At 40.7% G+C, this 144,179-nt stretch overlaps 1 protein-coding gene across 1 annotated transcript; it reads left to right on the top strand.

The window, feature by feature from the left end:
* The first annotated feature begins 25,567 nt into the window (after positions 1 to 25,567).
* Positions 25,568 to 125,210, top strand: LOC126298357 (zinc finger protein 85-like). Its single transcript, XM_049989651.1, has 6 exons — positions 25,568 to 25,861; positions 28,454 to 28,615; positions 28,754 to 28,942; positions 82,223 to 82,417; positions 97,994 to 98,160; positions 113,749 to 125,210. The coding sequence occupies exons 1-6, from the start codon at positions 25,721 to 25,723 to the stop codon at positions 114,755 to 114,757; spliced, it is 1,863 nt and encodes a 620-aa protein (XP_049845608.1). The 5' UTR covers positions 25,568 to 25,720; the 3' UTR covers positions 114,758 to 125,210.
* Positions 125,211 to 144,179: the final 18,969 nt, after the last annotated feature.

Here is a 144,179-nt window from a genome sequence, read left to right as displayed (position 1 = left end):
GAATGGTCGAAGGTTTCTATCACTCGGCAATTGCGAATTATCAATGTAACATATAAATTTATAATGAAAGATTTGCAATTAAATAAAATCTGCAGGTACTATCTAAACGACTTTAAATGATGAGTACAATAGTAGAAGTACTTTTGAGAAAGTGGTATATTTCTGCAAAACACTTCTTGGTGTCGATGGTCCAGCAATTAAATAAAATGTAAGTTGAATAACAGGGAAACAATAGATTCCTACTGCACGTAATTAGTTATTAACAACAACATAGCTCGCGAGATATTCGCTTCCAAACGCACACTACGTCTTCACTGCAGAACCCACGGAAAGCCCAGCACAGGTCGGCACTCCGAAATATTACTATCCTCCTTGTGCGCCCAATGTAATTCATGAAATAGTGCGAACATGTTTCAAATGTCTGTGAGTCATGTAATTGAGGTGGGACGTGGGGACCAGCCTGGTATTCACCTTGTGGGATGTGGAAAACCGCTTAATAGCCACATCCAGGCTGGCTGGCACACCGTCCCACATCGTTAATCCGCCAGGCAGAGACCGAGTCCAGGAAGCAGTGGATTAACGCTCTCAGCTAACCTGGCGGGTCCTCGAGCATTTGAGAAATAATTTTTAAAAAAATCGGTTTTTCAAAAATATGTTCATTTTTTTAGCGCACATATTTCTCAGCATATATGCTCAAGGAAATGTAACACATGTTATTCGCTCTTAAGTAAGGCAAAGTGCAGAGCCACGTCTTTTCACACAGCATTCTTCTATTGCACGTCATTGTATTTCGCTCTGAGGAACTCAAACGTGTATATTTCGTAATTGAAGCCATCAAACCTATGTTTAGGAAACTGGAAATTAAAATGTCCAGCGGTGCCTCTCCTGCTCCCAGTCGGACGGTTTGACTTCCTACCCTCCTTTAAAAAAAGGGAAAAAAAGGTAATACTATGTGGGATTATTTGTGATTGGGAGAATAAGAACTCTTCAGAAAATCTGCACTCTTTATTGCCTATTAGCTAATAGCTTTCTCTTTCATGTGATATAAAATTAAATATAGGAAACATAAAGTCGCCGGCCGTTGTGGCAGTGCGGTTCTAGGCGCTGCAGTCGGGAACCGCAGGACTGCTACGGTCGCAGGTTCGAATCCTGCCTCGGGCATGGATGTGTGTGATGCCCTTAGGTTAGTTAGGTTTAATTAGTTCTCAGTTCTAGGAGACTGATGACCTAAGATGTTAAGTCCCATAGTGCTCAGAGCCATTTGAACCAAACATAAAGTCAATAATGAAAAGAGACAAGCAACTATGCCCCAGCATTTTTTTCTCTCTAATCTTGCTACAGCTTTACACGGCATGCCTTCCTTTCTGCGAAAGAATCTTTAATCTCATCAAAGTTCGTCAAATGTTTTGCTACATGGAAAATCAAAGTGTCGTTGTCTAATAATGAAAAAGCTGTTAATGCGTACGAATAGCGAGAACTGTAAAACAAGCCAAATAAGCGAGACTGTTTTGGCACAAATTGTCATTTTGATGTACTTCATTTACATAAATAACACTACAGAACATAATTCATGAAGTAACCATTATCAAACGCTAATTAGACCTACTACAAGCAAAAAGTTTTATGTTAGGAAACATTTTTACATTTCATTCACACAATCGTTTTTCAAGCATAAGATCGAAAAGTAGTAGTACGAAATTTTTATATAAATTTGTAATCGTCATATTCTACCATGTAATTTGTGTGACGTCCCCATTTCTTCTCTTTCCTAGTTCTATCAATCAATCTTGACATCACTAATACTGTAACTATTCCTGCCATTGCCAAAACTTATTCTCCGGTTAACTTCAGTAACCCTGCCAGAATCTCAGGTTCAGTTATCCCGCCTTTATACGCCGGTTAGGCGTTATTACATGTGCGTAAAATGCGTTTTCAACACTATCCCGGGAATATAACTTAAAGCGGTTGCTAAGCGGGAAGTGTAGAACTGTTAACGTAGCGATCTGGCAAAAATTTTCTGATAAGTGAAAATCTGGTGAATCTTTGCAAGAAATGTTGGATGGTGTCTCTAGTATACCCGTCGATCACGTCACGTCGCTCTTTTCAGTTCTGAGCACACAGTGAGCTCGCAAACATGTCTAGAAAGTAGTGTCTCCCGCCAAGTATGACGCCCTGGTTAGAGGTTTCACCTGATGTCAGGCAGCCCGCATAACATAACAATAATTAGTTTCCTTCTTGATGATGATTCTCGGTCGCACTCTGCAGGGGCAATGAAAATGCTCCTGCAGCGTTTTCGATTGGAAGTGTTTGATGACCAACAATACAGCCCGTAATTGGTTCCCCCTGAGTTTCATCTCGGCTCACATGAACAGCTGGCTATGAAGATCACGTTTTGGAACAGACAACGAACAGCAGCCTAGCTAGAGAACTGGCGATAAGCACAGGCGGCTGCCTTCTATGGCGACAGTATTGGAAAGTCTTTTACGCTACGACAGGTGTCTTAAGTCGGTGCGGCGACTATGTAGAGAAGTAACTGGAGGGTGCAGTTAACTGTTGCAAGTAAAACATTTTTGATTTTCACAGTGGTTTCCATTTCGTGACCGATCGGACCTTACTTTACGAATAGTCCTCGTAATATGTAATTTTTTACCTGTTATTTCTGTTAGTCGTTTATTTCCGCTCTGGTGGTCTGAATCTATGGATTTCGCTAATAATTATAACAATGCTGGTCATTCGCACACCCAATCAACCACATAAACAAACAGCAGTTTGCATTCACCAGTTCGGGTTCATTCGGCTCAGCTCATATAGCCCCGTCCCCTTTAGTCTGCGGAATTTTTTTTTATTTCCAGGCGCGATGGGGATTTCCCTTGCAGAGACATCATACACACGATGCACACATTCAAAAATCAACTTATGATTCGTTCGGAAATCAACTTAGAATGTGTTAAAAATGTTCAAAAACTAACTGGGATTCATTTCAAAATCATATGAATAACCGATAGATCAACCTACGCTGGATGCTAAAGCGCTTTGTGGAACAAGGTTTTTTCTAAAAGAATATTAATTTGGCGCCCCTAAATTGCCGCTCAGGCCAGATTTCCCATTTGCGCCCCCCCCCTCCTTCCTCCCCTTAGCTTCACCCCTAGATCCAGGCCTGGTACCAGGCAATAACATTTGCAGCCAAGAAACTTGTGTCACTGGTAATGAAAATTCCTGCTAACATGTTTAATCATAGATGTCGATTGTCTATTCCTGTCTTTAATAACACATGCAAGAAATTACTTTTGATCTGGTTCTCTTTTTGGATGCACGGGGTCCCGGATTCGATTCCCAGCAGGGTCAGGGATTTTCACCTGCCTCGAGATGACTGGGTGTTTGTGTTGTCCTCATCATTCATGAAAGTGGCGAGATTGGGCTGATCAAAGTTTCAGAATTTGTATGAGCGCTGATAACCTCACAGTTGAGCGACCCACAAACCAATCATCATTATCTGTTTGTACAAAGAGATTTGTGATGTGGTTCACAATACCGTTTTACACCTCCTGTTCTACATACCTCACACCATCTTACTGCCTTTACTAATCATTCCATATTTCTCAGTCCACCAAGTTTGAAATTCTCTATTACATTGATCTTGCGGTTTTTGTTTATTTGTCGAACTAGTCATGTTGAATAATACTCACCAATTTAAAAATGATGCTAACTGTGTGTAATTGCAGCACACAATGTAAGTGTACAACAAACAAAAACAAAGGTGGACATTGTTTTGCCACAACAATTTGGAAGTACAGTACACCGCACAGTACTTGTCAGCAGAGAACAGAAGTCATCAATGTTCTAACAGATACCAACCTATGGGATCTAACAGTGGATGACAGTGCTTTTGAGTGCACTGTGACTCACAGTGAGTGAGCATGAACGAAGGTTTGTCATCCATAATTTCTATGACGCCTCGGCACTGACAGCCTGTTTGTGATGAAGTTTGGTACTACGATTTCAAATGCAGATGAACAAATGAATTATTTCGATTGGGTAGGCTACATGAATTCCTCATTTACGCCTTGCCCAAATTATTTCGTCGCATGCCACTAATCACACGGATGCTGCTGATTTGCCATTCATAGCCTAGAGGGAGAAGGGGAAGAGAACAGAGGACTCACTTTTCCTATCATCTACAATTCATCCAATTGACCTTTATCAGTTGGGGGAGGGGGGGTGACATTGATTTTTGTGCCATAATCGGCATATTGCATGGGTGAACTTCATTTTCCTACCATTTTGTGTCATATAATTGGCTAGAGACGTGGGCAATGTAAGGTGGGTGGGGGGGGGGGGGGGAGGGCTTATCTTGACACATTATAGGTATCACGTTACATAGTGACCTTGAATTTATCACATACAGTTGCCAGTGAAGTGTGGGTAGGTTTTTAGGTTATATTGTGACCTAGAATCTGGTCCCAGAAAATACCACAGGCAATTGTCCCTAGAGGCCTTGGTTGGGAGGGCAGAATGTCACTGTACATCATGACCTCGAATTTGGTTCCTGTTCTCTCTTAGCTCCACTACTGCTGCCAAAAGTAAACTAAAAACAGTACTGTCCATACTATGGCTAGCATCACGCTACTGACATAATAAAGATGGGTCTGAAAAGGCTCCAAAACTAGTTTGTGGAAATAAACAAATTCTTCATTAGAGAGTGCTTGCACTCTAAGAGGAGTAGTACACAAGTAGATCTAACAAAGTGTAATCAAATAGACAAAATAGGAAAGTGGGTAACCAACTATGAACAGCATAGTAAGTGCAATATCAAAGCAAGTTAGAGACAAAGCCAACACCCACCCCACTGGTGTAAGTTCTTATGTCTACTAGTTCTGCAGAAGATGAAAAGATTGAAACAATGTATGACGAAATTCTGAAGAAAATATTCACTGTGTTAAAAGAGACGAAAATTCTATTGTGATGGGAGAGTAGAATTCGGTTGCAGGCAAAGGAAGGGAAAGAAAACAGTAGAAGAGTATGGACTGGGGCAAAGGAATGGGAGTGGAAGTCGCCTGGTAGCATAATTTAATGGTTGCTAACACTTGATTTAATAAACAATGAAAAATGCATGCATACATGGAAGGGGCAGAAAGACACCTGAAGGTTTCAGACAGATTATATAAAGGTAAGATAGAGATTTCGAAACTAGATTTTAACTGCAAAACATCTCCAACGGCAGATGTAGACTTTGACCATATGCCATGAATTTTTCATTATATCTAAGAAATTGCAAAAAGGTAGGAAATTAAAGAAATGGGCCGGCCGCTGTGGTCGAGTGGTTCTAGGCGTTTCAGACTGGAACCGCGCGACCGCTACGCTCGCAGGTTCGAATCCTGCCTCGAGCATGGATGTGTTTGAAGTCCTTGGCTAAGTTAGGTTTAAGTAGTTCTAAGTTCTAGGAGCTGATGACCTCAGATGTTAAGCCCCATAGTGCTCAGAGCCATTTGAACCATTTTAAAGAAATGGGAACTGGATAAATTGAAAGAACCAGAGGCAGATGAGGATTTCAAAGGGAGCACTAGACAAGAGGAGAAATGACTGGAATAGAACATGAATGGATAACTTTGCGACATGAAATAGCGATGGCAGCAGAGGATCCAACAGGTAAAAACACAAGACTCAGTAAAAATCCTTGGACAACGATCGAGATATTGAATGGAACCGACGAAAGGCAAAAGCCTTAACATGTAGCAAACAAAGAAGGCAAAAGGGAATACAGACGTCAAAAAAAATTGATTGTCAGAAAGTGGAAAATGGCAAAGCAGGAATGGCTAGAAGAGAAACACAAAGTTTCAGTAGCACGTATCACTACGAGAAAGATGGCTGCCGGCCTGCCGCCTATGAAGACATGAAAGAAATCTATAAAGAGCAGAAAAGCAGCAGTGTAAATATCAGTTGTTCAAACGGCACTCCATTACTAAGCAAGAAAGGGAAGGCTGAAAGTCGGAAGGATTATATTGAAAGGCTTTCCACAGCAAACTAACTTCAGGGAGAAGAGAGAAAAAGGAAGTAGATGAATTATGACCGCGCGAGAAGAGTTTGAGAGAGCACTTAAAGTCCTAAAACGAAACAAAGCACCTCGGTCGGACGACACTCCGTCAGAATTATTGAGATCTTTAGGAGACGATGAAAACCGAAACTCCGCGATCAGGTCCAAAGAACTGCGCGATGCCGACCGGCCGTCGTGTTCTCTGACATAGGGCGTCATTCGGAAGGGGCATGGAGCGGCCTGAAGTCGCTCGCCGCTCTCTCGACCCTTGTCGGCTTTCCAGGCTCTGGAGCCTCTGTTTTGTAAGATATTGGCCTGGTATATACGTTCGTTGCGTTTGTTTAATAATACAACAGATACACATAACAGAGACTGTCTGCCAACGCTGGGGTAATTTTTCGATTCCGTGACTGTAAAAATCACGTGGTTTTGAGGCGAAGAACTCCTCGAGCCGTGTTCGGAACGCATTTTCATCCGGAAAGGAAGTTCAAACGGTTCAAATGGCTCTGAGAACTATGGGACTTAACATCTGAGGACATCAGTCCCCTAGAACTTAGAACTACTTAAACATAACTAACCTAAGGACATCACACACATCCATGCCCGAGGCAGGATTCGAGCCTGCGACCGTAGCGGTCGCGCGGTTCCAGACTGAAGCGCCTAGAACTGCTCGGCCACACCGGCCGGCCTGGAAAGGAAGTTCCTTGAAGGTTGTTCGATAGAGAGCGGAAAAGGTGAAAATCTGTGGGCACAAGATCAGGTGAATAATATGGGTCCGGAATGATTTCAAAACCCAGTTCCTGCATACTGTTTTTTGTCAGTCTAACTAAATGCGGGCGTGTGATGTCGTGGAGTAGCATCACGTCACGCGATCTTTCTGGTCGTGCCGGCCAATGTGGCCGAGCGGTTCTAGGCGCTTCAGTCTGGAACTGCACGACCGCAACGGAGGCAGGTTCGAATCCTGCCTCGGGAATGGATGTGTGTGATGTCCTTAGGTTAGTTAGGTTTAAACAGTTCTAAGTTCTAGGGGATTGATGAGCTCAGATGTTAAGTCCCATAGTGCTTAGAGTCATTTGAACCATTTCTGGTCGTTCTTCTTGGATGGCGTATGCAAGACGTCTCAGTTGTTGACAGTAAATGTCAGCAGCGATGGTTGCATCTCTGGGAAGCAATAAGTAGTTGGTTTAGAATATGCGGTACCCATACACCCGATTTTTGACCCTTCCCGATTGCCTGCAAATGTCGCACGATGGTGGAATGATTACAGTTCATCATTTTTGGCAGTTCTCGAGTACAATGGCGTGGATAATTGTGGATTAATGTGTTTAAAAGGTCTTCACAAAACCCCGATCTTCCTGAACGTGGAGAGTTACTAATGTCCAAACAATCCTCCTTTAAACCATTTTCTTGCCGTGATCTATCTAGTGGCATTATCACCACACACGGCGCAAATGTTTCTGGCTGCCTCTGCTTCTGTCACCCCTCTGTTGGACTCAAGCAGAAGAATATGTCAGGAACGTAGAGATTTCTCCACTTGGCACTCCGTTTTGTAGCGTCCACAGCTTCACTCATTATCTCCAAATGACAATATGTAAACTCAGATAGCAACATTGAACTAAAAATAAAAAATTACAAAGTATAAATAAACTCACAGCAGCTGAATACCAGCATGCAAAACAAAAACGCTACGAACTTGTGCAACAACCTAATATAGTAGGAAGGCGAACTACCCTCAGACTTCAAGGAGAATGTAATAGTTCAATTCCAAATAAGGCAGGTACTGACAGATGTGAACACACGTATTACAGAATCAGGTGCAAAACACTGAAACGAATTACTTACAGAAGTATGGAAACACTGGTAGAAACCGACCTCGGAGAAGAACAGTTTGGATTTCGCAGAAGTGCAGGAACATGCGAGCAATATTGACCCTACGAATTCTCTTGGCACATATGTTGAAGAAAAGTAAACCTACATTTCCATTTAGACCTACACCTACGTTTATACTTTGCAAACGACTGTTAAATTGGTGGCAGGGAGTACGTCCCATTGTACCAGTTGTTGGAGTTTCTTGCCGTTTCCATTCACGTATGGAGCGCGGGAAGAATGACAGTTTGAATGACGTGTGGTAATTATTTACAGCATTTGTAAATTAATAGAAAGCATTTTCATATTCGTCTGGAATAAACTCTTCGTTTTTCTAAAAATAACAAAGACAAAATACAGGGGTGACAGATTATCTACAACTTGCACTAATACCAGAGTCGAAGAACATTAAAGGGAACAGTGGTTGAGAAGGGAGTAAAACAGTATTGTAACATACCCCGTTGTTATTCAATCTGTGAGCAAGTGGTAAAGGAAACCAAGTAGAAATCAGAAGACGGAATTAAAATTTAAGGGAGAAGAAAGAAAAATTTTGCGGTTTTCCGGTTTTCCGGTGACATTGTTATTCTATCGGACACAGCAAAGGACATTTGGTTGGAATGGATAGTGCCTCAAAGAGACATTATAAGAAGAAGATCAACGAGGGTAAAGGAATGTAGTCGAATTAAATCACATGATATTGGAGGAATTACATTAGGAAGTGAGGCGCTAAAAGAAGTAGATGAGTTTTGCTTTTTAGGCAGCAAAATAAACTTCGATGTTGGAAGTAGATTGGATGTAAAATACACACCAGCAGTAGCAAGACAAAGTATTTATGAAAAAGACCAATTTGTTAACACCTTTACATATTATAAATCAAAGTTCCCCGCCGTGTTTTTCTGCGTGCATCTGAAGGCTAATATTAGGAGCTACTGTAGTACTTTTGAAACAGTTTCCAATAACAGATGGACTGATTCACGAGAAAGATTTGTCTAAATAATTTACTACCGCCACTCCAGAAAAGTTGTCCGGCAGTAGATACTCAATGCTACCCATGCGGAGCCGGGGCGGACCTCTAGTAGATTACGAATTTGTTAGGAACTACTTTCTGACGATAGTCGTCTAGAGCCTAGCGTGCGGAAGTGGAATGTGAACGTTAAACAATCTGGACAAGAAGAGAATAGCAGATTTTGAATGTGATGCCGCAGAAGATTAGATTGGTAAGTGGGATAGTTAATAAGGAAGTAGTGAACTGAACTGAGGGGGAAAGAAAATTGTGGCAGAACTTGTCTAAACTTTGGGTCGGCTACAAAGACACATCCTGAGGCATCAAAGAATCGTCGGGTTGGCAGTGCAGGGACGTGTGGGGATAAAAACCGTAGACGGAAATCAGCGATTGAAATGGAGGTAGGTTGAATACACTGAGGTAACAGAAGTCGTAGGGTATCTCCTAATATGTGTCGGACCTTCTTTTGCCTGGCCTAGTGCAGCAACGCGACGTGGCAAGGACTCGACAAGTTGGAAACCTCCTGTAGAAATATTAAGCCACGCTGTCTCTGTAGCTGTCCATATTTGCAAAAGTGTTGCCAGCGCAGGATTTTGTGCACGAATTGACCTCTCGATTATGTCCCATAAATGTTCGATGGGATTCATGTTCGGCTATCTGAGTATCTGAGTGGACAAATCATTCTCTCCAATTACCCAGAATGTTCTTTAAACCAATCGCGAACACAGGTGGCCTGATAACATGGCGCATTGCCTTTCATAAATATTCTGTTGCTGTTTAGCTGCAAATGCTCTCCAAGTAGCCGAACATGACCATTTCCAGTCAATGTTTGGTTCAGTGGGACCAGAGGATCCAGCCCATTCCATGTAAACACAGCTCACACCATTATGGGGCCACCAGCTCTTACCAACTGAAATAAGGACTAATCCGAGCAGGCCACGGATCTACAGTGTAGAGTCCAACTGATATGGTCACGAGCCCGGGAGAGGCGATGTCGTACTGTTGACAAGGGCACCAGCACCGGTCGTCTGCTGCTATAGCGCACTGATGACAGTAACGGATGTATTTGTCATATGTTGCACACTGATTTCTACAGTTATCTCACGCAGCGTTGCTTGTCTGTTAGCACTGACAATTCTAAGCAAACTCGGCAGCTCTCGGTGGTTAAGTTAATCCCACCGGCCACTCCGTTGTCCGTGGTAAGAGGTAATGCCTGAAATTTGGTGTTCTCGGCACACTTCTAGTATTTTGGATCTCGGAATATTTCTTTCCTAATGATTTTCAAAACGGTATGTCCCATGCGTCTAGCTCCAACTACCATATCGCATTTAAAGACTGTTCCCCTCGTGCGATCATAATCACGTCGCAAACCTTTTCGCATGAATCACCTGAGTACAAATGACAGCTTCTCCAATGCAATGCCCTTTTGTGCCCTGTGTACGCGAAAGTACCGCAATTTGTTTATGTGCATCTATCTATTCCATGGCTCTTGTCACCTGAATGTATTTACGCAAAGACAACAAGGCTTGCATGGAATAGACTAACGTGAGAACTAAATCAAACCCGGCTTCGGACTGAAGTACGCAATAACATTTTTCCATCATATAATATTTGTCCTGTGTCTTTTGTCTTCAGATGCTTCGTGTATCTCATAATTCAGAGAGAAACAGAGAACCTGCCTAATATTTGTGATATTAACTAGGAGGAATCTAAGCAAGTTAACACCAAACACGGCAGCCGTATAAACTTTCGCTAGATAATTAATCCTGCTGAGATGCCGAGAGGGGGAGGTAGTTCCAGTTTTCGCCAGGATCAAGCATCACGTTAACTCGAGAGCGGCAAACAGGGTCAAACACCGAGCTAGTCTTGCTCTGGTTAGAGAGAGAGTGCGCGACTTGCGCCACCGACTGGATGTGACGTCCAGGGAGCTGCTATATCTTCACCTAACTATAGCAGCTTCCTTGACCACTCAAGACTGGGACCAGGTTGATGGTGCCACCTGGTCTCTAGCAGAATGCACCAGCAAGAAGTCAATGGCACGCCAACTAGCCAAGTTTGAGCGCCTCAACAACAAGGTGCAACAGACTGGGGACACACTCACGGTGGTCAATCTAACTGACAAGAAGCTCGATGAGACCACCTTAAAAGTACTTAGCAAGGGCCTCAATTTCGCAGTGACCCCTAGAAACGTTCCTGTCACAGCCTTCGTCAGTGCAGTTGAGCAAGTGGCCAACACACTTCCTTCTAGTGTAGCCGAAGAGATCCGAACAGAGACCTGCAGGGCGCTCACCAAGGCCAGGCCACCCAAATCCAACATTTCAGGTGATGAAAGGGTGGCACTGAGGCGACTCCGGGAGGATGACAGCATTGTGGTGTTGCCCGCAGACAATGGGAACTCCACAGTCATCCTACAAAAAACAGAATATGACAGAAAGGTGCAACAACTTCTGGAGGATCCTGCATACAGGTCAATAGCAAGCGACCCTACAGAGAAACTGGAAAAAAAGACCAGGGCTCTGTTGAAGGAGACAGGCCTGCCTGAACAAGTCATCAAGAAGCTGCGTCCCAAAGCGCCAACACCACCTAGACTTTGTGGACTTCCCAAGATTCATAAGGATGGGGTTCCACTGCGACCTATTGTCAGCAATATTGCTGCAGCAACTTACCCTACTGCGAAATACCTGAAGAAGATGTTGACACCACATGTGGGTAAATGTGCACATCACATCCGGAACTCAGAGGATTTCCTACAACGACTGGGCCAGCAACACATCACAGACACAGACATCATGGTTAGTTTCGATGTGGTGTCTCTCTTCACACGTGTACCACTGAAGGAGTCACTTGAGCTTATTGGAGAGAAGTTCGATGGGGCTATCCTTGACCTGTTCAGGCATGTACTGACATCGACGTACTTCCTATATAGGGGTCAATTTTATGAACAAACAGAAGGGGTGGCAATGGGCAGCCCTCTATCACCAGTGGTGGCCAACCTATTTATGGAAAGGTTTGAAGAGGAAGCACTCTCTTCAGCCACATATCAACCCAAGTGCTTTTTTAGGTATGTGGATGATACCTTTGTCATCTGGCCCCATGGTAGAGGGAAGTTAGATGAGTTCCTGCTACATCTGAACTCTTGCCATCAGAACATTAAGTTCACAATGGAAATGGAGAAGGATGGACTACTTCCGTTCTTGGATGTTCTGGTGAAGAGAAAGGCAGATGGCACATTTGGACACAGTGTGTACCGCAAACCTACGCACACTGACTTATACCTTCAAGCCAGCAGTTGCCACCATCCGGCACAGAAGAATGGAGTGCTCAAAACACTGGTCCACAGAGCACAAACTCTGTCAGATCCTGATAGTCTGGCCACAGAAATAGAACACTTACAATCAGTGTTCAGCAGAAATGGGTACTCCTCTAGAGATATCCAGAAGGCACTTCAACCTGCCAACCGGCCAAAGGATCCAGAAGAAGAACCAGAAGAGGCAAAGAAGATGGCATACTTGCCATATGCCGGACCTATCTCTACCAAGATCAGCAGGATTCTCCAGAAATATGACATCAAGAGCATATTTTGCCCACCCATCAAAATTGGGGCTATGCTGGGGAATGTAAAAGATGACCTGGGGCTATGTAAGCCAGGTATTTATAACATACCATGCCAGTGTGGGATGTCATACATTGGCCAGACCACGAGAACTGTGGACATCAGGTGTAAAGAACACCAGAGACATACCAGACTCAAGCAGGCAACTGAATCAGCCATAGCAGAGCATTGTCTGGAACTTGGTCATTCAATGGATTACAATGACACCAAGATTGTGACACAGACCTCAAGATTTTGGGACAGTGTCATTAAAGAAACAATTGAGATTAAGGTCAAAATCAACCGTGACTCGGGATACCAAATCAGCACTGCCTGGAATCCAGCGCTTGAGCTGGTGAAAACTCAATGCAGGACACTCCAGGATTCTGCAAGAAATATAAGTGGAGACCGAGAGAACAGCCGTGAGACAAGGTGTTGGACATTAGAGACCAGATCTGATACACCCCACTCACACTCACACTCTTCTACCTTACGGGTCTGCCCTGACCCGTGCAGGAGCAGGCTAAGCAGTCGACTGCTATTCCTGCGTAAACCTTACATTTTGGAGGGATTACCTCTCTTCGTGGATTGGCCTCTGGTTTTTTTTCTGGATGGGGATGTCCTGTCTCTATTGCGGAAGTTTTCACTCCCGCAGCAGGTCAGGCCAGCGTGTTGTTGGCCTGTGGTGTGCAGGATGGCCCAGATCCCTGATGAGCCGGTTGTTGGACCGTTCGGCCCGCTCGTAGAAGGCCCGCGCCGATTGCTTGAAGCGGTCGCGGAGGAGGGGTATTCCGGTCTGCTCGTGTAGCCGAGCGGTCGAGTATAGCCTCGGCTGGCGCAGAGCGAGCTTGAGCGCCCTGTTCTGCACCCTCTGCAGCTTGCTGATGTGTGTTTCGGCCGCGTTGCCCCACACCACAGCCGCGTATTCCAGCACTGGACGTACCAGCGCCAGGTACAGCGTGATGCCGTGGTGAGGGGGCAGCGCAGACGAGGGATTGAGCAGAGGGTACAGGACGCGTAGGCGCCCTATTGCTCTGCCCCTGACGTCCTCGATGTGCGGCTTCCATGTCAGCTTGTGGTCCAATGTGACACCCAGGTAGCGGCCAGTCTTGCTCCATGGGACGGGGCTGCCCATGACGGTGACTGGCGGAAGATCGGGCGGCAGTGATCGTCTCGTGAACACCACCGCCTGGCGCTTCGCCGCGTTTTGCTTGAGGCGCCACTTGGTCGACCAGGCGCCAAGGGCCTCGCAACCTCGTTGAAGAAGACGGCGCATCTCGACCGCCTTCATGCTCCGCACGAACAGCGCAGTGTCGTCAGCATATAGTGCCAACTTCACCGGCGTCACGCGCGGAGAGTCGGCGGTGTATAGGGAGTACAGTAGGGGCCCAAGAACGGACCCCTGCGGCACTCCAGCACGGATGTATCCATGGGTGGATGACCCGTCGTCCAGCCTGACATGGAAGGACCGCTCGGCTAGGTATGACCGGAGGAGGACTCCGTGCGACGTCGGTACCCCGTGCACAAAAAGTTTGTACACGAGGACGTCGTGCCACACGGAGTCGAATGCCCTAGAGACGTCCAGGAACACCGCCCCAAGGTATTCCCGAGTCTCCAAGGCGCTCATGGCTTCTTCTACCAGCCGCGGACGGTGGACGGTGGAATGGCCCCTCCTAAAGCCGAACTACTCGTCGGGTATGATGCCTTCCGCTGTCACGTGGCGGAGCAGGCGTCTGGCGTACAGACGCTCGAACACCTTCGAGAGAGCCGGCAGCAGGCTGATTGGCCTATAGTTGGCGGCGTCCCGTGGGTCCTTGTTCGCCTTGGGGATTGCCACCACCTCTGCATGTTTCCATACAGAGGGGTAGACCCCAGAGCGAAGGACCTGGTTGAAGATGCCCGCCAGGAATGGGTGTGCACCCGCCGGCAGGCTCTTCAGCAGATGGTTAGTGACGCCGTCCGCCCCGCCAGCCTTCTTGGTGTTGAGTGCCGTTATCTGCGCGGCCACCTCCTCGTCGGTGATGGGGTCGATCTCGTCCGCGTCGTCCCTGGCTTCCAGGAACACTGGGAGCTGCTCCTCAACCCGGTGGAGGTGCTCCTCGTCTATGTTATCATCCACCGGGGTGAATGACAGCTCGAAGTGGTCCGCCAGGGCGCCTGCTTTGCCGTCCAGGCTGCAGACGACGTCTTGTCCGACGAGTAGAGGCGAGACGCGCTGCTGCCTTCTGCCTAGAAAGGACTTCACAGTCCACCACGCGCTGCTGTCCTCGGGGTTGAGGGAGGCGACGAAGTCCGTCCAGACGTTTTTCCTGTGCGCCTCAGCCGCCGCTTTGATGTCTCTCCGCATGCGGTTGAGGCGCCGTTTCGTTGCGGGTTGGCGGGTGAGCTGCCACTCCCGGAAGAGGCGGTTCTTTTCCCGTATTGCGTCCCGGATGGGAGGCGGCAGGTCACGGGAGAAGTCCCTGGTACCCTGTGGAGGGGCAGGGGAGGCCGCGTCAGCTGCCTGCAGCAGATGACGCGTGAAGAATTGAAGGGCGGCATCCGCCCCCACTGCCGCGGGGTCAGGTGAGTGCGCCAGTGATGCCAGGACGTTGTCCTGAAATCGATCACAGTCCAGGCGCCGGTACGTCTGCCGACGTGGCGGGAGCGTGGCTCCAGCGATGTCGATTTCGTAGACCACCGGCAGGTGGTCGGACGACATCGCACACCGCGTGGTGGCGGTCGTGTGGTGCCCGATGCCTTTGATGACGGCGACGTCAAGCACGTCCGACCGCCCCCCGGCCGGGAAGATGGTGTGTTCCTGTGGGCCCAGTACCAGGGCGCCATTCCTCTGGGCTGCGCGAAGAAGTCGGCGGCCACTGACGTTCGTGAGGCGGGAGTTCCATTCCGGGTGCTTCGCATTGAAGTCACCCGCAATGAAGACCCTCCCCCCAAACGCCAGCAGTGCGTCGACGTCCGCCTCCTGGAGGTGTCCACGTGGCGGCCTGTATGCAGCCACGAAGGTTATTTGCCCCACAGCCGTGGTGACGTTCACCCCGGTGGCTTCCAGGGTGGCCATGGCGGGGAGCAGCACCTAATGGTGCCGGAGTGAGGCGCGGACGTAGATGACGGTACCCCCGCCTGCCGTCGGCCTGTCGTTCCGGTAGCAAACATAGTTTGCTACCTTCACGTGAACTCCTGGCTTGAGGTGAGTTTCGCAGATCAGGCACAGGTCGATGGCCTCGTCCTGCATGAACTGACGAAACTCACCCTGTTGCGGAAACAGGCTGTTGGCATTGAAGCCACAGATGGTCAGGCCGTGGATAAGGCCGTTATCCATGGTGTGGCTTCGTGGCGACGGTAGCGGCCTGGAGGGCCCCCGTTACGGCGGTGACGAGCACCGGCAGTTGCTGTAGCAGGGCAGAGAGCGAGCTCAACAGTGCTCCCAGGTCTGCTGCTTCCGGTCGTGGTATTGCTGCTGCAGGTGCCGCAGTAGCAGGTGCGTGGGCGGCGGGGCGCAGCGGAGTAGCCGCGTCCGTTCGCGGGACCGCACGCCTAGCAGTTTGCGGCGTGTCTGGGGTGGGGGGACGGTTTAGCCGTCCGCCCTGGTGTTGGTCGTCCTTGGTGCCGGCTGCCTGGTTGGGCGCCATGGTGGTCGGGACGTCCACCCGCCGCCCCCTGAGGGCGTCCGAGGACTCCCTCCCCCTTGGTGGCAGAGGCGAAGCTGGTGCCTGGTTGCACCTTTCGTGCGGGTGCCGCACGTCCTTGCTGCCGTGGGCCGCGCTTGAAGGCGGTGCAGCCTCTGTAGCTCGCCACTTGTGGCTCGCTACAGTTACAGCACTTGGGCGCCTCCTCCCTCTTCTTGGTGCAGTCTCGACTCTGGTGGGAGTCGGCGCACTTGACGCAGCGGGCCGGCATCGTACAGTAGCGCGCCACGTGGTCAAGGCCTTGGCAGGAGAAGCACTGGGCGCGCCTCCCCTTGGCCTTGAGCGGCTCCACTTCCACTGCGATCCCGGCCACCATCTGCAACTGAAAAATCTTGCGGGTTTCGAGGTTGTCCAGGAGGACAACCAAGAACAGTGGTATGGGTCTCCTCGTCTTGGGCGACTTCATGAGTGTGACCGAGCTGGCCATGTAGCCCAGCCCAACTAGTTCACTCGTGAGGTGGTCGGTCTCCATTTTCTGCGGGAGGCGGCGGAAAACCACCTTCAGCTGCTTCACTGGCTCCGCATTGTGGGTGAAGCAGTGAAGCTTCTCCTTCTCTATGAGCTGCATGGCAGCCCGGTACTCGTCCATTGTGCTGATCGAGACTCTGTACAAGTCCCGACCAGCACATTTGATCTTGGTGGAGGTCGTTACTGCCTGGAGCTTCTCGAGGAAGGACTGGTACGTGTCCTTCCACGATACAGTAATCGGTGGCGGGGCGGGTGCCCGCCTCTTGGGTGCCTCAGCATCATCCATGGCCTCCTGCTCGTCAGGTACGTCGACGAATGAGTTCGATGTCGGCAGCGGCTGCACTCTCTGAAGCCGTTTGGCCCGAGCAGTGTGCCGCCGCTTCGGGACAATAAACCCGTCGTCTGACGCCTGGTCTGCCTCGGTGGGGGCAGGATCGTCTGCCGTCTTCTTCTTCACGCTCCTCCTGTGGACAGACTGAGAGGAGATGGAGGAGTCATCCTCCTCCGTGGCCGCAGGCCTCTTTCGAGAGGGCTGAGACGTGTCCATGTTTTCTTCCTCTAGCAGCTCGTCAAGGTTGGCCTCTGCTATGTCCTGAGAAGTGTTTGCGTCGGTGTCAACCGGCAGAACAGTGACGGCTTCTTTCGTCACGCCTGGCGGGACAGTGTCCGGTGCTGGGGTGGCCTCTTGACCGGCAGAGGGCGTTGGGGCAACCAGCAGTGCAGCAGTTTCTTGCGCGGACGGCGGAGGGAACACCGGCGACCAGAGAGGGACAATGTAGCCGCGTCTGGCGGGCGCGGACCTCAGATGGAACACACGACGCGGCGCGAACCGATTAGGGAACGCCCAGCTCCTCCCAGGCATAAATACTGGACTCGATCGAGTCAAGGACCAGCCTCAGGTAGCACATGAAGAAGACAGCGAGGCACGCTGTTGAAATATCGTGCGAGAACGACGCGAACATCCGGTTGGATTCCCGAATATCCAAGATGTCAACAGATCGCCGGGAAAGCATGACGAATTAAATCTTAACTAAGTAAATTTAACCGTATCTAGTTCATTGTCCGTCTATCAGCTGAATGCGGTGAGATAATCTTCACTCATGCTCATAAGTTAAAGTTAATTGAAGAATGTGGTGCCACACAACGGGGCACTAAACAAAACTGGCGCTAATAGCATAGACGCTTAGGGAACACATACGGCACAGATCTGTAAGTCCACAGCATTGGTAATCAGTTGAGAAAACCGTCCCGAAACACATGTGCTACAAAACGCCACTGTATCCTGCGCATGTACCCCGACGTCAGTATGGGCTATGATCACCATGCACATATACAAAGGCCATACAACAGGTTGGCATACCATGGGTCAGGTGGTCGAGCAGCTGCTGGGGTATAGCCTCCCATTCTTGCACCAGTGCCTGTCGGAGCTCCTGAAGTGTCGTAGGGGTTTGAAGACGTACAGCGATACGTCGACCGAGAGCATCCCAGACGTGCTCGATGGGGTTTAGGTCTAGAGAACAGGCAGGCCACTCATTTCGCCTGATATCTTCTGTTTCAAGGTACTCCTTCACGATAGCAGCTCGGTGGGGTCGTGCGTTATCATCCATCAGGAGGAAGGTGGATCCCACTGCACCCCTGAAAAATCAGACAAACTTGTTCAAAATGACGTCCCGATACACCTGACCTGTTACAGTTCCTATGTCAAAGACATGCAAGGGTGTACGTGCACCAATCATAATCCCACCCCACACCATCAAACAGCGACCTCCATACAGGTCCCTTTCAAGGACATTAAGCGGTTGGTATCTGATTCCTGGTTCACGCCAGATAAAAACCCAACGAGAATCACTGTTCAGACTATGCTTGGATTCGTCTGTGAACATAACCTGGGACCACTGTTCCAATGACCATGTACTGTGTTCTTGACACCAGACTTTACGGGCTCTCCTGTGACCAGGGGTCAGTGGAATGCACCTTGCAGGGCGAATAAACCATGTCTGTTCAGTCGTCTGTAAACTGTGTGTCTGGAGACAACTGTTCCAGTGGCTGCGGTAAGGTCCCGAGCAAGGCTACCTGCAGTACACCGTGGCCGTCTGCAGGCACTGATGGTGAGATATCGGTCTTCTTGTGGTATTATTCACTGTGGACGCCCCGTACTGTAGCGCCTGGACACGTTTCCTGTCTACTGGAATCATTGCCATAATCTTGAGATCACACTTTGTGGCACACAGAGGGCCCGTACTACGACCTGCTGTGTTTGACCAGCCTCCAGTCGCCCTAGTATTCTATCCCTCATAACGTCATCAATATGTGTTCTTTGAGCCATTTTCAACACACAGTCACCATTAGCACGTCTGAAAACGTCTGCACACTTACTCGCTGCACCGTACTGTGACATGCACTAACACCCCTCTGCATATGTGGACTGCTGCCAGGGCCACCGTGCGACGACCGCAGGTCAAATGCACTGCATGGTGATACCCTGAAGTGATTTAAACCCGCAAACTGCCCACCAGAGCGTTGTTTCATCATGTATCAGCATTATCTTTAATTTATCTTTTGATAAATTTCCATTTGTCTTACCAAGCGTTTTTTTTTCTTTTTCCTTCACAGTTTATTAATCTGCATGAAATATCGGAGTTTTTTGTTGACTTACATGACACTAATTCATTGCGAAGGACACTTGTTATCTATTTCGCTTGGCTCTTTTCTTACAGGCATTGTTCATAGCTGCTTCACTAATTCTTTAACCGTTAAGAAATGGCTCAAGTGTTTGAAATTGTATGGTACATATCAAGTTTGTTTGCGTGGCCATCCTCCGCAGCAAGCATAGAAATATTTGTTTTGTAAATAAAACCGCCTTTTCTTGCTGCCACTTAATTTATTTATCCCTGACGCGTTTCGCCTATTTCTTGTTCTAAGACATCATCAGTGGGATCTATAACGATACAGTTTTGTTAATTTTAGATTATTAAACAGTTTTTATGTAAAAAAGTAAGTACTTACGATTTGCTGATCTGCATTTCCTCTCATCTGGTCTGAAGGTCGCACTATCGCTTTAAAGAAGGTCAGAACGCAAAATTGGTTCAAATGGCTCTGAGCACTATGGGACTTAACTTCTGAGCTCATCAGTCCCCCAGAACTTCTTAAACCTAACTAACCCAAGGACATCGCACACATCCATGCCCGAGGCAGGATTGGAACCTGCGACCGTAGCGGTCGCGCGGTTCCAGACTGTAGCGCCTAGAACCGCTTTTTTCTTTTTTTTTTCTTTTTTTTCGTTGTTGATCGTTATGTTTGGTCGTTGCGGACGTCACATGACATCCGTTCTAGTTCGTTTGTTGATCCTTCCACTCAGTTTTTCTTTATTACAGAGGCCAACCAGCGCTCTGACCGCACACGCTGAGCTACCCTGCTGGCTGAACCGCTCGGCCACTCTGGCCGGCACAAAATTGTGCTTATATGTCAGTAATAAAGTGGTAGTGCGATCTCCAGGCCAGATGAGGGGACACGCAGATCAGGAAATCGTAAGAAATTACTTTTTTACATAAAAAATCACGACGTTAACTGTTTAATAATCTAAAACTAACGAAACTGTATCGTTATAGATACCACTGATCATGTCTTAGAACAAGAAAAAGACGAAACGCGTCTGGGATTGATAAATTAAGTGGCAACAGGAATAGGAGGCTTTATTTACAAAACAAATATGGTACATATCCTTTGGCAACGCATCTCACGGCTATCAAAGAGTCTCTTAGAGCAACTTGTGTATCTCTGGTCTTCAAAATGTGTAACTGTTGAGTACAGCGGCGATAATTATAGCATAATATTAATCTTCCGTCATATCTCAATTCTCTGGCCGTCTCATTGGCTGCATAGTGTTGTTCAGTCATAATATTAATTAATTTACCGTGGTAGGGAAAAATAAAGGATGATAATTTTCAGAAAGATGTATAATAATAGTCTACGCGTTAAATGGCTCCTTTAGCCAAATGGGTGACGCACGTAAGCCAACCTTCCGGTAGCGCCGCTGCCCGAAAAACTGAAATCGCGGGTTCACATGGGATTTTTAAGTGTGGTTACCGTGTGGCAGTGCGTGGCTCTATATGGTTTAAAGAAAAGAATACAGAAATTAGTGGTTGCAATTGCGATGAATACACTTCAGACAGAACAACGGCGGACTAGAATGCATCTGATCCTGGGGGGGGGGGGGGGGGGGGGGGGGCTCCAAACCTCGAAGACCTCGATATTTGGAGGCCTTCCAAGGCCAGACCACCTTTAGTTAAATTCCAAACAATGCCAAAATATGTTCAGTAAACAAGAGGGAACTTGGAGTTCTAGGCCACACACTTGCCTATTATCATGCCATGGAAGTTATCCGAGTATGTGTTCAGAGTTTTTCGAATTTTTGTAAAACGTAACAAACTGCTGAAGAATAAAGAAAAACGCTTGGTAAGACAAGTGGAAAAGAGATAGGGGTGGAGGTAGATTATTCCACGTATTCAGCTGACAGACGGTTGATGAGCTAGATATGGTTGAATTTAATTAGTTTAGATTAATTATCTAGCGAAAGTTTATACGGCTGTCGTGTTTGATACCCGTATAGATTCGCCCAAGTCAATGTCACGAATATTAGGCGGGTTCTCTGTTTCGCTCTGAATTATGAGATAGACGAAGACTCTAAAGACCGAAGACAACTTAAAAACTGTATAATGATAACCAGTAGTTTGCTAGACTTAATTGTTCTACTCGGGGCTCGCACGGAAAAATTTAAGTGTTCGTTTTTCTCGCGTGCTGTTCGAGAGAGGAACGGTAGAGAGACAGCATGAAGGTGGTTCATTGTACCCTCTGCCAGGCACTTTTTTGTGAATAGCAGAGAAATCACGTAGATGTAGATGTAGATGTAACGTTTTGTGATACCTGTGCCATTTATACAGGTGCACTAGAAGTTTAAAAATACCAGTATAAGTGCAGTGATTGATCAATTTTTTAACTAAAGTACGTACTACATTCTGAAAATTACTTTTTCAAAGGTTGTACCATAATCATTGTATAATTTATTTTATGTATATGAAAATCCAACTGGATGAACTAGAGTAGAGCAATCTAGATTTAAGCAACTGTTTTTGCTAATTGTAGACCTCAGCATCAAAACTATAGTCATCTAGACTTTATACGCCGGAACTAACCAGTAAAAAATAAAAAAAAAACACGTTTTGCAACTGTTTGATGTCGAGAAAGACTGCAGAGTATATGTCAAAAGATGTTCAACAACAGCTGGGCTGGATGTTGCGATGTGCGGGGCTCTAGGTTATGTCAATGCCACATCAATGTAGGTGTACATGGGGGAGTACAACGAAAATTTCGAGAAGTCAATACAAAAGCTAGTTCAGTTGCTGTGCTAAACACTCCATACATCTTTGTGGAGTTTATGCATCCTGATCTGTTCCCTCTAGTGTTTATGTTCATTGTTCTCATCTTTTACAAATGCATAGATGGATATTTCTTGTCGCCAAAAATAGAAAAAGTCGGAAACGGTTGTCTGATACTGGTTGGAGAACTTGTTAATTCAGTTAAAGTCATAAAAGAGAACTTGAAAACAATTTTGGGCACTTTGAAAGATATGCAGGATGCATCTAAGGCAATCCTTAATACTACATTACTACATCTGCAACAAGCTTGCTCCTTCCCACTATATGTGATTTTATCTTCTTGACCTGCATCAACTTTTGGCAAACGATACTGGAGGAAGCAAATTTAGTCCAACAATATTTACAGCCTCCAAAAATGCCTTAGGATAAAGTACAAGCCTAATAAAAACACTGAATAAGTTTTTAGTGATGGAATGAACTACATTTATAGACAATGCTGTTACTTTTGTCACAAAAAAAAACTCAGTGATATGAATAGTGACATTGTCCGACGAGGAAGAAAAAGGGTACATAAAACAGCATCGTGTGAACTAGCTCATGGCACTGGATTATCGATTCAAGAACTTCTTCGACCACTGTTGGAACCCATAAAACGATTTATACAAGAAATTTTCCAAATCGCTGAAACAAAATTTATGCTTGAAGCTCCCGCTGACGCTCTGGCTGTAGAACTGGAGAATCTTGTGGAAATTTATAATTCGTTTAATATGAAGCGGGTGCAGCAAAAAATAAAAACATCAACTTGAATTCGATACGAATGTGGATATCCTTCAATTTACATGTGAATGGGACTTCAGTGAATCATTGCCCTGTAGAAGTTTTTCTAAACTGAAGCTAATACAAAACTGTCTTCGTTCGATGTCTACATCAGCACTCAGCAATCTACTTGACAGTGCGTGGCGGTGAGTACTTATGGTACCACCGCCTGATCCCCCTTCTTTATTCTGCTTGCGAATGGCGCGTGGGAAGAATTATTGTTGGTAAACCTCTACATTAGCTCAAATTTATCGAATTTTCTCGTCGTGATCATTTCGCTAGACGTATGTGGAAGGAAGTAATATATGTTCAGACTCTTCTCGGGAAGTGGTCTCGAAATATTAATAGTAAACCTCTCCGTGGTGCACAACACCTCTCGTGTAGTATCTGCGACTGGAGTTCATTGGTCATCTCTGTAACTCTCTCGTGCCGACCAAACGATCCCATGACGAAACTCGCCGCTCTTCATTGGAATTTCTCTACTTATTTTATCAGTACTACCTGTTAAGGGTCTCATATTGATGACCAATACTCAAGAATCGATCGAACAAGCTCCTTGTAAGCCACTTTTTTAGTGGATAAGTTGCATTTCTTTAAGATTCTTCCTATGAATCTCAGTCTGGCATTTGATTTCCTAATGTTTGTCTTACGTGTCGTTTTGTATAGTTACTTCTAAATACGGCAGATACTGAGTCCAGCAATTTGTTATCGATAGTGTAGTTGTACAGTAGCGGATTTCTTTTCCTGTGTATGCGCGGTATGTGACATTTATTGATGTGCATGGACAACTGCCAGATCCTGCACCATTCATCAATCCACTGTAGATCATTCTGCAAATCAATACTGTCTTCTGGCGTTGCTTCTTTCTTGTAAGCAACCATATCACCTGCTAACAGCGTTAAAGAGCCACCGACGTTTTCTACTAGATCGTTTACATACACTGCAAACGGTAACCGTCCTGTCACATGTCCTTGGCGTACTCCGGAAATTATCTTTACATCTGTCGAACTTATACCGTTAAGAACGACGTGTTGAGTTCTATCTGCAAGAATGTCTTAAATCCAGTCGCAAATTTTGTCTGATACTCTGTAGGCTCATATTTTTTTCACTAGATGGCAATGTGGGACGTTGTCAAATGCCTTCTTGAAGTCAAGGGACACGGCATCAATCTGAGAACCGTTGTCTGTAGATCTCATGGAGGAATAGAGAGAGTTGAGATTCGCAGGATCTTTATTTGTGAAATCTATGTTGATTTTTATAGAAGAGGTTCCCGTTCTCCAAAAACGTCATAATTCTTGAGTATAAAACATGTTCCATAATTCTAAAACAAATTGCCGTCTACCGAATAGGCGTATAATTTCGTGCATCTATCCTACGATCCTTCTTGAAAACGGGAATGGCCTGCGCTTTTTCGTACTCGCTAGGCAACCTTCTTTGCTCCAGCTATCTACGATAAACTGCTGCTACAAGAGAAGCAACTTTTTTCGCACAATCTTTGTTGAACCTTACAGTATCTCATCTGATTCTGATGCGTTTCCAGTACCGAGCGATTGTATTTGCTTTTCTATTGTACGGTCGTTTATCTCAATATCTGCCATTTCGACTTTCGTACGATGCTTTAAAGGAGAGAACGTATTGCGATCTTCAATGGTGGAACAATTTCGGAAGCCCAAATTCAGCATTTAGGCCTTCTCTTTGTTGTCTTCTGTTTCGATGCTAGTATGATCGGTGAGTGACTGAATATATGATTCCGAACCGCTTGCTGATTTTACGTAAGACCAAAAGCCTCTTCGGGTTTATAGTCACAGCGGTTGACAAAATTTTACTTTCAGATTCCTTGAATGCTCGTCTCATAGCTCTCCATACACTAATTTTCGCTTAGTTCAGATTTCGTTCGTCAGCTAGTTTCTGACTTCTCTTGAACCTGTGATGAAGTTCTCTTTGTTTACGTAACAGGTTTTCTGACACTGCTATTAAACCAATATGGGTGTTTCCCATCCCTTAGGACGTTGCTCGGAAAATACTTGTCTAAGGCATATGAACAAGGACAACCACCCAAACTCTCCATTTTAACAATTGAAAAAAAACTTTCAAATTAAATAGATTTAATGATGTTATTAAGAAGTCCAGTAAAATAAAGGCACGTACAACCATCATGAACTTAAGTTACGAAACTACCTGATATTATAGTTGTAGAACTTTGTTTCTAGATATTTATAATTAAAGGTAATTTTCTTTTTCTGTTCCTTATTATTTCTTAACACTTTTCGTGATGACTGCTGTGTTAAATGATGATTCGTATTCTAAGTTTCTCACCTATATCTTTAAGTTTGCGTATTACAGTTACTAGAGCCTAGTGTACACACATAAATAGTGGATTTTTTGTTGGGCATTACATCTATAATATTTATCTTTTACAAAATGTGCACCACAAATACATCAGTTTCTAAGAAGGCCAGGGGTTCATTTAGTTATACAGCTCCGAGCCGCCGCCGGGCTTTGTCGGCCACTGAGACATGACAGTGTTACATATAGAAGAGTCAGCTTTGTAGTCGCATATCCTGAAGCGAACACGTTAAAAACAATATTGCATTCATGAAGCTTGTACAACATTATGGACTTGCGCAGCAATTTTACTCAAAGCGCAACAGACTCTGCATTCCCGTGGCATTCATTTATGCCGCGAAAACAACATCGACGCTTGGTCGCGTTCGCCACATGTCATGCGATATATCGATTCACAAGGTCGATAAAGTAACAACTATTAGAGTAAGAAACTGGGAGCAGCAGTGTGCATTTATTTTGATAGTAGTTTGTGTTGTCGTTCGTTTGAATAATAGTTGACGTGTGTAAGAAACAAAACGAAATAAATTTGTTGTTGTCATGGCAGGGTATAGGAGGGTAAACTATTACGAACTGTGTCGGCTATGTACGTCAAGTGAGGGAACAAAAATGCATATTTTCCGAGAAGAAGGACGCAGGAGACAACTCCCCACAAAAATTCAGATTTGCTTACCCGTTCAGGTGAGTGATGGTAAAAACTACTGGCTGTCGAATTTCATTGATGTTTGTCACTGTGCGACTTGTGCATTGAACGTCAAAAGGCTTCATGGTATATGAATATTGGTGAACCGATTGGAGACTACTTACTGTCATTAGGAAAAATACTGCATATCAGTGAGCCAGATTCTGTAGCAAACATGTGTGACGACTACTGCCAGAATTGATGTTCATCGCCTAAGTTTTCGAAATAACTCACTAGATCGATAGATAGTTGATTCTGACTCTTTAGAAGACAGATCAAGTGCATGCATTTATTGTAATGTTGACATGTTCAAGCACTTAAGTATCTCAGTCTTCCCTTGCTAGTGATGTGTGTGATTTACAAGATATACAAACTGTCGGAAATTATGAATAATCTACAGTTTTCAAAAGAAACATTATACAATTCATGATTAAATGTTCCTTCAGTGCTGCAAAGCTGTAGTAGGAAGTGTCCATTGAATTTAATTGACAATTTAATTTTGCTGGAATATAAGAAATAACTGCTTGTCATGTGTGTCATTAAAGATGTAAATAGTCATTTAAATGTTGTTGATATCAGCATGTAAACAGGCAATTTGTGTTATTGTTTCAGTGCTTATTGCAGCTTTAGTTATGATGCACAGTGGCCAAATGACAAACATTTTATTGGTGAAATATCACTGTCAGTGCATTTACATAAGCATATTACAGATAATAGTACTTAAGAGTGTTTCTGCATTATTCGTGCTTAATGCTGAATCTTCTGTTATTTGCTGTGAATTCTCTATTAAACACTTTAATAACCTCGAATGATTTATAGGTTTCAGAGACTAAAATTGAGCAACCCTATTTTTGATTATCTGTCTTTCTAATTTCTCTGATTATCTGTCTGAGTGTATATGTTTCACACTGCTATGAATAAAAAAGGTTTATCATGTATTAACTAGCTTTTCTTAATTATGTTCTGATTTCTTCATACAGAAAATTGTACCATTTACTTTAAATTACATTTGTCGAAAAAAATTAGTCTTTTTGTTGTGCCTCTGTCCGCTATATGGTGTGTAGCAGCTATCCTTTTCATAATATTATCGTTGCTCCATCCTGGATTTTCAATTATATGTATGTTTGCATTACGCAATTCTCTATTGTTACAACTGTATTATTCTGTTTCATTCTCACAGCATCACACAGTAAAAATGAAATACTTTATAGGGCAAACAATAAACAACACTCAACATGTCCCCTCCCCTTGACAACTTTCATTATGTTTTGTTAAATTTGCCATTTTAAAGATTTTGCTGGTGTTCCACATGTACAAAGCTTGTACCTAGAGATAGATGGATTATTTACTGACCAAAGTAGTTACAGACTTCAGCACAGAGCTGTTAGAGCTGGTTGTTGAACTAAACGAGAGTATCTGTATATGTGAAATTTTATGTGCTGCTCATATTCCAAAGCTGTTTGGAACTTTCTGAACTCCCGAAGACAACAAAAGTGTAATGCTTTTCTGTCTTATTGAAATCAGTGTTTTTAACATGGTGTTGATTAGTAAGGCTGTATGACATGCGAGTAGAGTCCTTCATATCCTGTCAAAAATTATAGCTTTTATAATGAAACAGTCCACCACCATAGCTGAATAGTCAGTGCAGCTGACTGCCATACACGGGGCCCTAGTTCTATACCTGGCTGGGTCAAGGATTTTATGGACTTGGGGACAGGGTGTTTTCCTGTCCTAACTGTCATTTCATCATCACCGATGGGCAAGTCACCAAAGTGGCAACATATAAATACACTTGCACTAGGCAGCTGAACAACCCCAGATGGGGTCTCCCGGCCAGTAAAGCCATATGATCAATACGATCATTTTATTTCATCGCAAACGGTGGGCTTGGTGCCATTAATAATAGCATATAAATAGGCCATTGTGTTTCACGTTCTACCAAGAAAACATTCTTAATGAAACACATAACCTTACAGGAAATTGTTGTTATGAAGTAGTCATCTTTTATGCACTGTGCAAAAATTATTCTGCATTTCAAAAATATGTTGTATGTTTACATACTTATAAATCATATTTTGTAACATTTATTTCGGGTGGTGGTGTTGCATCTAATGAGCAATCAGTGCTTTGTTTTGCTGTAAAATAGTATTAAATAAAGTTTAGTTTTGGTTACATTGCAACATGTAATGCACTTAACTGAACAAATATATACACTGGTGATTTTCATAATCTGTTAAATCTATTTTTTGCAAAGAAGTGATAAGTTTTATAAGAAATTGCAAACACAATAACAAACATTTGTGCCCATTTTGTATTTTTATATTCCCTTTGGGATACTGTTAACATTCACCTCTGACTTATAACACACTCACTTTATACTATGGTGCTGTCTGGAGAGAGAGAGAGAGAGAGAGAGAGAGAGAGAGAGAGAGATTTGTTGTGTGTGAAAGTCTGGAAGTCGAATACAGTGAAGAAAGTCCATCGCTACTACAGAGCATGTATCTATGATGACTGTAAAATCTCTAGTGAGCTTTTTTTTCTGTAATTGTTATCTTTTGATGATAATAATAATAGTTAATATTTTTCTGCAGGTGTGTGAAGATGATTCGCTGCCTAAAATAATATGCAACCACTGTGTGGAGAAGCTTGAAAGTTTTTATGATTTCCGTGAATCTTGTGTTAATGCAGAAGCAATGCTGGAAAGTTACTTTACCTCACTTCGTTACTCTGATGATTTTACAAGAGAAGGAAAGGTATGTTTGCTATTGTCAGTGACACATTATACAATAATTCATCAGCATATGTCATTTTTGTGCTGACCTGTGCACTTCTTTTTGTGTATGTATATAAAAGCTCTTAAATTACCAACCTCTCAATGTATTTTACTGTAGGTGTATGTCAAAGATGAAAGCTCAACCAAAAAAAAGACAGCTGACAATGATAGTCTAGCAAAACATCACCACAAATCCAGTGTGACTGCATCCACAGATGGCCTGAACAGCTTAGTTCAGGCTGCAAGTATTCAGATTGTTAGTGATGCTGATGGGACACGAGTTCAACAGTACAAATGCCAGATGCAGGTACTTTTACCATACATTTGTCTGCCATATCAAGCTAAAAATTCTTTATTAATTTAATGTAACAAAAAAAGCAGTTTCAGTAATTTATAGGAACATACATATTTAAGAAGACATGAGTGGAAACTAATAATGCTGTGTGATGAAAATAGTGTTGTGGAAATTGTGATTCTGTGAGTAAGCTTCTATGCATGAATACAGACTTTTGATGTCCTGAAGTCAACTTCGTTGTTCATGTTTAAAGGGAAGATCCTTATTAGTACACGTTTCCTGTGCGTGGTATCAAGAATGATGTTCCTGGTCATTAAAGTTCTGAATGTGTAGATATCAGTGACTGGTGATAGTTGCTTCTATTTCGGCAGTGCATGTTTCCAACCTCACTCTTATTTGTAGCAGTTTGTATTTAAGATATATCTAGCTATGAACTCTTTAGTGAAAGCAGTGGAACATACAGACTCAAAAGGAAATGTCAACACAGAACATTGTGTGGGTTTTGCAGGGCTCTCTCTGAAAATTGATACAACTGAATCAAAAATTGTAAGTAAAATAAAATAGCAAAACTAAGACATTCTCAGCACTTCCTTTCTTGCCAGTTACATATATTATTATAATCACATATTTCAAATAAAATCAGTTATGGGGAAGTCTATGTGATTTTCATTTTTTAAAAATCTGGATAAGGCTTCATGCGTGATCTTTGTATGGCTGAATCAATATTGTAGTGAAACCAGTTAGTGTAATTCATGTCGGAGAGCAGTGGCAGCATATAATCTCTAGTAGGATTTGCACTGGGTTGGTGGAGGAAAATAGCTTCAACATAGACAGTTTTATGAGATAAAAATTTGGTGTTTAAACGGGAGGAGGCTGCCAGTTTGTGATTCACTGTCAGGGGATTTACGACACCTTCAAGAGTGGCTTATGTTAACATTCTGAGTGACCAAATAATGGATTGACTGTCATAGTTCATGTAATGAAAGTGGAACAGTTAGAATACTGAGAAAACTATAGCAAAGAGGGGAACTGAAGGGATACAGTCTTTAGATTAAAGCTATGCCTGATAGTAAACATTTCCCATATCCCTATTGTGTGTTACGTACTATAGGTAAATTCTTTCAACATGTGACTATTCAGCTGTTAACTTAATCATACACAACTCCAGATTTAATAAGCTGCATGCTGAGAATATTTTGTGATGTATAAAATCCCAGAAAATGTCAGAATAATATAGCACAGATCACATACTCAATTGAATCTGCATTTCAGTTTCCAACCCCGACATTCTCCTAATTTTAGCCATACTTTTGCATAACCACTCCAGACTAATACATTCTGAACTCTGTAACAAAACCACATATAATTATTTTTGTAGCCTTGTCTGTTCCAAGCAAAAAAAGTGCTTCATTTCATGGGACCCACTGTCATTGGTCATTACATCCCTTTGTGGAATGTACGAAATATTCTCTCTATACTAACTGCTCATAAATACTGAAATCAATCAGTAATGCGTCACTCTTCTGACACTTTCAGTGGTCAGTGAGAAACAGAACAGAACAAGCACCTAATGTAACTAATGACCACTGTTTTCATACAGTTATCATGTGATGTATAGTAGAGATAAATCAGATGCCCGGGAATACATTGTGTAACAGGGTGAGAGCTGTATGGTGGTGAAAGGGAGGTGCTGCAAGTTGATTGTAATAGATATGTTACTTCGTCTTAAAATAGGAGGCGAAGCAAGTTGACTGTAATAGCTATGTTACTTCACCTTAAAATTGCGAAAACAAGACACTGTGTCATCCTGTTAGTCTTTGGGTTTGAGAAGGAGCTGTAATTTGGAAGTTAAAATTATGTTATGACCCTTTGTTTTCTGTACCGAGTATTCGTGTCATGTTGTGTAATATGAACAGGAATTTATTTATTGAAGATTGTAGATTTTCAGTTTATTTTGTACAAAGTGTCTTTAATTGTTGTCAAGAGCTTATGTAGAGTTCCTGTTTTAGTTATTTATATCTCACATCACACCACAGGCTGCACTTGTGATGTACAACACTTAAATGGCACAGCAGTGCACAAGCCTGTAGCAGTAATTTTGGTTGGTATGTGATGTGGGATGTATGCTGTCATGATTTGATCTCCAGAATTAAGCTACCACATGGGCAAGTATTTAGCATGATTTGGCATTATTTTTCAATAATTATTGTAGTGTGCTATTAAATGTGAATGCCATTACATATGTCAGATTTACATACTATACAAGGCAAGTGTTGAGCTCCTTTCCCAAATTCGAATCTTAATTAGATGTCACTTTAATGACATGGTATGCTTGACTCTTCCCGTGGCAACTAAAGTTTAGCAGGTAAAGAGTGTTTTGTGTTCAGTTACAGAGAAAAATTATGTAGTTGCAGTTTACTGCAGATTTATGGTTTCTTTCAGCTGATGAACAATTTTAAATTTGACCATGATTTTTCTATCCTCTTACACTAATGGTATCCCCTCTTACACCGTCATCACAACTTTATTAAACATTTTCTGTTTCCTATGAAATCAAGGATGCAGTGCAACATTTGCTTCATTCTTTACGAATTTTGTGCTATTTCTGGTTTTCATTTACGTATTTTCTGGCACATGATTGGGGGAAAAAAGATTAGTAATGAATACTAAATACTTTATAAACTCAGGGTTAATGAAGAGTGTAGCATTGTGGTTATTATACTTCAGGCTTTGTATTCAAAACACCATATTTTTAAAGTTTACTTTGGTTTTGCTGTATCATAGCATACACTGCATTGGAAGTGAAGAAATTGCCCCAAAATTTCATTGTGATAATACCTTCAAATCAATAGTAGCACATCAGCATAGTAGGGAATGGGCACCAAACAGTGGCAAACATGCTGAGTGGAAGGAGAGTCAGTGTCCTGATATTGGAGATTCTAGAGGCTTATATGCTGAGGTGAGAAAAGTCGTTAGATACTCCTCATATCGTGTCAGATCTCCTTTGGCCTGGCATAGTGCAGCAATTCGATGTGGCAAGGACTCAAAAAGTCGTGGGAAGATCCATCAGAAATACTGATCCATGCTGCTTCTATAGTCGTCTGTAACTGCAGAAGTGGTGTTGGCGCAGGATTTTATGCATAAACTGACCACTTGATTATGTCCCATAAATGTTCAAGAGATTCATGTTGGGTGATCTGGGCGGCAAAATCATTCACCCAAATTGTCCAGAATGTTCTTCAAGCCAGCACAATTGTGTCCCAGTGATATGGCACATAGTGTTTCATAAAGATTCCATTGTTGTTTGGCTGTAAATGCTCTCCAAGCAGCCAAACATAGTGATTTCCAGTCAACCATTACCAGTCAATGCTTGATTCAGTGATATCACATGACCCAGTCCATTCCATGTAAACACAGTTCACACCATTATGGAACCACCAACAGCTTGGCTCAGTGCCTGGTTGACAACTTGGGTCCATGGCTTTATGAGGTCTGCGCCACACTCGAATCCTACCATCAGCTCTTACCAACTGAAATAGGGACTCATCTGAGCAGGCCACAGCTTTCCTGTGAAGGGTCCAACTGATATGGTCACGAGCCTAGGAGAGTTACTGTAAGCAATGTCATACTGTTAGCAAGGGCACTCGTGCCAGTTGTGCCCATTGATGCCACATTTCGCCACACTGCCGTAATGGATACATTTTTATGATATTGATTTCTGCAGTTATTTCATGCAGTGTTGCTTGTGTCTTAGCACTGACAATTTCTATGCAAGCTCCGCAGCTCTTGGTCATTAAGCGAGGTGGCGCAGTAGTTAGCACACTGGACTCGCATTCGGGAGGACGACGGTTCAATCCCGTCTCTGGCCATCCTGATTTAGGTTTTCCGTGATTTCCCTAAATCGTTTCTGGCAAATGCCGGGATGGTTCCTTTGAAAAGGGCACGGCCGATTTCCTTCCCAATCCTTCCCTAACCCGAGCTTGTGCTCCGTCTCTAATGACCTCGTTGTCGACGGGACGTTAAACACTAACCACCACCACCACCACCACCACCTTGGTCATTAAGTTAAACCCATTAGCCACTACATTGTCTGTGGTGAGAGGTAGCGCCTGAAATTTAGTATTCTCGGCACGCTCCTGATATTGTCGACCTCAGTATATTGTCTTCCTTAATGATTTTCGAAGTGGTATGCCCCATGTGTGTAGCTCCAACTACCATTCCGCGTTCAAAGTCTTTTCCCATTGTGCAGTCATAATCATGTCGGAAACCTTTTCACATGGATCACCTGAATACAAATTCCAGCTCCGTCAATGCACTGCACTTTTATACCATGTTGTACATAATACTACCACCATCTTTATATTAGCACGTCAGTATCCCATTTGTTTTGTCACTTCATCGTGCACTGATCAGCGAGCACCTAATGGACAGTATGTCCACCTTTGGCACGGACAACATTGGTGACGCATAATGACGCGGAAGTGGTGAGACGTTGGTAGATCGTTGGACGGTGTTGGCACCACATCTGTAGATACAAGTCACCTAATTACTGTAAATTCTGGGGAGGCGTGTTGATGAGCTTTGATGCCGTATTCAATCACATCCCCAAATGTATTGGATCAGATTCAGATCTCGCGAGTTGGGGGGACTGTATATCAATTGGAACTCGCCACTGTGTTCCTCAAACCACTCCATCACACTCCTGTCCTTGTGACTTGGAGCATTATCTTGTTGAAAAGTGCCACTACCATCAGGAAACATGATTGTCATGAAGGGGTGTACATGGTCTGCAGCCAGTGTGTGAAACTCCCTTGGCCGTCATGGTGCCTTGCATGAGCTCCACTAGACCTATGAATGATCTTGTGAATGTTCCCCAGAGCATAATGGAGTCGCCACTCACTTGTCCCCATCCCATAGTACAGGTGACAATGAAATGTTCACCTGGATGATGACAGATTTGCATCCTCCTATTGGTGTGATGAAGAACGTGTTGGGATTTATGAGGCACAGTAATGTAAGTGAAACCTCAACCGGATTAACAGGAATATTTTTGCTTATTTTCCTTTATAAAGTAGTTGTATTTTGTGTGTTTCATTCAAATGGATAAACCTGAAAACTGTGCCCTCAGAAATGCTTTGTTTTGGATAATCACCACCTATTGAATTTGATAATGGTTTGTAAGGAGCCTGCTCCATCATTTTCTCTATATAAGAAATACTTTCTATTCTAGATCCTTGCGAAGGAATTTCCAGAACACTAACCAAAAACGAAGGTACTGGTGAAGTATGCAATATGGGAGTGACCATTTTGTGATTAAAGGTGTTAAAATAGCTGAACCACAGGCAGTCAGAAGAACAGAGTGTAGTACATTTTAGTTGAAAGCTCAGTGCAAGAGGGAAGTGACTTTGCTGAACAAATGCAAGTACGGAAATGAATTTCTCAGTAATGCTTGGCTTTCATGAAGAAGGATCCAGCTTATGTAGTACACTGATTGGTGCTATGGGTGACACACAGGTCTACCATTTTACACCAGAAATGAAATGAAAATCAGAGCTTTGGGTGGAAGCTGATTGGCCCTGCACCAAAAAAGCCAATGTTTCTTAGATACAAAGGCCTTTCTTCTTACTGCAATGAGTAAAACAATAACTAGTAAATACTATTGAAGTATTTTGAATTAACAATATGAAAGGGGAAAAAATGCCTGAATTGAAAAATAATGGAAGGGGGAGAAGGAAAATCCATTTGCTCAGACAGGTGCTTTGGTAACAGAAAGTATGTGTTTGTATTAGGAACTGTTGAGACATACTCTCAGTTTGAGATTTGGCTCTTCCACCTACGCTGACACCTGAAGAAATTTGTAGCTGGATATTATTTGTAGAAGTTATGCAACCTATAAAAGAGGAGTATTTTACAGAGTGTCCAGAATTGCTCTTCAGCTCAATGGAAAAATATTGTGCAAAGTCTGTTTAACAATAAGAGGATTACACTGAGTAAAAAGTGCATTTTTCACATAAAAATTTAGACTTTTGTTACCATACTGACAATTTTCTCATTGCGCTCGTCTGTGAAAAGATTGAAAAAATATGGAGGAGGAGGGGCAGACAGTAAATTAAATTGAATGCCAAAGAGGTGTGCCTGTTTTTCAGCTGTGAAATGCATACCATCAAACTAGACCTGCCAGTCACTCATATCAAAGAAAATCTTTTTATGTAGCTCTTTTATAGAAGAAAAAGGTCCATAAGAGACAGTAACAAAAGTAATAGTAGAAACAGAAAGGGATGAAATTACACACAATGCAAGATGGACAGTATCTCCCAACACAATAAAAGATGCGGCACTGAGAAACAACAACTATTGATTAGATTACAGTGTGACAGCATGAACTTATATAGAACAGTACAAATTAGTGACATGTACAAGACTGCCAGCCGGAGCGAGTGTATGGCAATATAAAGAGCATTTGCCCACCAGGGCTGCAGGTGGCTGAGGGCCATCCCCAGTCGATGGCTCTGGTTGGGTCTGGAGCAGCCAAATAGTGCAATACTCAAATGTGTGATTGCATTGTGGTAGTAGTGATGGAGGTGTAGTAATGTGCAGGTTACAACACTCCTCCTTCCTTTGGAGGGCCCCCCTGTGGGTTCGGGGGTAAGAATAGGCCCGCGGTATTTGTGCCTGTCATAAGAGGTGACTAAAAGGTGTCTCATACTTTTTGGCCTTCATGTGATGGTCCCCTGTAGGGTTTGACCTCCATATTTCAAAATTCTTCTGAAGAACAAGCCAACTGGGGAAGGGCGCCTTACATGGTGCATTGTGTCCGTTGTGCATTGAGACCTTTAGCCGGCATTCTCGTCGTCGCATTGCAGTCCCACTCGTTCTCCATCTCTTGGGCGAGGATACATTCCTGGGTGCGATTTCCACCATGCTCTGTGCACTGCTGCTATCTGCGGAGATGACGGCCATGGACTTCCTTGCACCTAATATCCAGCATGGTAGCTAGTCCATTCTGGTGGGGCCGCCATGTACCCTGTTGGTTAATCATGGGGGGCACTTCCCTCCCTGTTGCTCCCGCACCACCTACCTCGGGAGCAGCTCCACCACCACCACCATCGGGGACACCAGTCCCCACTTCTAAGCCAGAGAGGTGTAATTCTTCTTCGGCTTCTCTCACTAGGAAGGGATCCATTGGGTTACTCCCTTCCCAGGTTTCAACCAGCAGCACGACAGACACCTGCCAGTGGCTGAAAAAGCCACAGGTCGCTGCTCGTAGTGCTTTGTGATCCTCTTCAGTCCCGGAGACTAAATCAAAGAAGCCCTCCCAGCTAGGGCTGCCAAAGGAACAGTGCGAGAAATCGCAATCGAAGACCCCTAAGACCAAGGAAATTGTGGTGGCACCCACTCCACCGCTACCTACAAGCTCTGCGTCTGAGGATGAGGTGGAGATTCTGGCGCCTGCTGAGGATCTAGATCTGGTGGCAGTAGGTGACCCAGCGGCGTAAGCTGCTCCTCTGTCCCTTCACGCCTTTCTCGGCCATGGACAATGTCATCCACCAGTGGAAGTGCAGAGGTTTTTCCATCATCCGACAACTTCTCAGCCTTCACCCTTTCTTCTGCATTGCTCTTGGTTTCCAGCAATTCGAACTCCTGCCCTCCATGGCTATCAAGGTTATTATAAGAACCGGGCAGCTTATGAGAGGGTATCTGGTGGCGTCTGCATCTATGTCCTTTACTCTCTTTACAGCGAGTGTGTCCCTCTACAAATACCTTTAGAGGCTTTCGCTGTTCAGGTGTGGACGCCTCAGTCTGTTACTGCCTGCAGTCTTTATCTTCCACCAGATGGTGATGTCCCGCAGCATGTCCTGGCTGCACTGATAGCCCAATTGCCGCCACCTTTTCTGTTACTGGGCAACTTCAATGCCCATAACCCTCTGTGGGGTGGATCAGTGGCAACAGGTCAAGTTAGCACTGTTGAGCAAGTGTTGGCACAGCTTGACCTTTCTCTTTTAAGTAATGGTGCCTTCACACATTTCAGTGTGGCCCCTGGCACGTACTCAGCCAACGACCTTCTGATCTGCAGCCCTAGCCTATTACCATCTGTCGAATGGAGTGTGCATGACGACTTGTATGGTAGTCACCACTTTCCGATCTTTCTGTCACTGCCACAGCGTCACTCTTGTGGGCACCCCCACAGATGGGCTATGAATAAGGCTGACTGGAAATTGTTCACCTCCATTGCCACTATTGAGCCTCTTTCCAATGACACCATTGGTGCTGTGGTTCACTCGGTCACCACCGGCATTGTTACTGCCGCAGAATCTGTAGTTCCCTGTTCTTCTGGGTCTCTTCGGCAGAGGACTGTGCCTTAGTGTTCGCCCGAGATTGCTGAGGCAATTAGAGATCACAGGTGGGCCCTCCATCATCACAAGTGGCATCCCTCATTGGAACACCTCATTGCCTTTAAACGGCTCTGCGCACAAGCCCACTACCTCATTTGTCGATGCTAGCAGGAGTGCTGGGAAAGGTATCGTCTCCACCATTGGCCTCCGTACCTCTCCATCACAGGTTTGGGCCAAGATTAGGCAACTCTATGGCTATCGGACCCCTGTCAGTGTACCTGCGCTTTCACCGAATGGAGCAGTCTGTACTGACCTCCGACACAATTGCAAACCGTTTAGCGGAGCAGTTTGCTCAGAGTGCCGCTCCTGCGAATTACCCAGTGGCCTTCCGCTCCCTGAAAGAGCGGTGGGAACGTTGGAGCCTTTCATTTCACATGTGCCACCCTGAATTGTACATTGCTCCACGCAGTGAGTGGGAATTCCAAAGTGCCCTAGCCGCTTGTCCTGATATGGCTCCTGGGCCAGATCGCATCCACTGTCAGATGCTCAAACACCTCTCGGCGGACTGCCATTGACACCTCCTAGACCTTTTCAACTATATTTGGTTTGAGAGTGAGTTCCCATCGCAATGGCAGGAAAGCATTGTAATCCCCGCGTTGAAACTTGGCAAGAAGCCGGAGGCTGAGTTGGCTACTTGATTCTCAGGGCCTTCTGGCTCCGTTTCAGGGTGGGTTTCGTAAGGGACGCTGTGCCACCGATAATCTGGTCTTCCTGGAGTCTGCCATCCATACGGCCTTTTCCCACCATCAGCATCTGGTTGCCATCTTTTTTGACATGTGGAAGGCGTACGCGACTTGGTGACATCACATCCTCATCATGCTTCATGGGTGGGGTCTTCAGGGCCCGCTCCTGATTTTCATACAAAATTTTCTGTCACTTCGTTCTTTCTGCATGCAAGTTGCAGCCTCCCATAGTTCCTCCTGAGTTCAGGAGAATTGGGTCCCTCAAGGATCTGTTTTGAGTGTCTGCCTCTTTCTAGTTGCAATTAATGGGCTCACTGCAGCGGTGGGAACGTCTTGATCATCTTCCTTGTATGCTGATTACTTCTGCCTATACTATAGCTCCACTAACATTGGAGCTGCAGGGCGCTATCCACAAGGTGCAGTCTAGGGCTGTAGTGCGTGGCTTCCAGTTTTCGGCTGCCAAAACCTGTGTTGTGCATTTCTGCCAGTGTCGCACAGTTCACCCTGAACCACGGCTTTTCTTGACTGCGAAACTCTTGCTGTGGTGGAGACACATCGGTTTTTGGGATTGGTTTTTTGATATCCGGTTGACTTGGCTGCCTCATATTCGGCAGTTTAAACAGATGTGCTGGTGGCATCTGGACAGTAGCTCTGCAGAATTGCTAGACAATTTTATCTTTGTCAAAATGACAATTGATAGTTATGTTTTATCTTTGACAAAGATTCTCTCTGCTCATCACGTGTTACTTCAGTATATATGTCACTCTCAGGTGTCTGACCAGTCAGTCGGCAAGACTCAAAGGAAGAGCGTTTCTGAAGATGTGCAGCACAGTCCTGGACAAAACATCAGGAATGGAAGAGTTTCTTGGACCACAACCTCACATCCTGAAAGGTTTACCAGCAGCTATGTTACCTGTAGGTGCCATGGGCCGGGGAACCGAAGTGTCTAAAGGTAATGGTGGCAGTGTAGGGTATGCCTGCACTAATGTAAGAGGCACTGGCCTCAGGTAGGAGGGGCCTAGCATTCTCCCCCAGTCCCTCCCCCCCCATGAAAGAAGGCACTGTAAGTGTGTTGAGAGGCCAAGAGGCATCGCCCTTGTGGGACCAGACCACTGGGAGAGCAGCCGGAGACCGTGCTGGGAGGGTGGGCTGGCTTGGCCAGGTGGTGTGCTGCTCATAGCAAGTGCCTATGCCAGTGGAAGAGGTGTCAGCGTAGGAGTGCACAGAAAGATTTTAGCACTCACCTGAGGTCACAGGTGTGCACTATGAACACACAGCGCTTACGCTGGCTGTGGGTGACACCTGGCTTCCAATGCGGGTGTCATCCAAACCCTCGGAGACCAGACCCGAGTTCTGGGTGAAAGCTGCTGAAGATGTCTGTACCACCTCAAAATGCCTGTCTGGTACCAGGAAATGTATTAGTGTGCGTGGCTGCTGGCAGTGCAAGAGTTCAGTTGGGCTCTTGTCCCCAATTGAAGTCATTCTGTAAGAAGTGACAAGGACATAAGGGCCTCTTCCATTGGAAATTCTGTGACATATTTGCACATTTGTGGTTTGTAAGTCCACACAAGATGTTCTGCCTCACCACTGCATGTCATTGTGTGAGCACAACTCTTGGAAGGAAGAAACAACTGTACAAGGTAGGCCTTCAATAGGAAACATGGCTGACAGCACCTTGACAGTCGCATCTGCTGTGAAAGGTGGACAATGAACAATAAAAGGAAACTTGAAAAAGGCACAACAGTTCAAGCTGATCAAACCACAAATTTTGCCCCCATGGGCAGCCAGGACAGAATAATGCTTCTGAGCTGCATTGAGCATTTTGGATGCAAAAGTGTTAGGCTGCTCAGAGCCATCCACGTGATGATGGACCAGAACCAACCCTACCCCATACTGGGATGCATCTGTGGCCAGTACTAAATGTTTACCAAGTTGGGAGGCCGCAAGAGAGCGTAATTTGTTTTTATGATGCACAAACACGATTTCGGGGGCTGGCGACCACTTAAAAGGAATGTTTTTACGAAGCAACTGGTGCAGAGAGTGAACCAGAGTGGCTGCACCCAGAAGAAACCTCTGATAGTATGCAGTTTTACCAAGGAATAACTGTAGTTCCTGCAAATTGGTCAGATGAAGCAGAGAAAAAGTAGCAGTAATATGCTGTTCCAGGTTGAACACCCTGCCAGTAAAGTTATGAGCGAGATACACAATAAAAAATTGCAACTTCATAAGATTACATTTAATGCTTGCAGTTTGCAAAGTTGTAAAGAAAGAATGGTGGTTACGTAAGTGTTGTTCTGTCATAGCACCTGTTACTGCATTATCATCAACGTAGCTGATGGAACTAGGAACTGTGAGTTACTCCAAAAAACTTTGGGGAAAAGCCGGGTCATTAACCACCCCAAACATTAAACATTGATATTGATAAAGACCAGAAGGTGACTTTATCACAAGCAATTGTTTTGAAACATCATCTAATGGAACCTGCAGGAAGGCCTCAGCTAAGTCGGTTTTATAAAAGAACTGGCACCCGGCCAATTTTCGAAGTAATTCATCAGTGTGAGGCAGGGGGTATGTATCAATAACAGACTGTGCTTTTATGGTACATCTACATCTACATCTACATGACTACTCTGCAATTCACATTTAAGTGCTTGGCAGAGGGTTCATCGAACCACAATCATACTATCTCTCTACTATTCCACTCCCGAACAGCGAGCGGGAAAAACGAACACCTAAACCTTTCTGTTCGAGCTCTGATTTCTCTTATTTTATTTTGATGATCATTCCTACCTATGTAGGTTGGGCTCAACAAAATATTTTCGCATTCGGAAGAGAAAGTTGGTGACTGAAATTTCGTAAGAAGGTCTCGCCGCGACGAAAAACGTCTATGCTGTAATGACTTCCATCCCAACTCGTGTATCATATCTGCCACACTCTCTCCCCTATAACGTGAAAATACAAAACGAGCTGCCCTTCTTTGCACCCTCTCGATGTCCTCCGTCAATCCCACCTGGTAAGGATCCCACACCGCGCAGCAATATTCTAACAGAGGACGAACGAGTGTAGTGTAAGCTGTCTCTTTAGTGGACTTGTTGCATCTTCTAAGTGTCCTGCCAATGAAATGCAACCTTTGGCTCGCCTTCCCGACAATATTATCTATGTGGTCCTTCCAACTGAAGTTGTTTGTAATTTTAACACCCAGGTACTTAGTTGAATTGACAGCCTTGAGAATTGTACTATTTATCGAGTAATCGAATTCCAACGGATTTCTTTTGGAACTCATGTGGATCATCTCACACTTTTCGTTATTTAGCGTCAACTGCCACCTGACACACCATACAGCAATCTTTTCTAAATCGCTTTGCAGCTGATACTGGTCTTCGGATGACCTTACTAGACGGTAAATTACAGCATCATCTGCGAACAACCTAAGAGAACTGCTCAGATTGTCACCCAGGTCATTTATATAGATCAGGAACAGTAGAGGTCCCAGGACGCTTCCCTGGGGAACACCTGATATCACTTCAGTTTTACTCGATGATTTGCCGTCTATTACTACGAACTGCGACCTTCCTGACAGGAAATCACGAATCCAGTCGCACAACTGAGACGATACCCCATAGCTCCGCAGCTTGATTAGAAGTCGCTTGTGAGGAACGGTGTCAAAAGCTTTCCGGAAATCTAGAAATACGGAATCAACTTGAGATCCCCTGTCGATAGCGGCCATTACTTCGTGCGAATAAAGAGCTAGCTGCGTTGCACAAGAGCGATGTTTTCTGAAGCCATGCTGATTACGTGTCAATAGATCGTTCCCTTCGAGGTGATTCATAATGTTTGAATACAGTATATGCTCCAAAACCCTACTGCAAACCGACGTCAATGATATAGGTCTGTAGTTAAATGGATTACTCCTACTACCCTTCTTGAACACTGGTGCGACCTGCGCAATTTTCCAATCTGTAGGTACAGATCTATCGGTGAGCGAGCGGTTGTATATGAGTGCTAAGTAGGGAGCTATAGTATCAGCGTAATCTGAAAGGAACCTAATCGGTATACAATCTGGACCTGAAGACTTGCCCGTATCAAGCGATTTGAGTTGCTTCGCAACCCCTAAGGTATCTACTTCTAAGAAACTCATGCTAGCAGATGTTCGTGTTTCAAATTCTGGAATATTCCATTCGTCTTCCCTGGTGAAGGAATTTCGGAAAACTGCGTTCAATAACTCCGCTTTAGCGGCGCAGTCATCGATAACAGTACCATCGGCACTGCGCAGCGAAGGTATTGACTGCGTCTTGCCGCTTGTGTACTTTACATACGACCAGAATTTCTTCGGATTTTCTACCAAATTTCGAGACAATGTTTCGTTGTGGAACCTATTAAAGGCATCTCGCATCGAAGTACGTGCCAAATTTCGCGCGTCTGTAAATTTTAGCCCATCTTCAGGATTTCGCGTTCTTCTGAACTTCGCATGCTTTTTCCGTTGCCTCTGCAACAGCGTTCGGACCTTTTTTGTGTACCACGGGGGATCCGTTCCATCTCTTACCAATTTATGAGGTATGAATATCTCAATTGCTGTTGCTACTATATCTTTGAATTTGAGCCACATCTCGTCTACATTCGCATAGTCAGTTCGGAAGGAATGGAAATTGTCTTTTAGGAAGGCTTCTAGTGGTACTTTATCCGCTTTTTTAAATAAAATTATTTTGCGTTTGTTTCTGATGGATTTGGAAGAAATGGTATTGAGCCTAGCTACAATGACCTTGTGATCACTAATCCCTGTATCAGTCATGATGCTCTCTATCAGCTCTGGATTGTTTGTGGCCAAGAGGTCAAGTGTGTTTTCGCAACCATTTACAATTCGCGTGGGTTCGTGGACTAACTGCTCTAAATAATTTTCGGAGAATGCATTTAGGACAATCTCGGAAGACGTTTTGTGCCTACCACCGGTTTTGAACAAGTATTTTTGCCAACATATCGAGGGTAGGTTGAAGTCCCCACCAACTATAACCGTATGAGTGGGGTATTTATTTGTTACGAGACTCAAACTTTCTCTGAACTGTTCCGCAACTGTATCATCGGAGTCTGGGGGTCGGTAGAAGGAGCCAATTATTAACTTAATTCGGCTGTTAAGTATAACCTCCACCCACACCAATTCGCACAGAGTATCTACTTCGACTTCACTACAAGATAAACCACTACTGACAGACACCAACACTCCACCACCAATTCTGCCTAATCTATCTTTCCTGAACACCGTCTGAGACTTCGTAAAAATTTCTGCAGAACTTATTTCAGGCTTTAGCCAGCTTTCTGTACCTATAACGATATCAGCTTCTGTGCTTTCTATTAGCGCTTGGAGCTCAGGGACTTTTCCAGCGCAACTACAACAATTTACAACTATAATTCCGACTGTTCCTTGATCCAAGCACGTCCTGTAATTGCCAAGCACCCTTTGACATTGCAGCCCATCCCGCACTTTCCCGAGGCCTTCTAACCTAAAAAACCGCCCAGTCCACGCCACACAGCCTCCGCTACCCGTGTAGCCGCCAGCTGAGTGTAGTGAACTCCTGACCTATTCAGCGGAACCCGAAACCCCACCACCCTATGGCGCAAGTCAAGGAATCTGCAGCCAATACGGTCGCAAAACCGTCTGAGCCTCTGATTCAGACCCTCCACCCGGCTCTGCACCAAAGGTCCGCAGTCGGTTCTGTCAACGATGCTGCAGATGGTGAGCTCTGCCTTCATCTCGTAAGCAAGACCGGCAGCCTTCACCAAATCAGATATCCGCTGGAATCCAGAGAGAATTTCCTCAGATCCAAAGCGACACACGTCATTAGTGCCGACATGTGCCACCACCTGCAGCTGGCTGCACCCTGTGCTCTTCATGGCATCCGGAAGGACCCTTTCGACATCAGGAATGACTCCTCCCGGAATGCACACGGAGTGCACACTGGATTTCTTCCCCTCCTTAGCCGCCATATCCCTAAGGGGCCCCATTACGCGCCTAACATTGGAGCTCCCAACTACCAGTAAGCCCAACCTCTGCGATTGCCCGGACCTAGAAGGCTGAGAATGATCCTCTGAAACAGGGCAGGCAGCTGCATCTGGCTCAGCCAGAGACAGTGCCTGAAACCGGTTTGTCAGACGCACCGGGGAGGCTTTCTGGTCAGCTTCCGGGGACGCCTTTCGCCGCCTGCCACGCCTTGGAACGACCTCCCAATCAACCACAGGCGAGGGCTCAGCCCCACTGCGGGCAGCAACCGGGGCAACCACAGCGGCAGACCGATCTGGGGACAGACGGGATGAGGTTGACATCCCCGTGATACCCGAGTCCGGCTCCCCACAGTGGTGCCCATTGGCAACAGCCTCAAGCTGCGCGACCGAAGTCAGCGCCGATTGCAGCTGTGAGCGAAGGGATGCCAAGTCAGCCCTCATCCGAACACAGCAATCGCAGTCCCTGTCCATTCTAATCGATGTTTAACAACAGTTACTGAAACACGAGTCGGTGCCTAGATAACGCAAGCGGAACACGCAAAGAATGTATCAACTAACCTGTACAAATGCCTAACGACTGCGCTACAATCTGCTGAATTTACGATTACAGTAACTAAAACTCGAAATTGCACCTCCTATACGAAACTCACACGCAATTTGAATAAGAATCTACGAAGTAAACACTAAAGCGCGATGCTACAACTGTCAAATACTATAATACGCCCGAAATATATGAATTAAACAATGCAAGTACCCAAAAACACGCAAAGAAATTAATTAAACTGTGTAACAAATAAGTAAGCTGGGGTTATACGACTTGCTGCTGCAGCTGCTTATCCAACGGCGGCAGGGAGCACACTGACTGGCCAACCGACTCTGGCCGTTCACAACAAAAACAGAAGACAGACGACTACGCAAATTTGCACTATTCAGGTACTAAGGCGCGATGCTACAACCCTCAAATACTATAATACGCCCGAAATATACGAATTAAACAATGCAAGTACCCAAAAACACGCAAAGAAATTAATTAAACTATGTAACAAATAAGTAAGCTGGGGTTATACGACTTGCTGCTGCAGCTGCTTATCCAACGGCGGCAGGGAGCACACAAAATCGGAGCTGACCTGACGGATTTTTGACAGTCACTAATGACTTAGTCTGCTCACTAGTTAAAATCTGTTGGTCGATCCAATGTGGATTTAACTTGTTCGCATAAGGGGAGAGAGGTATAACCGCACACCCAAAAAAAAGCCTGCCGAGCAGAAAGTTTATGTGTGATATGTCTTGAGAAGTAGTTTTACATAACCCAAACCCTCAGAAAACAAATTCAAAAAGTTCATAACACAATGAATCTAGGTCTTGATAAGGAATCTAACCCAATACAAGAGGGCCAGTGTCAGTAATAGAAAATTCAAAAGCAACAGAAGTGTCTGATACAAACAAATTCTCAGTATGAGTATCATTAATAACCAAATAGATCATGATAGGCTGGACTACAGATTTATTAGTGTGGTGGCAGTAAATTGACCAAAAACAGGAATATATTGTTTATTGTAGGTTCCCAGGCGGTGTTTGATGGGGACCAATGATGAGGAGCCCAGTCATGCGTATCTTTGAAAGTTTAGGAGCAAAACAATCACTCAGTTGTCCACTTGCAGTGACAATTGTTTATTTGAGAAAGAGCTTATTCTGACCTGCGGACAATGATGAAATGTAATAAATGTCAACATCCATTTTTTCCGAGGTAGGCTGAGAATGACAAACTGATGCAATATAGCATTTCTTGTGGGATGATGCTCAACACCTTTTGTTTCTGTTGTTGCTGCTGTGTCTATCAGGGTTGTCCATTGCAGCCAGGTTTCCTGGTATGCACAGGATCAACTTCATCTTCTCTCAGTGAACCTGTTATGCACCATTGTGGCTCACTATCAACAACAGCAATGCCCCCCCCCCCCCTCACTTTAATTTGGTGGCCTGCTGTGTTGGAAACTTTAAAAGACTGAGCAATGTTTAAAACTTCATCCAGGGACAGGTCCTCAAACAGAAAAATCTGAAGTAGTCACTGGGAAGCACACCCATTAGACCACGGAGGTACCCACTTTCTTACAAAATGTTGTGTGATCAGCCCTTAGGTACTTGATGTGACTGGAAATAATGCACAATATAGTTAAAGTCCTTAGCATTTTTAATGCATAAATAATTTTATATTAGGTAGCATTGTCGAGTTGATTGAGTGTATCAGTTCATAAGCAACTAAAAAGTAGTGATTGAAGCAAAGAAAGAGTACTTGTAATGGAACTCTGCATGAGCTTCTGGCCCAGTCACGCTAATCGAGTTTTGCATCATTTCAGTAAGTGTTTCTGGACAAAACCCAGGCATTTTGGTTTTCAGAAAGCTTGCAGTTATTTCGTTCTGCCTCTCGTGATGAGTTTGTGAGATACTTTGTGGCTCATACATTATCACTCCTAACAGGCCAGCTATGTTTTCCATAGGTCATCCTACGTAATTAATATACAGCTATTCAAATATGTAGTTTTTTCCCCCTGTTGCTGATTAGATTTCTTATGCCATAGAATTTTGACACTGATTAATGTGTACATATTTCATTTGTTTCTCAGACCTGGTGTGTTCCAGTAATTTGTGTGAAAGCATGCTAGCAGTTCTTTTTGCTTGAATCTTTTCAGATGTTTCTTTGCGGTAGCCTTTTTTCTTGAATGAAAGTCTTCTGCCAATCTTAATGGATCTTTTTCCAAGACAGTATTTATTGATGCTTGACTGTTTTTATCAATGGATGTCATAGATGCTGTTATTGCACAGACCTGTAATTGTAGCATGGGTTTTGATGTTTGCTTTATTTCTTTGATATGTAGACTTTGAATCAATAGTGACTCAGTTTTCTTCACAGTTCTGTCTGCTTCAACTCTCTGCGCCATACACTGTATATGTGACAAATGTTTAAAGTACTTTTGCAGTATCCAGTTCTATTGTAGTGGATGATGAATCACAGACAAAAATAGGAACTATCCTTATGTTTTGTCACACTTTAGCTTCATTATTTTACTGTAAATTTGTAATCTTTAATCAAGATGTTTGTTAATGCCATCAGTAACAAACCTTACGCTGATCTAAATGCATAGAATTTCTGCAGCTGGTGTGAAATAAAACTGTAGTGGCTTTAATGTTGTGTGATACCATAAAATCAAATGAAATAAGGTACAAACCAACGTTTTGATTGACCTACAGTGGGCTGTCAGTGTTCACCTGGGAGCAGCTCCACAAGATACGGATGTAATTGCATAAACAAACAACTTCAAGAGAACATTCCCCATACCAATGATTGTCAGAAGGAAAACACTATCCTTGGATGCAGAGAGGCAATTCATTGTTGGCTGCCTTTTCATGTACATGTACAGTAGAGTAATCACCTTCCATACCCATGACCTATATTTTGACTGCAGGCAGTTCTGTACCATCTTAGAACAGTGATGTTAATTGTAGTATGTCAGCAAAAGATGGCAATATATATGTAGGAAAGCTCACTCTCAGGAACCAACAGTTGTGATGCCTGAAGGAAGGCCCTCACAAGTTGGCCAAAATGCCTAATTTTACTTCATTTTACAATGTAATGTAGTACAACATGCTGAGGAGTTCAGTCAAGTAAACTGTGTACTACTTTTGGTCAATTTGATGTGGAATTTGTGCCTTATAACTTGGCTTTCTCATCTAAAACAATCTAATTCTTGACTGAATGATCACAGTAGGAGGCATATAACCACTCATTTCTGCACTCAGTCAGAATGTTCATAAGCAATATGTCTTATGCTCATGTTACTGCTTATCTGTGTGGAACTATAAATTATTTCTCTAATTGGCTTTAATGTTTTTCATTTTGTTGACAAGTCAGGTGAAAGAAAGGGCTTTTGGTCACCTCTTCATACCAAATCCATTAGTAACCATGCCAACCCTGTGCCGATGCAGGAAAAAGACATAAGAAAAATAAGAAGAAACTTCTGTTGACAAGTAATCTAAGAAATTTCAGTGGTTCATTGAAGGGTACCAATTTGCAACAGATTAATCGAAAGGTCTACTGATGACTGTTCCACTCTAATGATAGTTACTGAAATCTAATAGTTTTGTCTTCAAGATTTTAAGCAACATTGTTCTCCACAAAATTATAAGTTATGTGCTAAAAGACTTGAGACTGCATCATGTAAATTATATATTTCCATCATAGGAAAAAGTACTGTGTAGTGCAATCAATTTGAGGTGCAACTTAAATGATGAGTACTAATACAGTATGTTTTTGGTACCTGCATTGTTTAATTCATAAATTTCGGGCGTATTATAGTATTTGAGAGTTGTAGCATCGCGTTTTAGTACCTGAATAGTGTAAATTCGCATAGTCGTTTGTCTTCTGTTTTTGTTTTGAACGGCCAGTGTCGGCTGGTCACAGTCTGTGTGCTCCCTGCCGCTGTTGGATAAGTAGCTGCAGCAGCAAGTCGTATACTCCTAGCTCACTCATTTGTTACATATTTTAATTCCTAATTTCTTTGCGTGTTTTTGGTACCTGCATTGTTTAATTCATAAATTTCAGGCGTATTATAGTATTTGAGAGTTGTAGCATCGCGTTTTAGTACCTGAATAGTGTAAAAACGCGTAGTCTCCTACCGCCGCCGAGCAGTGTCAGCAGTGCGCAAGTAGCAGCATTACTGCATTTACTAGGAAATTTTGTATTTTAATAACCGCTTAAATTTTGTGTTGATTTGTTTGCGCTCTCTGTAGATTGGCTCAGACGTTCTTTGCACAACAGTTTTTAGCATGGATAGGGACTGCAACTGCTGTGTTCGGATGCAGGCTGAGTTGGCATCCCTTCGCTCCCAGCTTCAGACTGTGTTGGCTTCGGTCACACAGCTTGAGGCTGTTGCCAATGGGCATCACTGTGGGGGTCCGGATGGGGGTTTGTCGGGGCGGTCAGCTCGTCCCACGCATCCCCCGATCGGACTAAGACTGTGGTTGCCCCGGATACTGTCGGCATTGAGGCTGATCCCTCACCTGTGGTAGAGTGGGAGGCCAGGTCGTCTCAAGGTGTGGCAGGGGGCGAAAGACATTTCGGAGGGCTGAACGGAAGGCCTCTCCGGTTTGTCTGACGAACCGATTTCAGGCTCTGTCTCAGGCTTATACTGATCTTCGGCCTGACATGGCTGCTTGTCCTATTCCAGAGGTTGCCCCTCAGTCTGCAAAATCCGGGCGGTCGCAGAGGGTGGGCTTACTGGTAGTCGGGAGCTCGAACGTCAGGCGCGTAATGGGGCCCCTTAGGGATATGGCAGCAAGAGAGGGGAAGAAAACCAATGTGCACTCCGTGTGCATACTGGGGGGAGTCATTCCAGATGTGGAAAGGGTCATTCCGGATGCCATGTAGGGTACAGGGTGCACTCATCTGCAGGTGGTCGCTCATGTCGGCACCAATGATGTGTGTCGCTATGGATCGGAGGAAATCCTCTCTGGCTTCCGGCGGCTATCTGATTTGGTGAAGACTGCCAATCTCACTAGTGGGATGAAAGCAGAGCTCACCATCTGCAGCATCATCGACAGGACTGACTGCGGACCTTTGGTACAGAGCCGAGTGGAGGGTCTGAATCAGAGGCTGAGACGGTTCTGCGACCATGTCGGCTGCAGATTCCTCGACTTGCGCCATAGGGTGGTGGGGTTTCAGGTTACGCTGGATAGGTCAGGAGTTCACTACACGCAACAAGCGGCTACATGGGTAGCAGGTGTTGTGTGGCATGGGCTGGGCGGTTTTTTAGGTTAGATGGCCTCGGACAAGTACAGAAAGGGCAACAGACTCAACGGGTGCGGGGAAAAGCCAGGACATGCGGGGACCAAGCAGCAATCAGTATTGTAATTGTAAACTGTCGAAGCTGCGTTGGTAAAGTACCAGAAAGCGCTGATAGAAAGCACCGAAGCTGAAATCGTTATAGGTACAGAAAGCTGGCTGAAGCCAGAGATAAATTCAGCCGAAATTTTTACAAGGGTACAGAAGGTGTTTAGAAAGGGTAGATTGCATTCAACCGGTGGTGGAGTGTTCGTCGCTGTTAGTAGTAGTTTATCCTGTAGTGAAGCAAAAGTGGATAGTTCCTGTGAATTATTATGGGTGGAGGTTACACTCAACAACCGAACTAGGTTAATAATTGGCTCCTTTTACCGACCTCCCGACTCAGCAGCATTAGTTGCAGAACAACTGAGAGAAAATTTGGAATACATTTCACATCAATTTTCTCAGCATGTTATAGTCTTAGGTGGAGATTTCAATTTACCAGATATAGACTGGGACACTCAGATGTTTAGGACGGGTGGTAGGGACAGAGCATCGAGTGACATTATACTGAGTGCACTATCCGAAAATTACCTCGAGCAATTAAACAGAGAACCGACTCGTGGAGATAACATCTTGGACCTACTGATAACAAACAGACCCGAACTTTTCGACTCTGTATGTGCAGAACAGGGAATCGGTGATCATAAGGCCGTTGCAGCATCCCTGAATATGGAAGTTAATAGGAATATAAAAAAGGGAGGAAGGTTTATCTGTTTAGCAAGCGTAATAGAAGGCAGATTTCAGACTACCTAACAGATCAAAACGAAAATTTCTGTTCTGACACTGACAATGTGAAGTGTTTATGGAAAAAGTTCAAGGCAATCATAAAATGCGTTTTAGACAGGTACGTGCCAAGTAAAACTGTGAGGGACGGGAAAAACCCACCGTGATACAACAACAAAGCTAGGAAACTACTGTGGAAGCAAAGAGAGCTTCACTCCAAGTTTAAACTCAGCCAAAACCTCTCAGACAAACAGAAGCTAAACGATGTCAAAGTTAGCGTAAGGATGGCTACGCGTGAAGTGTTCAGTGAATTTGAAAGTAAAATTCTATGTACCGACTTGACAGAAAATTCTAGGAAGTTCTCGTCTTACATTAAATCAGTAAGTGGCTCGAAACAGCATATCCAGATGATGATGATGGCAGGATGACACACGTAAAGCTGAAATACTAAATTTATTTTTCCAAGGAAGACCACACTGCAGTTCCTTCTCTAAATCCTCGTACAAACGAAAAAATGGCTGACATCGAAATAAGTGTCCAAGGAATAGAAAAGCAACTGGAATCACTCAACAGAGGAAAGTCCACTGGACCTGATGGGATACCAATTTGATTCTACACAGAGTACGCGAAAGAACTTGCCCACCTTCTAACAGCCATGTACCGCAAGTCTCTAGAGGAACGGAAGGTTCCAAATGATTGGAAAAGAGCACAGGTAGACCCAGTCTTCAAGAAGGGTCGTCGAGCAGATGCTCAAAACTATAGGCCTATATCTCTGACGTCGATCTGTTGTAGAATTTTAGAACATGTTTTTTTGCTCGCGTATCATGTCGTTTTTGGAAACTCAGAATCATGGATTCCAGAAACAGCGATCGTGTGAGACCCAACTCGCTTTATTTATTCATGAGACCCAGAAAATATTAGATACAGGCTCCCAGGTAGATTCTATTTTTCTTGACTTCCGGAAGGCGTTCGATACAGTTCCGCACTGTCGCCTGATAAACAAAGTAAGAGCCTACGGAATATCAGACCAGCTGTGTGGCTGGATTGAAGAGTTTTTAGCAAACAGAACACAGCATGTTTTTATCAATGGAGAGACGTCTACAGACGTTAAAGTAACCTCTGGTGTGCCACAGGGGAGTGTTATGGGACCTTTGCTTTTCACAATACATATAAATGACCTAGTAGATAGTGTCGGAAGTTCCATGCGGCTTTTTGCGGATGATGCTGTAGTGTACAGAGAAGTTGCAGCATTAGAAAATTGTAGCGAAATGCAGGAAAATCTGCAGCGGATAGGCACTTGGTGCAGGGAGTGGCAACTGACCCTTAACATAGACAAATGTAATGTATTGCGAATACATAGAAAGAAGGATCCTTTATTGTATGATTATATGATAGCAGAACAAACAATGGTAGCAGTTACTTCTGTAAAATATCTGGGAGTATGCGTGCGGAACGATTTGAAGTGGAATGATCATATAAAATTAATTGTTGGTAAGGCAGGTACCAGGTTGAGATTCATTGGGAGAGTCCTTAGAAAATGTAGTCCATCAACAAAGGAGGTGGCTTACAAAACACTCGTTCGACCTATACTTGAGTATTGCTCATCAGTGTGGGATCCATACCAGATCGGGTTGATGGAGGAGGTAGAGAAGATCCAAAGAAGAGCGGCGCGTTTCGTCACAGGGTTATTTGGTAACCGTGATAGCGTTACGGAGATGTTTAACAAACTCATGTGGCAAACTCTGCAGGAGAGGCGCTCTGCATCGCGGTGTAGCTTGCTCGCCAGGTTTCGAGAGGGTGAGTTTCAGGATGAGGTATCGAATATATTGCTTCCCCCTACTTATACCTCCCGAGGAGATCACGAAGATAAAATTAGAGAGATTAGAGCGTGCATGGAGGCTTTCAGACAGTCATTCTTCCCGCGAACCATACGAGACTGGAACAGGAAAGAGAGGTAATGACAGTGGCACGTAAAGTGCCCTCCGCCACCCATCGTTGGGTGGCTTGCAGAGTATAAATGTAGATGCTTTGAGCAGAGTGAGTGAGTGAGTGAGTGAGTGTGTGTAAATTGTATCTTCTGCATGAATAATGATAGAAGTGTGTGGTAAAAAAAGTTATTCACAGTACTACAAATCTATTGTTTTCAAAAGATCCATCTGATTTTACAAAGGTATACCTTTTACATGCATGTACATACATTCTTGGAGTACTTTTTACTGTTACATTTAGGATCAAAGTTTTCATTTAATTCTCACAAATGCTCACTGTCCCTTTACTGGACACACAACAAACATCCAGATGATACTCCAACTTCGTCTTCATGGAAGGTACTAAAGCCGAATATTTATGGATGAAGCATGTTTTCTTCACTTGAGCTGTTATTTATTTATTTTCACTACCCTTAATATTTTGCTATACTAATCTTTGTGTATATGTAAAAAGAAGTACTAATAACATAAAATAAGATAAAATTATTAAAAGGTGTTTCAAAATGGAGAGTTCGAAAATTTAAATTTCACTTAGTATATAGGCAATGTGAATAACTTTGTGGAAACACTGAGGTATTTTTCTCTTGGTTAGCTGCACGCAGAATACTACCAAATTTTATGAATTATCTTTTCTTTATTTCAGTTGTTCATTGGTAAGTTTTTGTGGTTCGTTTTTAAAATTAAAAAAATTGAAATCTCTTTCATAATATCTATTTTTTCCTCCCTTTCTCTGTTTGATGAAGGATTTCAAATTTGTTGAAAATGTTTCAGGATGTGTGTTTGTTGTGTATTAGATGACGGCAAATACACTTTGATTATTTTCATTCAGTTTTGGAGTAGATTCAAAGAACACCGCTAACATTTCTAGATATGCTGGTTATGAGGGATTGTGTAAACCTGGGACACAGCTTTTATTGAATACAGGCACATATGGACCAATACCTCCAAAAACTGTCAAATCACCACCCGAGTCAGAAGAGAAGCATGATTAATACACTCTTGATGTGCAGAAGCTGAATATGTGAGCTGCAGTACCTTAGACAAGAGATGCAATACCTAGAAAGCATTTGCGGAACTTTGTGTAGTCCACATGTTACAGAAGTGGTGTAGTGTCATGGAACCAAACATTTGGCAAAGTGGCACATCGGAAAGAGAAATATTGGGTGCAGCCATACTGCCTTACATTGCCAGAGTGACTGAATGAATTGACCTTGCACTGTGCAAACATGGCTTAAAGACTACAAAACTGGCAAAGAAGACTAAAAAACATCTCAGATATGCAAAAGAAAAAGGGACCCACTTGCAATGTTGGGAATATATAGCATACCTTGCAGATTAGAAAAAGTCTGTTGGAATGACTGGATGATCAGTCAACACCAAAATCACTTACCATAAGTGGCATTTTAGGGTGAGACAGGTGGAGAAGTTGGCTGCGACGGAGTACCTGCTATGTGAGTCTGACCACAAAATGAAATTCACTTACAGAAAAGTTCTTGTGGTGGAAGGAAGCTGCCACAGCCAATTGTTCAGGGAAACTGTAGAAATCCATAAAAATGACAGTAGCTTCCAAAAGAAAGAGGAAAGCCTCAATGTGAAAGGATCCTGGATTCACAGTGAATGACCATTGAAGGGAGAATCGCAGCGGTAATGACCACAAAGAACTCGTGAGACTTTGGTGCACTAGGGATACATAATCTGCATGGCAGCAAACTCGATTTGAGTACACCATCAGTAGAAGAGAGTAAAGCTTTAAGGATGCCAGCCGCTCTTGCTGGTGAAATGTCAAAAACAATCACCAAACAAACATTGGGTGAAGAACCTGAGGCAGAAACCAATAGGCAGTTTGTCATATATGGATTTATTGCAGTCACTGTTGTTTCTATTCAAGCTCCCAGTGCACACAAAGTTGTTAGAAGTGGAGGCCCATAGACAGAGTCTTTCGCAAACCCTCACAAACAGAATCACATACCATGAGATCAAGTGACCGTGGAGGCCAGTGGTTCAGTGTGAATTGCTGATCCATCATGGTGGTAGCTCATTGTGAATGAATGCTCTGACATGCAGGTGCTTGTGCCATAGAACTCCATTCTGTTAACAAATGAAATTTTTCAGAATGTTCTCATAATTGCGGAAAAAGCCAGATATCCAACTTATCCAGGGAGTGATTGCCATAATCATATTTTTCACAGAGAAGAGCAGCATTAAATTCTCCATTTGGGAAATGCACAAATGCATGAAGCTTGGAAGAGACTAAGTTGTGCTTGAACGTGGCGTGTAGCTGCTGTGTTTCCTATAGTCTCATGTTCTGGTGCTTTTCTTTTCTACCGAAATGGAACGTAGCCTCATCCCTAGACACTAAACGTGAAAGAAAATTATTGTCTTCTATCACCACACTCTTGATGAATCTACAAAATTCCACTTTATGTTGTTTGTCACCACGATAAAGGGTTTGTGGCAATTGCATCGTGTACAGTTTTAAACATAAACATGCCAGACAGATGTGTGAGGAATGCCTGACTCAGATTTCACAATGGGAAGACTTCTGTGGACTATGTGCAAAACTGTTGCGTGCTCACTACACCTCGAACTGCCACAAAGGAGCAACCTGTTAATTTCACCTTACATAAACAACCAGTATCTTGGAAGGCTGTTACCATCATCAGATTCATTGAGTTGTAGGAGGTGCAGTATCATACTCTCAATGGAAATCATGCTGTATAGATGAATCTGAATTGCACATGTTGAAATAGATAACACACAATGGCCTTTGATACTATCTCAGTGTGACTCTCGTGAATGAGCAAGTTAGCTGCAACAGGGAGACCTCGACCAGCAATTGTTTGAACCACCAACTTGTGGCACCCTTATTTTCTACCTTTATTCATGTAGAAGATAAAGTCATGTCATATCAGATGATTCTTTTTCTAAAGACCTTCTACAGTGTTTGGATTGTTGATCCATGTGATTATGTGCATTTTCTATGAACTTTGGATAAACACATAATGAAAAGCTCACAAGCTTCATAGACTTAGTTTGTTGGTTGCTCTGGATCTTAAATTTGTGACATTTTTATATTATATATTAACTTAATGAATCTTTCAGTTACAAAATCATCAATATTTTTCAGGTTATGTTATATGAACTGGCAAATACTGAATAAATTGAGCATCACAATGCATAGGAAATATTTTTTTTAAACTACTGTATGGTGTAAAGATAAACACTGAAAGAATAATATTTTGATGTTGGCAAAAGATAATTTTGCACAGTACATGATTCATAGTATACAATAACAGCAGCATTCACTCTGCACCAGTGTGTGTGTGCTTTTATGAAATTCCCAGACAAATTATAGCTGTGCCAGATGGGCACTAAATCCCCATATTCTTGTATTTTGTGGGCTACCTTGGCAAACCATCCAACCCACTTAACATCCTCAGTCTGCCAGTATCTATCTGCCTTACTTTCCAATTTTCTCTTAGACTCTCTTCCTTGAGATTGGAAACTGGTAGATGAGTACTACCAAAGTAGACCCTTTAAGTGGGTGATGAGGCTTGTCATGATGCATCAAATGATAAAAGTAATGCTCACAAAAGACAATGATTGAAGTCCAGTCTGGCACACTGTTTTGGTCTGTCAGGAAATATCAATGACATTTTAGTTTAATTGTTAACTATCTGCTCAACTGTGCAGAAATTACTTTTGACTATAGTTATTGAGCAGATACATAATACTATATTGGTTTTCACAAACTACTTCTCATATACGGCACCTTCCACAATGCAAGCTTGGGAATGCTATGAGAAGATCAGTGAACATGTTCCAATATGGGTTGTTGCAACCCCACAGGGAAACATTCAGAATAGTCTGTTGATCTTCCATGTGATGAAACCACTGGATGCAATAAATCGTAGCATTCCACTTTTTCAGGTTTCGTGTTAGGGTGGATGCAGTGAGAAAATGCACAGTTTAAAGACAAGTTGTACAGCTTGTGACAACTTTATTTGGTCGGTACCATAGAGTTAGAGAGATGATCATTGAACCAGTGATGTAATGAAGTATCGTACATTCTTGAAGGGCATCCAGACAGATTTTATGCTGTAAAAATGTGAGGAGTCTGTCTTCATATTTCATACTAAGAACATTTATGCCCCCACTACATACACAAATATCGGTAAAATGAAATGTGAGGCTGAGTGCAAAAGTGTGCTTGCAGCAATTTTCCAATACAACATCCATAAATGGATTGGGAAAAAGAGGATAAATAATACTGTGACAGGCACTGTGTGGCACTGAGGAAGAAAATAAATCCACCATATTCAAAACAAGGGAACTGCCAGGGCATCCAGTGGAACTATCCAGTACAGTCCATCTACTGCTGCATGTGTCGCACAGAAATATCAGATATACCGTGCAAGATATGGAAAGTACTGCTCAATAAATTTGCGTGTCCTCAAATGTTATGAGGGGCATACTTTACATGACCACCAGTAAATAATGTTTGGAGACTGTCCGAGAATGTGACATTCAGATGAGGTCATTGCCAATCTTGACTCTGGGTACTAGTTCAGGGACTCGTAATTTTCAGAGCCCTCTCATCCCTTCCACTAATGTTAGCAAAAAAATACATTTACAATGCAAGTTCATATTTTATCTTTTGCATAAAGTACACATTTTCTGTTATTTTTAATTCACTTTTATTGCAAAATTTCCTCTGCATGAGGATTTTACTTATCTTTTCTATGAAAGTGTGAAATTTACCTGAAGCATTTGTACACTGTTGAGCAAAGTGATTAATCAAGAAATATGTGCTTTAAGATTTGTCTGAAAAGACGTGCTTAATGTTCTTTGTCTATGAAAATGTAAAATGGAATATGCCAATGTAGTTCAGGAAAGTTGTGATAATTTTTCATTACTTGTATCATATTGTTGTGCTTCTGTTGATGTGCAAAATTTGACAGTGTTGTCAGATCATTATTATGTGGCCATTTTGTCTTTGTTGGAAATATTGTCATCTATTTGAACTGTAATTCACTACTGTGTATGTGTAGGTTAATCATGTTTATGTAATTTTACTCAGTAATAACAATTTTCATTCTTAGTGTGGTTCAAAGTGTTGCTGCTTCAAATAAACATTCACCCACAAAAATCAAACAGTGGAAAATCCAGGATGGAATGTAACAATACCAGAGAAGGAAATTTGCTACTCACCATATAGCGGAGATGCTGAGTCACGATAGACACAACAAAAAGATTCACACAATTATAGCTTTCGGCCATAAAGGCCTTTGTCAGCAGTACACACACACACACACACACACACACACACACACACACACACACACTCACTCTCTCTCTCTCTCTCTCTCTCTCTCTCTCTCTCTCTCTCTCTAGTTGGTTTCCTTCCTCACTCTTTGCCATCTGAGCTTGTGCTCCATCTCTAACAGTCTCTTCATAAATGATGTCTTAAACTCTAACATTCCTTCCATTCTTCAGAGTAATAACTAAGGTTGTAGATAATTGGTTTTCTGAAAGTGGAAACTGGGAGGAAGGAAACTGCAGTTTCTAATACCTCTGTGCAAAGTTTCAATATTGTCAGGTAAAAATGTAATGTTCACTTCAGCCGTGACCTTAAACTCAGTGAAAATTGGTAGGAGAAGTAAAATTAAGAGAAGCCCTTATAGCATTACCAAAATTTATTTTGCTATTATAAGGGCAAGATCCTCCCATGAACCATGGACCATGCCCTGGTGGGGGGGTGGGGGGTGGGGGGGGGTAACATGTGTAACTCAGTAATACAGATAGTCATAGTGTAGGTGCAACTGCATCTGTTGGAAGGCCAGACAGACATGTGGTTCCTGAAGAGGGGCAGCAGCCTTTTCAGTAGTTGCAGGGGCAACAGTATGGATGATTGACTGATTTAGCCTTGTAATATCAGCCAGCATGGCCTTGCTGTGCTGGTACTGCAAAGAACTGAAAGCAAGGGTGAAACAATAGCCATAATTTTTTCCAACTGTGTGCAGCTCAGCTACTGTATGGTTAAATGATGATTGCATCCTCTTGGGTAAAACGGTTTTCCTTTCAGATCTCTGGGTGGGGACTACTCATGAGTATATCATTATGAGTAAAAGCAAAACTGGCATTCTATGGGTTGGGGGTGCAGAATGTGACATTCCTTATCGGACAGGAAGGTTAGAAAATTTAGAAAGGGAAATGGATATATTGAAGTAAGATGTAGTGCAGATTAGTGAAGCTCTGTAGCAGGGATGAGCAGGACTTCCAGTCAGATGCGTCCAAGGTTATAAATACAAAATCAAATAGGGGTAAGGCAGGAGTAGGTCTAATAATGAATCAGAAAATAGGGCTGCAGGTAAGCTACAATGAACAGCATAATTACACATCATAGTACGGGTTTGTATCCCAACTAGCTCCACAGGTGATGAAGAGATTGAGGACATATATGACGAGATAAAAAAAATTATTCAGATCGGTATGGGAGACAAAAATTTAATTGTAATGAGGGGCTGGAATTAGATAGTAGAAAAAGGAAGACAAGGAAAAATAGTAGGTGAATATGGGCTGGGGGGGGGGGGGGGGGGGGAAGCAGCGAAAGAGGAAACTGGCTGGTAGATTTTTGCACAAAGTATAATTTAATCATCTCTTACAATTTGTTTAAGACTCGTGAAAGTAGGTTGTATACATGGAAGTGGCCTGGAGACTCCAGAAGGTTTCAGACTGATTATATAATGGTAACACAAAGACTTTGGAATCAGATTTTAAACTGTAAGACATTTCCACGGCATGACTGATTCATTATGACTGTAGATTGAAACTGAAGAACTAGCGATAAGGCAGAAAATTAACAAGATAGGACCTGGGTGAGCTGAAAGAACCAGAAGTTAATTTCAAGGGGAACATTAGGCAACAATTGACTGAAAGAAGGGAAAGAAATACAGCAGAAGACAAGTAGGTAGCATTGAGTGAGAGTGGGTACACCAGGGGATCAAATAGTTAACAAGACAAGGCCTAGTAGAAATCTTCTTAAAAGGAGAAAATATAAAAATGCAGCAAATGAAGCAGGCAAAATGAAATATATTTTTTATCAGAGTGTATCTGGCACCACACTATCTTGCCACAGAAGACAATTAGCAATGTTGGGAAATGTAAGATAGATCCTTTCGATGTGTTACGCATTACGAGAGCAGTTTGTGGGCACTAAATGGTGAGGTTATCAGCACTTTAGGAGAGAACTTACAGGCCAACAAATTCATTTAATTTCTAATAGTTAATTACAATTTTTTGGTGAAGAATGGTAAAATAGGTGCATTAGGTGATATAGAAGGATGATAACAACAGCTAGCCCTTTTTTTTCAGATGCAAGAACACTGTATTTGTGACACCTGTCTTCATTTTGCCACCACAGGTCACCGGAAGTGACTAGCCACCATTGTTACCTGTCTCCCATTTTGTTCATTTATATTTGCTGAGCTGGTTCCTTTAAAAAGGATATTCTGCCCAAAACCGAGCATGTGATGATCCCCTCAAGTGAGCTTATGGTGGAAACAACCCTTCCCTCCTCCTTTATGTGACATAACCTCTCTGATTTTGTTCCTGTGATCCAAGTACAATAAATATTCCACCGTAAATAATATGTTCTTAGAATCCTTTGTGGAGAGAGAATCTTGGTCTCTTAAAAAAAGCCCTTCATGTGTTAATGAAAACAGTACATCACATGTTTCAGCACACAGCCACCATCAGATACTATAAATGAAATGGGGGGGGGGGGGGGGGGGGGGAGAAACAGTTGATGAAATATTTAACTGTAAAACGAGAATCAAGAAAATAAACCACTAATCAGAAATTGTAGAATGAAGGCTTTCATGACCGGGTGACATGGCTGTTGATATACTTTCCGGGATTTGAGGTCGTGGTCCAAGAACTTTTTCTGCTCCTTACGTTTCATCCAGGACTGCGCTGGACTTCCTCAGAGGCGCTGCTCCACCGAGTCTTGCCGACTCGGCAAGACTTAGCGGAGCAGCGCCTCTGAGGAAGTCCAGCGCAGTCCTGGATGAAACGTAAGGAGCAGAAAAAGTTCTTGGACCACGACCTCAAATCCCGGAAAGTATATCAACAGTAATCAGAAATTGTTAAGGTGCAACGTAAGTGGAAATTTGGGACTAAGAATAGAAAATTGTTTGAAGACTCATATGTGGAATTTATTTCCTTGATTGTCACAAATTTCTCGCAGCTTTACACCTTGTCTATAACCAAATAATCCTATTGTGAATTCCATAGCTCTTTTTCACTTTTATTCTCTTCAAAACAGTTTTAAATCTGGATGAAGGCATGTTGCAATAGAATTTGTACTGGAAGTTATTGTATAGGTACAAATGAAATGCCATTGTTAAAATTTATAATTGTTAGGTTACTTAATGCAGCTAGAAAGGATAATAAAGAGGGCAAATGGTTATCAGTTATGGAATATGAGGAGAGCACGTAGCCTGGAGTTCTATATCAAAGCATTTGAGATTAAATGTATATGTGCGCCTGTTGCCCATGTATCATTCAACATTTCGGCCTCAAGTGTTACCTTTGAAGTTATCAGACACCCTGCTTCTCCAGGAAATAGTGGTAGACATGTGAGAGATGTATAAATCATTTTTATTGTTTCCACACATGTAGCAAAGATTATTTGAAGAAGAAAAATTCTAGAGGAGGACCTCAGTGTGCAAGGTACTGCAGATTGCCCCAGAGATAAGAAATGTGACCAAGTTACAGTATAACTAAAAGAAGCAATCCATATAATACCCACATTGTAACTGAGATTGACGGTTAACTTTTAACTTTGGTAAAAAGGAAGGAGTTGAAGATTTTCTATGTTACTTGAGACATCTTTGACTTATGGAATTTCATACAGTACCATGTAAAATGAGTGAATGTTTGCATTTCACATTAATGCCCGACTTCATGAATAGTATCATCTAAAAACCGGACAAATAACTACAACTTTAATTATAATGATTGATGGAGTAGTCAGTTGTCTTGAGTCTTGACATGATAGGTTGGTGGTCACTGGCCCAAAGTGGCTTTTCAGAACTTGAGTTCCACTGGGAAAACCTTTTTACTGTTGTGTATATCGAATATAGTGAATGTGAACTAGATCTGAGATATTCAGAATAGATCATTGCTTTTAGTGACATGCAGCAGACAATGCTCACAGCCTTTGAAAGGAGCTTGTGTGCATTGTCAAGCATGACTAAAATTTCATCCAGATTTTGATGGTGTCATTCAACAGTGTTAACGAAAACTAGGAAGTCCTTGTCATTACGAATAAGTCTCATCAACTGTGGTAACAAGTATGTGATTTCCTGTCTATTTCTTCCATGTAGAAATTGAAACATTGATAAATTCTTAGCATTTGTAGTTGTCTTACTATGTGGCAATTTCGAGCTGCCAGTTCATATTTTAGGTCTGTATTTGCTACTGTCAAATTTATTATTAATATGTAACTACTATATATACAGGGTGGAGAAAAATTGTGGCTCGAAATTTTAACCCTGGATAGCTAATTTATTTATTTATTTACACATCAAGTTCCGTAAGACTAAATTGAGGAGCAAATCTCCAAGGTCATGGAATGTGTCAGTACATGAAATACGTCATAAAACTAATAACAGTTAAAAATGAAATGTTTATGAACCTTAAAAACGTCAATCCACACATTTAAGTAAATGCAATCAACAATACAGCAAGAATCAGCTTACTTTTTCGAGGAAGTCCTTGACAGAATAGGAGGAGTGACTCATTAGGAAACTCTTCAGTTTTAATTTGAAAGCGCTTGGATTACTTTTAAGATTTTTGAATTCGAGTGGCAGCTTACTGAAAATGGATGCAGCAGTATACAACACACCTATCTGCACAAGAGTTACGGAAGTCTACTCGCGAACAGGGGTCAACAAGAGGTTGGTGGACCTACACCACTTATTGCCCGAACCGCCCGTTTCTGAGCAAAAAATATCCTTTTGGAATGAGAAGAGTTACCCCAGGATATAATACCATATGACATAAGCAGGTGGAAATAAGCAAAGTAGACTAATTTTTGTGTCAAACAATAGTAAAAATGGCAGCATTAAGTCTTTGAACAATATCCTGAATGTGGGCTTTCCGCAACAGTTTACTATCTGTCTGGACACCTAGAAATCTGAACTGTCCAGTTTCACTAATCATATGCCCATTCTGTGAAATTAAAATGTCAGTTTTTTTAAATTGTGTTAGAAACTGTAAAAACTGAGTCTTACTGTGATTTAGTGTTAGTTTATTTTCTACAAGCCATGAACTTAGGTCATGTACTGCACTATTTGAAACCAAACCAGTGTTGCACACAACATCCTTTACTACCAAGCTAGTGTCATCAGAAAACAGAAATGTCTTAAGTTATCCTTAATACTAGAGGGCATATCATTTTTATAAATAAAGAACAGGAGTGGCCCCAACACTGTTCGCTGGGGCACCCTCTACTTGTCAGTACCCCACTCAGATCCCACATCACAGCCATTATCAACATTGTGAGTAATAACCTTTTGCTGTTTGTTGCTAAAGTAAGAGGTGAACCAGTTGTGAGCTACCCCCCGTATTCAGTAATGGTCCAACTTCTGGAGCAATATTTTGTGATCAGCACAATCAAATGCCTTAGTTAAATCAAAAAATATGCCAAGTGTTCGAAACCTTTTGTTTAACCCATCCAGTACCTCACAGAGAAAAGAGAATATAGCATTTTCAGTTGTTAAACGACTTCTAAAGCCAAACTGTACATTTGATAGCAAATTGTGTGATATAAAATGATCAATTATCCTTACATACACAACCTTTTCAATAACTTTAGCAAACACTGATGGCATAGAAATAGGTCTAAAATTGTCTACATTCTCCCTTTTTATAAAGCGGCTTTACTACTGAGTACTTCAATCGCTCTGGAAACTGACCATTCTTAAAGGAAAAATTACAAATATGGTTAAATACAGGGCTAACATGTGCGGCACTACTTTAATATTCTGCTAGGTACTCCATCATAACCGTGAGAGTCCTTAGTCTTCAGTGATTTAATTATTGACTCAATCTCCCCCTTGTCTGTATCATAGAGGAGTATTTCAGACATCAGTCTCGGAAAGGCATTTGCCAAGAGAGTTATATGATTCCCCGTAGAAGCTAAATTTTTATTTAATTCAGCAGCAATACTCAGGAAATGATTGTTAAATACTGTATATATATATATATATATATATATATATATATATATATATATATATATATATATATATATATATATATATATCTGATTTATCAGTAACAGAAATATTTTTACTGTGAGCTGACTTTATATCGTCGACCTTGTGCTGCTGACCATATAGTTTTAATTTTATCCTGCGTTTTAGCTATTCTATTTGCATACCGCATACTCCTTGCTTTCCTAATAACATTTTAAGCACCTTACAATACTGTTTGTAATGGGCTATTGCAGCTTCATTGTGACTACTTCTAACATTTTGACATAATTGTCACTTTGTTCTGCGTGATATCCTTATCCCATTAGTCAGCCACCCAGGCTGCTAGTACCCCGTTTAGAACGTTCTAATGGAAAGCAGTTCTCAAAGAACGTGAGAAATGTGTTAAGGGAAGCATTATATTTATCATCCATGTTATTGGCACTATAAACATCCTGCCACTCTTGTTCCTTGTTAAGGTTTAAAAAACTCTCTATGGCTGTAGAATTAACTTTCCTACATAGTTTGTAATTACATGTGACATTTGTTTGAATACAAAAGCCTTTTAATGTTGTAATTTGTGCATCATGGTTTGAAAGGCCATTCACACTTTTACTAACAGAATGCCCATTTAGTAATGAAGAATGAATAAAAATATTATCTATGGCTGTGCTACTGTTCCCATGCACCCTAGTTGGAAAAAAAACACAGTCTGCATCAGATCATATGAATTTAGGAGATCTACCAACATCCTTTTTCTTACACCATCATGCACAAAATTTATGTTGAAGTCACCACATATAACTAATTTCTGGTACTTCCTACAAAGTGAATCAAGAGCCCTCTCTAGCTTGAGCAGAAATGCTCTGAAGTCAGAGTTAAGGGACCTATAAACAACAACAATTAGAAGTTTAATTTCATTAAATTCAACTGCCCCTGCACAACATTCAAATATCTGTTCAGTGCAGTGCTGTGATAGGTCTACAGACTCAAATGGAATACTGTTTTTTACGTACATAGCCCCCCCCCCCCCCCCCCCCCCCCCCACAAGGAACTCCTTGAAAAACAGCCTGCCAGTCTGTATCCTGCTAAAGGAAGCCTCTGAATTGTCAAATTATTTAAGTGGTGCTCCGACATATCAATAATTCCAGAGTCCACATGTGTAAGCAGTCCACAAACTTTATCTCTAATACATCTTATATTTTGATGAAATATGCTAATTCCTTCTCTGCTTGGAAACATGACATCCTCTGAAAGTGAGCCCTTAGTTAGGGGAACTTTATTTATGCAGGTATACCTATCAGCTGACTTCAATGTAAAAAAGGTACAGCTGTAATGCCAACTACTACAGGAATTTTACCATCAGTGATCCCTATGCTGTCATGTACAAGCTTTGCCAGCCTCCCCTTCCCATACCTATTGAGGTGCAGGCCATGTCTAGTGAAACCCGATCTACTGATAGACTCAACTGGCATCGCTGCAATGTAAACCATGCTCTCTGCCATCAGCGCCCTCTCCAGCCACCTTTTAATGTGCCTAACAGCCAAATTAAGATGAGGCTGATCATAAAAAGATGCTGGAACAGTTGCACAAAATGCACATTAGTGCCAGTAGTTGGAGTTGTTATCTTCACCAGGACACCACCTACATCATATTACTCGTCCCTATCAGGACTGTTCCCTGCTCCACCTACTATCAGTATCTGATCCTCCTCTGTAAAATTCCTATATGACTCCCTTATGCTGTCAGTCACTTGAGCCAACCCTGCACTATGTTTCACAATGCTGGTGACCTGGTACTCACTCCCCAACACTTCCTGCAACTGCTGGCCCATACCTCTACTGTGCGAACTACCTAGCTGCAGAACCTTCTTCTTTATGTTTGACTTTGCAACTAACTTAGGCCTCCTAACTGCTGAGGACTGCTGCATGTTCCCTACATCTACAGCTAAAAGAGGCAAGAGGCTCCTCTCCACTCAACTCTGGCAGTTGGTCAAATATATTGCATATATGCAAATTATAACTGTCTGAATACCCCCTCCTCCTAGCTGCCCTCTTGCCAACTGCCAGTTCCCATTCCCCACCACCCTTCAGCCTCCTCACCATATCTAGTTCCTCCTTTGCGCATTGTAACTGCACCTGCAGGGCACAGATCTTATGCTCCTGCTCCTCTATCAACTTATTTCTACTATAGATTCTACGTTCCCAGGAGAGGATATCGCTAGAATGCCCACTGATTGCCCCACTGCATTCCCCCCAATGAAAATACTTTGAACAAATCCCACATCGTAATCCAATACTCACAAACCTGCAACAGAGCCCACACTTCTCACCCATGGTAAAATTTTACAGTTCCTGAAAAAAAAAACTATACATCTACATTACCTAAGCTCAGTTACACCAGTATAATTATTTAAAGAATTAACAATAGCGGTCTCAAAAGTCTCTGTCTGCTAAGAAAGCATCTGTTCTTCTTTTGCTTGCACCTTTATCCTGCAGTTTCGCAGGGTCTGCATTGTTAGATTCAGATTTGGCAATGGTAATGTTAAGGTTAAGGGGTGGCCGGATGCCCTTCCTGTAGCCACCCCGTATCCCCCAAGATGGAATTTGTGTACCCCAGTTGTCTGCGTATAGTGTAGTTCATGGAATAGTGTGAACATGTTCAGATGTCTGTAACTGAGGTGGAATGTGGGGACCATCCCAGTATTCACCTAGCAGGATGTGGAAAACTGCCTAAAAACCACATCCAGGCTGGCCGGATGTTTGACTTTGCAACTAACTTAGGCCTCCTAACTGCTGAGGACTGCTGCATATTCCCTACATCTACAGCTACAAGAGGCTCCTCTCCACTCAACTCTGGCAGTTGGTCACCGGCCCTCATCGTTAATCTGCCAGGCAGATTCGATCCGGAGCCGGCATGCCTACCCAAGTCCAGGAAGCAGCACATTAGTGCTCTCGGCTAACCTGGCAAGTCTACTAAGAAAGCAACTACTTGTATTAATACTGCTACACCACAGCTAATACCAATACCAACAAAAATTCACAAAATTATTAGCTAAAACCAAAAATTCAAGCGGCCACTCGAACACTCAATGAAGTTAAAACACTGAATGAAAATTTAACTGAAATATTTCACTAGAAACAATAAGAAACATCAGCCCGAAAACTAAAGCACGAGATTTACTAAATGACTTCAATGCACAGAAAACTCTAAAAACACAGCGAGTGAACATTTCCAAACATTTATTAAATTGTTATTTTGCCACAAACAGCACGAAACACTGCTGAAAACTATCAAATTTAATAACTGTATAACAGAGCACAAATAACTTACATTTATACCCACTACATCTGCTACTGCACGCTGCAAAATGTAAACACACTACCGAGGCGTGAGTCTCGGACAAATGACATAAGCACACTCACGAATAACAGACCATTCAAGTCAATAACACTGGAAGAAAGACTGAGATAATGAACATCCTCTAATAAGTTACTTTTACAGCAAATACTAACACAAATAAACTTTAAAATAAGTAACTGAAGACTAAAACTTCATAAAATAATGACGGGCAACTTCAGCAGCGGTCCAGCACACGTGAAAGAGTGCAGCTCATCATATAGAGGAGATACTGAATTGCAGACAGGCACAACAAAAAGGCTGCTATAAGTATGAGCTTTTGGCCAAAAGGCCTTTTCTGAAGTAGAAAGCGCGCGCGCCCACACACACACACACACACACACACACACACACACACACACACACACACACACACAGAGAGAGAGAGAGAGAGAGAGAGAGAGAGAGAGAGAGATATTGTGGAATGCTCCTCTGTAGAAGATGCTTTATAATCCTGGAGTAAGACTAGCAACTGGAGCTCTCGTACAAGTCCATTTGACAGTCCTCTTGCAGAAGTAGCTGTCCCACCTTTGAGCGAGAAACATCAGCAATCCCTTGTTCCCTTGTTATCCCACTCTGTTCCAAAACCAAAGGATCCAGCTGCTCATGAATCAGCTCAAAGTAGGCAGAGTGTCAATGTGCAACTTGACCTGTGCAGGGAAACCTAGTTCCCCCACTTGGCTGTACAAACAAAACAACTTCTCAGATTCCCCTATGATATGTCCCCCACCGATTAACACATGTGGATGTGCTCGACAATCACAAAGAAAATACTATTCCATCATTTATCAATACGTATTTTACTTCTGCTTCATGATTATCCACATTATGGTGTCGTGTACTTGGTCCAAAAGTCAGTGATTGTGTTAGGCAACCACCACGAGCAACACACATTACCAAATGTATAGTGCATATTCAGTGCAAAACTGACAGGTACATCATTAGCTCTACAGTACATTTAGAATTCTTTGTACCCAAAACTATCTCATGCACAGTGCTTCCGTGAGTGAACTGCAGGCAACAGAACAATACTACACACACAACATAGCTGTCTCCAGTATCCATGACCTACTACACAATGTACTCAAAGCTGGAAATTATCTCCACATGGACAAAGCAAACAATGAATACACAGGTAGGCAGACTGAGGAGGCAACCAAAATGGCTACATTAAAACTGGAAATGCCAAGCCCTGTGTAAGGACACATCAGTGACATTGTATGATGAATGTCTGGGAAATGTAATAGCAAACTATCATATGCCCCAACAAATTGTGAACAATCAGAGAGACTGCTAAGGTATGACAAGTTTCACTCCAAGCCTCTAGAAAAGAAGCCATTGTCTTATGTGGCTTGCACATTAATCACACATGACTTGCACAAGAATTTATCCTGTGACAAGTGGACCCTCTCCAGTGTACCTGTGTAACATCCCTGATGGTGTCCTATGCCTTTGTGAAGTGTGTTTCTCTAGCTGATCTGTGACATGGGTTGAAGCTAGATACATCGTTGCCTCAAACACTGGGCAACAATGTGGCAGCTGCCATCTGCATGTTACATTTTTTATGGGAAATAAGGCACTATAACAAAATGCAGTGCCATCCCATTCTATGTTGATGCAGGAGGCGGGCATGCAGGGAGTGCCTTTTACTACAATTCTGGCTTCAGGGGGCCTCCAGCTATGGTACTCTCATGAAACAACATATATGACAACTTCAGGGCATAAAAGAATAATCATGTACCAAATTTTAGTGTGTTTAGAGGTGATAAAAGGAAACACTGGTTTTATATGACAAAAAAGTCACAAATGCTCTGTTTCCTCAGTAGGAATCCATAAAGGGTTTGATGCTGCTGATGTTCAGATGGCCGCCGAGTAAGTGACGCCAGAAACTATTTCCAGAAAGTGAAGTGATTTAGACAGGAATATAATTTAGTTTAACACCGACAACAAATTAAATACGTGCATTAGTGTATCGTTTAGTCTTCCCGTTAAAGGTTTCAAGTTTTCTTTGCCTATTTTTTCAGAAAACACGAAAAGATCGTAACTTTGCGAAGTCGCGTTTAGGCTTAAATTTTGTAAACGTGTTTGTTTCTTGTTGCATGGTAATTTGACTAGTTTCTCAGTAACAAATAAGTAAACTATCGTAAATAGCTTACAACTTCATTGTTTTAATACAGATTTCCGAAAAACAGCGTAACTTGATATCAGAAATTTGCTTATATACATTTGTTTATAGGCCTAATTCTCGTAACGTTTTTGGAGAATCAAACTTAAAGTATCTCATTTAATTGTCCTTTTTTTCATTCCATTGAGTGAGTGAAATATATAATAAATAGTGTATACCTTCATTGTTTTAATACAGATCTCAGAAAAATAGTGGAATTTTAAATCAGAAACTTGCTTATATATATTTGTGAATAGGCTTAATTCTTGTAACATCTTTTTTTGATTTTTGGTTATTTAATTGATTTATTCTAGCTAAAGTATTATTTTTGCCATGAGTCAGAAGTGCCTGACTTGCCGTAGAATTGTTAGTTCTGGGGTTTGGTGTGATGGATGCAGTAGTTTTTTTCATTGGGGGGATTGCAGTGGCGTAGGTGTCAGGAAAGTGGATCAGGCTCATCAGTGGTTATGTAGGATTTGCAGCAGAGATAGGAAGATAGTGGAACAGGAGGGGAAAATTGCTGCCCTTCAGGCTGAGTTAGGTCAGGCTAGGGAAGATCTGGACAGGTTAAGGAGGGAGAAGGGCAAAGAGAGGTGGCAACCGGTAACAGAAGGAACAGGCCTAGAACTAAGTCTGACAGTTTTGTGGTGGATGTCAAAAATAAGTTTGACCTGTTGCTTCAGTTAGAAACTGATGAGCCTCAAGCAGAGGTTGGTGTAGACAGGACACAACAAACTTTCAACAGGTAATTGAAAAAGAATGTAGGAAAGTCATCGAAAAGGAAGAAAGTTTTGTTGTTAGGCAGTTCTCAAGCCAGAGGTGTAGGCCAACTTCTGCAGGAGGAATTAGGACCAGAATACCAGGTCACAAATTTTTTTCAAACCAAGTGCTAGTCTGGATCAGGTTACAGAGGATTTAGGTTCACTCTGTAAAGGATTTACCAGGGAGAACACCGTGGTTATTGTGGGAGGGCCAGGGAACAGTATCGACAGAGATCCTGGGTACAGTATAGAGTGTGACCTGGTGAAGATTGCATCAGCATCGAGACACACCAATGTTGAATTTGTATCTGCCCTGAGACGCCATGACCGGCCTCATTTGAACTCTTCTGTTGGGAGAGTTAATTTGGAGTTGGAACGGCTGCTTGGGTCGGCTGTGGGGGCTCATATTGGTGTGGTTCCTGTTGATTCTCTCAGTAGGTGGGACTATACCAGGCACGGCCTACATCTCAACAGGGAAGGGAAGGGTAAACTAGCTGGGGTAATAGCAGGAAATTTAATGAATGATAAAATACCAGTGGTAACAGGTGTTGGAACAGCACCTTTTTTAGGATAGGTAAGACAGAAAGATGTCAAGTTCTACGAGAGGTCAGGATTGAAACAACAATCACCAGAAATTTTATCTCCACCAAGTTGTATCTCAGTCCTAGGTAATTGCATTGATGAATTTAAGTCACCCAACCCAGTTGACATAATCTGCCTCTCTGAACACCATGTGACCACTGGTATAGGAACTAGGCCAAACCACAATGAGAAACTCAGACAGGAGAGTACTGCAAATGTTAGTCTAAGCAAAGGTTCTCATAAAAGTATAATTAAAAATAATGTAAGTATATTTCATCAAAATATTGGGAGTTTAAAGAATAAAATAGATGAGCTTCTGGTTTGTTTAGAAGCTGAGGATGAAATAGATATACTATGCCTGTCTGAGCATCACATTGTTAGTGATATAGATAAGGTAAATGTAAGTGGATATAAGCTCTCTGCACATGTAATTAGAGAAAATATGGAGAAAGGAGGAGTTGCCATATACGTCAAAAGTTATCACTGTGCAAAAAGTACAGAAACAAAAAAAGTTTTGTGTAGAGAAACATATAGAAGCATGTGCCTGTGGGCTTAAATTAAATAAAGGCACATTTATAATTTTAACTGTATACAGGTCCCCATCGGGAAATTTTCATCCATTTCTGAAAAATTTGGACTCCTTGTGCTATCTGTCAGACAGGGGGAAGCAAATTATTATTTGTGGGGACTTCAATGTAGATTCTCTGAAAGAGGGTAATAGGAAAAATAACCTTGAAGTAGTACTCGGTTCTTTCAATTTGACACCCATTATTGATTTTCCTATTCGGGTGGTAAAGGATAGTAGCTCACTGATAGATAACTTCTTTATAGACCAAGATAAGTTTAACCAGATAAATGCTCAGCCTGTTGAGAATGGTTTTTCTGATCATGGTGCACAGCTAGTTACAATATATGACATAGCTCCATTCAGCAGTACTCAACAGTCCTCCAAAGTAGTACATTCAGTCAACGATTTAACAATTGCAGATTTCAGGAAAAGCCTACAGCAGTTAGACTGGGATGAGGAACCTGATGCCAAGTTAAAATATAATTTATTTTATGACACTTTTGTAAATGCATTTGAAAACTGCTTCCCCAAGAAAATAGTTAAATATGCTCGTAAGAAACCATGTAACAAACCATGGCGTACTAAGGGTATAAAAATATCTTGTAACCTGAAAAGGGAAATGTATCTGACAGCAAGAAAGAGTAGTGACCCTGAAACTATAAAAACATTATAAAAACTACTGTGCTATATTAAGAAAAGTTATTAAAAATCCAGAAGTATGTGTATCATGTCTGAAATCAGCAACTCTGATAATAAAATTAAAACAATTTGGAATATTATTAAAAGAGAAACAAATCAACCAAGAGCACAGGAGAACAGTATTACCATCAAATTGAATGAAAACTTTACGAACAAAAAGTCAGAATTTGAAAATATTTTTAATAATTATTTTCTAAATGTTGTGGATGTAGTAGGATCCAGGTGTTCATTGGAAGATGCTAGGCTGTTAATGGAAGAGGCCATACCTATGCAATTTGGTACAATTGAAATCTCACCCACTTCTCCCTCTGAAATTCGGAAAATAATAAACTTGGTTAAAAGCAAAAACTCACATGGAATTGACGGCATTTCCAGCAAAATACTAAAAGCTTGTTCTTAACAGATAAGTAAGATTCTCAGCCACCTGTGTAATAGCTCTCTGGAACAGGGCATTTTCCCTGATAGACTGAAATATGCTATTGCTATTCCTTTGCATAAAAAAGGGGATAAATCTGATGTCAACAATTACCATCCAATCTCCCTTCTAACAGCTTTATCCCAAATTTTTGAGAAAGTAATGTATTCAAGAGTAGCTTCACATATCTGTAAAAATGACGTACTAACAAAATGTCAGTTTGGTTTCCAGAAAGGTTTTTCAACAGAAAATGCCATATATACTTTCACCAATCAAATTATGAATGATCTGAATAACCGAACACCACCCATTGGGATTTTTTGTGATCTCTCAAAGGCTTTTGATTGTGTAAATCATGAAATTCTGCTATAGAAGCTCAAGTATTGTGGCATGAGTGGGACAGTGCACAAATGGTTTAATTCATACATAACTGGAAGAGTGCAGAAAGTTGAAATAAGCAATCCTCATAATATGCAAAGATCAGCACATTCCTCAAACTGGGGAACTATCAAGAGTGGGGCTCCACAAGGGTCAGTCTTGGGTCCTTTGTTGTTCTTAATATATATTAATGACTTGCCATTCTATATTCGTGAAGAGGCAAAGTTAGTTCTCTTTGCTGATGATACAAGTATAGTAATCACACCTGACAAATAAGAATTAACTGATGAAATTGTCAATAATGTCTTTCAGAAAATTACTAAGTGGTTCCTTGTAAATGGACTCTCACTGAATTTTGATAAGACACAGTACATACAGTTCCGTACAGTAAATGGTATGACACCATTAATAAATATAGACCTTAATCAGAAGCATATAGCTTAGGTAGAATATTCAAAATTTTTAGGTGTGTCCATTGATGAGAGATTAAATTGGAAGAAACACATTGATGATCTGCTGAAATGTTTGCATTCAGCTACTTATGCAATAAGGGTCATTGCAAATTTTGGTGATAAACATCTTAGTAACTTAGGTTACTATGCCTATTTTCACTCATTGCTTGTGTATGGCATCATATTTTGGGGTAATTCATCATTGAGGAATAAAGTATTTATTGCACAAAAGCGTGTAATCAGAATAATAGCTGGAGTCCACCCAAGATCATCCTACAGACATTTATTTAAGGATCTAGGGATATTCACAGTAGCTTCTCAGTATATATACTCTCTTATGAAATTTGTTATTAACAACCAAAACCAATTCAAAAGTAATAGCAGTGTGCATAACTACAATACTAGGAGAAAGGATGATCTTCACTATTCAAGATTAAATCTAACTTTGGCACAGAAATTGGTGAATTATACTGCCACTGAAGTCTTTGGTCACTTACCAAATAGTATCAAAAGTCTGACAGATAATCAACAAGTATTTAAGAAGAAATTAAAAGAATTTCTGAATGAAAACTCCTTCTATTCCATAGAGGAATTTCTAGATATAAATTAAGAAAAAAAAAAAATAAAAACAAAAAATAAAAAAGTTGTTATATTACCTTAATTATGTTGTTAAATTAACTTAATTATGTCATGTATTGGAAAATTTGACTCGTTCCACATCATTACGAAACATCGTATTCATGATCCATGGAACTAGTATTAATATAATCTAATCTGTCCAAACTGTCATGTGATGAATGTTCTTTTAGAGATATTGAAAATTACATCTGTTTGTGTTAATATACAGCTGCACATCTGAAATTTGTGAGCTAATGATTTTTTAACATGCTTAAACAACCAGGTGTTATGTGATAGTGGCGGAACAGACAATCAGTTCTCCTATAGCGTCTTATCAGTGTCTTGTAAACCAAACATTTCATCTCTCCCCCACAAAACGGAGTTGACATGATTAAGGTGGGGAGAATGTGGTGGCCACCATGCTAGCTCTCCCCTCAGAGTTAAACTGATGCGTTGCTCAAGTCGACACAGGGAAAAGAGTGATCAGAGTTTACAAAACTTTATTGACCATGAAAAGAAAATGTCTGCTTAGATGGTAATAACAAAATCACAATTACAATGTCTCACAAGTATGAAGAATTTACTGTATGGTGATTTCACAGTCTGACAAAGTAACATAGTTGGGATCTTCATAGACAAGTCCGATGAAGCTGTCCTGAATAACATCAGCCTAGGAACAGAAAGGTCTGTCCTGGATACCATCCAATTGCACCAAGGGAAATAATGATCAATGCTGAATATAGTGGCATTTGTCTCTATGATGGACTTTGAGAGTGTCGTAAATATGATGGGGTGAATAGTGCCCACCAGGAGGCTAGGAGAATCTCTCGAAGCTGCAAGAAGTGACTTATGTAGCTCTGGCACCAACCTTTACAGAGGTCGGCGGCGGAATACTCGTGGCACTATTTTCTGGTCATCTGTGGGGTGGGCACATATAGATCCCTTGAATATGGTGGTCTCTGCTAGCCCTGGTACCTCCACCTGGTGTCCGTCCATGACTGTGGCAGGGCAAGGCCTGTAGGGACCATGTAGGCTGCACGCATACCCAAGGTGCCCCTAAGGTTGCTGATCACTTTTGGGAAGATTGATAGTATAGCACGAAAAATTGGAGAAAACATTGTTTAAATGTTCTCTGACATCAACAGCAAAGTTTGGTGGGTCCTCATCATTCTGGAACTCTTAATTGCTGCTAGAGTGTTAGCCAGACATTTCCAGTATTACTTCATGGAGAAAGATATCGTAATTTCTTCTACCAAGCGTGTTAGGCAGAAGATACGACCCAGTGAAGTGGTTGTGAACAGTACTAGCCACACATTTATGGTAAATCTGTGGTCGTGGTGAAACATAAAAGTTGCTATATGATTTTCCAACACTCAGGTATGACTGTTGTGGCTGTCGAGTATTCCTCCCATCTTGAAGGCAGCCTTGTCAGTAAACAAAACACACGTTTGGAAGTCAGGGATGTTTATGTTAATAAACAACTGGCATCTGCATGTGCTAATGATTGGCATAATTCCATACATTGTTGAAAGTTGTCAGCTGATAGGTATTGTACCTTCTGATCCTGAATGGCAATATTCATATCTCATGGGGGCATTCCACACATTGATGTTAAAGATGCTTAGTTCCTTGATGTGCAAGTGCTGGCATTGTCCTCAAACTGAACAGTTCCCACACTATGAAGTCTATCAATTACACTTTTGGTGTAGTCTAAGGGACCCTGTCTTACAAAGATGTTTATCAGGTCTCTGAAATTACACGATTTGGTAACATCCTTTCTGGAAATTGTTCTACATACAGGCACTTTGCTGCACGACTGCAACATCGTGCCTCCCCACGAATGAAATGCAGGTCAGCTAACTCAGTTAATGTGCAGTCAGCCATCAAAAACATATAAATAGTAGTATAAACTTTCATGTAGATGCAATTTAACATAAACAGTGTTAGACTAATTGTTTATCCAGGGAAGTTGACACTAGTAACAATAATAGAAGCTAACCCTTCCTAGCAGTAAGATGTAACTGTGTTGCAAATCACATTCCAGAATCAGTGTGTTGCATATGAATTCGCCTAAACAGCTGTGAATGTTGGCCTAAGGGAAGTCCAGCGTCAAACCCTTCAGTGATGCCTAGCAGGGAAACGGTGTACCTGTGACAATTGTGTCACATAACAAAAGTGTTTCTTTTTACCTGCTTTAATAGCCCTACAAATCTGTATATGTAGTATCTTACACAGTGTATATACACCATGTTTTTACTTTGTGTGTGATGTTGATCGGGAGAGTGTGGGATGATGTACTTCTCAGCATTGGTGCTATTAGTGCCACCCCCACTTACCTCATAGCTGTGACCATATCTACACTGGCAAACATTTGCTCTCCATTTCCTCCATAATAATTTTATTACAATTTTTAGATATGTGTATCACCTTTTGTGATCCTATTTTATAGAAGTCACACATTACAGGCATTATCTAAGGTCGTTGTCTGAGGTGTGGCCTTGTATAGACATAAGAGGTGGCCAATATACACTTCACACAACAAGAGAATAGAAGTTTTTAAATGTGATACTGAAGGATAATTTTGAAGATTAAATGCATAGGTCGATAATTAATAGCAGATGCAGCACAGAACACTGAATTGCATGACCCTGAAGAGAAAGTCATATGGCAAGAAAAGATGTCCATGTATGTATGTTGCTAAAATATCGATTAACTGGTGTTGGTCATATCTGTAGGATCGTGCCACAATGTACACGTGTGTGTGTGTGTGGGGGGGGGGGGGGGGGAATTAAACAATCATCCAGAGAAACAACTAAAGTGAGAGCATATGCCTCCTTTACTTCAGAGTGAAGCAGAAGTAAATAATTTGATAACTGAGACAGAATTTCTGTAGGTTATCAACAAATTCTATTCCTGTATTCTTAAAAGAGTATTAGAAACATGCTTGCTTTTTTTCCCAGCGTATTGCATATGTTTTGTCATCACATTTTCTTGTGACTTTGGAGGCTCAAATGTTGCCCAGCCATCAGCTCATTCCCTTGCCTTATCAATTCCAGCCCTCTGGTGGTCAGTAGCTTAAAAATTATGCATGATCTTTAAGGATTCTATAGGCAACTGGCAATCTTCTTTCTTATGGTCTTGTCACTAAATTTGTTCCGATTTGGTGAGAAGCACTGCAACGAAGTTGGGCAAATTCCCACAATGTTGACAACCTCTGCTAGCATCTATCAGCATCAAACATCCAATTAAGACAGCTAGTTAGCCTGGTAAAGAGAAATTCACAGCACCTCTTCTTATATCCAGTTATTGCAGAATATGAAGTGAGTGTTATGAAGAGTGTCATAGCCCAAGATCAGTAAGGCAGCTTAAATAACATGCATGTGTTGTATGCGTTTTCTCAGTTCTTATCCTTGTTATTGCTGTATACTATTCAAAATTTATACTTAAGTGTTAATATCCATTCTTGTGCATACCACTGCCCTTTTCTGACACTGTAGGAACTGCTTTTTTGAAGCAGTTGAGCAACTCGTCAGTCTAGTCCATTTCTCCATCAACAGTATGCCATTGCTGATATAGTCTTTCATCTCTCCATGCACACCTCCAACTGATGGCTAGTCCCTTCTAAGACTGTAGTCAAGATGATATTGGAGTTTATTGCTGAGCTGTTGTATTGCAGCTATTGTAGTGTAAGGTGTTTTAAACCCTACCAGTCACAAACTTCCAGATATCCTTACGTGAACAACATTGAAGTTTATATGGTGTGAAACTTCATTTAATTTAGGAAAGAGATTGAAATTGGAGAGTGACAAGTCTGATGTGCATGGTGAATATAGTACTGTACAGAGATACAACTTCCTTCACTCATTTTTGCCTGCGCTTTAAATGTGTGCTCTAACATAGTCTTGTTGCAAATATGTGTGACTTTGAAATCTCCATGAGTACCATTTGAAAACTTAAAGTGTATGTCTGTAAGAAGTCAAATTTATTGGTCACCCTTATTTCCATAAAATCAATAATGATAACAAAATCTACATTGGGCAGGATTGATGATTTAATTTTTCCATCTAATGGTTGGGTTTAAAATTGTTTTCCTTTGGAAAGTTTCTGTGGTACTACTTCATAGACTGATGTTTGTTTACTTTGTAATGATATCAATAATAAAATGAATAGCCAAATTTTTAAAAGTACTGTAAGCAGTTGGGCTAGTACTAACAAAGTAAATACTGCAAGAACAAAGATACTTCAAATAAAATCATATCAGATACATAAATCTTGCATACATACAGGCTTTACTGCATGGTGCATTGTGTTAGTTGTGCTGTTGACCTAATTTCAATGTTTGTCTGCCTTAAGATACACCAGTCCTCCGGGAGCAACTGTAGGAAGTGTTACAAAGGGCAGATAATGTACAAGTATTACTAGCCACTAGTTTTATTCCATACTCAATAGGTGTTCAGAAATAACACAGGTTTCTCCATATGAGCCTGAATTTCTTTAATTTTGCTGCCTTGGTGATGTGTATTTAGAAAATTTAATTGTTCTTTGTGTTTTCTCAGGTGGTGTGCTAACGAAAATTTAAGAGCAAATCTTCTTCTGAACCACAACATCTTTGATTTAGCATCTGCCTCTGAAGTCTCTTGAGTATATCTGTGACATTTTATTGTCATATAAACAAAGTGGTAACAATATGTGACAATGTGAATATTTTAAGCAGTGCTCTCCACATATGATTGAATTTTTCTAAGTATTTTCCAAGTCAATCGTAAATGTATTACTGCATTTGATTTTTGGAATGTTAGCAGCCAATCATTGCACCAAATGGTGATATTCTGCAAGGTTTTGAGTGTAATACCCTTACCTCCCGAGTTCAGCTATAGCAAGATGCTCATACAGTGTGCTAAAGTAAAATATCATACTAATCTACATGGAACAATTCAAATGGCAGCTTTTGTAGTAACTTACTACTTCTTCTTCTGTAGTTTTACTTCACATAATAACTGTTGATTTGCTGGTTGGAAACACTCATATCTGCTAACTCATTGAATTTCTAATGGTGCTCAAAGTAGTTCTCTCTCTCAAATTACAACTTGTTAATTTGAGAATTTCTGCTGTATTACTGGACAAATTTTGTAGGATATTGTACTACACCTTTAAATGTCTTACTCTCACTCTAAAAGTTTTGGAGTATCTTTAGCGAAAATTCATAATTTATGGTATTGTTTCCATTTTAACATTACACTGAGATGACAAAAGTCATCGGATAGTGATATGCACATATACAGATGGCAGTAGTATCTCGTACACGAGGTATAAAAGGGCAGTGCATTGGCAGAGCTGTCATTTGCACTCTGGTGACTCATGTGAAAAGGTTTTCGATGTGATTATGGCTGCAAAGTGGGATTTAGCAGACTTTGAATGTGGAGTGGTAGTTCGAGCTAGATGCATGAGACATTCCATTTCAGAAATCGTTAGGAAATTCAAGTGTGTGTGTGTGTGTGTGTGTGTGTGTGTGTGTGTGTGTGGAGTTGTCAGTGTTAATAGATAAACAACAGTGCATGAAATAACCACATAAATCAGTGTGGGACATTTGAGGAACACCACCACTAGGACAGTGCTGTAAGATTTGGCATTAATAGAATATGGCAGCAGATGACCAACACGAGTGCCTTTGCTAACAGTACAAAATTGCCTCCAGTCACTTTTTTGAAGTCATGACCATATCACTCTGACCCTAGGTAACTGGAAAACTGTGGCCTGGTCAGATGAGTCCCAATTTCAGTTGGTAAGAGCTGATGGTAGGGTTTGAGTGTGTCACAGATCCCAAGAAGCCATGAGCCCAAGTTGTCAACAAGACACTGTGCAAATTGGTGGGGGTTCCACAATGATGTGGACTGTGTTTGCATAGAATGGTTTGGGATCTCTGGTCCAACTGAATCGATCATTGGCTGAAAATGGTTATGGTCAGCTACTTGGAGACTATTTGCAGCCATTCTTGGACTTCATGTTCCTAAACAATAATGGAAGTTTATGGATGACAATGTGCCATGTGACTGGGCCACAGTTGTTCATGATGGGTTTGGAGACCAAGCTTGACAATTCGAGCAACTGATTTGCCCACCCTGATTGCCCGACATCGATCCCTTTGAAAATTAATGGGACATAATCAAGAGGTCAGTTCCAGCACCAGCAACACTTCTGCAGTCATAGACGGCTATAGAAGCAACATGGCTCAGTATTTATGCAGGGGCTTGCAACGACTTGTTGAGACCTTACCACACCGAGTTACTGCATTATGCTGAGCAAAAGGAGGTCTGACATGATATTAGGTGGTATCCCATTACTTTTGTCACCTCAATGTACGTAAAATCTGAAGCAGAACTGTTTCTACATGGCAGATCTGAATTCATTTTTCTTTATTAATAAATTAAATACTGAAATGAGAAATTTTTGAGTGGTGTTATTTTATTTCCAGCTGCAGTTGAACAGTGATAAGTCTGTTGAAATGTTAATCCTGTACTAGGATGTAAAATTAGTAAATGATCATAGTTACACTGAACAACAAATTTGAAGTGAGAGTGTGTAAATTACATGGTTTTGAGTTAGTTATGTTTATTTCAGTATAAAATGATACAAAATCATCATCTTCATAAATATTTAGCTCTAGTAATCTGCATTTTTGTATAAATAACTCACTCTCTAAGTATGCATTCACGTTTCAAGATTCGGCGTAACAAATTTTAAGTGGTATATTTACTTGACTTATGTTAAGTGTTATGCATTGCTAAATTTCAGTGACATTCTGGTAGTATAAAAGTAAAATATTAAGAAAAAATGAAGGTAATGTTACATGAATGAAAATACTTTGTAAGTCTACTTTGTAGCAGAACTATGTGAAGCACAAAAGAAAATATATAAATTAACTGGTCACAAATATAGATAAAGAATTTCAACTGTTAAATGTCCATATTTACAGTACATTCAATTGCATATTTTATTCAGAGATAAATTCAGAAGATGACCATTTTTGCTTGGCTTGACGTTTATCCACATACTCGGGAACTTCCCTTATGACCGTCCAGCAGCAGCAGCAGGAGTAGTAGTAGTAGTAGTAGTAGTAGTAGTAGGGCTCCACTTTCCGGCATACCTCTTGTCAAATGTGGCAATATCGTGATGAAATCGCACCCCATGTTCATCACGTACTGCACCTCAATCTTTGGAGAAGAAGTCAGGATGAGTATGTAAGAAAGGCATTTCCAATGACATGCTGCTACCAAGTTTTTCGTAAGATGACAACATGTTATCTACAATCTCCTTGTAATTGATTGCTTGTTTGTTCCCTAAGGACTGTAAACAGGCGGTCTTAAAACATTCCCAGGCATGCTTCTCATCACCTTGTACGATTCCATCAAAAGTATGGTCTCTAAAAAGCTCTCGAATCTGTGAGCCTACAAAATGTTGCACACAAGTAAGACCAGGGACAATAATATAATCCATTGTTACTAGTTATTATGACTTTCACAAACCATTGTAATATTTGATTTTAACTTAACATAAAAATCTGTATATAATTATCTCACCGTAATAAAACAGTGTAAAATGAAAACTAGAGCTAATTTTGAATTGGGTTTGTGATATTCACTATCAGCACATTAGAATTGATAGGAATTGGCTATTTTCATTGTTGCTCAGTGTTATTTTCATTTTAGTGGTTACTGATTGGCATTTTCTGGAATGTCATTCCAGTAGTCTACCTAAAAGTTGATCCTGCTGAATACTTGTCCAGAGAAATATGAACTGCAAAAGTGTTCACTATAGAATTTGTAGGCATTTTTTCTATCAGTGTACTGTGAAATATGCTGAGATGGTAACAGATGCTACCCATCCTGCATGTGATAGCAGATTCATTAGATTTTGGGAAGTAACTTTCTTCTAACATCTAAATAAGAATTGGTGGATTGATTCCATCTTTTCTTTCCACACAGGTTTTTCTGCTTCTTGGTGATTCGTCGAAGTGTTCATGCCCATCTGCCTGTTCCCTAATGCTAGTTCCAGAGGGAATTTTCCGTAGGTCAGTTGTTAGATTGTGAAATTGTTGTTTAGGAGGTACCCTCTAAGATTAAATAAAGGAAAAACAACAAAGCCTATGAACACACTTTTGTATCTTAAATTGTTTTGGGAGTTGATAATCGTTTAAAAACAAGCTGTCTGCATCATATCTTCACAAGGTTGTTATTTTTACAATGAAATTCTTTATTTAATGTGTTCTTGATTTCTGTATATAAACCTTATACGCGTATGAATGGTGTACTGAATGAAATGGGACATTCTGTTAACAGATGCAGCCAGGTAATCCAGTGGCAACTGTTGTGGAAGCTGCAGCAACTGAAGCTCGTTACTCATATGAAACGTGCACAAACAGTCCCCGAAATAATGAGAATCCTGCGCCTAATTCAGAAGTAGGTGTTTCTCAACAAGTTTCAAAAGTCGAAGATGGCAGTACTCAGTGCAGCGAAACAGACTTCAACAACAAGGTATCTAATAAATAACACTACATTTACAATTTTACTAACTTCCTGCATTTTATTGGGCTATTCCGTATATGCTTTTGAGGATGTTTTTTACATCTGCTACAAAATAATGCAACCAATGAGGAATTTTGTTTTGAGAGCTATATTTTCATCAGCTGTTGATTCAAAACAAAAGCCTAAGCAAAGTTTTAATAATGAAAGTAAATCGTAGCTAGAATCTTAATAGCTCTATAAGGGTAAAAATTATCATAGATAAATCGTATACAGTTACAGCCAATCAATCATCACCAATTCACCATGGTATACTGAAAGTATGGCTATGTGAGGGTAGATAACTGCTTACTGAATAGAGCGAGCATTGAGCAACAGACAAGTGTTCTGAAAAAGACTGATTACCAGTAGAGCTCCGAGAAAAAGTCCTTTTGTTAAAGATTTTGTGAAAAGTGATCTGTTAATTAATTGCATATATTCATATAACAGTCTTTTACATACAGTGTTAAAGAACAGATTTGGTGTGGTCTGTGGGAAAAGATTTGATATTTGCTGAAAATCGCTTTCGCCTTAACCTGATTTTTTTTAAAAGAGTAAGTACAAAGTTGATAAATGTGAGATGATGTAATTGACCGATATTATGTGTATATCGTGACATTAAATGATTACTAGCCAGTGACAAAAACTGCTTGAAACCAAATGTGATCATAAAAATTCTTTTCATTGGCAACTAGTAGTAATATTTGCTTTAATCTTCTCATTGAGTTGGAATACACTATAGTCTACAGAATTTATAGAATTGTGTGCTATGCTTATTTGTCCAGAAAAGAGGTAAAGTTGTGTGAAAAATAATTCAAATAGTAGCGAGAACGAATTCCCCACAAGAAAGATGACTACTTCATTGCCTCATAGGCTGTTTTTCGTACTTAACTACCTTCCTCAGACATAAGATTTGGTCCATTTGTTTATACTTTTTACTTACTTTTATCATTCATTGCTGTTTCATTTTCCTGTTTGATTCATTTTTTAACATATTCTGACTAATCAAGATTATCAACTTCTATTGATGTAAGGGATCTCCCCAGGAAGTTAACATTACACGTATTCTAAATGTATACAATTTATTAATTGTCTATGTTTTGATAATACAAGGAAAAATAAAATAAACAAAAAGAAATTGGTTACATTAATTTCTGTCTTCACTGTCATTATTCAGAGGTTATGGTTACTGTCGGACCTGAGACAGAGCTGTCCTTTCAATTTTTTTTTATTTTTTTTATTTTTTTTATTTTTTTAACACAGCTGATTTCACCTCCATAGTGACGTGAGAATGTTACAATGTCTCTTGCTTCCAAACATATCATCTGCCCACTGTTCTCTCATTGGCTCTGTAGAACCATCTGCTGACACACCCATAATCATTCCCATCATATCTCACAGTGAGTGTTGACAGTGTTGCTGTACAAAATGTGCAAATATGCCCCTGGCCCCCATCTACACTTTTAGTGTCTCCTGCAGACATGTATGCTGTTGTTGAGTATTCGTCCAATTTTAATGTCAGTTTATTTCCAGTTGCAAATGGATTCAGCCAAACTGCAGTTTAAACATGTTAGATGTTCATGAAAAGACAATGTATGTAGTATACATTCCCACGATTGGCTGCACAACAAAATTTCTGGCTGCTCAAACTCCACTCCCTGCACTCGTAGTTCTAAGCCAAGCTGGTTCACTGTCGCACCTCCAACTTTCTGTAGTGCTGTGCTTGAGCAACACTGAAATCCGCACAGCAATGTCTTCTGGGGTGCAGGTTGTACATACAAACAGCAACTAATACATAAATAAAAGATTGAAATCACTATTCAGTCTGATTATCGACATTTTGCTTGTCCCTCGACGTAGTGACGTCTCCACAACAGGTCTTTTTGCTGTAATTTATTCTCATGGCAGCAGTTACAGTCAGTTTAATATGATTTATTTCTTTTGTTAGAAATTTCATACTGGATCTTTCAGGTTTTTTTAAAGTCCTCATCTTGTTCTAAAGCTAATTAAAAGTTGATAACAATTTTCTTCAGTATTCTAATGTGTACACTGACTGAATTTCTCATTTGCAACTCACTTGGTAAATCATTAATTTCTCATCATCAAATAAAATATTGACCAGGGCTCATAATCAAGTATCGTTTTTTAAGGACAAGATTTTCTTCTTTGAATGTTACCTTTACTTAAAAAGCAGCATAAATGTATGTATACAGAATCTGTACATGTATAAGAACATTTATTGCAATCCCATTAAAATACAACAAAAGTTTCTAAGTTGATATAATTTAATGTTATTTCCTTCTGTGTTTCACAGAATTGTCATTTTTTAAGCAGTGCATTATACATAGATGTTGGTGTTTAAAACAGCTTCCAGTCATCTCAGAATGGATAAACACAGGTCCTGTATGGTTTTAAAGGGACTCTTGTAACATTCTTTCTGTAAAATACTGGAAAGTTGGGGTAACAGTTATGCATGTAGATAGTGATCAGGCACCCCTCTCTCCAAAGTAAACCACCAATGCTCAAAAACAGCGAGATATGGTGATAATGGTGGCCGGGAGAGATGCAGCAGTACATTCCAGTGCTCATAAAACCAGTCCTGGAAAATGCCAGCTGTCTGAAGAAGCCCTTGTCACCTTATAATGCAGCATAACCATTGGAGAATGAACATGGAATACTATGATATGCCTCTTAAATCACCACCAACCTGCTGCACACACCCCTCCCCCCCCCCCTCCCGCCCCCAAAAAAAAAGAAAGAAAAAAAAAAAGAAAGAAAGAAATTTGTAGTTTCACTCTTGGGATGTAAACTCACCCAGAAGTTTGAAACAAGGCTCATCAGACCAAATGGCATTCTTCCATTGCTCCATAGTCAAAGTTTTTATGGTTTCACCACCACATTTTCCTGTTTGAGGGTATTTGCATCACTGATGAGTAGTTTTGAAATTCCAGCTCACCCTGCAGTTCCCTGCTTCTGGAGTTCCCCTCATGTTGTTTTGGTGCTAACAGTGTTAAGGAGTGTGACATTCAGTTCTGCGGGGACTTTTGCAGCTGTTCTCTTTATTTTTTGTCACAATTGTCTTCAGTGATCATCTGTCATGATTACCCAATACACACTTTCAGCCACATTGTGACGTTGTGGATTATGACAAGTTGCTAAGTGATAAATAGATGAATGTGGACAATTAAACTCTAATTCAATGGTATTCTTCGTCAGATAATTTTTGAGTACTGCGTAATACCTGGCATTATCACGGTGAAGACCAGTGTGACTTTTCACCATTGTTTTCCTGATTTTGTCAACAAGTTCTGATAAACAAATTGTTGTATGCCATTGGCATTAACTGTTCTTCAGTTCTCTAAAGGGTTTCCAGCATAATAAAAGAAACAAGCAATGATTTTCTTGGAAGTGTTTTGTAAGTAACCACTTTTGTTGGTTTTGGTTCACATTGGAACACCCAAACAGTTGAGTGCAGCTTAGTTTCTAGATCACACGAATTTATCCAAATTTTGCCTCCCATTATGGTGACGGTTCTTGATTACACATTACTTAAGCTGAATTTTTCTAACATCCCCTCACTTCAATTGATACAAGCTTATTTTTGAGCTCCAGTCAAATTGTGCAGAATTCATTGAGAACACATCATTTTCACAGCTAATGAATCATTCGGTATGCTTTTATCTAGCAGTAAGTTATATTCTTGTCCTCTTTAATCACGTTATGCACAGTATTGTGTCCGCAAGATATATTACTAATGGAATTGTGGCTGTGACAGAATTCTGCTAACAAATTGTAAACAGTCTTTTCTGAAAGTGATTGGTGCCTAATGTTGAAGAAAGCTATTTGATGCATTGTTGTTGGGTTATATCCTTACAAAAAATCACAAAAACAAATCCATGTAGAATTTGCATTTTTTTGATGACCCTGTTTCTTCAAACACTCACTGTAAATGAATTTCTTGTCCAGTTTCTCAGGTTCGTTATGTTAACAGTAATAAATACCAAATTTTAGAACAATAATAAAGTCACATTGTAATAGTGTCTCCTAACGATTTTTTTGTAAAAATCTTAAAATGTGACACTTGTACAAAGGATTAGTTTATGATACTGGGGCTGGAATAGTGTGTGCTCTGCTTAGTAAGAGCAGTTGAGAATGCCTTTGGTGGGGAAGTAGTGGCTCTGGTTTGAGAAATGTATACATTAATGATCAGGGGAGTAGTGTGCTAAGTGCATGTCCCTTTATACTGACATCCAGTGACATTGTAACCGAGAGACTGACAAAAGAAGGTGCTAGGCAGTGAGTGATACACTCGGCATGATGACACAGTTACATGTATTTCTTCATTGCTATCAGATTTTTCTTAAAAAAAAGATAATGTTTGTTGTTTAAGAACTGCCACTGCGTTTTTTTTTTTTTTTTTTTCCCCATTTGGAAGATTATTCAATAGTATGGAAGGTAACATTGTAGTTTGTACATCAGCTGAGGAGCAAAAGATTATGTACTGCTGTTAGCCAAACTAGCACTTGCCTGTGTATCATTATCATTTTGAATTTTGAAAAGTGATCAAAGGTGAAACAAAGTTCCTTATGTGAAAAATGTTTATCATATGAACAAACCATGGATATGGGTCACTAAAACAAAAATTATTGATTGTAACATGTACAATAAGTTTCAATCATGGAAGATACGACGAAGTTGTAAACTCAAAAATCAGGTGAATATGAGCGGTGAAGCATTAATTTGGTGTTATTCTCAATCAAATAATCAATTTTTGATGTGCAGTGTAACAGCTGGCACTATCATGTTGAAGAACAATGTCATGCTTCTTAGTGTGACTTTTAGTACTGCTGTGTCAAGGTTTGGAATCTACCTAGTGAGGTGTGTGCACTCTTGTGTTGTGACCATCCCATGTCCAAATCTGTAAAATGGTTGTGTGACAGGTCCAATCTAGCCTATTCAGTGCCATATTCTAAACTGAAGATTACATAGATACACGCTTCATTCATGATCTGACAGAGGGTGATACTGAAGAAATATTTTGTTAAAACAGTGCACAGATATGGGCCTTTCTAATATCATTTCTTACTGTTGACATGCTTTAATGAGAAACAGTATCCTACGCACTATGCATCTGTACCGTCCCTGTCTCGTGCTGATTGGTGACTTATACATTTGTTAGTGTGAACATACACTAATAGTTCAGTGACATGACATTCCACACAAATTTAGCTCATTAGACATATTTACGTTGTTTGGCATCCATTTTTATTATTATTTTGAATCGTTTCATTTGTGTACATACAACTAGGGTACCTGTTGATTAATGAATATTCTGTTTATTTGTAAGCGTGCTGAAACTGGAAAATGTCAGTGTATGCTTTATATGGCACAACAAGCAGTACTGAAATGTTTCCTAGTGGTATGTCTCAACATTTATTTTTTTAAGTTTTATTACCATGTATACTTTTTTGTAGTAAATATTCCTTCAATTAAAACTGTAACTTGAACTGTTTGATGGGCTTAAGGATGTCCTGGTCTACACTCCAGAGAGCAACTGAAGCACTCAGTCTCAACTGATTTGCCAGGGGGGGGGGGGGGGGGGGGGGGGGGAAGGAAACAAAAAAAAACTGTATCGATCCCTGCCATTGATTTCAAAAACATGTTTAAGTTAAAAAAAATAAGAAAATGGTAGACAGCTGATGTTCCCTCCTAAGGCACTCAACAGAATACACTAGCTCATTTGCTAATTTGGACAAAAGAACATGAATTCTGCAGTTATGTGTCAGCTGGCATGAAGACAATGGTCTCGTGTATCAAACAGATCCCAAACACAACTATCAGAATGACAGATCAACTGCTCCTAACCAACATTCACAGCTAACAAATGCTGACTTTTGCGGCCCATCAGAGTTGGCTGCCAGCCAAAAGACTAGGCCCAAATGGCAGTCCTCTGACGTTAATGCAGCAGTTTGTGATAGTCTGGGGCACTCAGCTTGTGGCGCAACAAATGAAAATAGCCCCATGGCTGGCACCTGTGTCAACATTGCAGCAAACTGCACTCATTAACTGGTGACACCCAGTTGAAAACTAGACAGTGTATTGCCGCACTACAAGGCAATACAGACTTCTTCATTTGGATCTTGAATGTGCACACAAAATGCCCCACCGCTGACTTAGAAGTTGGGTGAAATTCAGCAACTGGGATACAAGTCGCTGACTGTTGTTAGTTACGAGGGTACAGGGGGCGCCCTCAATAGGAAAAGTGAGTGACAACACACAAATAGTTGCTGTCAATGTCACGGAAGGCAATTTGGCAAAACACTTCATTTTGGGCAGCCTATCCGCTACCAACAACAACTACAACTACTACTACTACGTGCTTCCCAAAAAAGGTCCTACAAAGTTGATGTGCCCCAGTAGATGTGGTGTAGTGCCAAAATCTTTATTCAAGGTATACCACATTGCAACAGATGCAGTAGCTGGAGTATGCAAGGACACAACACCAGGGGGGACAACCACTTGACAACTTGGCCTCTCTCTCAACAATATTGAGTTGGCCATATAGCAGGAAAAAACGTATGCCACACTGAACCTGCTCCTCAAGGTGCACAGGGAGACCACCTTGTCTGGACTGCTGAAACGACATTCCAGAAATGTGGGTCGGCGTCCGTGGCAGCCATGGCCTCCTGCACCGTCAAAGGAAAATCCAGCAGTGTCTGCTGCAAGGTATCGCCCAATGCAAAAATGAGAACCTCCTTTCAATAGAACTCCAGATTGGGTCCCACTGGTCGCCGCGGTAGTGCACCTGCATTAGCTTGATCGCGGTGGACCAGTAACAAATGTCATAGCAATAAGTACTGAGAAAGAGTGCCGACCTATGCAGTCAGTAGGCAATCATATCTGGTGGCTTATAAGGAGTGCCAAATAATGCAATCAGCGGCTTGTAGTCAATGATGAGTAGGAACTGCACTCCATGCAGAAAAACAATTATATTTTTTAATGCCATAAATGATAGACAGTGCCCTCTTTTCCACCTTTGAATAGTTATGATGTGTCTTTGAAAGTGTCTTTGATCCCTAAGTGATGGGCTGTTGAGTCTGTCAATGATTTGCAATTCAAAATCAGAAAAGGCATCTAACCCAAAAATATTCTGCACCAACAGTGAATTAACCACTAACAGTGTAAGTTGCCATCTCACATTCTTATAATGTGTTGAGACGGAGAATTGCCTCCACTTTGGAATTTACTGTTTGCTATAAGAAACAACTTGACATAGCAGCCATTGTAACACAAGGCATCCCAAGAGCCTATAAATGTATTAATTAGACCAACCATTGCCCCTGTGTCTACCTGAAATTCAGTCAGTCACCCATCTACAACTGACATTAGCAGAATACACTTAGGGCAGTGCTTGTGGGGCATCGGAAATGGCCTCTACGAATCTAGGGAAAGCACTGGAGCCTCCAACAACCATCCTGCAGCTTGTCAGCTGCCGCAAACTGATGCCAAATGACCTACTTTACGGCACCTACATGCAAGCAATCCTGTCTGATATGCACCAAATAACAATTGGGGCACCGACCGCTGACACTCATTGAGCAGAAACAGATGCGGAAGGATGATCTTATGTTATGTTAACCAGGGACCTAGAAATGACGGAGAGACTCCATTCCCGCCACAGCCCGAGTGGTCTGCAACCCCACAATGACTATCACAGTCCACTTCACCCCTCCACCGCCCCACACCGAACCCAGGGTTATTGTGTGTTTTGGCCCCCTGTGGACCCCCCCCCCCCCCTCCTCCCCAGGGAATGTCTCACACCAGACGAATGTAACCCCTATGTTTGCGTGGTAGAGTAATTGTGGTGTACGCGTATGTGGAGAACTCGTTTGCGCAGCAATCACCGACATAGTGTAGCTGAGGCGGAATATGGGTAAACAGCCCACATTCACCGAGGCAGATGGAAAATCGCCTAAAAACCATCCACAAACTGGCCGGCTCACCAGGCCTCGACACAAATCCGCAAGGCGGATTCGTGCCGAGTTCCGGTGCTCCTTCCCGCCCAGAAAGCCGTGGGTTAGACCGCACGGTCAACCGGGTGGGCGAGGATGACCTTACTGAGAACCCAAAAAAATTATTTTCAGTGGTCAAAATGCTTCAACTTATTTGTATTCGCTGAGCTCCATGTGAGGAAAGGTATGCAGTACTGTGATGTCACTGAACTTTAATCATCAATGTCATCAACATAAAGTGGCTCAGGGAAAGACAAACATGTCTGGCTAACTCCGTGGGACACTGGCAGCTGTACACCACGCATATAATAGAGGGTGTACATAAAGTCCAGGAACACTTTCAATTACTTATTAGACAAGAACTAAACATTTCACAGACGTCATATATTTTTATCTGCCCAGTGTCACATTGCCACAAAACCACCCAGATGGCAGAAATGTAACTTCTCTATCCAGCAGTGGCTTGACTCCAGAAGCCATGGAGCTGGACCCTAGAAGAGGAAAGCAAACTCTATATGTGGGTCAGTCTGTGGGTAGCAGATAGTCCAGACGTCGTGTAGAGACAGACATGGAGAAAAGTACAAAATGTGAACTGTGTGAATGACTGAACACCTAGCACGCAGAACAAAGAACATGGCACAGTGCGAAGGCAGAATGCAAAATGGTCGATGTTAGCACAATAACTGATGAGCCTGGCCTTTTGCTGCAAGTAAGTAAACAAGTGAGTCGGCAGTTTTGCCCTTACTATGCTCCATGCATACTGCTAGTGATAACTTGCCACACTACTCTGTCATGAGACCCCTGCAGCTTATCTGCATCCATATTGATGCTCCTGGTGGCAATACTAAAGTCAATAATAAAAACCATATGGTGCTTTTTTGTATCAACATGACACATTTGTCATATGGAACAACCTGTAGTATGAAGCATCGTGTTTTTTTTACCATGCGATGAGCAAAAGGGGGAGACACAATTTTTTACCATCATATTGTTTTGAAAAAAAGGTAAACTTCTTATCTGATATAAAACCATTGTACATATTTACTACATTTTCAAGAAAAAAATGGAAGAGCATATGGTAAAGAATGCAAAGGTCTCTCTGTGTAATTATTATGTCAAGAGTTGCATTTTCCTGTTTATCCTAAATAACAAAACAGTCTTTTCTTATGAGACCTCTAAACTAAACCTAGCTAATATCTTCATTGATTGTCATTGAAATAGTTTTCTTTTGTCCATAACACAGTTTTATTCATAATATTATTCATCCTTTCATCATTTACTTGTGACTGTTTTTTTCTGTTGTTCCGTGATTGTTGTTGTGTGTAGCAACTAACCTTTATTCATTAATAGTGCAAGGATATGGAAGAACTATGTTAGTGACATCAATGTGTTCTTGCTAAATTAAAATATATGTGAGAGGACTGTTGAATGGTCTGATATTGGAAAGGAAACTACTATTAAGTATGAAATTTGAAGTTTAGCTATTGATGCACTTAGCACAAGTGAAGATCATTGGAAGGCCAGTCGGGCTTGTTGATCTGGTGCTAATGTTTTTCGGTCTGGCCTACACTAGCCTTCACTTCTCAGTGATGTAGGAATGTGGAACTCCTAGCCAATCATTCCATACAAATTTATTTTACTTTATTAGAGAGCCACTGGACATCTTCACTCTGCTGGTCACTCTCTTCACTATTTAAGCAATGAAGCTGTCAGCTCACAAGAGTAGGCTTTGCAATTTAGGGAGAAATAATTAACACTAAAAAACTGCCACAGTGCCAGGAATTGCATAATGGCTATTTGCGTTGAAGGGAAGCCACATACTGTATTTACCTGAGTATAAGAAAACACTGAATATAAGATGACACCCTCTCAATATAAGATGACACCCTCTCTCCTCCTCCTCCTCTCCTTTTTCCATTTTTTAAGAAACTTATTGAGAAAAATTTATTTTTTTAACATACTCTGACTAATCAAAACTACAAACTTTTATTGATTTAAGGCATCTATCATAAACTTGTGGCATTTATTCACTGTCTACTTTTTGATAGTACAAGGAGAAGTAAAATAAACAAAAAGAAATGGTTTACAGTAATTTTTATTGTAACTGCATTCTCTTTGTTTGCTATTGTCTTCGGTATCATTATTTTTAACCATCATTGCCATCATCCTAACAGGAAATTGGTGAAACTTATAACTTCATTATCGCAAATATTTGGCTATTTCTTCTGAATGTGTTGTGATTTCTAAGACTGTGGTTACAGTGTGACCAAAAAACCACCATTTTTTTCTCAACACATAATGTTTTTACTTCTGTGTGGTGTGAGAATGATACAATATCTCTTGCTGTCAAACATATTGTCTGCCCAGCGCACTGTCATTGGCTATGTAGAACTAGCAGCTGACACATCTTCTATCATTCCCTCATACCTCAGTAGCCAAAGCTTCAGTTGCAAATTTAAGACAACCTCTATATTAATCTGTTAAACAACATAAAAAGTTGTCCTCAGCAGCAATAGTTTAATCTGCAAGTATAAAACAGCTCTACATGTTTCAGATGACAAATTCTGGAAAAGACCTCGTCTTATCATGGGGTAAATAGGGTAATTACGCAAGTACGTACTCCAGCATCCACTGACAGCTGGAAAGCTACAACAGTCTTCAATCAGACACCCTGTACAAGTGGAACTGACGTTCAGGGAAGGCACTTCCCATAATGCTCCAAAACTTCTCAATTGGGAAGGGATCCGGTTGCCGTGGTCGCCAAGGGTTTTGACAAGTATGAAGACAGGCAGTAAAAATTATCGCTGTCTGCGAGTGGGCATTATCATGCTGAAATGTAAGTTTAGGGTGGTTTGCCATGAAAGGCAACAAAATGAGGCATAGAATGTTGACTTGCCACTGTACTATAAGGGTGCCATGGATGACACTGAAGAGAGTCCTGCTGTGCAATGGTACCCCTGACCATCACTCCTGGTTGTCGGGAGATGTGTCTGGAGACCCCCGTGCCCTCCCTCCCTCCCTCCCTCCCTCCCTTGGACATAAGAGGACCCCTTTGGTTGTTATCCATGGCACCCTGGCATCCTTACAGCACAATGGTGTGTCAACAATATTCTATGGCCCCTTTTGTTGCCCTTCATGGCAAGCCATGTTGGGCTTACATTCCAGCAACATAATGCCTACCTACACACAGCAAGTCTCTACTGCTTATCTTCGTGCTCACCAAACACCATCTTGGCCACCAAGGTTGTCGAATCTTTCCTCAGTTGAAAACATTTGGAGCGTTGTGTCAAGAGACCTCAGGATTTTGACAGCCTAACACACCAGTTAGACAGAATTTGACACATCCCTCAGGAGGACATCCGCAACTCTTTATCAGTCAATGCCAAGCTAAACAACTGCTTGCGTAATGGCCAGAGGTGGAACAATGTGTTACTGATGTGCTCTTTCTCTTGAGTAAATCATCCAATTTTTCTGAAATTGTAATAATTTGTTTGTCTATACAGGTACAGCACATCTACCAATTGCAATCCCGTTTTGATAACTCCTTCATGGTGTTGCTTTTTTTTATGGGTTTATTTCTCATCATTGTCACCATCCTACTGATGAACACATTTCTCCCAACAAGAGACCGGTTTGCTGATACCATCACTATAGAATGTTTGACTTTGTTGATGGGAGACATAACCTAACCTCTGCTTGCAGCATGTCATCACTATCAAAGTGAAGCCCTGAAAGGTGTTCTTTAAGTTTTGGAAACAGATGAAAATCTGACAGAGTGAAGGCAGGTCTGTATGGGAGGCTGATCAGTGACAGTGACCTGATACATCGCTTTGTTGCAGATCTCACAGTGCTCATGTGTAGTCTAGCTGAAGGAAACTGCGCTACATGTGGATGAATTCTTTGAATTTGAAACTCAATCACAGCACACTGTTTCTCACACTCTGATATAGTTACAAGCTACAATTTGGTGCCATCTAGTGGCAGAGGGCTGTAAGTATGCAGACGTGAAGAATAAAGATGTACAACGTTACTGACATTTGTTTTATTTTTAAACAAGTTTTTGCATAAAAATTTGTTGGCATTATTTTCCAACACACCCTTTTAAAGAAAGGGTTATGAGTGGCGATTGATGAGACAGACATGAATTTGAAAATTGGAGAAAATCATATAAATAATTTTGCATTATTATGACACTAGTACAAGATGAGAGAGACTTTGAGCATCTTATTGAGTGTAAAGTTACTGTATTAAAAATAATTTTAAAAAAATACTCTTCAAGTGGAGGAGAGCACCCACAATTAAAGGCAAAGGAAGTCTGCAAGCTTTTGGAGCCAGTGGCTCCTTCTTGGAGAAGGGTTAGAGAGGAAGGAAGAGGGATGAAAGAAAAGGACTGGTGAGGTTTAGGAAATTGGGAGAGTTTAGAAAAGTTGCCCAGAACCCCAGGTCGGGGAAGACTTCCTGGACAGGATGAGAGTACAAGTTTTAGTATAAAGGAAGAAAGAGTGTCTGAAGCTGAGTGTGTTGAAAATGAAGCTCATAGGCATGTAAGCCAATAGAAATTAATTGAAAAATGAGTGGAAAGGAAATTCAAATTAGTCACTATTTTTTTCTTTCTCAGTTTTATGACATATTGCAATGGAGACACCTCCAGGGAGGGGGGTGGGCACAGGTTTTTCCCTGTTAAAAATACACTTTTGGTGGTGAAAATACATTTTTTTTGTGTTAAGTGGCACTGTACTTTCCATCAGACCTGTAAAACTACTGTTTGAATAGTAGAGGTTTTATACACCTGTGTAGAACTTCCTGGTATTTTAGGAAATTAAACCTAGCAAAAATCAGCATGTTTTGGGAAGATCTGTGATGCACGACAACATGTACACCCCAGGTTTTATATTACGAAAGTATAAATACAAATTCCACCAAATACAGCATGGTAGCTTCTGGAGCTCTGAAATGGAGATTGTGTTGCACAATATATTTTCACCAACCAGTCGTAGCTCATTGCAGGTAGTCTCACCAGCAATTGACAGCAGATATTCAGAACATAGGATGGGTGATGTAATCAGCCAGTAGCAAAATCTCACAAATTTGAATAGTTAATGGTCTAAATTAATATACATATGGTATAGTTAGAAGAAAAACTAAAATTTCAGATATACCATAGGTCATCAAAAAATTATTGCTGTCTTTTTTCCCCCCTCTCTCTTCAAGGGTGTGGTTAGGCAGGATCCTTAGACCACATCTTAAATTGCAGCAGCTGAATATTACTAACAAGTATGATTATAAATTTCACTGTTATGCACTGAACATTTTGTGTGTTACCTGGCAGAAAACATGTAACATCGACCACTTCAGTTGTTTCCATAGAAAAGCCAGTTAAGTGTTAAATTACTCAAGAAATCACTTCGAACTTTTTTGAAGTATAATTACAATTTTTGCCGTTGCTCTTGTATAATCTATAATCTGTCAAAGAACGAAAATAAATGTGAAAAAGTAACCGTGAAGCTTGGTCTCGTTTAGCATGTGTTACTCTTCAAGATATATCAAACACAAATGTGCCAGTAAAAATTTAAATAATGGCATAAATGGCTGGCTGGTTTCCCAGTCCCAAAATTTTTCTAAGTGGCTAGTCCCCAGTGTGTTAAGTTTTGAAAGAGAGCCAAATGCTCCGTGATTTAAGAAAGTCCTCACACAGTCTCACACGAAACATAATTTGTCTTGTGTAAAGGTGTTTCACCTGCCACGAGATGACTGAGTGTTGTTGTGTCATCATCATCATCATCATCATCATCATCATCCATTCTCATTACGGTTGGAGGAAGTCAACGGCAAACCACCTTCAGGACCTTGCCTAGTACGGCGGAGCGGGTCTCCCACATCATTCCCTACGCTCCGACAAGAAACATGGGACTTTATTTCCAGTTTTCATGTGGTATTCTATCATATACCTCTTATACTCATTAATATTACTTACATACAATTATATTGCTTTATATACCATTTCATTTTTAGGGTTCTGTTACCTTAATCAGTGAAAGTGGAACCCTTATAGGCTCGCTTTGTTCTCCATTTGTCTGTCAGCCTGTTGAAAACCCTTTTTCTCAGGAACAGGTAAATACAAGAAGTTGAAATGTGTCGCACCTTAAGGTCTGTGATCTCTTAGCAGTGTGATAAATATTAGCTTCTAAGTTGATCTAATCGAGAGATATGGCCATTTATGTCATTTACTTTGGTACTCACAAATTCATTCATTAAAACAAATAGAGTACTTCCGGTTGGTCTAGAATCATGAAACTTTGCAGGAAGCCAGTATTCACAGTGAAAGAAAAGACAAGAGTTAGGAAATTGTTAATGTTTAATTATATCACATGAAAAAAAATTACTTTTGTCATTTGGTATCCAACTTTAAACTTGAAATTAAAACATTATCAAAAGCCTTGAGATCCCTGGGATTGATATCTTGTCATTATCAATGTTAACAGGCAAAAATTGTTGAGATTCTTGATTTCTGGAATGATTGAGCTGTCTATATACATAGTTAAATTTTTTATGGAACCATCGAAGTGCAAGTCCTACTCACACCTGGCCAATTATTGTTGTTGTTGTTGTTGTTGTTGTTGTTAGGAGGCATAGTTTAAAAATACTGATTGTGAAATATCATGTTAGGTTTCGTAATGCCGCAAAAAATATAACACTTTGAATATTTACACTTCAAAAATTACTGGGCATACCGGAGGACCAGTGAAAATAATCATTAGCAAGAACATTATGACCAGCCATATAATAACTTGTTCCTCCAAATTCAATATACAGAACTACTGCAGTTAATTGTGGAATGAATTCAGCAAATTGTTGTTACGTGACAGAGGATGCCAAACCTCTTTGCAAAAATCATACGATATCTGTAGATAATGAGAATCTGTTTTTTGTTTTCTCATCTGGCATCTCCAACTTATGTGATTGGGTTGGGAGCAAGAGCCTCATATAAAATTCATTGTGCTGTACAAACTTCTACAAAATGTTGAACTCTTCTTGGGAATTGAGGGCATCATCTATTGGAGCTCAAGATTATCATATGCCACAAACATATTACATTGTGGGTTTGTCAGTAAACTTATAATTAGAAATCGTGAATCATGCACTAAAATTCCTGTAACTTGCAATGCTAGAGTTGTTAAGATGTTAAGAAAGAGTTAATTTTATTTATATTTTTATGGCATTTTGTTGGAAAAGTGATTGTAACAAAAGTATTATTGTGTAAAAACTGAATCTTTATAAGCCCAGATTATATGAAATCTAAAATTTTTCATGAACAAGCAGGTAAAACAATGTAGACAAGTGGAAAGTGTACGTTAAACAGTAACTGAAAAATATACAATCCGTCACCTACAAACCATCAGCAAAATGTCGCCAAGCAGCAGTCTGCATGCACAAAACAGAGTTCTCAAGATGGCCTCGTTGTAGCACCATTGCTACATTCCTGGAGATTGACACTCAGATTGTTCCCTGTTTATTAACTTTCTTCACTTTGTTTCAGTCACCAGAAAACAGTGATGAGGGTGAAGTGACAGCCCATCAGCATCAGCAGGCAGCAACTGTAGCATTTGCAACTGCTGGTCCTGGCCAGGAAATGCTTCTACACTTCAATTTCAATAAAGAACGAGATGGGTTTCTGAGATCAGAAGATCAAGCTGCCTTGCAGAGGTATAATATTTGTACTAAAGGCTCCCACATGCATGTAAATAGATCCTCCAGCGCTAGGATGTCTGTACCGAAGCTAGATAAAAAGCTTGTCGTGCTTCTACAGCTTCACCTGCAGGGAGTTTGTCATACTGTTCAACTGGGCTGTAATGCTGCATGTGCACTTCTTTCACAATTGCATGCTTGTCTGTTGGTTACAGGATGTGGTCACTTTGTGCTAAACATTATTTCTTCTTCTTTTAAACATTTATTACCTTCAGTTTGCTTTCAGTCCTCTGAGCATTGTTGAGTCTAACATATCCATGTCCTTTATTGTAAGCTTGCAAAGAGACCAGGCAAGTGCTTCTTCAGACAGTTGCATTTAAATCAATATTCATATGTTCAGTTCATTAGTTAATTTGAAAGAAAGATATACTTTAACTTGTTGTACTATTCATGGTCATCTTTGTGATAAATGAAAAGTGCACTTGGAAGAACCGGAAACTGTAACAGAACTATTAAAGGTTATTTCTACAGGCAATAAAGATAAGAAGAAACAGCGGGTAGAGAAGTGGTCCCAAAAGTACTTGCATCAGTAGGAATGAACACTTTTTATATCAGAGTGCCAGGAGCTCTCCAGCTGCACATAGCCTGGTGAAAGGTCTTTTAAGTTTTTGGTTGAGCCTTGCTTTTTAAATAAAGCTGTACATAAGCTCCCACTCTGCTGGCTGTCCATTTAGGAATTGATCAGAAAAAATATGGAAAGGACAACACATACAACAGATATTTTGTGACATTAAAAAGCAGGCGAATATGTGAACTTCACTTGTGTGAGGGATACAGGGAAAACATGAAACTTCCTGGCAGGTTAAAATTGTGTGCCGCACTGAGATTGAAACTCAGGACCTTTGCTTTCGCGGGCAGAAGTAAAGTTGTGAAGACGGGGCGTGACTCGTGCTTGGGTAGCTCAGTTGGTAGAGCACTTGCTCACGAAAGGCAAAGATCCCGAGTTCGAGTCTCGGTCCGGCACACAGTTTTAATCTGCCAGGAAGTTTCATATTAGTGCACACTCCGCTGCAGAATGAAAATCTCATTCTGGAAACAGGGAAAACGTGTCGCTGGAGGAGGAAAGATTCGGGTTTCATGTTGTTAATGTAAATTACAAAAGTAGAAAGTTGATGAAGTCAACAGTGTTTGACAAAAAAATCCAAAGAATGGTAATAACCAGTTTGGGAAACAGACATTGGGGTCAGAACAGTAGACGTGGAAAAATGTGGTTTAAAATTCTACTCTAAGCAGTGCAGTGTCATCAGAACTCAAAGAAAACTGTTGTCAATTATCCATTATGGGCTTATTCATCCGTTTAAAAACCAGAAGCTGTGGGCACAGGAAAGAAATATAAATAAGCAGAGAAATAATTTCATCTATCTAAATGAAACTTAAATTACAATAGTTCTGGGAAACTATATTAGGACAGTACTAGAGAGTAAGAAGTAAAAGGTAATATGGAGTCTGGACAAGGAAGAAAAAGTAATGAAAGAAAAAACAGCATTCTAAAACTCAATAAAATCTCATATCACTGAAACATGCTTATTGTTTTAAAAACAGAACATGAAATAGTCAAAGATACTTCTCAAAATACACTGTTGGCCAACATTTTTTAGTAAATTGAGTTTTCATTTGCATGTATATACTACAATAACAGTAGCACAAGATGAAATACAAAAAGGCAAATCAAGAAAATGTGGATTACTGGATTATAATATATGATTGGTGTGAGATTTGTTTTGATGCTCTGAAGGTTACAGCTAAGGTTAAACATGGAAAGAAATGCATCAGGCGAACAGAGAAACCACAAGAAAGAAATAACTAAAACTACTTCAGAAATTAAAGATGTGAAGAAATATGAAGGTAGATCACCACTGTCCTGACTACTTGCAGATGAATGTCAAAGTGCTATGGAGCGCTCATTGGAGCACGTGTATATATTTTGGACATTTAGAAAAGTAAGAAAGGGGCTCAATCACCAGCTAGATAGGCTTGGTTTTTATGTGGACTGTTCCTCCTGTACTGTCTAATGTGACTGAGAATGGTGAGAATGCTGTGCACTGTGTAAATGCCAGACAGATTCTGCAAGATATAATTTTTTTCTAGCCTTGCACTCTATTGCTCATCATTTGTCAATGACATATGGAATATTGATTTTAATGAGAAGAAGTCATTCAGGTGCATTTCAGACAGCTACATGAGCAATAAAATTTCAGCTAATAGTATTGAACTAAATATACCTTCTAGATGTTCTCTCCGACACCTCCCATTAATTTTATTACACGAACAGGTTTGCGAGTGCATCTGGTACCAGCAAAGCTACATCATGCAATAATTAGTAACAGAACTCGGGTGTTCTCTGGACATCATGACCATTGAACCATGTATCCAAGGCAACACAGAAACAAAGATTTGGTGCGAAACCTCACATTGCCAGAAAGATGGCACAGTATTTTGGAACTTCTATTAACCATGATTTTCAATCTCTTATAATTGTTGACATTCATGGAATGTACATCCAGTAAGTCTGCAGAAATTTGAAATGTCTGTTTGCTGCTTTGGCTGCTGATTCTTTTGTCCTGTTACCTGTTGAATATGTTTAGGATCATATGGTGAGGAAACATCTGTCAGCTTCTCATATGACGGATTTGGGGTGTCAGTTGCAGTGGCATGATTTTCCTGAAGAGCTCATGGTACATATTCTGTATGTCTCCTCATCAAGGGGACTGAGTGAAGGGGAATGGCAATTAGCACACTGAACTCTCATTCGGGAGGATGTTAGTTCAAATCCACCTGCAGCTATTGGGATTTCAGCTTTCTGGGATTTCACTGAATCGCTCCTTTGAAAGGACATGGCCAATTTCGTTCCCCACCCATGAAACATTCCAAGCTTGTGCTCCATCTCTCATGAACTCTGTCAGTGGGACATTTTTCATTTGATAAGAAAACCTCTTATTTGCTCTTGTATCCTTCAACTATTGTGAATGCCATATTACTAGAGATGACATGATGGCAATAAATTTTAATTTTTTGCGTAATATTAGGAGATGTCTGAGTTTGTAAGTGAAGTCATTATATTGTTATGCCCTGCATACAGTTCAGTGTCATACATATTGGGAGAGCTGGAAAGTTATTATATACCATAAAGCAGTTGTGCAAAAGACTGAAGTAAGTGAATGGCACCAATGACCCAAAAGTAAATTCAGAAGAAGAAGTAGTTCTCATTGTGCTATCCACAGTTTGGTTCCATTACACATAAGCATGTGTTGTATATAATTTGGACTTAACAGAAAAAGGGAAAAGTGTGCTCCTCAACTCCTACAATAGGAAAAAATGCACAAGAATCTTATTTATTTTAAAAAATAAGTTCACATGTAGGTGATTAGCTTATAACTTTTTACTTTCGACTTTTAATTAGTACTATTTCTGTATTATTTTTAAAAATACAATCTGTAAAGCTACCATGTACAACATTTGTCAGGCAGATATGATGAGAAATAACATTTTCTTTTGAAAGTTCTTATCCCTTGATAAAGTCTCATTTTATGCCCAGACAGACGAAAATTAGGTACAACCTCATTTGACACCCCTCTCTATAGCAGACATTTAGAACTGACAGTTTCATAACTGGTTATAGAATATTGTAAAATTTTCATCTCTATATCACTACAAAAGTTCTGCCGTAAGGAACAAAAAAAAAAACCTCATTTTTGCTCAATACAAACTGTTTAATCCCATTGTTGATAATTTCTGGGATTTATTCGATTCATACTTGAATTCTTTCATTACATTTGTCCGATTGTTCCACCTAATTCAGTGCATTGATAACCTTTATTTTTGATACAGGAGACTAATTACACATACACAGTGGTAATGGAAAACAATTATCATAAATTTTATTCACTTGTAGTGGCAATTCAAAGCCATTGTTGGACACGAACAGTTTCAAGCAGCTTATGTCATCCACCTCGCAAGATCGATAGCCCTGGGGTACAGAAAGATATTCCACAAGCTACGGCAACAAGAGACATCACAGTTAATTCTAAAAATTAGTATGATCATCTCTAATCTCTAGAAAATGAGTCGTACACTTCATACACCACAATCACAATATAGAAACTTAAGTTGTTTCAGTATCACTACTCTCAACAGTCTTATGCTGCCATCATTTGATCTACGAGAAAAACATGGAAGATAAAAGGAAAGGGGGGGGGGGGGGGCGTGAGACTGCAATTCATTTCACCTATTATATACAAGGGGGGATCAAATATAAATGGTATTTTTGTTCCTGAACATCAACAGTTGGTAGGACTAGCTCCGCACTTCTGCTAGGCAGGACCGTTAGAAGTGAGGAGAGCCTGCTGTCAGATATTTCCACCATTTCGTCAGTAATGCTCACAGTGTCTGAGCAACAGGTGCACCCCTCCATTGCGAAGCGCATAATTATCAAATTTCTTGGTCGTGAAGGAGTTACAGTGGTGGAAATTTTCCAAAGATTAACTGCACAGTTCGGGGTTGAAACATTATCTAGGGCTTATGTGTTTGCCTGGCATAAAAGGACAAGAACACGTGTCAAATCAGCAATATCATTGCCATCCTCGGACCAGCATTACAGACAAAAACATTTGTGCGGTTAAAGACATTATTGATGACATTCGATGGGCAAGAGTATCAGAAATTGCACAAAAAGTTGGAATCCATTATGGGAGCTGTCAAGCAAACATCACAAACGACCTACAGTTCCGTAAAGTGTGTTCCAGGTGGTTCCCTAAACTTTTGACCGAAAATCTGAAGTTGAGATGTTAGGAGGCCTGTCAAAGGCTTACAGCAAGGTTTGTGGAAAACAGTTATGCAACTTTGAGTGAGATAGTCACCTACAACAAAGGGGAGACAGCACCAGTGAAAGCCAAGACTCCGCACCCCTCCCCCCTCCCCTTTCCGCCATCAGCAAGGGTGTTTTTTTTTTTTTTTTTTTTTTTTTTTGCATGGGCGATGCACAATCAATGCTGCTTACTACTACAAACTGTTGAACAAGGTGAGAATTGCATATCACTGCAAAAGACAAGACCAATCAATTAGACAGGTCATCCTCCTCCATGACAATGCGTGACCGCATACTGCTGCTCTGACTGTCTCCAAGCAGCACTAGGCTACACTTAGTCATCCTCCTTATAGCCCAGACTTATTGCCATGCGATTTCCATTTATTCACACCGCTTAAAGAAGCTCTAGGAGGACGACGATTTGAAGATGACAAGAGTGTGAAAGACTTCATGCGCAACTGACTGGTGACACGACCCAGTTTTTTATGATGAGGGCATCAAAAAGCTGCCCATAAGCTGGGACAAATGCATTGCCAGATCAGGAGACTTATGTGGAAAAATAAATTATAATTGACTTGAAATAAATGAATTTCAGTAAAAAATAAAATCCTATTTATATTTGATCTGCCCTTACAAAATTGCACTTACCTTATGGAATTTGTTATAGAAGTGCCATGTTTTATATTACAAGAAGACAAAGCACAAAAGGCACTCCACACTTTTACATATCTTGATAAAAAACACACAATTGATAAGATGCACACAGTTGATATCATCCGCATACCATCCATGCATAGTGGCATCGAATATAATTCTTCCTAGCTTACCGCACAGCGCTATGCTACAGGCGGAGTGTTAACATAGAGGTACCAGATCTGCTACAAAGTTGCATATCTTGCCATTGGATGACAGAAGTAGTACACTCTAATGATCAATGGCTGTGGTTGTCTGCTCTCTGAGCTACTCTATTTAAAATACCTTCAACAAAATACAGGATTTCAGCCATTTTAACTAGATACAGGTGTGCCTTGAACTTTCTGTGTTGAACTGAAATTAATGATTTATTAATATTGATTCCAAATCAACATTATGATTTTTTTTCGAGGTTTACATGTTTCTACATCTCATCTTTTCCTCAAAAATTCTTCTTTGAATGGTTATATGATACTCTCAAAGTAAACAGGCCAAGAAAATTAAGCGTTCTGCTTTCCAAAAATTTGTGGAGTTCTGGAAACTGTTTTAATCACCCAAGTGGGTGTCGGGTATGAATAATTTGTTTTCCCTGATTACTGAGTGGAGCTTCAGCCATAATGAGAAGAAATCCACCAAAATCTCATAATTTTTAAATTCCTCTGGAACTAATTGTTTAATTGAAAAAGCTAAGATTACCAAAAAAGGTAGAGCATTAAATTCTGCATCAGTTAGTTTTGGTATTTGATTAAATTTCCCTGAAAAAAGTGACTTCACCAGAAGATGATGGGTACGAAACTCATTGAAATGTTGCGACAAGACGATGCCACCACTCGGCTGATAACCCAAGAAGAATTCGTCAGTGCTTTTTAACTGTCATAGGGTTAACAAAGGGGCATAATGCCGTTCCTGAATCAAGAGCATTCCATATATGCTTGATGGGACGAGCATAGTTTAGGAGTGGGGGAGTCACTCGATTCTTCCAATATTATGCGTCTCCAAGTACTCATGACTCCGTGTCGTACATGTAGATAGACAAAGGAAAGAAATTTGAGTCATAAAGATTATACATTAAACCAACATTAAAATTTTTTTACCAGCCTCGTAATTGTTTGCAAATCACAGGTAGCTCTCTGCTGTCTGATCAGCCTCATGGACCATCTCAAATCTCCAGTTTAGCAGGAAGAGAAAGGTTCTGGCAGAATGAACTTTGAGGTGCTACATGGGTCATGCTTGGAGAGCTTAAACAGGAGAGTTGCCTATGACAGATATGTATGTGGGTTTGAATTCCATTATAAAACAGTTTTAATCTATCACAAAGATTCGATTTGATGTGTCGCCTGCTGTACTTGAAAATATAGGGGGGAGTCGTCAGAAAATTCAAGCTTTTAATTTTTTCACGTGTTATATTTGGCTATCCTAGGTGAAAATCACAGTATAGTGTACATTGAAACAACAATAAGATTTTGTACCAGACTTGGATTTGAAACTGCTGATCCATATTCAATTCTCAGTCGAGTACATAGTGGTAATAGTCAGGAATGTTCATCTGGGACACAATTTTCTCTCTTTATTAATAAGTGAATTGTGTCACATGACAAACAAAAATGTCATCCTACAACTTTTCAATAGTTGTGCAATGTTGCAGATTTAGTGCTTTGTCTGTATTGCAGGAGAGATACCACAAGACCACTCACCATCAGTTCCATACTGATCTCTGTCAGTGATGCTGCATAGATGCTAATATACGACTACTTCCTTTTCTTTTTATCTTTGAAACTATGGATTCCTCAAGGATCTAAGTCATGTGTTGTTATATTCCTTCAAGCACTTGTGCATACATATTAGTCATCACTGCCCTTAACAAGCCAATATTAGGTGGAATGTGTGTGTTGTGATGCCGGACACTTAAGCAGGATGCATATTAACCCTTCATAAAATTCCAAAATGAACAAAATATGCAAAACAGGGAGACATGTTTATAGCAAGGAAATAATTGTAAAACATTACAACCCTCTGGTATTAAGCCATTAACTATGGTTAATGAGGAAATGGGGAGAAGGATAAAATTTTACCTCTTGCATGGCTTCAATAATTAAGTCATATAAATCATAAATTCAGGTAAATTATTGAATGTATAGAGCTTTAAGAAAATAAAGCTCACACTGTATATAATTTCTAAGAACCTTGTGTATAAAAAATTCATAATTCAAATAAAATATTACATACTATTCTGATAACTCTTACCCAGTTAATCACTGTACTAAATATACAAAAAAATTTAAGCATAATCGTGATTTTTACGTGTTCCTATTGCAGATTGTGAAACCAGATGGCAAAAGAAATTTTGGACACACAATTCTTAGACTGTTTTTTGTCATTTCCTGCTTATATATTATATTAGTTATTTACAATTTCACCCAAAATATTGTTTCCAGAAGCACTTGTACAGAACTGAACTTCATTTCGTGAATCCATATCTCATGGAGAGAATCTTAATAGCTATTTTGGAATAAAGAGTATTTTGATCAATCACCGTGTTGCTTTCATTTTTACATATCACATTCAGTTGGTGTCATCTGTAAAGGGTGATTGAAGAACCAAACATATGCAAACCTCTGACTTACTGTAATAAATATTATATAAAATCAAGGTGCTTCAGTGGGCTACAAGAACTACTGCTTCTAATCTTTCTAATGTATTCTGTTAAACATTCCTATTTATAGCCTGTATTTGTTGTCTCAGTGTTGGAGATCTAATGGTTGTATGAAACCACCCATGTACCACAAGTCTCTAGAGGAACGGAAGGTTCCAAATGATTGGAAAAGAGCACAGGTAGTCCCAGTCTTCAAGAATGGTCATCGAGCAGATGCGCAAAACTATAGACCTATATCTCTGACGTCGATCTGTTGTAGAATTTTAGAACATGTTTTTTTGCTCGCGTATCATGTCGTTTTTGGAAACTCAGAATCTACTCTGTAGGAATCAACATGGATTCCGCAAACAGCGATCGTGTGAGACCCAACTCGCTTTATTTGTTCATGATACCCAGAAAATATTAGATACAGGCTCCCATGTAGATGCTACTTTCCTTGACTTCCGGAAGGCGTTCGATACAGTTCCGTACTGGCGCCTGATAAACAAAGTAAGAGCCTACGGAATATCAGAGCAGCTGTGTGGCTGGATTGAAGAGTTTTTTGCAAACAGAACACAGCATGTTGTTATCAATGGAGAGACGTCTACGGACGTTAAAGTAACCTCTGGTGTGCCACAGGGGAGACCATTGCTTTTCACAATATATATAAATGACCTAGTAGATGGTGTCAGAAGTTCCATGGGGCTTTTCGCGGATGATGCTGTAGTATACAGAGAAGTTGCAGCTTTAGAAAATTGTAGCGAAATGCAGGAAGATCTGCAGCTGATATGCACTTGGTGCAGGGAGTGGCAACTGACCCTTAACATAGACAAATGTAATGTATTGCGAATACATAGAAAGAAGGATCCTTTATTGTATGATTATATGATAGCGGAACAAAAACTGATAGCAGTTACTTCTGTAAAATATCTGGGAGTATGCGTGCGGAACGATTTGAAGTGGAATGAACATATAAAATTAATTGTTGGTAAGGCGGGTACCAGGTTGAGGTTCATTGGGAGAGTCCTTAGAAAATGTAGTCCATCAACAAAGGAGGTGGCTTACAAAACACTCGTTCGATCTATACTTGAGTATTGCTCATCAGTGTGGGATCCGTGCCAGATTGTGTTGACGGAGGAGATAGACAAGATCCAAAGAAGAGCGGCACGTCTCGTCTCAGGGTTATTTGGTAACCGTGATAGCGTTATGGAGATGTTTAGCAAACTCAAGTGGCAGACTCTGCAAGAGAGGCGCTCTGCATTGCGGTGTAGCTTGCTTGCCAGGTTTCGAGAGGGTGAGTTTCTGGATGAAGTATCGAATATATTGCTTCCCCCTACTTATACCTCCCGAGGAGATCACGAATGTAAAATTAGAGAGATTCGAGCGCGTACGGAGGCTTTCAGACAGTTGTTCTTCCCGCGAACCATACGCGACTGGAAAGAAAAGGGAGGTAATAACAGTGGCATGTAAAGTGCCCTCCGCCACACATCGTTGGGTGGCTTGTGGAGTATAAATGTAGATATAGATGTAGATGAAATTGTACATCAACAGTATATTTGTTGAACTGGGCATTTTAGAAAGTTTATGAGTTTTGGTAAAGTTGGCTGAATTTATGGCGTTCTGTGCCCCAGTCTGTAAAAACAGAACCCTTATAGGATCGCTTTGTCATCTGTCTGACTGTTATGAACCATTTTTCTCAGGAACAGCTTGATGTATCAAGTTCAAATTTATTCTACATATTGAGATCTATGGTTCTTTGGAGATGTAAAAATTGTAAGCTTCCAAGTCACTTCAATCAAAAGAATTGCCCATTGATATTGCATATTCTGATACTGAAAACACACTCATCAAACCTGTCTTTCAGACAGACGAACAGAAGAGATATGGACACCTTTTTCTCTAGAATAGGTTGGCGTATCCAGTTCAAATTTATGTCATGTGCTAAAGTTCATGGTCTGTTGGCAGTGGAAAAAATTTAAGCTTCTGAGTCAAGGCAATCAAAACATTCGGTCATATATACCACATATTTTGATACTCGCAAAATTGCTCATCAAAACCTATAGGGCACTGCAAGGTTTCACAGTACAAGCAAAGCAAAAAATCTGAAACTTGTTAAATTTTAATCATTATTGCATGCCAATATAAAATGTAAGTAGTAGTCATGTTTTAGTAAGTAAACAAAAATGTTTTATGAAATCTTCTCTCACTACATTATAAATGGAAGTTTCTTACTCACTTCTTTTTCTATGTCCGGGCTAGTCTGCGAAATTTTGATAGGGATTTTGAATTCCAGGGACCAATATCGTGCCAGTATCGATATTGATAACAGTGGGCAAAAAATCCCGAGATTCTCAATTCCTAGCTTTGTAACTCATCCATCATGGTAATCGAGTATCTCAATGCTTTTTTCATGCTGTTATCAATATTGTTGCTGGCACTATAATGGTCCTGGGAATTCAAAACGTGTATCAAGATTTCTACAATAGTTCCTGCACAGAACCTTTAATGCAAGAATCCTACTCACACTAGATTTTTTATTGTAGTATGGCATTTTAAAATCATTGTTTTTCTGTTGATGGCACTACTTTCTTGTAGTTTGAAAACACTACATCATTTGAGTGTGGAATCTGTGATGCAAATTCGTAACTAGTCTGTCTCAGATCATTTTTATAGGGCAAATTTGGTTGTTGTAAACAGAGTTAAGTGTGCTCAAGTATTGCGTTTTTCTCATTAGGTGGCATTACTGAAAGTGCTCTGAATGTAATGCAAGTTATTAATGTTGTTTTAGTTGTTTTAAAAGTTACATAAATAGCACTTGACAGTAATGTTATTGTAACACCTTGAAGGTTTATTTAACTATCTCGTAAATCAGTGAGTTACTTTTTAGCAGATTTATTAGTTCTTATAGTGATATCAACATTCTTACAGATTTTTGCTCTGTTATTTGCCTGAAATGCTTAGCCATAACAGGTACAGGGTGCAGCAGAACTGCCTTAGCAGTTTTAACGAGGAATAAAAAGTAAACCCGGATATATAGAGAAAAAATGATTTTATTTTCTAAATTAGTACAATATACCATTTTACATTCATTTAGCTTTGAAAATGATGTCCTGAAGATGGCGGCCGTTAGCATCAATACATTGTCGTAGTGCCCTGAAGTTTCAGCAGCTCTTGCAAACATATCGCGAGGTATGGCATTCACTTCATCAATAATCTGCTCTTTTAACTCTAGTAGGGTGTGAGGGCAGCTTCTGGCTTCTGAAAACCTTTTCCTTCAGATATCCCCAAAGAAAGCAGTCACAAATGCTCAAAGTGGTGACCACGCAGGCCACCCAACGTCACCCCTCAAAGATACGAGGCATCCCGGAAACATTTGTCTCAAAACATCAAGTGAAATTTGAGGTGTGTGAGCAGTAGCTCCATCCTGTTGGTACTAAAAGTCCCCCAGTCCATGTTCTTCAACAATCTCGTCCATTCTGAGTTGCATAAAATTTTGCAACATCGAAACATAACGTGTGGAATTCACTGTCACGGTCACTCCTTCCTCCTCAAAAAAGTAAGGGCCTACCACGCCAAACTGTGATATGGCACACCACACTGTCACTTTAGGAGAATTTTGTGGTCTTTCATGAATAATTCAGGGGTTATTTTCAGCCCAGTAGTGAGTTTTGTGTGGAATGTTGAACTGTCACCGAAAATCTCCTTGTGTAGCGATCGCAGGTCTGTTGTTTTCATAATAAGCACGAACAGCAAAACGATGATGTGCACCAGTCCAGAACATGTTGCCTACTGAAATGCGGTCAAAACGACTGATCAAAGGCAGACCACGTGCATCTGCCTAACCCCGCCCCCACCTACAGCCCCAGCAGTAATCGATAGAAACTGCTTAGTCTGTCCTGCCACACCCTGTGTATAGCTGCAACACTTGCAGTAAGACCAACAAAAACTATAAAACTTTCTTTACCAACAACATCATTTACTCTGTGAAATTACTTGTCTTTGATATGAAATATTTTGTTATGGTTTCAGTTGTCCTGCATCTCAATGGTATCAATTTATTCAGTAATTTAATTCTGAAAACTTTGCTGTAGGATTAATATAATGTCAAAAACTTATAATTATGACGTTTTCTTAGTAATACATATTTTTACCAGTAGCTAGAAAGCTTATGAGAGAATGCCACTGATACTTCTGCAGTTGCTTCATGCCCTGAAAGAGTTACAGTCATTCATACATATCTATACTGCAAAAACCATCTCAAATGTTTATATTCTTGGCTGATAAGTATCAAATGAGCACATGTTTCAATTTTTATTATGACCTTTTACAAATATTATTAATAATAAATTCCCTAGTTTCTTTTTGCAGCTTTGAAGAGCTCTCTTCTTATTGATTTCATCTATTATATTAGCTAACATACTATTGCTATTTTGACAAGCTCTAGGGACAGTATGCCCCATCCAGGAAACAAAATTAATAAACTACCCATTACACGGTTTGGGTAAACCAAACACTTTGGACTGTAATTTGGTTAAATTCTGTGCACTGTTACATTACATTTTCACCTATCTTTTATACTACATGATTACTACATATGTTCACAGTGGATGTGTGCTCACACACAGAATTAATAAGTTTAAATCCATAGCTAAATGATATATTAATTGGAGTTTTTGTACTTTTACATAGTACAGTTTGTATTTTCTACACTTTTGTACCACCTATCAGTTGTGACTTGTGGTATATGTATTTGTTCTGTCAAAGACTTTAATGAATTTTTAACACCTTGTATAGAACACATTTCAAAATTTGTACTCGTGCATCTTTCAGCTTTTAGATTGGCGCACATGATAGCCATCTTTTAAGTTTCTACGAAAACAATTAAAGATAAGCTTCTCTCATATAAATCATTTTATTGTTTATCAAAACATTTGCCTTTATACTTGTAATTTTCATGTGTTAATACCAGTTCTGAAAACATTTTTATGACCCTGATTTGAAGGATCCAACAAATGATGAAAAATCATTGCCCATGAACACTTTTTGTATGGCATAAAGCAAAAAAGAGGTCTTTACATGATGAATCAGATGAATACAGGCAGTGAGATATTAACTACACTCTGCAGCAAAATTAAAGTCTCCTGTAATAGTCTTCCACTCTGGTGCATAAGTTCGAAATTTGGCTCTAAGGTGCCTACACTCTTCTTCTGTAATGGAATGGAAGCATGGTGCCATGTGATGTCACCCCCAGGCTCAGTGATGCTTCAAACAGCAAGGTGTCAACAAATGCGGAAAAAAAGGCCACAGCTCAGAAGTTCTTGTGAGCATTAACGTGGGTTAACAATGTCACATTGGCACCAAATTTCATCACAATACTGCCCAATTCCACCATGGATGTGTTACGCAATAGAAAGGTCATCATGTCCCTTACAACCTACATTTTACCCCTTCTTTTTCCTCCTGTGTGATGAAAGTCGGAACTGTGACACCCAACTGAAATTGTATGGTTTTCTTATGAGTGGCCAAGGGAAACATTTCAGACACGCCACTTCTCAGAATCTACATGAAAAGTCCTTAGGGTGTGACATAAAGGGTGTCAGTGAACCACCCCTTCCGTCAGGACATTGATTCCCACACATTTCACTGTTAAAAATGACGTTTTGCAGTGCGATGAGCAACACAGCAGTGTTCATAAAATCCTTCCACACTGCTTCTGCTCCCTGAGGATTTCAATCCTACTCTAAGAACATCATGAAACTGCAACCCCACTGAACACTTTGGAAAGTGGTATGACCACAATTTTTTGCTCTGGTATACAGGGTAGGCGCACTATGGATGGTTCAAAACCATTCAATGAAATTTGAATGTGATCTGAATCTGCAAAAAGGTTTAATGCTTTTTCAGCACTTGTGTTTCATGAGCACCTGTTGAGGGGAGGTGGGGTGGGAGTACTACATTAAAATGTGTATGAATAAAATGACAAAGGGTCCCTCTAAGCCCCCAGTTCAGCAACACCATAGGTGAGAACCGTGCCTCTTTGTTGGGCATGTTGAAAATGTATCTTTCATAAACTTCGTCACTGATTCAGCCATGTGGGTAAAAGGAGGTGTGACAACCTTCCCATTGTTTGAAACATCTGCAGTGGTGTTGGGCATAATTGTGGTGAAATTTGCCAATGTCATATCATTAACCCACATTCACAGGAACTTTCATGCTGTGGCCCCTTTTTTTCTCTCCTCCCCCCCCCCCCCCCCCCCACCTCCTCTCCTCCGACACCTTCATGTTTGAAGTGTCGCTGAGCCTGAGGGTGATGTCACAGGGTGCCATGCTTTGGCACCATTACAGAGGAAGGTTGTAGGTCTTTGAGCCACATTTCAAACTTGGGATGCATTGTAGATTTTTTGTGTCAAATAAACAATCATTGGATGTACTGTGTGACAGTTGGTTTTGTTACAATGAAGCATTAAGTGTGATTTGGTTGTAGGGAAATTTAATCAGTGATTTCTGACAAACAAAATGTTGTATACGATTCTTCAGTAACTGTTCTTTAATCCTCTGTACCTGTGATTGCAACATGTCCAGGGTAACCAAAAAAACAAACGATAATTTCCTCAAAACTCCATCATAAACTTTTTATGCTTCCATTCATTTAGGAACTCCCAAACATTTGACTGCTGCTTAGTTTCTGGCCTGTAAGAGTGTGTTCAAATTTTGTCTCCTTGTACAATGTTGTACCAGATTTTGCATTTCCTAGCACCAGTTGACACAAATCTGTTTTTAAGCTTCAGTCAAATTGTAAAGCCTATGCTAACAACAGTTTTATTCACAGCTAAATTATTGCAGTTTTGGATATGGCTTAGGAATTCTCTCTCTCACAGTTAATCACATACTGTTCCTGTTCAGTTATGCTGCATACAGCATCAGTATTTTTGGGCACAACAGACCTTCAGAAATTCGTTTATACTTTACGTGTCACCATAACGAAATTCTGCAAATCAATATATAAACAGACTTTTCTGAAGGCGATTTGTTAACGAAAGCTGAACAGTGTTATTCGAGGCCTTCGTTAAAAATTGGAAAAATTCCTCCATTGAAAACTTTAATGTGAAATTTATGTTTTTTTTTTTTTTTTTTTTTTTTCCATAATATGGTTTATGTCAATACTCAGTGTAATTGAGCGTCATTTTCTGAGCTACCTTTGTTTTAAAAATCAGGAAAGACTAATTTTAAAGCAAACGTAATTTCATATCTCAATTGTCCCATATAATGGTCATTTGTAAAATCTTTAAAAGGCAACTCTCACAATTTGCCACACAATATGGGTGTCTAGATGTGCAGATAGTTGATAAACTCCATGTTACAGTTAAAAACTATTATTTTATAGTAGTATATGATAGTACAATATGTTTTGTTCCAGATCTTCAATTGCACAGATAGGAGAATTTCTTCGCATGAAAACAGCAAACATTGTGGATGGCACTGCACAGTCCTCATTGGTTGAGATTGCTGGAAATGTTAGTAGACCCTGCAACCGCTGTGGAAAAATCTTCTCATCGATTGAAGAGCTGCAAACTCATTCTCCTTGTCAAGAAAATAGTGATGCAAGTGACAAAAATGGAGGACCTGGTTGCAATTATTCATGTGAAGTATGTGGAAAACCATTTAAAAGAAAAGAACATTTATTTCAGCATCGTAAATTGCATACTGGTGAACGCCCGTATATCTGTAGTGTGTGTGGAAAGGCATTTAGTCGTAAAGAACATTTGGTGCGGCACGCAGTATCACATACTGGACAAAAAATGCATTCTTGTGATATGTGTGGTAAATCCTTTAGCAGGAAAGATAACCTTCATAAACATAGGAAAACACACGGAATATCAGGCCCTTACATCTGTGAAACTTGTGGCAAATCGTTTGTGGTGAAACATTATTATTTATTACATAAAGGTAGTCATTCGTCTTGTTCTTCAGCTGTCTCAGGTGAGGAACAAAATGCAGTTAACACTGAAAACTCACTAATGTACAAGTGTGATATGTGTTCTAAAAGTTTTGGAACAAAACAAAATTTACTAGCACACAAGTTGCGTCATCGAAACAAGACACCACCAGTCAGTGCAAATCCGACACTTCATAATGTTTCTCAGCAGCAGACTCCTGTGCAGTTAGAAAGTAGTGTTGGTGAACCACACACTGTTGCCTTATCTCACAATGCTGCCCCACTTACAACTATCAACAATTCAGCATTGTTGGCTCCAAACATTTTACATCATGTCAACACACCAGTAAGTGGAGCCGCTTCGCAGAGCAATGCTGCGAGTGCTGCAATGATTCAAGTGTCCTCATCTGCTGCAGCCTACCTCTGTACTCCAGGAACAGTTGCAACTAATGAACTCCTGGAATCTTACCGACGAATGCACTCAACGTGATCCACGTATTAATTAATGAACTGTGTTAACCTATAGAGACTCCACATAGGATTCTTTTATAGACTTCCTTCAGGAAAAATGTGAGTTCCGTCTTTCAAAATTTTTAACATGTAAAAGTACAATAAAGAACTGCAACTCATCAATTTATTTGGCTAAGGTAAGTACAAATTTTAATTAACTAATTTTATTGAAGCTCATATTAAAGTTATTATTATTTTAATAACTACCCTTTGTACCAAAATCATACAGCATGTAGTTCAGTATCTTTAATGTGTGGGGAGGGAGGGGGTTGCAGATTTTTCTATTAAAGTGTGGCATATATATCATATTAACACCACTAAATATTTAGCAGATTGTAATTTCATAAACAGTTTTGATACATATGTCTACAAGGCTTTTTGTATCAGCAGCCCATATAGTATTGAAAATGCAATTTATACATATTTTTAAATGTGTATGTAGAAACAAGTTTCTACAATTATTTATTTTTGTAAATCTATAATTTAAATAAATATTGGCTGTATTTTAATTTAGAAAGTGTGTGATTAGATGATGATTTGTGCAACCTTTCAGTCATAAGCCAAGCGTTGTGTCTTTAGGCTTCGTGCACCATCTCGATATATGCATTGTGGAACACTTCAGAAAATGCTTGATGCATAATGGAGCTCCAGGCTGATAAGTGTAGTTTTCCAATCTAAAATGATATTAATTTGACGAAACACCTTCTTTAGGAAGTTGTGATAAATGTAGGACAATTGCAAGAATGTATCGATGTGCTTTATTCAACAACATAACATGTTAAATTCAATATCCATAACCATTTAAAAGCTGTATCATCTTCGTCTACTTCTACTTCTTTGCATTAACCCAACTAGTATGTGATGTGCTGTACTCAAAATTAGGCCTTTTTTTTAAACTTCGTAGCCTGTTGCCCAGACTGTCGTCACAGTCATTAGTCGCCTAAGGGAGGAAGTTTGTGTGTGCAACCTGTCTGTGAATTGTGTGAACTGTGTTGTGTGTGTGATCACATTTCAACTGTTAATGTGTCACATTTTCTGTGGCAGAAATTGAGGACCAGGCTATATTTGCCTAAATGAGCATGAGAAACTGCCTAAAAACAACACTCGGGCTGGCTGGTGCACCAGCCATGGTCATTAATGAGCCACACTGGTTTGATCCGTGTCTTAAGTCATATTCCTGTTTCACAATGTAATGTATTACACTGTATGAGCAAGTTCACCAAAAGCTGCACATTGCAAAATAAATTTTCAACTTGAACTCTTAGTTGTGGTCAACAATGATTAGAGCTTCAAATTATTTAAAAATATGTGCTAGTGGCACATTGAAATTATGAACTGGGCCATAAGACATGCTCAAATGGCTTAGTCAGTACATCATTGCATCTGAAAAGGAAAAAAATTGCATTCCAATCCCAGTCTAACAAAGAGTTTTCAGAAAAATTATAGATGATATTACTAGAACCACAGCTAGGACATTAAAAATATTAAATATGAACTGCAGCTATGGAAGGATAATTCAGTGTCTTCCTGAATTATTTCAGCTGTGAACCCTGAGGAACACCATTAAAGCGAACAAAACCATGAAACAGTTTACTACTGATTATTGAAAGATTCAGTGCAGTATCTAAACATATAATGGGTTTAAGTTTAGCTTGGACACATCTTCATTCATCAGATCAAATCCCTTCAGAGAAATTTTTGATAACTGAGTGAAACTAAAATATGTTTCACAGTTAATAAATTGACATTGCCTTTATTGAGTATAGATTGATAGTACTTTAAAAATATCCATTCAGTGTTAGAATGGGACCCGAGGCAGTTGTTGGCATCATCTACAGCCATGGTCATCAAACTGCAGCATGCGGGCCTCATGTGGTCGAAATCGAGAGTTCATGTGGCCTGTCATTCTCAGCCATATTTTATAACATGCTTCTGGCACCTAAAAGTAGAATCTAAAAAGTCAACCAACTTTAAGGGCTTCTTAAGAGTGTATTTTTCTTGTTCAGTAAAAAACAAAATTATGTACAAATAGAGTCATATTTTAAGATGTGCTTTAATTTAATTGACGCTGGTGAATTCGGCCGTTTACCTCAGGGGCATAGGGGAAGTAGCAAGCTCACTGCATGTTAACAGAAATGAGGGAAAATTTATTGTTTGCTTTCCAATGCTGACAACTCAAGAGTGTGCACAAATAAATCCAATCAGCTGCTTTGGTATAAATGCTAAACAGAAGTACACGTACTCATGAAAGTGCATTATACAGATATGATACATGTGTGTAGTAAAATCTTTTTTGTATGCCATGTCCGAAAGAACAGACACACTCATGAAAGTGCATTATACAGATATGATACATGTGTGTAGTAAAATCTTTTTTGTATGCCATGTCCGAAAGAACACACACCATATATTCATATAACTGAATCGCCTAGATAGGCAATGGATCCACTATCTTCTGTGCAGCTGCAGGAATCTCAGAGTAGTGAGCATGGAGGAACTGGACTCGGAATAGGTGGCACTCAGTGGGAATGTGGGTTGGCCGTAAGTTGTGCCAAGATAGTTCTCCCAGTTGCGATAACACTATGTCCTGGATGGCAAAGTAGTTAACACACCTACCTAGTAAGCAGAAGATTCCGGTCCCAAATCCTGGTCCAGTACACATTTTCACTCATCGCTACTGATTCCACATAATGTCCCATTGCAGCTGACATCAGTAATCCCTTCGCTTTCCTTTCATTTCTCCCCCCACCCGTCCTCCTCCACGTGCAATTATTTATGTAAACTCTTTTTTTTGTCATCTGACATAAAACAAGTCATTTATATTATTCTTGTGACCTCACTTGTGTGAAGAATAATAATTTGTGTAATATCAAGGTTTAAACATCTTTTTACCTACAAATGTAGTTTATTTTTATTTATTTCAGTCTGGAAGTTTCTTCTTTGAATCACTAATGCTGACATGGTATCCAATCAGGAAAAGTGCCCAAGGTGTCCATCCCAGTAAGAGTTAGTTAATGGAATTACATTTTTCTGGATACACAATGAGTCTCAACGTTATCTTTGATAAGGATAGAAGCTGAAGCTATGAATTAACATTTGTGTCACTGCCGGGACTTGAACCTAGGTCTCTTGCTTACTAGGCAGACGTGCTAGCCACTAGACCACCATAGTGTTGTGGCTACCACAGCTGCACAGACTACCAATGTCAAACGCGTCCCTCATATGTCTCCAGAAAAATGTAATTCCATCAGGTCAATGGTTCACCTATGCCTGAGGTACAGCCATGGTTTCCCTATTACATATAAAGCTAGGGTGTTATTCCAGTGTTGGAGAGCCTCGGCAATAGTGATGTGAGAAGGGGAAAATGGGCTGAAGGTTTGAAATGGAGTTTGTGTTAGGGAGGGAATTGGACTTAGGTAGTCCGTTCAGATGTGGTAGTCGCAATGCTATGGTAGTGTAACAGAGGAGTACAGTCAGGAATAAAATAGAGAAAAAATATCCTATTAAAGATTGGAATACCATATAGCAGAATATTAGTAACAAAGTTTTAACTATGGCAGTATCATCAACATGGTACCAGGTGGTTAATGACATTTTAGCAGCAAACAAGAGACTACACACTGTAGAACTCACTGACTGCCATTTGTGTCACTGATGTGGATTTTTTGACATGACAGTTCACAGATTTACTTGCTCAGGGTATAATGCCTTATGGACCCAAATAAAGTAGCGGTTGGCATTCCTCAGGAGAAATGATGGTAGATTCATCACTGTAAATGAACTAGTTGCTCCAGATCGGATGTTCTTTCCATGGCAAAAGACTAACACCATAATGTGGCTACACAGCAACTTTGTTCACACCATCATCCACAAAAAAGAACTCCAACAGCATTGAGGACTACAAATGCTATATCATGAAGGAATATTACAAGCAGCTAACAAAAAAGAACCACAAGAAGAACTTTTGAAATAAGTTAGAAATAGTATATAAAAGGAAGGCACAGGGTGAAGTGGTGTTTGGAATTTGTGTGAACGGAGACTTGCACAGTGTTATGAACTATGTCTGAACAAATAATCACTCAGTTCATGATATAATTGCTAATTTGCTTTCCATTATGAAGACTAGTTCAGATTTCTTTATCTGCAGAGGAGCATTTCATTTGGCTATAGCTTTGAAGGTTGCTGAAGGCGAATTACAAAGAGTGCAAGGACAGGCTATAAGGGGTGATGGAAGGCCTGAAATAAATAATTTTTTAAAAAAATGGCTAGTACATCTGCTCAGTTAGCAGTAGACCCAGGTTCAAGTCCCAGCTGTGGCACACATGTTAATTCATTGCTTCAGCTTCTATCCTTATCAAAGATTTTGTTACTTTAGTATATCAAGCAAAATATTACAGATCAGACTGATTTTCCATCATTTAATATATGTAAAACTATCATCTGCCAGTCTGTCCCTTTATGACAATTTTGAATTAATGAAGTTATATTTCTTAAAACCATCTCCATTCTATTATATTTGACCTAATACAAAAGCCCGATTCAAAATGGTGTGCTGCAGGTGCCAGGTATTCTTGCAGATATTAGGGTGTGAAGAAGATGCCTAGAAAATGTGCCCAGAAATCAGAAAGACAAACATGGGATCCAGTTGCGATTGCACTGGTCAAAGTACCTGCTTAGGTACAAAAAATTGGTCATTGTGTAAGCCTGCAGGAAACTGCATCCAGTTCCAGTACTTTTACTTTTCCACTTAAAATATTTGGTGTGATACCTTATAATACAAAATGTTTAAATCACACACACATTTCTGATGCAGCCTGAGGTATTGCCCTACTTGTCAGTATTGGCACTTAAGCAAACAAAGTTTGATGACCACTGACCTAGATAATTATTGTGGAACGCAGAGCTACACTACAAGTACGTATTTGCATATTAAAACAATCCAGGCATTTCAGTTATCATATTCTGATAATCCATCAGCATACACTGCACATGTGGAACATGTGAATGACAAGTTATTTCTCCACATGTTCAGGTTGTCAATTTATTGAGATGATTGTTGGCTATAATTGCATAATGCTGTTGTAATGACCAGCACTTAATATTAACATGTCAGATAGTTTTTTGGTTTGTCAGTGGACACAGTGAAAGGTAAAAACATGCCAACATCATTTCTTTTGTCCTGTTATCAGAGCATGCTCCGAGGTGTGTACCATGATCCCTAATTTCAATATAGCACTGGAAACATGTCTGCGAGTTAACACTACCTTTCTGTGGTATGTTTGGACTTACTTTCTATAAAACCAGTGAAGATGTGTCCAATAAAAATTTTGTTAGATATTATAGTTTAGTAGAACATAAACAAACTTTTTAGCTTCCTTCATTTCCCAAAAGCACATATGAACATGTTCAGTAACCAAAGGAAATTGCTTTATATTTTTGTCTGTATAAATGTAGAACCAGGTTTGATAGAATCATTTTTCAGCCTTTTCGAGATATAATGAAATTAAGTTGTCTACAAATAATAATTGTACTTGTAGAAACAGTAAGCAGAAGTGTTTCAGCAAACTTCAACAGTATTATGTATACCCCATGTAGTGAAGTCACTGTTTATATGAATATTGCAGAATGAAATTTTAATATTCTAAATTTATTTTGTTCACTAATCATAACTGATGGTGCACCTTGGCTTGTGATTGTTATGTTTGTACTCTTATATCATTTCAGTGATTCAGCAATAAATTTTAAATTCATATTATTAATGAATGTTTCATCAATGAGACATTTGGCATCTGTGTATGCATAAATGTGTATATGTAAGTGAAAAGGTTTCACTGAGCAACATTATGAACAGTGAATTTCTGCTTATAGTGCCAGAAACGACAATGTCTTGAGTTGTCAATAAAATCTGGACAGTTACATTAATTCCTAATATGGTACTCATTACATTTCAAGTGTTACTAAAGGTATTAAATAAAAGCTTATTATGATCACACTAGTCAAATGATGCTACAATTTAAAATTCAAATTTCCACACCTATCCCACCCCCCACCCCCCTTGTCCTTGTCACTACCAAACTGTAAAGATATTAATCAGCTTGATTGCTTCCTCAATGGGACCACAGATCACTGTGTTTTATGTCAGAAATTATAATGCTGTTCTCATACTACTTCCAAATTGAAGGAGTTTCACTGTTACTATATTCGATCCGTATCAATTATCTTATTTCTTTATATGAGGGCCTCTCTTTCCAAAGAAATGAAATGTGGGGATTGTGTGTGAAAAACAGTATCACATTGTGTGATGTAGTTAAACTTCAAATATGCAATATCAACAATGTATTATAATTAGTGCTAAAATGGTACAAAATGAAGTTGTTTAATAATCATTTATATGGTAGCAATTGTGTTTTGGATAAAACATGTCACCACAGAACAAACGCCAAAGTTTTTGTATGAAGTAATTGCTGTAGTTTTGGAGAGAAAAGTCATTTCTTTATATTGGTTGAAGAAGCTTTTGTAAGCACTCAATGGTAGTAGCTACCCATGTTAAATAGCTAAAGATCATTAAGTTGACATCAAAACTAATAACAGGCTCTGCAATATCGCAAGTAATGAAACTTTTATGTTCCATTTATTATCCAGTTATAATTTTTGGGAGCACAAAGAAGTAAAAGAATAAGGAAATCATTGTGATAACATCATGTATATCCAACCTGGCCAGTATTGCAGCAGTGTTCTGTCTCGCTTGTTTTGATGAAGGACCCAATTTGGGATTTCATATTCTCTCTCTCTCTCTCTCTCTCTCTCTCTCTCTCTCTCTCTCTCTCTCTCTCTCTCTCACACACACACACACACACACACACACACACACACTTAGGTTGTTGGGCATTTGCCATAATATGTGTTAACATTATTTGTTTACACCAATTTCATATTGATTTTAAAATATCATTGACTTCATGATTTGCATATTTTTGAGCTATTGAATTATCCAGAATTTAAACCTGTAATCCTGCACTACATCAGCCACACACTGGGGAATTCCCTATTGACTAGATAGGAAATACAGACATTAAATCACAATGGATTTATCTCAAAATCTGATGAATTTCTTTGTAAAGAAGTTAGCATTTATTTCAAAGAAAACAAATCAGTTTAAATACTCTTATTCTTTTACTTTTTTCTCATGGAATATTTAAAATACGCTATTTTTCCATACAAATATGAAAGATTTTTAAAATTATGCAGCATTATTTAACCCTTTAACTGCTCTGGATGTGTTAACGCGCACACCTTTGTACCTGTCCCTGTGTGCTCTGAACGTGTTTATGTTTATATCTCCCCAACTTGGGTAACTTGAGAGGAGGGTAAAAGAAAAAACATGTTTACACCGGAAGTTTTCCTGAAGGTAACAAAATATAGCTGCAATGAGAAGAATGCAAGTCTCTTATTCAATTATAAAGATATAATATATTTGTGCTTTTAAATGAGACTCATATCAGATTATAGAAGAGATTCATTTCCTGAGTTCATTAATTCTTTAATTGATCCTTCTCACTCATTCTTCTGGAGTAATTCAGTTCATTTTTTATTTTTAAAACTGATGGCAATGTCTTTATCATTAAATAATCATTTGCTGAGTTGCAAAATGCTCAACATGGGTCCATTCTTAATATATCCCTTCTATGTTAGCTTTATATATTTGAGAAACTGATCATTATTCCATTTCATATGGAACACATTTGAATATTTTACAAAGAACCTAGAATGCAAGTGCAAAATTCTTTGAAGGTACATTAAGATATACTTTATCAGTCATGAATGCGCAGTTTCTTCCATATCATTAACATATTTTTAGAAACTATTTTTTATAGTTAATCAAATGTTACCTTTGATAAATATCATGCTGATGTGCCATGATGATGTAGGTTCATCAGAAATAGTTTATGAAATGGTTAAGTCAACTGAATGATTTGATTTGTTGACACACATTGGCAGGCTCATATTTATCACACATCACCTTATTGATCAGTCTTGTTTCTCATCTTTAAAGGTTGTTTCTAATTTGTTATGAATGTGTTAGATCATAATATTATGTAAAATCTGTTGACGCATGTAACCCCCCCCCCCCCCACCTCCCACCCCCCCTCCTCTCTCTCTCTCTCTCTCTCTCTCTCTCTCTCTCTCTCTCTCTCTCTCTCTCTCTCTCTCTGTGTGTGTGTGTGTGTGTGTGTGTGTGTGTGTGTGTGTGTGTGTGTGTGTGTGTGTTTAAAAGGTTATTTAATGGTGCTGCAAGTTAACACCAGTTCAATCAGTTTTTACTGTCAAAATCTCACTAACATGTTTTGGATACATTTTCATATCAACGGAGACCCCACTACCTTCTGTGTTCCAGTTAAAAAAAAATTCACTAACATTTCACCTTGTTGTTGTTGTTGTATTCGTGAAGATGTAATTACTCCTACAAAAACTCAAGAAAAACAGAAGAAATAAAACTGAATTCTAAAATGTTTTTGAAACCATTTTGTAGGCCTTAAAGTACGAAAATTTTATATAAAACACTACACATCTTCCAATCATATTTTATCTACAAAAAGATAACTGGAGTAATGCAGTTCTTTCTCTGTTTGTCCATTGTGAAACGGGAGTTTACCTTATGTTTCTATAATAAAATTCATACAACAGTTAGGATGTTGCACTAAATTGTGTGCTTTATTGTCTTGAATCCGTTACATCAGATAAAAAAATTTAATGAACCGGTGATTCTGAGATTCATGTCATTTCACTAATGATAGTGCCCAGGTAGCATACAAATAACTGATTGAATCTTGAATCTGTAGATTGGTTCTTAGTTTGTATGCAGAGGCAAAATAAAATCATGTAAAGTCTACATGATTGTAGTTTTTGTAGAGTATGCTCCACTCAAAATGAATTGGATGGATTAATCTGTTTCACATGTTCATATGGATTACAAGTAAGTGTGTTAAAGGAAATGACTGTGTACATCTTTAAGTGACAAATCTCAATTTGAAATCACAAACTCAGACGAAAAGAAATTCATAAATGTGAGGAACAAATCTCTCTCACAGCTAAATTTTGCTTAATCATTCATATACAGTTTCTTTTTGTAAATTAATTCTTTGGTGAATAAATAACAGTGGGTTGTGAATATTGCAGGTGCGAGTGGAAAAGTTGTGTTCATGTGCAATTTTAGCTTTTAATTGTATGTGTGGTAGTACTGTATCTGTTGATGTTTTCTTGTGTTATTCTGCCTGTCTGTATTATTTAACATGGACACTGCCATACTGCCTCAGAATTGTGAGGTTACCTCATAAAATATGTATAGAAGATTTTGCAGCACATTCTCATAATGCCATAGTCTCAATAATTGACAGCACTAAGAAGTTAAACACTATGTTATTTTTGCCTAAAGTATGTCATTGAAAACTGTCCAAAGCTTACATTCATTTGAAGAACTTGGTTGGTGGTTTTTTTCCTCTGCTCATATTTTATGTAGATTCAGATTGATTTGCATTTTAACTTATGGCATACTATGTTGTGGCACTTTTAAAGAGACTGCTTTCCAAGGATAGATTGTTTTAATGTTTTCATTTAGCTGTATAGTTTGTGCAGTTTTTGGAAAGATGGTTACATATTCTAAAAATATTTGGACATTCTGAATTATTATAATTCAGTGTTGATATTTCAATATTTTATGTATACAAAAGATTAACATAAATTTTCCTGTCAGAAAATAATGGGCATTATTATTTTATCTTTGGAGACTGTTGTGGAGTTTTGATAATGTATGGACTGTAAACAGTTGATATAAGAATCTAGAAACATGATTGAAATTTTGTTTCGTGTATTCAGATTAGAAAATGTCAGATTGTGTATTGGACTGAAGAACAAATATTTTTGTATGTATAGCTCCAAGAATTGTACAGAATTTGTTCTCCTCAATGTATTGCTGATTATTGAATTGAGTAGTTTTGTGTTAGAGAAATAAATAGATAAATAAAACACAGACAAACAAGATTATTGTTTTGTCTGAAGGTGCACTAAGTCAGTAATAATTTGAGGAGACAAATAGTAAGCTATATTTTTAATTTGTATTCATAAATGAGATAGTATGTAATGTAACTGCACTTAAATTTTTATTGTAACAATATAGCCTTGGTATTTTTCTTTAAATATCACACTTACTTTAGCTGTATCATATATCATGATAAAATACTGTCACTCCATTATATTTTCCTAGAAACTAAATAATAATTATAATCATAATAGTGTTTTTTGAGAGTCTGCAAGGATGTATGCTATATGTAATAAGCTTTCATCTGCAGTAAATGTAAATGTGTTCTGATCACATTTTAGCTGAACAGCTACTAGCAGTGGACTAAATAGTCTGTGAAATAAATATTTCATCCGAAGGTGTTCATTATTTTTCAGCTACTAGAATATTAATTAAGGAATGTATTCTTGTATTGTTTAACAATGATATGGTTATTCCTCTGTACTTTTTTCTGCATGCTTAGTGAAAGCTCATTATTTGTGATTATTGTAATAAGATTCAAAAGGTTTCTTTACTATTTCCAATACCTGATTTGTGTTTTTCTGTTTAAATTTTTCATGATGATTTTGTTGAATGGAAGGTAGCTGCCTTATTACACTTGTTGCATTCAGGGAAGGCTAAGTTAGAAAACAAATACCCATGGGATAATTGTATTGTATCATTCAAGGGAATTAGTGGAGTGTGGTGGTTGGAAAAACAAACTTCTGTTCAGTTGAGTACAGGGTTATCAACTCAATGTCAAATAGGGGTAACGCAGGATTATGTCTAATAATGAACAACAAAAGAGGAATGCATGCAAGCTATTCTGAACAGCTTAGTAAAGGCGTTATTGTAGCTATGATAAACACATAGCCAATATACATCCCAGTAGTATCAGTGCATATTCCTACTAACACCACAGATGAAGAGCTTGAAAGAATGGATGATGAAATAAAAGAAATTATTCAGTCCATGAAAGTAGGCAAAAATTTAATTGTGATAGATACTGGAACTGAGTAGTAGGAAAAAAGGAGAGAAGAAAAAATATTTGGCAAACATGGACTGGGAAAACAGATAGGGGAAGCAGCCCGATAGCAATTGTTAGTTGTGTGCAGTCTGAAATTCTCACTCTTGGATTAAGAATCAAGGATTCCTGAAAGAAGGTTGTGTACATGAAAGAGGCCTGGAGACAGTGAACTGTTTCAGATAGATTATGTGATTGAAGACAGAAATTTCAAAACTAGGTTTGAAACTCCAAAATATTTGCAGGCCCAAATGTGGACTATGGCCATAATTTAGTAATTGTGAACTGAAGAAATTGCAGTAGGAAATTAAGGAGATAGGAACTGGATAAATAGAAAGAATCATCGGTTATTGAGAGTTTTGAATGCAGTATTAGGCAATTGACTGAAACAAATGAAAGCAGTACAACAGAAGATGAAAGGATAGCTTTGACAGACGAAATAGTGAAGACAGTAGAGGGTCAAAAGACAAGGCCCAGTGGAAATCCTTGAATAACACAGAATATATTGAATGTAACTGCTTTGCCAGTGACATTGTAATTGTAAGAGCAGCTGAGCAGAGTGCATAGTATCTTGAAAAGAGGTACAATGAGTATCAATAAAAGTAAAACAAAGGTAATGGAACGAAGTCCAATTAAAGCAGATGATTTTGAGGGAATTAGATTATGAAAGGAGACACCAAACATGGTTGATAAGTTTTGGTGTTTATGCAAAAAATTATTGATGATAACCAAAGTACAGAGGATATAAAATGTAGACTGGCAATAGCAAGGAAAGCATTGCTGAATAAGAGAAAATTTGTTAACATTCAATACAATTTGAATGTTAGAAGTATTTACTGAAGATACTAGTCTGAAGTATAGCCTTGTACAGAAGTACTTGTGGACTACAAACAGTTCAGACAACAAGAGAATAGAAATTTCTGAAATGTGATACTGCAGTGGTGTGCTAAAAATTATTGGATAACAAATGAATAGGTACTGAATCAAATTTATGGTGTAAATTGATTAAATGAATGTATTGCTTGACAGACAACATTCTGAGGAATCAAGGAAGTTGATTTGGTAATTGGGGAGGGCAGGTTGTTAAAAATAGGACATCAAGGCTCTGTTACAATAATCAGGCTTCAGTGGATGGAAGTTGCAGTAGTTATGCCACAATGATAATTATATAGAATAGGCTAGTTGCATCAGACCAATCTTCAGACTAAAGGCCACAACATCATGGTGTTGACTAACTCCATTATACTTACACACTCTAGTGCAGCATCTATTTCTTTGCAGTATGAAGAGAAATTGTTAAGGTGAAAATATTTCTCTGTACACTTCAGTTGAACTGTCAAAGTGATCTCAGTTTTGTTTTAAAACAGATCTATTACTTATAATTGTATACCAAAGAAGTAAAGAGGCACAAGTCCAAAGTCTGCAATTTCTGCCTAAGATCACATTTGTAACTTCTAGGCACTACTTAATTTGTGGGAAGGAATGAAATTCCATGGCACGGATGTGCACCCCTTTGACACTGCATGATCAGCTGAGCAGGACTACTGACCTTCCACCATAAATGAAACAACATGTAAGAATGGCAAATACATATTAGCTGTGGAAATAGTGCTTATGCCCCCCATACCTCATAGACATAGAATTATCTCAATGGCATCCATATAACAATTGTAAAAAATATTGCGTGTGTCAAGAGTTCTAGCATGCAAATGTGAAGAGACAGAAAAATATTTCCTCAAGTGTGTGTGTTATGAATAACTGAGACATTAGTAGAACTAATATATTTTGTAACAGTTTCTTCCACATTAAAACAGGAGCTGAGTTCATAGGTGACTGGGGTATTCATAGTTTGTGCTGAAACAAAGCACCCACAGTTGCAGAGTTGAGTGGGCTGTGACAAAACTTACAAACTAGAGTATGGGATGTGAGTTACCTGCAACATACCACAAACATTGTTAAAAATAAATGTTAGTAAAATGGCACACAGTGACATAATTTGGTCGCAGGAGTAAGGAAAGGAAAAGCAACAATATCACACTTACACAAAGAACTTCGGCATTTAAAGCAGTCAAGCATTTTAAGAGGCTGTATCCTTCTAATAGAAGTTTTTGTCATACTATCAAATCTGAAAACTTCCAACATTTAAAAACTTTATGAATGTCTTAAACTAGTGGCCGTGCAGTTCTAGGCGCTTCAGTCTGGAACCACGTGGCCGCTCCAGTTGCAGGTTCGAATCCTGCCTTGGGCATGGATGTGTCTGATGTCCTTAGGTAAGTTAGGTTTAAGTAGTTCTAAGTTCTAGGGGACTGATGACCTCAGATGTTAAGTCCCATAGTGCTCAGAGCCATTTGAACCAATGTGTGAAAGAGTGTCAAAACCGGCGAAAATTCCCAAGAAATATTAGCAAGAGAGCAACTATATGGCCCAAATGAAGCAAAAAATATAATACAGAGAGGGAATAGGACACATGAAGAGAGTGTGTTGCTTGAATACCTTAAAGTACTATACTGAGAAAAGTAATTAATGAAAAACAACATTTTTATGCACTGAAGTCTGTTGTATGTTACACATGCAATAAGTCATTTTACAAATGCAGTACAGCAATTCATACATCATAGAGAAAATGTTCATAGTTGCCAAAACTTTGTCTAGGAACCAGAGAAAACATTGTATGACACATTGCAACTGCTTGTTTGAACTATCCTGTGGTCTTCATGCCTCAAGGTGTAACTACTCTGATGGGAAAAGACGCAAATAAAATTAAAAAAAAGAAAGCTTACTTGATGGATCTGTGGGTCACACCATCTCAATTCTCCACCATCTATGTGGATGATTTTTGTAATAATTGAGATTTGTCAGAAGGGAAAGTGTTAGCCACAATGTTTATTCCATACTTTTCAAAGACTTCATTGGAAAGAAAATGAAAAAAGTAACCTCACCTATTTGGTTACAGTACCCACATGAAACTTAAATGCAAATGAAAGTGAATCTGAAAGTTTTAGCATAAAGTTTTGTTCCTACCCTTCACAAATTTTACACCCCCCACAATACACCTGTTTCCAACACAGAAGCTCTTCACAGGAAGTGTAACCACAATGCTAATTGGACTATAAGCAGGTTTGATTGACTTTGATAACTTACTCTCTTCGGCGCATATGACCCTAGTTGTTTCTGCACCCTAAAACAAAAACACAAACTTACTCTCCTCATTGATCAAACAATGAAAAATCTCATCTTGTCAAATGAGTTTTACTTTCTAAGTACAGAGCACTGGACACATTTCTGCCCTGGTATTGTGTCATTACTTAACCACTAGTGACTTAGTTTCCTTCCCTGCCCTTCATCTATTCAATGTAAAACCCCTCTTCGAGTGATAAATTCCCATTTGTGAGCTGTCAGCTAAGAGAAATGGATACTTAGCATAGCAAATGGCCACCACAATCACCTATTTAGAACAAAATGGATCACTGTAAATGTGCTAATCTACAATTCCAATGATACATCCATCCAAAATTCTGATGTCAAGCGTTGTGTGGGATGCTTCTTTACAATCAAGGTACAGTGAGAGCTCGGTGACAATTCAAATGCCAAGCAGTTGCAGAGCCCCTCAGAACCCTTCAGATAACGATGTTGAAACCATGAATGAACAATCAGTTGAATCAAATACTACAGTGGTTGTATTTGGACTCAATCGATAGCTCCACACGTTGATGCCATCCAGAATATTGGTTCATATGGAATACAACACGAACAGCTGTACGAACACAAAGACAAGATTAAACTAAGTACAGCATGCATAGAGGCACTTAAGCAGTCATTCTTCCTGTATTCCATACGCAATTGGAAGTAGCAGAGACCCTAACATGTGGTACAATTAAAGTACCCTTTGACATGCACTTCACAGTGGTTTACAGAATGAAGATATAGAATAAAATGTATTTTGCTAAATACAGTTAATTCTCTTGTTCCTCTCTGCATAGAAATAGTCCTGGCACATAATACCATTTGAAGAAAAATGGAGAAAGTTAGGAAGAAATGTCTGTTCCACATTTCTTGTACAGTTATGCAGTATAGACAACAATTAGTGTACCTGTTGTGCAGTCTTTGCTGCCCTTGCTTCTGCTTATGTGCAGGATAAATGAAAAGATCTCCTTCACATTGTTCAGTTTCATGAGATCCATTTTTATTTCCATTCCTTAACATGGAATGCTGGGAAAAATAATTTTCTGTTTTTAATTCAAAATTTGATCCTGTGCATATATTTTTTCTTGCTTATGGCCCCACCTGTACAGTAGTCAATGTTAACATTATGGTATTAATCGTCAGGGAATATGTTCATGATTTATTGGGCTTCAAGATTTCTTTATATCATAAATGTTCCTTGTATGAGGGTGGTTTGAAAAGTTCTCAGAATCACAACAAGAAGTCAGCACTAGCGCAACGAGTTGTTCACGTAATATTCATTGGACTGTTGCCTGTAAACACACGCCTCGTCAGTGCTCTTGGAAGAGAGCTGTGGCGGTGACATGGCTCTGTTATTGTTCCCACATGTGATTTGCGAAGATGGAAAAAATTGAGACTCGAGCAGTGATTGACTTCGTAAAGAAAGGTATGAAAGCAAAGGACATTAATGCTGATTTCCAGAATACACTGGGGAACTCTGCTCATTTATATTCAACTGTTGCCAAGTGGACAAATGAATTTAAATTTAATCAGGAGAACTTAGATGATGATCCACGCAGTGGTCAGCCAAGATGTGGCACAACTCCGAAAACCACTGCAAAAGTGCACAAAATGGTCATGGATGATTGCCGATTGAAAATGCATGAAATTTCTCACACTTGCCAGATGTCATCTGAAAGCGTATATCACATTTTAACTGAATAATTAGAAATGAAAAAATTATCTGCAAGTTGAGTACCGCGACTCTTGAGGCAGGATCAAAAACACACCTGCCACCATGGCAAAATTACACAAACTATGGTATGAATTGAATTGTTACCACACCCACCTTATTCAACTGATATGGCTCCACCAAACTTCCATCTCTTCCCAAAACTGAAAATTTTTTTTGGTGAACGAAGATTCACTTCAAACAAAGAATTTATAGGCGGAGTTGACAACTATTTTGCACGCCTGGAGGAAATTCATTTTCGGGATGAGATCAAGGCACTGGAACATCGTTAGACCAAGTGCATTAATCTACAAGGAGACTTGTGAGAAAAATTAAAAAGGTTCAGTTATTGAAGTACTTTCTTTCTATTCTGTTCCGAGAACTTTTCAAACCACCCTCATATCTCTCTTGTATTATTGACTTTGTCTGCTTGATGTATGAAAGGCCACACTTGCCACCCTTATAAATATTCAATTTACCATGTGTTTCATAAAGAAGGACTAACTTTCATTCTTAGGAGATGCACAGAACATCAATGATACAAGTGGCGTTTTACAGCCAGATAAATCTACTGTGGCACACAGAGCATTTACTCTGATCTGTGTATAACACAGTGTTAAATTTCTAATGTATACTTCATCCTTGCAGGACTCTCTTATGAAAGAAGCAGTAAAAATTTGGCTGGTGATGGGTTTAATCGATTATAATAATGGTTTCAACCTTGACATACAGTGCTTTCACAGATGTCGCCACAGTGGCATTTCCATGAGTATTTCAGCATGTTTTGAAGGTCTGACCACAGTTTCCATTCCTTAACGTGTTACAGTAAGTTCATAGGAATTTCTTTAATGCTCAGCAAATAAACATCTCTGAAGAAATTTGTATTTGCATCTACGTGCGCAATGGCACAGCCCTGTGGTTTATATGAGCACAGACATGTGCTGTAGCTTCAGCCAGCCATCTTGCATGGAAGATAGGTGGATGATATATGACCAAAATATTAGTAAACAAAATGGAGTTTCTTGGACTACATGCCCAAAATTTAATGGGCTGGTCAACATGTGGGGAAATCAATAAGTTAAAAGTAATAATTATATATACAGGGTGTTACAAAATGGTACGGCCAAACTTTCAGGAAACATTCCTCACACACAAATAAAGAAAAGATGTTATGTGGACATGTGTCCGGAAACGCTTAATTTCCATGTTAGAGCTCATTTTAGTTTTGTCAGTATGTACTGTACTTCCTCGATTCACCACCATGATTTCATACGGGATACTCTACCTGTGCTGCTAGAACATGTGCCTTTACAAGTACGACACAACATGTGGTTCATGCACGATGGAGCTCCTGCACATTTCAGTCAAAGTGTTCGTACGCTTCTCAACAACAGATTCGGTGACCAATGGATTGTTAGAGGCGAACCAATTGCATGACCTCTATGATCTCCTAACCTCAACCCTCTTGACTTTCATTTATGGGGGCATTTGAAAGCTCTTGTCTACACAGCCCCGGTAACAAATGTAGAGACTCTTCGTGCTCGTATTGTGGACGGCTGTGATACATTACGCCATTCTCCAGGGCTGCATCAGCGTATCAGGGATTCCATGCGATGGAGAGTGGATGCACGTATCCTCGCTAACGGAGGACATTTTGAACATTTCCTGTAACAAAGTGTTTGAAGCCACGCTGGTACATTCTGTTGCTGTGTGTTTCCATTCCATGATTAATGGGATTTGAAGAGAAATTATAAAATGAGCTTTAACATGGAAAGTAAGTGTTTCCGGACACATGTCCACATAACATATTCTCTTTCTTTGTGTGTGAGGAATGTTTCCTGAAAGTTTGGCCATACCTTTTTGTAACACCCTGTATAAAGTAAACACACTGAGTGGAACAGATATACATCATTTAGTGTAATTTACAGTGAAAAACAAAAACATTGTTGGGTACTGGGTTGAGTGTACATACAAATACATTTATAGACAAGTTGGAATATTTACATCACATACTACCAATTTCTATCGAGCTTATCAGAAACAATTAAATCCCAAGTAAGAAACTATACCCTTTCAGCTTCAAGATAACTTTGGGATTAATTCATCTTTCTTTAAAATAAAGTTAACAGCATATAGACTCCACAAGCTGCCATATGGTGCATTTCATTTCATAGGATACTCTTTGTCCCACTGTAACTTAAGCCCTTTTCCTTCTCCAGTCGCGAACAGTGCACTTGAGTTACAACTGTTTCAGATCTCCATGTTGTGGTCTTCAGTCCTGAGACTGGTTTGATGCAGCTCTCCATGCTACTCTATCCTGTGCAAGCTTCTTTATCTCCCAGTACTTACTGCAACGTACATCCTTACAAATCTGCTTAGTGTATTCATCTCTTGGTCTCCCTCTACGGTTTTTACCCTTGACGCTGCCCTCCAATGCTAAATTTGTGATCCCTTGATGCCTCAGAACATGTCCTACCAACCGGTCCCTTCTTCTTGTCAAGTTGTGCCACAAACTCCTATTCTCCCCAATTCTATTCAATTCCTCCTCATTAGTTGTGTGATCTACCCATCTAATCTTCAGCATTCTTCTGTAGCACCACATTTCGAAAGCTTCTATTCTCTTCTTGTCCAAACTATTTATCATCCATGTTTCACTTTCATACATGGCTACACTCCATACAAATACTTACAGAAACGACTTTCTGACACTTAAATTTATACTGGATGTTAACAAATTTCTCTTCTTCAGAAACACTTTCCTTGCCTTTTCCCATCTACATTTTATATTGTCTCTACTTCAACCACCATCAGTTATTTTGCTCCCCAAATAGCAAAACTCCTTTACTACTTTAAGTGTCTCATTTCCTAATCTAATTCCCTCAGCATCACCCGACTTAATTCGACTACATTCCATTATCCTCGTTTTGTTTTTGTTGATGTTCATCTTATATCATCCTTTCAAGACACTGTCCATTTCATTCAACTGCCCTTCCAAATCCTTTGCTGTCTCTGACAGAGTTACAATGTCATCGGTGAACCTCAAAGTTTTTATTTCTTCTCCGTGGATTTTAATTCCTACTCCAAATTTTTCTTTGGTTTCTTTACTGCTTGCTCAATATACAGATTGAATAACATCGGGGAGAGGCTACAACCCTGTCTCACTCCCTTCCCAACCACTGCTTCCCTTTCATGCCCCTCTACTTTTATAACTGCAATCTGGTTTCTGTACAAATTGTAAATAGCCTTTCACTCCCTGTATTTTACCCCAGCCGCCTTTAGAATTTGAAAGAGAGTATTCCAGTCAACATTGTCAAAAGCTTTCTCTAAATCTACAAATGCTAGAAACGTAGGTTTGCCTTTCCTTAATCTTACTTCTGAGATAAGTTGTAAGGTCAGTATTGCCTCACGTGTTCCAACAATTCTACAGAATCCAAACTGATCTTCCCCGAGGTTGGCTTCTACCAGTTTTTCCATTCGTCTGTAAAGAATTCACGTTATTATTTTGCAGCTGTGACTTATTAAACTGATAGTTAGGTAATTTTCACATCTGTCAACACCTGTTTTCTTTGGGATTGGAATTATTATATTCTTCTTGAAATCTGAGGGTATTTCGCCTGTCTCATACATCTTGCTCACCAGATGGTAGAGTTTTGTCAGGACTGACTCTCCCAGGACCCTATTCCTGGGGCCTTGTTTCGGCTTAGGTCTTTCAGTGCTCTGTCAAACTCTTCACACAGTATCGTATCTCCCATTTCATCTACATCCTCTTCCATTTCCATAATATTGTCTTCAAGTACATCACGCTTGTACAGACCCTCTATATACTCCTTCCAACTTTCTGCTGTCTCCTCTTGGCTTAGAGCTGGGTTTCCATCAGAGCTCTTGATATTCATACAAGTGGTTCTCTTTTCTCCAAAAGTCTCTTTAATTTTCCTGTAGGCAGTATCTATCTTACCCTTAGTGAAATATGCCTCTACATCCTTACATTTGCCCTCTAGCCATCCCTGATTTGCCATTTTGCTCTTCCTGTCGATCTCATTTTTGAGACGTTTGTATTCCTTTCTGCCTGCTTCATTTACTGCATTTTTATATTTTCTCCTTTCATCAATTAAATTCAATATTTCTTCTGTTACCCAAGGATTTCTACTAGCCCTCGTCTTTTTACCTACTTGGTCCTCTGCTGCCTTCACTACGTCATCCCTCAGAGCTACCCATTCTTCTTCTACTGTATTTCTTTGCCCCATTCCTGTCAATTGTTCCCTTATGCTCTCCCTGAAACTCTGTACAATCTCTGCTTTAGTCTGTTTATCCAGGTCCCATCTCCTTAAATTCTCACCTTTTTGCAGTTTCTTCAGTTTTAATCTACAGTTCTCCATACTAGATCAATTCTCTCTAATTTTACCTTAGGGTCTTTTTACAAGATACAAATAGGAGGAAGCAATATGTTGGCTGACTCTTATAGGAACACATGCTCTCGGAATTTTAACAACAAAGCACAATGTGATGCGTGCCTCTCTTGTAGCGCCAGTCAATGTAGCTGGATAAGTATCTCCCTTATGCTTTTGCACTCACTAAATGAATCTGTCACAAAATGTGCTGCTCCTTTTTGGATTTTCTCTATTTCTTGTGTCAGTCATAGTTGGTTAGGGTCCCAAACTGAGCAGCAAACCCTCACATATCGGTAGAGTAAAGGTTTTTGTAAGTTACTACTTTTTGGGTTGACTACACTTGCTGTGAATTCATACAATAAATTTCAGTCTGGCATCTGCCATTCCTACAATTAGTTTTATGTGGTTGTTCCAATTTAGCTCACTCCATACCCACATACCAGATTCTTAATGAATGTAATTATTTGGAAATTGAATAAACTATATACATAATAAAAACAGTTGTATATATGTATATCCCACATCACCTCCTAAACTATTGGACTGATTTCGACCATGTTTGGTACACACATCACTTACTGTCTGGAAACAACTTCTGTGGGGATATGAGCCACCATCCTATCAAGGGGGTGAGGGTGAAAATACAGTGTAGCTTAAGGTGTGTGAATACCCATACTTTATTCATTCAGTATTTGAGAATGATAGCACTTAGTGATGTCCAAAAAAATGTTTGATTTCAAACCTTTATGAAACTTTTTGTCACTTACACCCCCCACAAAATAATAAAAGGAAAATATTAAAACTGTCACATCATGCATGACATTTTAATGTATTACTTCTTTACTACTAACTGTATTCATAACATATTTTGCAGGCAATATTCACATTACCACTGATCATACCAACAAAATTATACCACTGTACGACATAGTTCAGGATACACATCATCACAAACAATGAGCTGTACAAAAATGGAACTGCACGACAAAATTCAGGATCTGCAGAAGATACAGGTGAAATATGTGTGAAACACATTTGACTTGTGAGTTCATGGAATTCATGGGTAACATACCAGCAAAATTATATCATTGTACGACATAGTTCAGGATATACATCATCACAAACAATGAGCTGCATGAAAATGGAACTGCAGGACAAAATTTGGGATCTTCAGAAGATACAGGTGAAATATGGGTGAAATACATTTGAGTGGCAAATCCATGGGTAAAAAATTCATCCTTAACCCATGGAACGATTTCAAGCAAATTTAGTACACACTTTAATAATTACGATCTAAAAAGAAATACTGTGGGGGTAAGAAACATCAAGCCTCCAATTGGGGTTGGGGTGACAACTGAAGAGAGACAGGGGGAGGAGGAGATAATGGGGGAAATAGCAGATGGAAGGGGGCGGGATGAAGAGATGGACGGAGATTAGTTGGTTTAAAAGAGGGGGGGGGGGGGGGGGGGAAGGGAGCAAACTATGAGGTCATCGGTCCCTTGTTTCTAATAAAACGGACGAGACATATAACACAAAATGGAAAGGAAGGAAAAACCACAAGAATGAAGGAAAGGCAACAAACACAAAAAGGACAAGAAAACAACAGAGAGAGACTAGAAACAGAAGACAGTAAAACAAGAAAGCAGATTACAGTGGCTGGCCAACCACGAGAATAAAAAGGAAAAAGCCAGCCATTCTGCAACACATTAAAACCTCCACCCTAAAAGCACTAGGGTGGAGAACACAGAGGGACAAAGGACATGCGCTAAAACCTACATAGAAGTATAAATCCCACTTTCACGGCTAAAAGTGGGCAGTCCAGCAAGAGGTGGACGACTATCATTTGGGAGACACAGGTGTGTCCTCGTGACGGAGTAGGTAACCATGCGTTAGCCATGTATGGCCAATGCAGAGCCGCCACCAGTACAACTGATTTCCTGCGAGAGGACCACATGGAAGACTCCCACACATTCGTAGTCTCCTTAATGACACGCAGTTTGTTGTGCATACTGTTATACCATTCCATCTCCCAAAGCCGGAAAACCCTGCGGCTTGAGACACAACGCAGGTCAGCTTCAAAGATGCTCATCTCCTGAAGCGGTTCCCGCGTCGCCTGTCGGCAATTTCATTGCCTGGGATTCTGACATATCCTGGGGTCCATACTAACAGCACTGGATGACAGGACCATTCCAGGGCGTAGATGGACTCCTGGATAGACACTACCCGAGGATGGTGAGGGTAGCACTGGTCGATAGCTTGTAGGCTGCTCAATGAGTTAGTACACAGGAGAAAGGAGATGCCAGGGCAAGAGCAAATGTACTCAAGAGCAAGAGATATGGCCGCCAGCTCTGCAGTGAAAACACTGCAGCCACCTGCCAAGGAGTGCTGTTCAATATGTCCTCCATGAACATACGCGAAGCCTATATGACCATCAGTCATTGAGCCATCAGTGCAAACCACGTCAGAGCCCTGGAATATGTCAAGAAGCAAGAGGAAGTGACAGAGGAGAGGGGCAGGGTTAATGGAGTCCTTACGGCGATGCAAAAGGTCCAGCCGATGCTGCGGCTGAGGCATACACCATGGAGGCGTACGTGAACGGATCACAAGTAGAGGTGCTAAAGAAAATGACTCCAGTTCAGATAGAAGGGACCACACGCAAACCACAATCATTAGCCCCAACCTGGGCCCCCGATGCAGGCGATGGACTGCCACAAGTGGGAAAAGTAGACAGTAATTCAGATGCTCCAGAGAACTACTAATGTGTGCAGTGTAACTGGCGAGCAGTTGTGCACGTCTGATCTAAAGTGGACGGACCCCAGCCTCCACCAGTACACTGGTCACTGGACTTGTCCTAAAAGCTCGTGTCACTAAGTCGAACCCCACACACAGTGGTGCACAGGGGCGAGTATATGCAATGCTGAGAGCACTGACGAACCATAAACCTCACTCCCATAGTCAATTCGGGATTGGACTACAGCTCTGTAGAGCTGCGGCAGCGTAGTGCGATCTGCACCCCATCTGGTGTTGCTCAGGCAACAGAGGGCAGTGAGGTCCTACCAGCACTTCCGCTTAAGCTGACGAAGATGAGGAAGCCAAATCAATGGAACATCGAGAACCAGTCCTAAGAATCAATATGTCTCCAGTACAGTGAGTGGATCATCATTAAGATAAAGTCCTGAGTCCGGATGAACGGTACGACGCTGACAGAAGTGCATGACACACGAATTTGCAGCTGAAAACTGGAAGCCGTGGGCTAGATCCCATGACTGTACCTTGTGGATGGCTCCCTGTAGGCACCGCTCAGCAACACCAGTACTGGAGCAGCAGTACAAAATGAAGGAATCATCTGCATACAAAGATTGTGAGACTGAAGGCCCGACAGATGCTGCTAGACCATTAATGGCCACTAAAAAAGAGATAGACACTCAATACAGAGTCCTGCGGGATGCCATTCTCCTGGATATGGGGTTAACTATGGGAGGCACTAACTTGGATATGGAAAGTACAAAGCGACAGGAAGTTTTGGATAAAATCAGGAGCGGGCCCCGGAGCCCCCATCACACAATGTGGCAAAGATATGACGTCGTATGCCTTACATCATGTCGTATGCCTTACATAAGTCAAAAAAAGACGGCAACCAGGTGTTGGCGTCTGGAAAAGGCTGTTCGGATGGCAGACTCAAGGGGTAAAAGATAACCAGTGGTAGAGCAGCCCTGACATGGAGCCAGTAGGGCACATGACTCCAGCACCCAACCCAACCGTCGACACACCATACGTTCTAGCAGCTTACAAAGAATGTTGGTGAAGCTAATGGGCCAATAGCTACCCACGTCAAATGGGTTCTTACCGGGTCTGAGCACTGGAATGACAGTGCTTTCACGCCATTGCAATGGAAAGACAGACACCATCGCATCAGATTCGGTTGAAGACGACAAAGAGATGCCACTTGTAGTCAGGCGAGAGATGTTTAATCATTAACTGTGGATCCGATCTGGCCCAGGAGCTGTGTCGGGGCAACATGCTAGGGCACTGAGGAGCTCGACACTCCATAAATGGGGCATTATAGGGTTCAGAGTGGTATGTAGCCGCTGTTTGAGAACGCGAAAGGCTGGGGGATAATTCTCCGATGCAGAGGCGCAAGCGTAGTGTTCAGCAAAGTGCGCGGCAATTGCGTTTGCATTTGTAGACAACACCACCATTGATGTGAACACCAGAGACACCCGTAGGGGTCTGCTACCTGAAAAGACATTTGATCTTGGTCCAGACTTGGGAAGGTGACATATGGCACCCAATTGTTGACACATACCTCTCCCAACACTCCTGTTTCCGTCTTTGTATAAGATGGCGGATGCAAGCACGGAGCCGTTTAAAGGATATGAGGTGCTCAAGGAAAGGGTGCCACTTATGTCGTTCTAGAGCTCGCCAACACTCTTAAATGGCTTCAGCAACTTCCGGCGACCACCACAGGACTGTCTTTCGCCAGGGGCACCCTAGAGAAAGAGGGATCGCATTTTCCGCCACAGAATTGACCATTGTGGTGACCTGGTCAACCACAACATGGATGGCACCATGTGGGGGAGATTCAACAGTGACAGCACAGGTGAAGGCTTCCCAGTCTGACTTGTCTAAAGCCCACCTGTGTAGGTGTCCATGGGCATGATGCCAGGGGAGTGACAGGAAAATGGGAAAGTGGTCACTACTCCACAGGCTGTCATGTGCTCTCTAGTGGGTAGATGGGAGGAGTCCTGGGCTGCAAATTGATAAATCAATGACCAAGTAACTACCAAGAGCTACACTGAAATGTGTGGCGGCCCCAGTATTTAAGAGACAGAGGTCAAGTTGGGACGGTAAATTTTCGACTCCTCTGCCTCGGCCAGTAAGCATGGTACTACCCCACAAGGGGTTATGGGCGTTAAAATCTCCCATAGGTAGGAAGGGTTTAGGGAGTTGATCAATCAGGGCAGCCAGGACGTTCAGGGGTACCACACCATCTGGAGGAAGATATAAGTTGCACACAGTTATTTCCTGTGTCGTCCTTATCCTGACAGCCACAGCGTCAAGAGGAGTTTGAAGGGGTACAAGTTCACTACATAACAAGTTCAGAACACTGACGCAAACGCCATGTGACACCCTATTATATTTGCTACGGTTCTTGTAATATCCCCTATAGCCACGGAGGGCAGAGTTTCACATTACCAGAACCAGGTTTCCTGGAAGGCAATGCAGAAAGCAGGTGTAAAGCCTAACATTTCCCGTAACTCAGTCAGGTGGTGGAAAAACCGCCGCAATTCCACTGGAGGATGACGTCATTGTTAGGCTTGGGGGGCATGAAGAGCTCAAGGAGGCAAGTTACACCTTAGGGTCACCTGATGCCACCGATGCAGTGCCTGTGCGATCGACATCCATTGTGTCTGAGAGTCCGGTGAGATCTAGATCCTCAGTGGACGCCAGAATCTCCACCATACCCTCAGATTCAGAGCTTGTAGGGTGCAGTGGTTTGGGTGCCACCGCAAGGTCTCGATTCTTGAGTGCCTTCTGCTTTTTTGGTTTCTCTCGGTGTTCCTTTGGTGTTTCTGGCTGGGAGGGTCAGTCTCAGGGACTGAGAAGGACAATGAAGTCCTACAACCAGCTACCTGTGGTTGCTTCAGCCACTGGCGGGTATCTGCTTTTCCACTGGTCAGAACCTGGAAAGGGAACGACCCAAGGGACCCCTTCCTGGTGAGAGGAACCAAAAAGAGGACTTACGCTTCTCTGGATGAGAAGTCCCTGATGGTTGGGGGAGGGGGGGGGGGGTGTTGATGGCTCTGAGAGCTAACTGTACGTGGCGAAACTGGAGATGGTAGAACTGTTGTCGTAGCGGCGGTATAGGTTAATGTTAATGTCATAGGTACAGGATGGAGCCTCAGTGTAGGTCAGGTGGTCCAGGGTCTTGTATTCCATTATTTTCTGGTCTTTCTGTAGAATCCTACAGTCTGGCGAGCAGGGGAATGGTGCTCTCCACAGTTGACACAGATGGGAGGTGGAGCACATGTAGTATTGGGGTGCGAAGGACGTCCACAATCTCGACAGATGGGGCTGGAAGTACAGTGGGAAAACATATGACTGAACTTCCAGCACTTAAAGCACCGCATTGGGGGACGGATATATGGCTTGACATCACAGCGGTAGACCATCACCTTGACCTTCTTGGGTAATGTGTCAACCTCGAATGCCAAGGTGAAGGCATCAGTGGCAACCTGATTATCCCTCAGACCCCGATGGATGCGCCAGATGAAGTGAACACCTCGCTGCTCTAAATTGGCGCACAGCTCGTCATCAGACTGTAAAAGAAGGTCCCAATGTAATATAATACCCTGGACCATATTTAAGCTCTTACGGGGGGTGATGGAAACAGAAACATCCCCCAGCTCGTCACAGGCAAGTAATGCACAGGACTGGGCAGAAGATACTGTTTTCTTAAGACTGATCTAGAGTGCATTTTAGACAAGCCCTCCACCTCCCCAAACTTGTCCTCTAAATGCTCCACAAAAAACTGAGGCTTCATTGACATGAATGATTTTCCCATCAACTCTCGTACAGACGAGGTACTACAGTGCATAAGCTCCGCTGCCATCCTTAGCCATGCGTTCCTCCCATGGTGTGGCCAGAGGGGGAAACAATTTGGGGTCATACTTCTGCACGGTGAATTGAGCCCTGGAACGCTTAGAGACTGCTGGTGGGTTGCCACCAGCAAGAGTTGACGTACCATGCTTAATTGCATGTCGTCTGCCCCGATGCCACCCACTCCGACCAAGGGCCCTCCCCACGGGCGCCACCCAGCCTCAGCAAGGACCACCTGGCAGGATGGCCATTGCTAGGAGTCCCGATGTCCCAGGGAGTTAGGCATCTACTCCTTGGCATATGTGGGGAGTTAACGATGCAGGCGTCAGCAGAGCGATCCCTGTGTTGTCAGGAGGCTACAACCAACAGGGTACATGGCGGCCCCACCACAATGTACTGGCTACCATGCTGGATATCAGGTGCAAAGAAGTCCATTGTCATCATCGGCGCAGAAAGCGACACTACATAGTGCGTGGTCGAAAACGCACCCAAGAAGGTGTCCTTGCCCAAAAGATGGAGAATGGGCGGAACTGCAATGCAATGACAAGAAAGTGGCTATAAAGACCTCAATTCATAATGCACCATGTAAGGCACCCTTCCTCAACTGGCTTGCTCTTCAGACAAATTTTGAAGAAGGGAGGTCAAGCACCACAAGGAACCAACATGTAAAGGCCGAAACATGTGAGACTCCTTTTAGTCGCCTCTTATGACAGGCAGGAATACCTCGGGCCTATCCTTACCCCCAGACCTGCAGGGGGGATGGACAGAGATGGAGGAAGAAGGAAATAGATTAATAGAATCTTGGAATAAATAAATACCTGGCCTACATGGGGTACTCATCTAGTAAAAAAGTAAAAGGTCTTTCCAGTTATTTATGTGGAAGAAGTTAAATTTATTTACGTTGAGGGTCAACTGTCAATTTCTGCGTCAAGTGTCAGTCCTCTGTAGATATTCAACATCTACATAAAAATTCCTAAAGCCACCATGTTGGTCATGGTGGAGGGTACCTTGTACCATTACTAGTTGTTCCCATTCCTGTTCCAAATTGGGCAAGGGGAACATAACTGTCAATACGTCTCCGTACAAACCCTAATTTCTTTTACTCTGTCCTCACTGCCTTTACGCAAAATATACATTGGCAGCACTAGAACTGTTCTGCCATCGGCTGCAAATGCTGGTCTCCAATTTTTCTCGATAGTGTTTTGTGAAAAGAATGTCTTCTTCCCTCCAGGGATTTCAGTTTGAGTTGATGAAGCATCTCCATAATACTCATGTCAGTGTATCTGAGTGATGCCTGTTCTGTTGGGCATTTCTGATAAAGAGAGTAACTGCTCCTCAATGTTTGTTTCAGTATAAATTCACAAATATTGTCTGAACTCCTACGGGAATCAGAATTTGCATGTAGTGAGTATAATGGATGAGAGATGCTGCATGGTAGTGTGCAGTAAGTTGGAAATTTGAGTCAGTCAGAAACTGTGTCGTTATGGCCGAAGTGATTAAGACAACTAAAGTAACCGTGCACGTAAAATGGTAAATCTGGATTCTAGTTCTAGTCCAGTACAAGTTTTTGAGCTATTGCCACTGCATTACCACAATTTGTCACCCCTCCTTTCCCTTTCCTTCCCCTTCCTACGTTTCATGTTTCCTCGGTAACACATCTAACAATACGCCTCTGAATTGCCTCGGTGTCTTCATTTAATCCAACTTGAAGGGGATCGAAAAAACTTGACCAGTGCTCAAGTATGGGTGATACAAGTGTTCTGTATGAGATGTCCTTTATAGATGAGCTGTACTTTCATAAAATTCTCCAAATAAACCAAAGTTGACCATTTGACTTTCCAAGTACCACCTTTACATTCTCATTCCATTTCATATTGCTTTGCAACATTACACCTAGATATTTAAATGGCCTGACTGTGTCAAACAGCACACCATTAATAATGTATTCAAACATTTCTACATTTAGAACCGAGCAAGGTGGCAAAGTGGTTAGCACACTGGACTCACATTCGGGACGACAGTTAAATCCCGTCTCCAGCCATCCTGATTTAGGTTTTCCGTGATTTCCCTAAATTGTTTTAGGCAAATGCCGAGATGGTTCCTTTGAAAGGGCACTGCCGATTTCCTTCCTCATCCTTCCCTAACCAGAGCTTGCACTCCATCTCTAATGACCTCATTTTCAACGGGACGTTAAACGCTAACCTCCTCCTCTACATTTAGAGCATGCTGCCATTCATCACATCAAATTGAAATTCTGTCTTAAGTCATCCTGTACCCTCCTACAGTCACTCAGTGATTATACTTTCTAGTACACTACAGTGTCATCAGCAAATTGTCACAGATTTCTGCTCACCCTGTATGTCAGATCATTTATGTGTATAGAGAACAAGAGTGGTCCTATCACTCTTCCCAGCAGCACTCCTGACTCAAATGAACACTCAC

The sequence above is a fragment of the Schistocerca gregaria genome, chromosome X (genome assembly GCF_023897955.1).
Source record: "Schistocerca gregaria isolate iqSchGreg1 chromosome X, iqSchGreg1.2, whole genome shotgun sequence".
Lineage (NCBI taxonomy): Eukaryota > Metazoa > Arthropoda > Insecta > Orthoptera > Acrididae > Schistocerca > Schistocerca gregaria.
The sequence above is the reverse complement of the archived record's forward strand: the minus strand, read 5'-3'. Positions and strand labels throughout refer to the sequence as shown.

Excerpts from the sequence above, each read along its gene's own strand:
- LOC126298357 (XM_049989651.1), top strand. The coding sequence starts at position 25,721 with ATGGCAGGGTATAGGAGGGTAAACTATTACGAACTGTGTCGGCTATGT. Across the intron at positions 25,862-28,453 it reads AGATTTGCTTACCCGTTCAG|GTGTGTGAAGATGATTCGCT; the intron begins GTGAGTGATGGT and ends ATTTTTCTGCAG. Across the intron at positions 82,418-97,993 it reads AAACAGACTTCAACAACAAG|TCACCAGAAAACAGTGATGA; the intron begins GTATCTAATAAA and ends ACTTTGTTTCAG.